At 45.1% G+C, this 144179-nt stretch overlaps 3 protein-coding genes across 3 annotated transcripts; all 3 read left to right on the forward strand.

The window, feature by feature from the left end:
• Nucleotides 1-1139: 1139 nt before the first annotated feature.
• LDHB (lactate dehydrogenase B) lies at nt 1140-15673 on the forward strand. The gene is made up of 8 exons (XM_066590502.1): nt 1140-1279; nt 3615-3748; nt 9318-9435; nt 10557-10730; nt 11694-11867; nt 11945-12062; nt 13975-14098; nt 15390-15673. Exons 2-8 carry the CDS (start codon nt 3620-3622, stop codon nt 15555-15557), a joined length of 1005 nt encoding a protein of 334 aa, XP_066446599.1. The 5' UTR covers nt 1140-1279; nt 3615-3619; the 3' UTR covers nt 15558-15673.
• Nucleotides 15674-20222: 4549 nt separating this feature from the next.
• On the forward strand, nt 20223-23594 carry LOC136610329 (myelin and lymphocyte protein-like). Its single transcript, XM_066589559.1, has 4 exons — nt 20223-20751; nt 21070-21192; nt 22610-22728; nt 23452-23594. Exons 1-3 carry the CDS (start codon nt 20596-20598, stop codon nt 22715-22717), a joined length of 387 nt encoding a protein of 128 aa, XP_066445656.1. The 5' UTR covers nt 20223-20595; the 3' UTR covers nt 22718-22728; nt 23452-23594.
• A 9039-nt stretch (nt 23595-32633) lies between these two features.
• Nucleotides 32634-68331, forward strand: PWP1 (PWP1 homolog, endonuclein). The gene is made up of 15 exons (XM_066590503.1): nt 32634-32747; nt 33674-33732; nt 38906-39081; nt 42103-42188; nt 45402-45498; nt 48355-48465; nt 51960-52090; nt 53264-53337; nt 56126-56222; nt 57352-57413; nt 62252-62363; nt 63771-63861; nt 65554-65675; nt 66568-66673; nt 67901-68331. Exons 1-15 carry the CDS (start codon nt 32682-32684, stop codon nt 68011-68013), a joined length of 1503 nt encoding a protein of 500 aa, XP_066446600.1. The 5' UTR covers nt 32634-32681; the 3' UTR covers nt 68014-68331.
• The last annotated feature ends 75848 nt before the right edge of the window (nt 68332-144179 follow it).

Consider the following 144179-nt stretch of genomic DNA (forward strand, 5'->3'; position numbering starts at 1 on the left):
TCGGTGTATCTCCATTGCCTTCAATGGAGAAACTTTGCATTGCGTGCACCTAGCATGTGCCATGATGCTGTTGCCAGCCCCATTGAAAACAATGGGAGACACGATGCAAGGGCACGCACAGATGGTACATGCAGCGATTTGTTTTCTGCATTGTGATGTGGGAAAAAATTGCTCCTGTGTTTGACCGCATTCAAAATAATGGTGTTCATATTCATGTGTCCCACTACACATAAATCTCATGCAACTACTCTCACCTGTGCAAAGCCAGCCTTGGGCATCCGCGTACGAACAGTGCAACAATACGCAGTTCCCTATGCCAGTAAAACACGGATATTCACTTTAATGCGGTGCATTAGTCATGTGAGCCAGAGTATGACCTCTGTTATCTTCACACAGGGGGTCAGGGGCGTAACTATAGAGGGTGCAGGGGATGCAGTTGCACCCGGGCCCAGGAGCCTTAGGGGGCCCATAAGGCCTCTTATCCATATAGGGAGCCCATTACTATGAATAAAGCATTATAGTTGGGGGTCCTGTTACAGGTTTTGCATTGGGGCCCAGAAGCTTCAAGCTATGTCTCTGTGCAGCATGGTTTAGGTATGGGTACGGGTACAGATAGAGGGGGGGGGGGGGGGGCAGCTCACATTTTGCATCAGGGCCCCTGAGCCTTTAGTTACGCCCCTGCAGGAGGTCCTATTGAAATGTGGGTCCAGTAACCAGACAACCCCTTTAATCCACATTGAACCTCGATTACTGCATGAATGCTGAACACTGTCCGAGTTGTCTTACTTTATGAACCTTTTCCATAGACTGTTCCTTACTACAGCCTGCTGATATGTGCAATAATAGAAACCGTGATATTAACGATCTAGGAAATTGATAAATTGGAGGCCCCAGCACTGAAACTTGGGGTACAAAACTGCATATGTGGAACGAGTCCGCCTTGTAGTATGGCTGTCCCTGTAACAATGCAAAGTGCACGTTATGTGACCATATTACTATACAGCTGCCCTTCATCTGCCTGCCATCCTCCATGACTACAGAACGCTCTGGTAACAATGAGCTCCTGTGTGGCCTTGGAAATTTTCGGCTGTGAGGCGTATGAAGAAAGGCTGGGCCTAGGATGCCCTTGCAGAGCTGTCCTTGGAGGGGATTGAGTGAGGTGATGGGGTGTGTCTGAGTCTAGTGATGTAGTCTGGGGCGCAGAAATAAGCCTGTCGCCACTCCTCTGCCTCACTCTGACAGCAGCAGCCTCCTGGAAGCAGACGCTCAGCCTTAGCATGTATGTATGCAGCTCTCTCCTAGGGTGGTGGAAGCTGCCTGCTGCTCCTGGCAGTGGAGGGGTTAAGCCTGTTTCCTTGCTCCCTCTGTTGTAGCAACATTATAGATGGCAGCCACACTAGAGGACCAGGCTGCCCTGGGTGACCCTGGCATCTTGGCAGGGATTCCTACTATCTCATTGGCACGTCTTGCCTGTTCTAGGTGCTTCGTTGGCTAGAAACTACTTTCCACTCTTTTTTTTTATTTAATTTTTTGCAATTAACTAATTTGTTGCTTTTTTCCATCTCCCCTTACCCTGCGGAGTTCTTGCTGGTGCTGCAAAATATTGTAGAACTCTTCTGTTATCTAGACACATCCTGTGCTTGTTACAATGTTGCAATCCTGCCTATTGTAGGACGTGAGCTGGACCCCTGCCAGATCTCCACGCCTTCCTTTAAAGGACCTGCAGGAAGCAATAGTATAGATACGATATATTGTATCTATACTGCGTATTGCCCCCTTAAACCCGGGATGTGCCCATCAGCAGTAATGGCTGCATGTACCTGCGCTAGGATGTAGCAGTTAACTATTTCATGTGTGGATGGTTACTGGAACCTACTAAGCAGGAAATGATGTGTCCTGAAGCAGAATTTCCCCAGGCTGTCTTGTACACGTAGGGACTGACACGATGCAGTTCTACAGAAATTTCCTACTAAGACGTTGGGCCTGACTCAGAAGGATATTGCAAATGAGTAATGTGGTTATGGGTCTTGGCTGTATATGATGCAAGCGGATATGGCGTGCTATATTCTAGGGGGGAACATAGCAGCACATGGAGTCCCTACAGGACTGTAGGGGTGTGCCAATGTATAGGGTTACAGCAGAGCCCCTTTAATAACGGTAGAGCGTAATACAACTGCGTAGAATGGCTTCCCCTCTATGAAGATGACTGCGCTGGTAGATCTCTGCTCCATCTGACGTAGGATGAACATGCTGCGGGCTCACTGATGCCATTGGATGTGAGGCTGCTGGCACGTACACCGCTGACCTGATTAGTAGTTGGGATGTATAGTGACTGCTATGAGCGTGACATTGCACAGCTACTGCGTGTTGGGTTAATGCAAAGCACATGAGATTGCATACGTGCAGCGGTCATTCCTTCCTGTCTTATTCCAGACCCATTTAGTACGGTTACATTCACTTCTCTATAAAGGGATTCAATATGTAATGCTCTACAACACACACGTCAAATCTGGTCCGCTACCTTATTTTAGGTGGTCTGCCGGCTGTGCAGCATTCCACTCGCCCAGCCTGTATGGATGCTGCCTAGCCAGAGGCCTCTATGGGGGGGACACTATTACCACTGGGGCCTCTATGGGGGAGGACACTACTACTTGAAGGCAGCCACAAGGCTGATGTGGCACCACTGGGCTACAGAAACAGGGTGACTACAAGAGAACCTCCCTGTCACTTATGTACTATGTCCACACTACTTGTGACGCTTGTCTGAATTTCTCACCCCCTACACCCTAATATTTACGCGACTACCGTGTTTTCCCAAAAAATAAGACAGTGTCTTATATTTTTTTTGTTCAAAAAGGTTTACCTTTTTTACATGTATAGCTGCCTGGACACTATTTAAATTGACTTTTTTAATTAACTGTTAGCAGGGCTTAATTTTGGAGTAGGGCTTATATTTCAAGCATCCTCAAAAAGCCTGAAAAATCATTTTGCATCCTCAAAAATTCTGGAAAATCATGCTATGTCTTATTTTCAGGGAAACAGGATAGTACTACAAACAGGGGAAATGTAGACTTACTGTAAGGGGTGGGACGTCAGTGTTCCACAATTTAGGATTACAATGTTGCAAGAGTAGTAAGACTATAAACCTGCCAATTACATGCATTAAGGTGTGTTGAATAGAATAGTCTAGTATGCTGTTACTGTCACTCTCTGCTAGCTGTCAATGAATGGAAACATTGGTTGTATTGATAGGATAACTGTCCCACTGACATAAGTGATGGGATATGGCATAAGACTTACTGCCAGGCTGTATATGGTGAATGGGGATGGCTTCTGTAATCACAAAGATCTGTTCCATGCGGTTCCTGATGTGAATGGGCCGTCGCACACCACCCTGCTGTCTTTGTACTTCTGGCTGCATCATACAGAAGGGCATTACCATGATTATGTGCTGCAGAGCATGTGTCAGCTGATGGAAGAGATCTGGTCTCCATTCACTGATTGCAAGCAGGGATCCTAAATGATCCAATTAAAGTATATATTGGATGGTTTCAGAATGCTTCATTAAAGTCTTAATTACAAAAAGCAATCAAGCTTTTTTTTTTTTTGTCTAGTAACCATGGCAACTGTACAAGAGAAACTGTTCAGCAGCACTACAAGTGAGAAGGCAGCTGCTCCAAAGAACAAGATAACAATCGTAGGTGTTGGACAAGTTGGCATGGCGTGTGCCGTCAGCATCCTAATGAAGGTATGTGCCAAATATAACCACTCGGCTGGCATGTGACTCCTGCACGGATGACCTTCAGCAGGCTTTTTCCTCACTTTGAAGCACAGAGGGACGCCGCTCTAATGCTTGCCAACAATAGTACCAACTGAGGTGACCTGTGCGGCAGGAAATAATCCATAGACGACCTGCATAGATCTACGTTTGGCCAACTGAGGCTGCAGGCAGTCATGGGTGCTTGGCAGCTGCCTGGGGTAGGGGGTGGCTGACTATCAAGCAGGCTATAGAACTGGCTCTGAGAAGTCTTCCTAAAAGGGGTTGTTGGATGCAGGCATACCGATGTCATGGGGGGTGCTAACAATGTAGATCATATATTGCATGTAATGCTATGGTCAGCTGCAGCTTCTCTGGGCTTCTGAAGCCAGACCCACAGTAATGAGACAACTCTAACAAGCGAAATTCTACATTTCACATGGTACCACAAACTTGTATTGTCCAAAAAACTGACATGTGACCTGACAATGGTGACGTGATTAGCCAATCTGGCTCTTTAAGCAGGCAGCATTCCTATACCATAAAGGCCTAGAGAACTTGTTCCATCCCCTAGAACAGAGGTCCCCCAACTCCAGTCCTCAGGGACCACCAACAGGTCATGTTTTCAGGATATCCTATGGTAAGAACACCTGTGGCAATGTCTGAGGCACCAACAATAATTACATCACCTGTGCAACACTGAGGAAATCCTGAAAACATGACCTGTTGGCGGTCCCTGAGGACTGGAGTTGGGGAACACTGCCCTAGAAGAACATGGCTAATGGTATGTGAGGTGCAGGAGAAGTGGTAGCAATTGATCTCCATGTGGAACATGCAAATATTGAGGTATGGGGTTAGCTTCATTTTTCTTATGCCCATGGGAGACCACCTACTATCCCAACAGGACCCTCCCAGATCTCTTTAATCACATGAGCAGGGTAGATTAGAGTGGCCACTCCATAGCCAAATTCCATATCGGCACCCATAAAAATGACCTGACACTGAATTTGGATAAACTGGCCACAGCAGCCTTTTTTATTAACATGCTAAGAGAAAATTACCATATACATAAAAACGAAGGAGATCCTTGGAGCCACAATCTGGTGCTCGACATGGTTCATAATACAATGTACCTTGCCCACAGCTGTACTGACCAGCTTGTGGGCACCACTAGCCACCCTTAGGTGACTAATGTATATAACCAAGGCCAGGAGGGATATTCTGCCTCTCCTTCCATTAGCCAAATCCAAGAGCACTAGACACCAATGAAATACAGGAGGGAGTATTAACCAGTGAGGGTGTACCCACGAAACATCTGTCCTCCTGTCTCCTGCAGCAGATGGGATCCCCTGTTTCTGGAACCTATTAAAGTAAGATCCTTGTCCTATAGTTATGTGAGAGCCCTTCAGCTATGGTATACTGGACTGGAGGCTTGTGAAATGGGACCTCCTGTTATCTGGTGTTCCCATCAACAGATGGAATTCAAGTGTGTACTAATCTGGGCAGTGCTGATGGAGTAGGGGAGCTGGGGAAGAATTGAGTGCTTTCAGAGGATCTCCAGCCAATCCAGAGTAGAATAGGACTGGATTCTGCCTTTGCCTTAACTGTACAATAAGGCCTCATGTCTGGGTTGGGTTCCACCACGGAAGGGTTCACAAAACAAATCTGCATGCTTTAGGCCTGTGTTCCCCAACTCCAGTCCTCAGGGACCGGCAACAGGTCGCTTTTTTTTTTTTTTTTCAGAATTGCACAGGTGATATAATTATTGTTGGTTCCTCACACATTGCCACAGGTGTTCTTACTAGAGGATATCCTAAAAACATGACCTGTTGGGGGTCCCTGAGGACTGGAGTTGGGGACCCCTGCTTTAGGCATCCCTATGGGCGGCTTGATTTGTGGATTGTCCACACAGATTCTGCAAATCAAACATGCCCATGGACATTGGGCCTAAGAAGAGAAATAAGAGTATGAGGTTACATTGGGTAAGACCAGGTGATGGAGTCTTCTACCCACTTCCAATTGGAGGTAAACTATCTTCTAAAAGTTGCACCCTTAGGCTGCATTCAGACGAACGTATATCGGCTGGGTTTTCACAGCGAGCCGATATATGTTGTCTCTGCGGGGGGGGGGGGGGGGGATGGAAGAGCCAGGAGCAGGAACTGAGCTCCCACCTCCTCTCTGCCTCCTCTCCGCCCCTCTGCACTATTTGCAATAGTAAAAACACAAGATAGACAGTAAAATATAGAAATGCCTCATAATCCAAGGAGTAAAAGAAATGAAAAAGGAGGGTGGAGCAAGACCCAGTGAGGGTAGTGGAATATTTATGGAGTACAAAGAGTTTTCAATGATTGAGTATTTTGAATGGTGGAGGTGCTGCCAACCAGATGACGCTCCACCAGTGTGGGCGTAAGTGTAGCGAAAAGGATGTGAAAAGAACTGGTATGGAGGCGCAACACTCTAAGCTACTGGAAGATGTAGATCAAAGTCCAATGTGTGATGGTGAAAGCACTTCTTTTTTATTATTTTTTTTATTTATTTATTTATTTATTTATTTTTTTCAGAAATTAAAAACCAGCAATGGAATACGCGTTTCGGGGAAGAACCCCTTCGTCAGTTCGGCTGGATAGGACTGTGTGATAAGTACAAATAGATAATGGAGGAGTGATTAACAAAGAAAGGGGAGGAGAGGGGGAAAAAAAAAACAAAATTCATATACATAATGAAGTCTCACAAATGTGTCAATAAGAACAATAAATATACGATGAAAACATCGATCTAAACAGTGATAAAATATATATGAGACAAAAAACATAAAAGAATATGAGCATCCGTACATGTAAATTAACATGAGATTTATACAAAACAAATATCTGTTACAATAGGATGAAGACAATCCTGAGTAAAATACCAATCTTAAAAGTACCAATATGAGAGCGGATGGACTCAAAATCGTGTGGTTGCTTTCAGCTGAATGGGATGACTACAGAATTAAAATGCATGTACAGCCTATTGGGAAATATGATATGATTGCTACACCCGAGGGGGTGCATAAATAAATGTGTATATGTATGTAAAAATGAGAAGAAAAAAAAAGAGAAGAAAAAAAAAAAAAAAAGGGGGGGGGGGGGGGGGGGGGGGGAGAAGGGACACCTTTATGTAACCAACAAAAATGAGAATAAAACTAATTTCTAATTAGTTTTATTCTCATTTTTGTTGGTTACATAAAGGTGTCCCTTCTCCCCCCCCCCCCCCCCCCCCCCTTTTTTTTTTTTTTTTCTTCTCTTTTTTTTTCTTCTCATTTTTACATACATATACACATTTATTTATGCACCCCCTCGGGTGTAGCAATCATATCATATTTCCCAATAGGCTGTACATGCATTTTAATTCTGTAGTCATCCCATTCAGCTGAAAGCAACCACACGATTTTGAGTCCATCCGCTCTCATATTGGTACTTTTAAGATTGGTATTTTACTCAGGATTGTCTTCATCCTATTGTAACAGATATTTGTTTTGTATAAATCTCATGTTAATTTACATGTACGGATGCTCATATTCTTATGTTTTTTGTCTCATATATATTTTATCACTGTTCAGATCGATGTTTTCATCGTATATTTATTGTTCTTATTGACACATTTGTGAGACTTCATTATGTATATGAATTTTGTTCTTTTTTTTTTTTTTTTTCCCCCTCTCCTCCCCTTTCTTTGTTAATCACTCCTCCATTATCTATTTGTACTTATCACACAGTCCTATCCAGCCGAACTGACGAAGGGGTTCTTCCCCGAAACGCGTATTCCATTGCTGGTTTTTAATTTCTGAAAAAAATAAATAAATAAATAAAAAAAATAATAAAAAAGAAGTGCTTTCACCATCACACATTGGACTTTGATCTACATCTTCCAGTAGCTTAGAGTGTTGCGCCTCCATACCAGTTCTTTTCACATCCTTTTCATAATCCAAGGAATCTTAGACACCCTTCACCTCAGTTTTTACATCTGGATGGGAGACTGTCTTTCACAAGTGCTGTCAGAGGCAAATGGAAAGTATTACTGGTAAGTAACTATCAGGGATGAGACTCCTTATGGTGCCTTTATGTATTTTTTTTTCTATTTGTAGAAGCTTCAATAAAACCAGATTAGCAGTCACAATGGCAACTTCAAACAACTCGGTCTAAACATGGCCACTGACAGAGTAACAAGAAATAAACCACTAGTCACTCCGTTTCAGCTTGCTATTGTCCTGTGTAAAGTCAGTCATATTTGAACTCCTTGCAAACCAATTTGCATGGAGCTCTTCTATTACATTTAATGAATTTTGAGCAATTATTGTTACGACTGAAAACAAGCGACAATCGTTACACGTAAACGCGGGCATCATGCACTTCAAACGAATTTTGAGCAATAAACCTATAAATGCAGGCATCGTGCACTTTTCGTTTCAGCGATTTTAATGTTAACTTAAAATCCATCCTTCAGCTTCTAGGAGATGAAGCAAACAATTATCTTTCAATAGATCACATGCTGTTCTCCCCACAGCATGATTATACTAGCCAGGAGGCGAACAATGCAATCTGCCGGCAGCTGTTTGCCAAGATGGGTGTGTTTAAACACAAGCTGAGCTCTGCAAACTCCTAAAGATCCTTTTACATGCAATTGAAGATGGATAAAGTGTTAATGGTGTAACTGCTAAATTTTTCAGTTGTTTGAAAGACTATCTTTGCGTGTAAAAGGACCTGGCAAACAACTTGTGAACAAACGACTGTCATCTGTAAACTTCATGCAGTTGGTAAACAATGGTTGATCTTGGGTCTGTATTGCAATAAGCAGCTTATAAGGAAGTGTCTGAGCAAAGGTCAATATTAATTAATGAACGGACTTCTCTTTGCAGAGGGGCACGTCGCTTCAAGCAGTTTGGTGCTATGGCTTTTAGGGTGTCAGCCTGGCAAAGCTTGCTCACTTCTTCTGTACCCAATCTGGTTACTTATGGTACTTCATCCCTGCTGTCTGACTAGGCTTTCAGCTTTAGGTCCCAATCCAGACATCCTTCAGGCTCTCCCATTGTTCAGACTGCCCCTAATTATAGGTGTGGAATTAATGCACAATGGCAAGGGTGCATGCTCCGTCTCCAGCGTTTGATTGTTCTGGTACACTTCATCACACCTGGCTTTCATGATCACCTTGGCAGCCTCTGGCAGGAAGTCTCTATAGTGTTTAGTGCCACCTGTGAATTTACTAATTTAGCCTATACCACACAGCACTTCCAACTAGAAAGCAATTGAGGCTAAAACTCTTCAGGGTGCCACACTTGGTAAGCCATAGCAATGCTGAGAATGGATCTACAGACTGAAAGTGTTTCAAATCTGTCCGGTGGCCTTCAAAAAAAAAGGTGCAGGGATCTTCATGTTAAGAAAAATCAAATGTAATCAAAGTTCACAAAATTTAGTCAGGATAACTATGCTGTACTTGGATAGAGGTAACTAGGTGGAACAACATCTATCCTTTATTATTCAGACTTTCTAGTGTCATTGAAGACTTTGGTTTTCTTTTTCTACAGGATGGTTGTGATGAGATGGCCTTGGTTGATATCTTGGAAGACAAACTGAAGGGTGAAATGATGGATCTGCAACATGGAAGCTTGTTCCTCAAAACGCCAACAATTGTTGCAGACAAAGGTGAGGAGTGGATGAACTTCCCACCAACTTGCTCTAGCACTTCCTCTTCAGCTGGTTCATTTGGGGTATGAGGATACTGTGTGGGTTGGTGGCACATCAGCCTTGGTAGAAGATGTTAACAGAAGTGATTTGCCATTCCTAACCACGGACACGCTAGAAACTCGTGGTTGCCCTCATCCACTCCTGGCTTGACTACTGCAACTCATCAGCCTCCTTCACACTAGACTCGCTCCTCTCCAAGCCATACTAAATGCAGCAGCTAGGCTAATTTTTCTATCCAGTCATTACTCAGACACCTCTGCATTATGCCAGTCGCTGCATTGGCTGCCCATCCACTGCAGAACTAAATTTAAACTACCTCACTCACAAAGCTCTGCATGGCGCTGCGCCACCATACATCACCTCCCTACTGTCAATACACCACCCAGCCCGCTCACTCCGATCGGCTAACACACTCAGACTAAACACCCCTGTAATACGAACCTCTCATGCTCGCCTACAGGACTTCACCAGAGCAGCACCCATCCTCTGGAATGCTCTACCCCAAGGCATCCGGACAATTCCCGATGCACGAAATTTCAGACGTGCCTTAAAAACGTACCTCTTCAGGGAAGCATACCAAATCTCCTGACCTAGTCCCTCGCCCCTCCCTATGGTGCCTCACCCTGTTTGCCTTCTAATACATGAAATTTCCTATTGCCTGTGTTCCCCAACCCCTGCACCTCCTGTACCACCCTCAACCTATTTGTGTCTAACCCAATGTATCTCACATTGTAATTGTTGTATTGTTTTGCATTTATCCATGCCTGAAAGCGCTGCGGAATAAGTTGGCGCTATACAAATATAGATTATTATTGTTTGCCCTTTATATTGGGTTAAGTAATGGAAGCAGCAGGAAATGTGTTGGAGCACTAAAATGTTGATCAAAGTGTGAGCAGAAATGTTGTAGGTCACACTGGCATTGGTGTGTAGAACTGGTATACGATGCCAGAAAGTGGCATCAAATCATAGATTGAGTGTGCAAGCGCTAAAGTGGCCTTTAAGCTCACTTGAGCCAATTCTATTGGGCAAGGAGCTTCGTGACTGTCTTTTACTTTTTGTCTTATCTTTCCGCTCTGCAGACTATTCTGTAACAGCTAATTCAAGGATTGTAGTGATCACCGGTGGTGTCCGACAGCAGGAGGGGGAGAGCCGTCTCAACCTGGTACAGAGAAATGTCAACGTCTTCAAGTTCATCGTTCCACAAGTTGTGAAATACAGCCCTGACTGCACAATCCTTGTAGTCTCCAATCCAGGTACTGGCTAGACCAGACCTTGAATGCTATACCTGTGTCTGTGAGGAATTGTCTGTGGCTTGAAGATGTCCTAGGGTCTAAAGCATAGCTCTCTTACTTCCCCCCCCCCCCCCCCCATTTTTTTTTTGTCATTCTAAAATTGGAAAACCCTTTTTTAATCTTGGCCTAAGAGCTAGTAAATCATTTCATTTCTTGTGTTTTTAATACTTAATACCTTTTTGTAAGACAGGGGAGATATCCAGGAGAATCACAGAGCTTCTCTGCTGCTGGTCTCCCCTCTCTGCACACGTATGCACTAAAGACAGCTGTAAATTCTGTACCTGACTCTGCTTCAAACAGCTATAGCTCTGGTTCTTTAAGACTGGGTTCACACGGGGCAGAAGCCTCTCAGAATGTCTTCTGCAGGGCTGCATTGAAGATCCTCAAACCTTCTGCAGCTGAAGTCCCACAAGTTTTGAAAGTGGCTTATTCTGCTGTGGCCATCTATCCCCATAGAGGGGAAAGGGCCCTCAGCAGAAACGGTGATACCATTGACATGCTGCAGCATTAAATTCCATATGACATGTCCGCGTCAGTGCAGCTTGGCCGCAACAGACTGTCTGTCTGCAGCATGTGGATGAGATTTTTGCAAATGTCATTCACTTTGCTGCTAAAGGCCCATTTAGACTGGACGAAGGCCAGGCAAACAATGCCCGCAACTCATCCCTGCACATACTTTGCAGCATAAATGATGGGCGATGAGCTGACCATTCAGTACTAAACGGTGGCTATGGTTCAGTCAATGGAGAGGGGCAGGAGAGCGAGGAGTGAAGTCTCCTGTAGCCACTCCGCCTCCCTGCTGGCTGCTCTCAGCTTAATTTAGAACAAGCTCTGATTATCCTAAACTGTAATGTTCTGCAGAACAGTTTGTCCTAAACTGCTAGCTAAGAAACTTCACCAAAATTGTTAAATATTTGCTTTTAGTGGACATCATGACTTATGTTACATGGAAGCTGAGTGGTCTGCCCCAAAACCGTGTCATAGGAAGTGGAACCAATCTGGATTCTGCAAGATTTCGCTACTTGATTGCTGAGAAGCTCAAAATCCATGCTAGCAGCTGCCATGGCTATATCCTGGGAGAACATGGCGACTCTAGTGGTAAGTGACTGACTGCACTTGGTATAGCGCAGAAATTTGCTGATGTACTCCAAATTATAACGCTGTTCTTTCTGTAGTTCCTGTCTGGAGTGGCGTTAATGTAGCCGGTGTTACTCTACAGTCCCTTAACCCTGATATTGGAACTGACAAGGACCCTGAGAATTGGAAGGACGTTCACAAACAGGTGGTTGACAGGTAATGGCTGCCATACTGAAATAGAGATGGCTATGCAAGAATCTCCCTTGTACTAGTCATGGACCCACTCAATGCAGAAGCCATTGATGTGGACGCACTGTCACTGACTGGTTTGGACTGCTCTAAGACCCCAGGTTTTCACTCTGTAACCTGTTTTCTGAAGAATCTATTCCTTGATGCAAGAACCCCCCCAGGAATTCTCAGGGCAGGCAAAGGCAGCAAAGTGTGGTACCAAAGGGACAGGCAAGGACCTAGTTGGAGGAACAGGCTGAAAACAGGGCAGATGGATTTAAATCTATGGTTAACAGATGTAAAATGAAAACAAATGGCATTCAGCCAAAGAGAAGTAAATATAACAAGCCAAGGACAGGCAGAGTTTGAGAAAGCTGGGTAACAGGATATGGATACACCTTCGTAAAACTACTGTAAGCATGTGCCAGTAAGGGGAAGTGCCTTAAACTGGGCAGTGGCTGAGGGGCAGTAAACTTGGGTACATGCACTGGTCCTTCTAGGATGTGGCTGAGCAGATGCCTTAACCCCTTAAGGACATGGGTCTTTTTTTCAGCATGGCCCTGGTTGTTAGGACACCCGCACAGCAACCTACAATCTCAACAGGGGGAGGATGCTGTACAGGACCCCCCCCAGAACATCGGTCAGGGATTTAAATGCTGCTGTCAGAGTTGGCAGCATTTAAAGGGTTAACAGCTCCAATCAGCCACGCAGCTTATCGTAGTTGTCTTGGGCAGGTGCCAGCTATAAGAAACAGCCTGCACCTGCATTGTATAGAGCAAGATCGCCCCATGATCTCCCTTCATACGTCAAACATGTAGAATGCAACTGAATGTCCTATAGTGTCAAGGAGGTAAAGGCAGAGGCTGCAGCCGGGGTAACAATGCTGTCTACTACAGAACACTGAGGGAATTCAACTTAAATTCCAGCATCTGTCTTCATAAAAACCACTTTATTGAAAACTCACTTTAAACAAAACGCACAATGTGAAGGACTTGTGCATTTCAAGCCTTTAGGGGTTTTTAGTCATAGCATAAATACTTATACATTGACACTACTTTCATAGTATTTCCCATACAATGATCTAGCCTACACTAGTTAACTTTATACACACAAAATCCTCATGCTTGGTATATAAAGACTCAGTTCAAATGGGCTATTTCTTGGCTACCTTGGTGAATGAGGACCTAGGGGTAAAATCGCTGGTGCTTCCCATCACTTTGTGGATCACCACAAGGGAGTTTGGATTAACTTCAGGTTATTGCAGTTGAGAAACTTGGAAGTCCAATTAGGGAATTTAGATCCCATATTAAAACCTAAAGATTTTTAATCTTAGATACTTCTCCACTAAGGCTTCAACTCTAGACAAGATCTAACCTACTTGTATTGAGTCGTGATGTATGAAGCATGAGAATTTGGCATGTATAGACTTGACTATGTGGGCTGGATTGCTTTGACTGTATAGGAATAACTATTTAAGAAATACTGTCGGGCTCCTTCACACAGGCATCTCGTTTTGTCGCTTGTTCAGATGGCCTGGGCTGCAGTGCATGCACGCCACAGCCTGAAATACCATTGGGCGGGGGAGAGTTGTGATCTGCTGAACTCCCTCCACCTCTCCACCCCTTGCCAGCTTGTTGGCAAAGGGATGGGGCAGAAGCTAGTGTGCTAATTTCCCACTCCTTCCCTTTGCTTGGAACATGGTTATGGTACTTGGAGAATTAGTCCAGTTCATCAACCCAGCTTGCTCATCACAGGCTCAGTCTTTCAGAAACACAGTAGAAATGTAAGGAATATAAAACTAGAAGCCTATGTCTTGTAACTTTAAAAGTAGGCTGTATTGAGTTCTTGAGACTTTGCATTGTCAAACTATACAAGTGATATATCTTATCTCTCATTGTAGTGCCTATGAAGTGATCAGGTGTAAGGGATACACCAACTGGGCCATTGGCATGAGTGTGGCTGACCTGTCAGAATCCATAACCAAGAACCTGTCTAGAGTACATCCTGTCTCCACCATGGTGAAGGTAAGTTGACCAAAGTCTTATAGCTTTTAGAATGTATACTAAAAGGGCAGTTCCCATCTTGATGATCTCATAAGTCCCTTCTATCAATGACGATTTCTACAGTTATGAGACTCCTGTCAGCTATATGAGACTCCTGTCAGCTAGGGTTTGCGTTGGATACAGCCATTGCTGCAGGCCTTGCACACTTATGATGTACAAGCAGCTGCTTTAATAACTGCATAATCTGCCTTCCAATAGGTGGCACTGTGGAGGTATTATTCCATTTCCCCTATTTGCATATTACCCAGAGAAGCATGACTGGCCTTTTGAGCCTCCTTACTCGCCACCTAGGAGCTCTCCCTAAGGAGAAAAGATAGCGATTCTGACCCCTGTCCCAGGCCTCACTAGCAAAGCCAGACTCCTACTGCAGACTGAAGGGCAAATACCCTGAAACAGCTGTCTGTACATGGAGTCTGGCTTTGCTTTTAATTCCCAGTCACTGTTACAAGGCTTGTATAAAGTCTGACTTTTGGCTTGAAGGAATGCTACCTTCTAATAGGTAGTACTGTGGAGGAATTATTCAATCTCCCTTATTTGCATGTCCAACTATATAGCATATTGGATATGTGAGCCAGCCAGGAGAATAACTAGTCGTATGGTTCCAGGACAAATTCTGTACTCCTCCCTCAAACTTGTTTGGATGTACAGTGGTGTCTGTAAAGATGTTTCCCATCCAAAAATTAAACTCCAAGAAATGATACTTCTGCAGGTACGTAGATGGCGTAATGCAGTGATGTCCTCACACTGAGGGTGGCCTAACCTTTGTTAGAGGTTCCATCACAGGTTCTGCATGCAGTAATATTTCTTCCAGCAAAAAGCCAGGCAGCTGAGCAGAAGGCAAACAGACCCCATTATAGCCAATGGGGTCTGTTCAGAACTGAAGTTCCATCATAAGACAAAGCCATTTAACCAGAGAATTCTGCTTTCCTGCGCCTCTTCCCCACCTCCTAAACAGAGCAGGAAGCCAGAACCCCCAGCATATGTGTACAGCACAGCATCCTGACAGCTCCGAGTCCCAACCAACATCAGTAGGCTTCTCCAACATAACATAGTTGAGACCAAAAAGTGATTTGGGTCTACCTGTTGTGTGCACTTTAAAGTGCAAAGTGACTAATTCTGTCTTCATTTGAGATGCCTAAGGGGATAATAAGAAAAATCTTGCACTGATTATCAGTTAGATGGTTAAAACCAAATCCTAAGTGCTCCAAGTACCAATCTGACTCTTAAACTTTTTTCTTTTTCCCCCGTCTAGGGCTTCTATGGCATCAATGATGAAGTCTTCCTCAGTCTCCCATGTGTCTTGAATGGCCAAGGACTGGTCGAGGTGGTGAATCAGAAACTAACAGATGCTGAAGTTGCACAGTTGAAGAAAAGTGCAGACACCCTGTGGAGCATTCAGAAAGATCTCAAAGACCTCTAAATATCTTGGCCCATCACTTGTCCTGCACGTTATGCCTTCATTCCCCAATTAACTTGTTGTATACTGGTTTCTAGAGTAACAATAGTTTTCAGAATAAAATCTACTACTGAACTGAAGATGCTCGCTGTTTCAGCTCTTTCTATGATCCTGTAAGGTCTGTCTAGTAGACCCACAAAGGAGTTCAGAGTCGGAATAGACCCCTCTTCCTGAGGTCTTACCTGGAGTCAAAACACATGGCTGCCATAATACTCCATTAACACTAGACAATGATATAAACATTCCAGTAACCACACAGTAGTAAGTCTACTTATATACAGTATTGTAGGTCTAAATGCATCCAATTTGTCCCCTCAAAGACAAATTGCTACTCAATATACACAATGCTGCCCCCAGAAGGGTCTGAAGGTGGGTGGCTTCACACTTGTGTAATTCTGTGTGCCATCCACGAGTTGTGACACAGCAAGTGCTCAATGCCACTGTACTTGCTGAGTGCCACTGATTGCCATGCCATACCTTGGCATGTATGAGGATAAAACATGCTGCAGTCTTTACTTTGTGTGGCATGGGAGCCTACTGTAGATTAAGGGTCATTTATAATACTGGTGTCCTGTGTGGTAGAGGGACCTCTTGTCCCTTAAGGCTCAGTAGCTGCTGCTATGTCCCTGCAGGCTTCCCAAACCCACAGTCTATTCTGCACACATGTACTTGCTGCCACCTTACTACCAGCTCTAATTCTTAATCAAAAAAGTTGTCCTGAACTGCTTTACCACAGTGTACAGATGCCAGGTAAGGGTGGCTGCCTTAAAGGGGACCTCCAGGGAAATGTACTATTGACTACCTATCCTTAGGATGGGTCATAATAGTTGATCAGCTGGGGTTTGCCACTCAGGCCCCCGACCAATCAGCTGATTGTGCGCCTGCTGACGGTGCCATTTTTACATAGTGGTCAGAAGCCTCTGCTCCAACCTCTGTAGTGGCCCGCGTTTGTAACCAATGGTTCTAATTCAATGCAAGCTGTGTCTGCAGTTACAACGCTGGCCACTACAGGATAGGTCATCAATAGTAGATTTCCCCAGAAAACTCCTTTAAATCCTTAGAGTTTGAAAGGGGCAAATTATTAGAATATGAGATGGATGGTCAGATCAACGAAATGCCAGTCACCCCTAGTAGTGGTATGAGGCACAATGACAGCTCAGCGATATGTTCAGGACGTCCTGCAGCCACGTGTTCCTCATGGCGGCTTCTAAGAGGCAGCAGGATAATGCTCAGCCGCACACACAAGGAGGTCACAGGAAGCCCCCACAACATTGTGACACTTACATGGCTGCCTGGTCACTGGATTTATCGTCAACAGAACATGTTTGCTGCTCATCTGCCTCCCTGCACCAGACTCTACCCTCTCCAATCCATCCTGAATGCGGCAGCCAGACTCACCTTCCTGTCCAGCCGCTACTTGGATGCCTCTGCCCTGTGCCGGTCACTGCACTGGCTGCCCATCGAATACAGAATTCAATTCCAACTCTCTGCCCACGTCCCCCAACTCTCTGCCCACCACTAATGAAATCCGATAAGTGCCCCTTTAATTTGAACCTCTCATTCCTGCCTCCAAGACTTCTCGAGCGCAGATTAGCCTCTTACTCCCCACTTCTACACGAGCCAACCAAAATAACCAATAACTGTGAACCAGCCAACTCGAATAACCAATCAAATTGGGACTGGTGTGCATTTGGGTAGTAATATAGATATATGCCTCCAGAGCAGCACCGGTCCTCTGAAACTCGCTACCCATAACTATCCGGGCAATCCCTGCCACAGTAAACTTCAGGCATGCTCTAAAAAACGCACCTCTTGAGGGAGGCATACCACATTCCCTAAACCAAACCCCTCTGTACTTCACCTGATAACATCCCTACTAGCCGCATCAACCGCCCCCCTGCAATCATACCGATTCAGCCATCACACGGCTCAGTCTGACCATTGTCTGTGTATAGCATCCCTCACTCTCCACCTCGCCGTACCGGGCACATCTCCAGCCCTTTACCTTCTGTATCACCCCATTATCTGTGGTATGGAAGCTTATTGGAGCAGGACCCTCACCCCTACTGTTTCCATCAGCTGATTACTATATGTAACTGGTTTTGTATCTGTTCCCCCTGCTTTGTGAGCGCAGTGGAATATGTTGGTGCTATGTAAAGATTACTACTATGCATGAGACAATCTGGGACACCAACTTCAAACATCTAATTTGCAGGATCTAGAGACTCATTTACAGCAAACGAAGGACCAATATGTCACAGAGTACCAGATGGAACCTGTATACCTCTATGCCCGCCTGTATCACATCTTGTATCCAAGCTGGAGGCGGTACAACAGAGTACTAGAGCCTCCATGCCCGCCTGTATCATATCCTGTATCCAAGCTAGAGGTGGTACAACAGAGTACTAGAGCCTCCATGCCCGCCTGTATCACATCTTGTATCGAAGCTAGAGGCGGTACAACAGGGTATTAGAGCCTCTCTTCAAGTGGTCAGTTTTCCACAAATGATGCTTTTGCTCTGAAATTGTAATCCCTTATCAACTTTACAATCAGTTTCATTTGATTCTGACAACCCCTAGGGGGGGGGGGGGTGTTTTTTTTTTACACGGAGTATAGATGGGTTACTACAGTGTATAGTATCTACACCCTTTTGTGACACAACACATTTATGACATCACACTCTATATTCCACAGCCCACCAGGAGGCTTTTGTGACATAACACATTTATGAAATCATCACACTCTATATTCCACAGCCCTCTGGGAGGCTTTTGTGACATCACATTTATGACATCATCACACTCTATATATTCCACAGCCGCACCACAATACAGTTTAGTGCGATTTACCTTTTACTAGAGAGAAGTGTTATTGTTGTTCGGATTCTTTTGAAGCCATCCATAATTATTATAATGGTGAGTAACAGGAGGAAATGTATCCTACAGAACCTCTTAATGATTTTTAATCTACAGCTTTCCTTGGAATTAGTTATATTGCCGGTCAGACATTTCCCTAATATATCTGATTACTGTACACTGGAGAAACGGGTTTCTAGTCTACACACATCTCTTCTATACATGCAGTAGTTCTATACTTTCTCTATGTATAGGAGACAATGTACCTCCCACTGTAAATTATAAGAATATAACAAGTCACCAAGTTTTGTTACCATTTAGAAATCAGATCCCCCAGTTGGATGCGTTTCTGCAGGTCGCTGGTCTCGGAGGTGACTTCCAGTATTCTTTATAACATAGATCATAATGTACCCTCCGCTGCCGGCAGCCGCTTATTCCTCTCTCCTCATTGAAAACACATAGATGCTCAGACTAGCATGCACTTATATGGTGGAACCAGGAATAATGGCTGTTGGCTCTAGAGAGTATGGCGTCTTCAGATGGGGCGCTGTTATATAGTCATAGAAGCCCAAACTACTCCCAACTGTGAAGACATAAAGCTGCTGGGCGTAAGAGGGAGCGCCGACCTATAACAAAACCATGTGACTAGAACCTTCATGTGGAATTGTAGAATACGGTGGAGACAATGAGAACAATTGTTTCCATGACTACAAGGCACAGTTCTCATTCATGCTCCATCTCCTACATCACTAATGACATCATCATAGTTATGACATCATCAGATGTTCTATTTCATCCACATCATACAAGTGTTTTAGCCTACACAAGGTTACTTTACTAGACTGATCGGATAGTAGAAGTGTTTCTGTATGTGGATTATGGTAGATAGTAAAGTATCAATTGTAATATAACAATCACTGAATGGATTTAAAGCGAAGCTGTTACTTTGTTGATACTGTGTAATATGAGGGCAGAATGAGGTAGTGACAATAATAAATGTCTTATCTGCAAACCATCATAGGGAGGAGGAGCCGACTAGGGTACAAAATGTATTAAGATCTATTGTATCGAGAGCGGTTCTGATATTACAGGGGAATCTGAAGTAAACGCAATTGTTCTTTTGCGTAAAGCCTTGCATCAGGCTTACTCTGCGTAGATTGGCTACAGCGAATGAGGCTAAAATCCGCAGCAGAATCCACATTTCTGCCATGGTTTTCCAATATGAATTACGCCGAGTGAATATAGAGTAAAGGCTAAGCTTAGCGGACTGGTCACTATATCATGCTGCGCTCACACAGGCCAGCCAGAACAGGGGGACCGGTCCTCATTAATGTGTAATAATAGTATTATGACGTCGCTGACCAATAAATGTATGTTCTTGTTTTACAGGATATTGAAAAGGGTGATGTGGAAAATCATATACCATTCTCGCTGCCCAAGGGGCGCGAAGTATTTTCCACATTTCCAGACTTCTTATTTCTCCCCGAGATTGTAAGTATCATGTGCTACGTACTTCCTTCTGCCATATTGTATATATGTATTTATCACTTCAATGTTTATAACTGGGGATCACTAGTTCATAGTTAAACCAAATCAGTTAAATGAAACCCAAGTAACAAGTTGGAGTTTACATTGTATTCATCAGTGGAGCCGCTGTTACACGGGGCAGGTTTGCTGTGGATTTGGGTTGCGGTTTAACTAGTCTTTTATTCAATTAAATCCCTGCTCTTTCTGTTCTTAGTAGTCTGTGTTCTTACTCAGTGACTGACAGCCATCTCGGTAGTCATACGGAAGAAGGGATGGCGGTCCACCACTGATAGGACCGCCCACCACTGATAGGACCGCCCACTGGACTCCTAAGGATAGAAAGAGCAGGGCTTTAAATGCATAAAATACAAGTTAGACTTACTCCTTCTTGCTATCCATCTGCTCTATAACATGCCGCCCATAGAGGGCGCGTCATGTCCAAGGGGACAGGTTCCCTTTAAGGACTGAAAAGATATAATAAGCGAAAGAATAAAAATGACTGAAATATGTTTGCTTTAGTAATCGTTCCAGATAAATCTCTGTTCTTCAATCCTCCCAGTATATTGCATGAGGCGTCATGTCATCTGTATCTCTTTGTGTTCTAGCTCTTTGGAATCATCATGGGGAATATTTTATGTGCCACACCGTTCATGTTAACCCTTTACATACACGGGTTTGTACTGGCTGTTTGCTGCTTCTGCTTCCTGGGGACATTGGCCATCATGGTGGTGTACACGGTAGGAGCCCACAAGAATTCCAACGTGTGGACGCATCTGGTAAGTCTCTACAATGTAATATTTATCATTCCACAGATATAACAGCGCTAACGTGGATCCTCAGCAATAGGCGACCGTTGTCAGTGACCACGGAACGGGACTTAGACTGTTTCTCTGTGTTTTATGTTCCATTAGTGTTTGTTATTAGTAATGTGTATCCTAATAGACGGCTAGTGACTCGTATCGGTCACTTTTATCGCCCTTCCAGCTGTGACCTTACTATAAACATCTAGGAAGATAAAATCTAAAGCTTCTGATTTCAGAACCTTTATGTTTCATTCCGGATACAAACTCCTGAACTTCTCTCTCTTCTACTAGGACGTGTACTACCACTTCATAGCAGCAGCCCTTTATATCAGCGCAGGGAGTATCAACGCAATCGGCACCCAGATATTAAAGTACCAGAACTCCCAATACAACGAACTCAACCAAACAGCCACTGTAAGTGCATAAATAACAAAAGCATCTAAGAGAAGTCTTTACTGTGTTTCCCTGAAGATAAGACCCTGTCTTATAATAATTTTTGCCCTAAAATAGGCACTAGGTCTTATTTTCAGGGGCGGTCTTATACTTACCTAGCAGGCTTGGTCCAGGACTCTCCTGCTGCTCTCAGAGCTCCAACATACTTCCCGCAGTGCTTGGCCGCTGATGCAACATCACTTTCTGGTTATGAGATTCATAACTCCAGGAGACGATGGCTGTGATTGGTTCTTTGACTGCTGCTCAGCCAATCAATGCAGCGCTGGATGAACCAATCTAATGGCTGTCATTGATTTATCACATTGTAGAGGCGGGATTTATGAATTGGCTGAGCGTGGCCAATCACAGCCATCGCTCCATTGATTGGAACATCCAATGTTCCATTGATTGGCTCTCTGACTGCTGCTCAGCCAATCACATCCATCGCTTCCTTGAGGTAGGATTTATGAATCCCGTAACCAGGATGTGATGTTGTAAGAGAGCTGCTGGTTGTACAGTGGGAACCGTGCCGAACATCTAGAGAGCAGCGGGAGGAACCTGGACTGTGTTATCTAGGTAATGTTCAGATTTGTTTAATGTAGTGTAACTAGGGCTTATTTTTGGGGTAGGGTTTATATTTCAATACTCCCCGAAAATTAGGCTAGGGCTTATTTTTGGGGTAGGTCTTATTCTCCAGGAAACAGGGTAGAAGCCGCACAATACTAAAGCCAAGCCCTATATATATATATATATATATATATATAATTTCTTCTGGGTCATCACTTCACTTATGTATAGATTTAATAATTATTAAGAGAATTTTTGTCCCAATCAATATTTTTTTGGCCTCTATAATAAGGCTGCCTGTCCACGGGTGTTGCGATATCCCACGGCGGAGATCCGTCGCGGGAGCCGCTGCCCAGGAGCAGGAGCCAGCCAACAGATCTCCGCTGTGACAGGCTCACCGCGGAGAATCGCAGCAATTCGCAATATGCTGTGATTTGCCACCCGCGAGCGGACAATCGCTATGATTCTCCCCTCGTGGACAGGGGGGTTGCGCTTTCCATAGCAACACTATAGAAAGCGTGCACTGCGTTTCCTGCGGCCTGATTATCGCCGCGGGGAACGCAATGCAAAAACGCCCGTTGACAGGCAGCCTAAGAATTGAACGGTCAGCTATGCTATACAAATACACTACGTTCCTGAGTCTGCTCCATCCAGATGCCTCTTTCTAACAGTCTTGCCGCCCCAATATATGTCTCTGACACAAGATGTTCAGCGCTGATCCCAATCCTTCCAGTGAATTAGGACATAATAGACATAGACGTCTCCCTCATTGTTTGTAATGTTATCCTGTAGCTCCTTCCATCTTCTGGAATAACCTTGTGGTTTTCTATAGGTCCTTGCATTCTATATTGCCATCTTATATGCTGTGCATGCAGTATTTTCATTGAAGAGGAAAGTACAAGAATGGCCATCGGTTGTCCGCTTCCAGAGAGAACAGTAACATCATAAAAGGTAAATATTACATTTCCTGCATTTTAGATACATTTATAGTGTTATTCTTATTCCTGCATCTTCACTCAGACGTAGGCGCCTGCACATGGCCGTATTTGTATTGTAATCCGGGGCCAGTGTCCGCCCTTGGATTCCGCAGCAAATACCTGCTATAGCATGCTATGGCCAAACGCTATTTTATGTCCACGAGTGGAAATCGATTGCGGTTTTTGGCTTGCAGTAGACAAACTGCAGTGTGCTGCTATTCTGTGCGGCCTTCGCACAGATGGATTCAATTGAAGTCAATGGAAAGCGTCTGTCCCGCTGCCCTTCCGCAGTGAGCACTGCAGAAGGGTCGTGGGATTCGCATTAGTGACGGCGCGGGTATTCTGTACTGTGCATGTGCGACGGTCGGCACATCCGCAGCACAGAGGCCACCTGCGCATGAAGATGTCGGACGGGTACAGAGGGGTCACCGCCCAGGCACACGGTTGGATTCCGCTGCGGGATGCCGCAACAGAAGTCCGACCCATTTGTGTGCAGGCGGCCTTATAGATTGGGGACGGAGTTTTGTTTCAATGACAAAACCTCTTTAAGGGTGGACACAACTATAAATATATTAGTTCTAGCGATGGAAATATGCATTGATACTGTAATCAAGCAGAACATGTACAATGTGGATGATTTGGTAATACGGTATTTATGGATTTCATCACTTATGATTTTATTTTATCTCAATGACAGAAGGAAGATTAGGACATTTTACCATCTATCAACAACGGACCCCGGCCTCTTCACGCAAGGACACATTTACCACCACGAGCAGTGGGCCTCCACTTGCTCAAGACTTTAGCCAGAATGAGTAGCAGGACTCTGCTTGCTCAAGACTTTAGCCAAAATGAGTAGCAGGACTCCGCTTGCTCAAGACTTTAGCCAAAATGAGTAGCAGGACTCCGCTTGCTCAGGACTTTAGCCAAAATGAGTAGCAGGACTCCGCTTGCTCAGGACTTTAGCCAAAATGAGTAGCAGGACTCCGCTTGCTCAAGACTTTAGCCAAAATGAGTAGCAGGACTCCGCTTGCTCAAGACTTTAGCCAGAATGAGTAGCAGGACTCCGCTTGCTCAAGACTTTAGCCAAAATGAGTAGCAGGACTCCGCTTGCTCAAGACTTTAGCCACAATGAGTAATGGGACTCTGTTTGCTCGTGGCTTTCGCTGAAATGATCATCGGATATCCGCATGCTCAAGACTTTAGCCACAATGATATGCCTTCAAACTTTGGTGCTGGAAGAAGCTCCTACGATTTCCTTGGACCACCAAGATCACAAATAAAGCAGTCCTGGACGGCATCAAACCAAAGTTTTCATTGGAAGGCAAAATTATGAAACAGAGACTCCCATGACTCGGCCACATAATGTGAGATCATTCATTAGAAACCTAATGCTTGTGGCCAAGATCCGGCCGACAGAGAAGGCGCTGGCCTGATACCATCAAAGTGTTCCATAGTCGGCCCCAACTAAATGGATAAAGAAGAACAGATTGTGAGCCCAACAGAGCCGTAACCTGAAGCTCCTGGGCCCTGATGCAAAACCTGTAACAGGGCCCCCAACTATAATGCTTTATTCATAGTACTGGCCTCCCTATTTGGATAACAGAGGCCTTATGGATCCCCTAAGGCTCCTGGACCCGGGTGCAACCGCATCCCCTATAGGTACCCCAGTGCTGTCGAATATGTATGCGATATGTATTTGAGCAGAATAAATAAATAACAGATCAGGATTCTGAAGTTTTGTTTCTTCGAACTCTTTATTATGCCGTTCCTCTGTTATTCCTCCTGAAAATGTATGAATGAATAACTTAACAACTGGGCGTCACCATTCCTCTTGTCAATGGGGTTAGTCCCTATGAAGATTCCTCCTAAGAGTGATTTTATACTGGGTCGGAGGTACCTTATACATGTGGGCCTTACATTACATTGCACCCTGGACTCCTTATTGCTGCCCTCTCCAAACAAAGCATCCACTTTTCTTCTCTAATATTGTTGCCATTTAAATGAACAATTCTGGATAAACTTCTATATACTGTATATTAACCCTTTCCAATCCACTGTCTGGCGTGTGAAGCCATTACGATTTAAGGCTGTACAGCTCCGATGTTGGAAGACATCCGTCGGGGTTCTCTTACTGTATATTGCCAGCCTCTCTGCTGTCGGAGCCTATCCAACGTGTCACCTCATGCAGTACTGGCTTTAGCCAGCATATATAGCGCCATTGTGTAACGGCAGAAAAAAGAGTAAGCCCAATAGGAAAACCAATATACAAATTGGATTGGAAAGCGTTAATAAGGGGACATTCACCTTATGCTTTAGATTATGTCCCAGGCATCCGTACTAGGTTCCATCTGAGTCCCCAAAACCGGGATTCAGAACAATCACCCAGATAGAACCATGACTTCTATTGTGAGGGTATATGTATATATTGCCATATGTTCTTTATGCTTTTATACCTGTATGCAAGTTCTAGTCAATGCTAAAATGAGAAAAACTTAATACGTCGCCTTACATCAGATATTCCAAAGGCCTTGCAAGGCGAAGACAAAATGTATCTTAAACACCGCAAGGAAGAACCAGATACAAAGGCTGTGTGCTTGGCTGTTTTCCCAGAGGCGCCGTATCTAGATAACGACTGTTCAACTACGTATATAACTTTTACTGTCTCAGGCAGAAATCCGGACTTTACATATATGGTTATGCGGTGAATTTGAGCCAATGAGCCCATCACCCATTACTAGTGACATGACCAAAGGGTATAAGATCCCATGATTTCTGTAATAAAGTGCGCAGTCATGTCCCCGTGTGAGGAACTATACCAGACCTCCGTGTGTGGGGTCTCTTCTTTACCGCTGGCAGCGGGGCATTGGGGTGGGCCTGATTGGTGCTGTACGCAAAAATTACCCTGACACTATTGGTAATGTGGAGATGAATACGTTCTCTATTTCAGCAGAAAGAATACTGCAGTTTTTAGTGTTACGGATTTTCTGCATGATCGCTGCAGCGAATCAGTCCCATGGGATTTACTCTGAGGCCAGGACTCACTGCATGGAGTTGGGGTCCAGCCTTCTCTCCCCTCTCCAGCAAAAAGCCCTATTGTAATTTTAACCAAAACCCAGTGCAGTGAAGGCATTCTGTCTGCTAAACTTACTTTCTGGCTTTTTCTGTAAGAGGAAGCCATAAATCTTGGGGAAATACAAACCCATCCACCAGAGACTTATCATGAAGCTCCTGGGCCCCAATGCAAAACCTGTAACAGGGCCCCCAACTATAATGCTTTATTCATAGTACTGGGCTCCCTATATGGAGAAGAGAGGTCTTATGGGCCCCCTAAGGCTCCTGGGCCCGGGTGCAACCACATCCCCTATAGGTACACCCCTGCCATCCACAACCTCCACACAAGGCTTCTCTCTCTTTATCCATGCATATCTTCTGATCAAGTGGACCTGTGTGCTTTCAAATGCCAAGGCTGATTTCCAGTCCTAGTCCAGCTGTTAGCACATAGCTCAGATATGCCCTAAGGGGCTAACCACACTGTTTTATGTTGCCCCAGTTTTATGCACGGAATTTGGAAGTGTGCCCAGCCTGATTGCGGATCTCCTGACCCGTACTTGAAGCATCATACATGCAAAGGATGCGTGGGACTCAAGTCAGGAGATCCGCAGTCAGGCCGGTACGCAGTTCCAAATTATGTGCGAGGCAATATAAAAAATGGATTATACCTACCTGATAATCAGGTTTCCAGTAGTCTCCACGACAGCACCAATTGAGATTGCCTCCTCCTGATAGGACAGGAACAAACTGAGAGGTTAAAAGCTCCCCCCCTTCCCCACTTTCCTCAGTGGATTCTAACGAATTGCCGGGGTAGGAGCTCAACTTAAAAGTTTTTTTTTTTTTAACAAAATTATATTATATATATATATATATATATATGTTTCTTTATATTATATAGTTTCTTTTCTATCAATTTAGGGAGGGAAGGTACGGGTGCTGTCGTGGAGACTACTGGAAACCTGATTATCAGGTAGGTATAATCCATTTTTTCCCCCAGTCGTCTCCACGACAGCACCAATTGAGACGTACCAACTAAAGTTTCCCTAGGGTGGGATTGCTGCCGAGAGGACTTTGCGGCCGAAGGCCCTGTCCTCGTCCTGCTGCACTTTTACCCTATAGTGTTTAACAAACATGTGGGGTTTCTTCCAGGCTGCGGCTTTGCATATCTGCTCGACCGAAGCTGAGCTATGTTCGGCCCATGAGGATGCTACTGCCCTTGTAGAATGGGCTTTAAGAGCTAAAGGGATTTCCTTCCCGAGGGCCTTATAGGACTCTGATGGCCAGGTGGATCCACCTGGCTATGGAGCTTTTTGCTGCTTTGCTCCCTTTATTTGGGCCACTGAACTGGACGAACAGGTTGTCGTCCCGCCTCCAGTGGCTTGTCGCCTCTATGTAGCCTAGGACTGCTCTCCTAACGTCCAGGCAGTTGAGGGTTTTTTCTTCCTCGTTTTTAGGTTTACTAAAATTTGAGGGGATTATTATGTCCTGGGACCTATGAAAATGTGATCCTACTTTTGGCATAAACGCCGGGTCCGTTTTAAGTACTAATTCGGTGGCCGAGATTTTCAGGAACGGGTGGCGAATGGACAAGGCCTACAGCTCGCTAGCCCGTCTTGCGGAGGTGATGGCTACTAAGAAAATGGTCTTAATAGTAAGCATTTTTATGGGTAGTGCTTCGATCGGCTCGAATGGTACCGTTGTCATGGCCCCTAGGGCCCAGTTAAGGTTCCAGTCTGGAAAAAGATTTATGGGCCCAGGCCGTAATCTAGTTGCTGCTGCTAGGAACCTGTTGACCCATCTGTTGTCTGAGAACTTTGTGTCACATATGGCGCTAAGGGCTGTGACCTGGAACTTCAGGGTGCTTGGAGAGAGGCCCGTCTCTAGGCCCCTCTGCAAGAACTCTAAGATTAGAGGGATGTCCGGGATAGAATCCCCGCGATCCCTTCCCTGTCTCCATGAGGAGACCCTTCTCCAACTTTCTGGTAGATAAGGTGGGTAGTCTTTTTTCTGCTGGACATTAATGTTTCTACTCCTCTCTCTGAGAATCCCTTCTCTTTTGGTGAGGATTCCTCAAGAGCCATGCTGTTAAGTGGAGCCTGTCTAGGCTCAGATGGCTCAGTGGGCCCTGCGATAGAAGACCTGTCCAGGTAGGGAAGATGACTGGGTCCTGGATGCTCAGTTGCTACAAGACCGAACCAGCTTCTTTTGGCCCAGAAGGGGGTCACCAGGATTAGTGTGCATACCTGGGTTCTGAAATATTGTAAGACTCTGGGGATTAACGGTATAGGGGGGAAGGCGTATACCAGCCCTTCTCCCCAGTCTTGGCCTAGGGCGTCTACTGCTGTCGGACGATCTCCTGGCCGGAGGGAGAAGAAATTGCTTACTTTGGCATTTTTCCCTGGTTGCAAACAGGTCCAATTGTGGGGTCCCCCACTGATTGATCAGGATTCTGAATGCTTTCAGGGAGAGAGACCATTCTCCTGGGTCTATTTGCCTCCTGCTGAGAAAGGCCGCTTTTGGTTTAGCGTCCCCTTCAAATGGGTTGCCGTGATCGAGAGGATCCGGCCCTCTGCCCAGTGGAAATTTTTCTGTGCAATGTTTTGCAGAGCGGGAGATCTTGTGCCCCCTTAGTGTCGTATATGGGCGACCGCGGTGATATTGTCTGACAATATCTTTATATGCTGGTCCCGTAGCGAGTTCCCTAACTGCTGTAGGATCTGCCGTACGGCCTGTAGTTCCCTGTGATTTGAGGACTGTTCTTTTGTTCTTTGAGGTCATGGACCCTGAAAGAACTGGTTCCCCACGTGCGCTCCCCATCCCCAAGCGCTTGCATCCGTTGTGATGCGAGTGGCTGGGTTTTGTAGCCAATGAACCCCTCTCCGCAGGTTCTCTGGGGATGCCCACCAACGCAGGCATGTTTTCGCCGCGTTTGGAATGTACATTCTTGTCCCTAGAGAGGACCGCTTTTTGTCCCACGTGGATAGGACTGAGGCTTGCAGGGCTCTGGTGTGAGCCTGGGCCCATGCCACTCCTGGAATGCCTGAAATCAAGCTTCCCAGGAGAGACCTGGCTTCCCGAATTGTGCATAATTGTCTCCGTAAAAAGGTTTTGACTAGCAGTCGGATTTTTTGTATTCTCTCCTTGGTTAGGCAGGAGCATTGCGATTCTGAGTCGAGCGTTATACCCAGAAACGTTTTCTGTTTGTCGGGATCTAGGCTGGATTTTTCCCAGTTTATGATCCGTCCCAAGGATTGGAGAAGTTCTAGCACTATCCTCAGGTGTTTTCGTTAGGAGTTCTCTGGACTCTGCTATTATTTGGACCGACTTCTTCCTCAGGTAGGCGGCTACCTCCGCCATAATTTTGGTGAAGATTCTGGGTGCTGAGGAGATCCCGAAGGGCAGGCATCTGAATTGATGGTGCTCTATTCCTTTGCCCATATCCACTGCGAGCCTTAGGTATTTCCGGGACCCCTCGTGGATCGGTACGTGGAAATAAGCATCCTTTAAATCGATGGATGCCCTGTAGGCTCCTTTGGGAATCAACTTTATCGTTGAGGAGATGGACTCCATCTTGAATTTTCTGTATCTGATGCAGGTGTTCAGAGGTTTCAGGTTCACTATCATCCGCTGTTTCCCACAGGGTTTCCTTGCTAGGAAGAGCCTGGAATAATGGCCTTGGGTCTCCTCGTTTTGCGGTATGGGGGATATTGCATTTAGTTGTTGCAGGTCCCCAACGGTCTGCCTTAGTAGGTGTAACTGTTTGGAGCCTCCCGTGATAATGAATTTTCTTCTGGGGAGGGACACCAGTTCTATCCGGTATTCCTGCTGTAAGATCTTTGGGATCCATGGGCCTTCGGAAATCGTGGCCCCTTGATCCACAAAGCCCTCCAGCCTTGCCCCTACGGGGATGGCGTCAGGGTCTCTGATTTGGCTCCCCCTGGTGGGGGTAAAAGAGGATATTCCTTCCTCTGCCCCCCTTGGGGTAACTCCAGCGGCCTGTCTTGCCCCTGCCTCGGTAGGTCTCTGGCTGTTGCCTTGGGGCCCGGAAGAAGGTCTTCCCTCTCTGTGGCTTTTCTTCCGGGGTTTTTGGGGCGCATAGCTTATTTTTGACCACGATTTCAGCCATAACACTCTTCTGGCTGAGTTAGACCGGGCTGTAGCTGTCGCCGAGAGTTTGACAGTTTCGGCCGCGGCGTCCGCTAGGAAATTTGTTGCCATACGCAGGATCGGAAGGGAATTTAGGATCTGTTCCCTCGGCGTCTTATTGGTTAGGTGTAGCTGTAGCTGTTCTAGCCGTACCCCCAGCGTTCGCGCCACACAAGTGGCTGCGATCCCTGGCCTAAGTCTGTTTGCCGCTGCCTCCCATGATTTCTTTAGAAGGCCCTCAGCTTTGCGATCCATGGGATCTTTTAACTGTGCGGCGTCCTCCACTCTTTTTGGATTATTTTGGTGATATTCTTGTGGACAGGGAAGGTATGCTTGCGCCTCTCCCCTAGTCCCCCAAATATCTCATCCTGCAGGGTGCGTGGTTCTCTGGGCTCTTCCATTTTTAGTGTAGCCCTGACTGACTTAATCCATTCCATTAAGTCATCCTGATGGAATAAGTATTTTTTGTAGTCCTCCTAATCTGAGGACCCCTCGGCCGCCTGTTCCTCTTGCTCCGACCGATGGAACTCTCTGAGTCGGAAGGCTCGTCAGGAACATACGCCCTTTTCTGGCGTTTCGCTGGCGGCGCCAGCTGTGACGTTAGGGCTGATCTACCTCTTCTTTCACCAGCTTCCTAACGTCCTCCTGATTCCTCTTTAACTAGCCTAGCTACACATGCCTTGCATAGAGGCCTCTGGTACGTAGCTGGCAGTTTTATCCCGCAATCCGCGCATTTTCTGAGTTTTGTTCTGGGGGTGATGTCTTTTTATATCCCCCTGACAAATAAAGCATTTTTTGTGGGTACATATGCAATTTTCCATACACAATACACTGGATAATTGCATTGTATTTTTTGCCGCACTGGCTACTTACGGCCGCTGAGGCTGAGGTTTCAGCTGTCTCTGGGGCTGGAGCACTCATTACTATACCGGTGCTGCAGACACCCTGCGACCTGTAGTGCTGGTTTGTTCTGGCTTCTCTCAGGTTCCTATTTTTTTTAAAATTTTCGCGCTCCTGCGCTAAGCCCCGCCCCCTCCGCTCCTGATGCAGATGCGATTACGTCATCGCGCTGGACACGTGATGCGGCGCCCCGCCCCCCGCCGGAGGGCTTCCTGGAGCGCTGCGCTGTAACTTCTGCAGGGAGGACGAGGGGGACTGAGGCTCCCGCTTTGTACCCCCCATGGGCCGCCGCGGGAGGAACCTGGCCCGGGGGTTACCACCCCATGTGGCGTCCCGGGAGTCGTCTGGCTTGGAAGGGAGGACAGGGTGAGCCACTGCCTTCCGATCCGCCTGTAAGTAATCCCGGCTGGCTTCTCCACCAGCTCCTCTCAGAGATCCTGCCTCCTGGCAGGACAGGAAGACACTGAGGAAAGTGGGGAAGGGGGGGGAGCTTTTAACCTCTCAGTTTGTTCCTGTCCTATCAGGAGGAGGCAATCTCAATTGGTGCTGTCGTGGAGACGACTGGGGGAAAGGCCGATTTAGACACAACGATTATCGCTCAAAAGATGTCACTCAGGCGACTATTGAGCGATCATCGTTGTGTCATTTACAGCTCAAGATGAGAGATCGCCTTGTGCTGCCAGCGGAGGATGCAGACAAGACAGGCCAGGTGTCCCCGCTTGTGTTCTGCATCCAGCTGTTCTCCGCTCCGAGCGCCTAGCTGTTATACAGCCAAGCGCTGGGAGCGGAGGCTGCAGAAGAAAGGCAGTGTGTCCCCGCTTGTGTTCTGCATCCAGCTGTTCTCCGCTCCGAGCGCCTGACTGTTATACAGCCAAGCGCTGGGAGCGGAGGCTGCAGAAGAAAGGCAGAGTGTCCCCGCTTGTGTTCTGCATCCAGCTGTTCCCCCGCTCCAGTGCCCGGCTGTTATACAGGGGACAAAGATCGCGAATGCACACACTGCCAATGTCTATCCGGCCGCGGCGCTGCAGGGTGATTACCGGCCAGGAAGCTGTGGCACCCTGGCTGATAATCACTGTAATGGGGACCCGCTGTCCCACTGGGGTCCCGCCTAAATCGGGACGTCTGGTTACCTTGGAAAACATCACACAGCACGGTATGCCAGTGCCATGTTATGCCCTTCAAGGTCCCGCTGTAAACAATGGGCAAGGCGTTTGTGTGACGAGTTTTGTTTTTAATTCCACGGTCTGTCTCATAGCTGCGCCGCATTTACACCGCTGTACGTACGCAAAGTATGAATATGCCACCAATAGAGAACAGCAGGGCTGTAGGAGCGTAACACACGGTGAAATAGGGCACATCCATATGAACGCTCCAACGACCCTGAAGACACACAATGAGGGCGAGGTGATGTGCATGCACATATATATATGAGCAGTTAAGTGGGCGGAGCTTATGACAACATTCTCATGATTGCTCGCGAGAAAGCCGAGCCAGGCATGCTGGGAAGCTCTACTGTACAGTTTCCCACACTAAAGATGGCGTCTGTTTACTTCCTACAAGGGCAAAACGCCCAGCTGCGTCACGTGACCGGAAATAAGACGCACGTGTGTTGAACTGAAGCTGGTAGTCGTACTAGAAGTAGCTCTGGGCGCTGTACTGATGGTGGTCTGCTCTGTTTTGGGCGAACTGGATTGTTATCTGCCTAGACTTGTAGCCTGGAGACGAGGCGCGACCTGATTCCTCTCCGTCACGTGACCGATCACATGGCCATGACGTCACGGAAGGTCCTTTCCCCTTCCCTTGCAGTCCTCCTCTGCAGTGAGCGCTATGAGCTGCCAGATCACGTGTGTCTCGTGGGTCCAGCGAGGGATCTCTAAAGAAGTCCCTGAGAAGGTGGGAGGACGATGTTGGGTGCAATTAGGGAGGCAGTTGATTGCTAGTAATTGGCAGTGGGGCACGTGCCAGGGTAATGGTGCAGCTGGCATTAAGATGCTGAGGATTGCTGCTGGGTGCCACCAGTGTAATTAACCCCTTAAGGACTCCGCCTATTTTGGGCCATGTGGATGCAACCATTCATCTCCACTTTTGAAAAGTCAGAACTTTTTTGATCACTTTTATTGCATTTGGAAGGACAGAAGTCCTGCAATGCCTTATCGCTTGTAACAGCTATCATAGGCAATGATGAGCCAGGACGCAAGTATCTGGTTGCTATGGTAACCCGTCGGCCCTCCGAGATTACATCATGGGGGTCCGATGTCTTCACAAAGGGACCTCCCTCTCTCTGTGAACCCTTTACATGCCCAGATCTACATAGGGGTGTAATAGCGGGGTCCGTTGACCTTATGTACCCCTGCTGTTGCCACTTATCGATAACAGCCCCCCCCCCCCTGCTGGACAGCGCAAGCTCACTTTCAGTCCTGCGCCATCAACGTGATGTAAGGTGAGTTAAAGGGAACCTGGCCCCACAATCTGAATTGCCCAGTGAAGTATGAAGTCGGAAAGTTTGACAAAACTTTGTAAAAACTTTTGACATCATAGTGACGTGTCAGATCCCTGAGGGTCCAGGTGTCGAGACCCCCACCAATCGCTAAAACGGACAGGCAGAAGCGTTTAGCTTGGCGCTGTGCCCGTTCGTCTGTTTCTGCCACGCCTCGGAGCGGTGCTTTGATGATCGCTGTCATAGATCAGCTTTATTATTGCAGTTTTGTGCCGGATTATCAGACTTTCTGGATTATCAGATTACAAGTGTGTCATGTTTTTATGACTGTGTAAAAAAAGTCATTTTCATACATCCTGTCACTTTTTTTCCCTTTTTTCAGGTTCAGCTGAGCCAGGGAGAGTTAAACAAACTTATAACTGAAGCCAAAGAGCAGCTGGAGTAAGTAATCTGAAGAAGAGATGTTCTTTAGGCCGTATTCACATGGGCGGCTCCGGATTCCGCAATTCCGATCCGCCCGTGTGCATTCACCCTTCCAGCTGTATTCTCATCTCCTGACGGGAGGGATACGTCCTCACTCTGTGATCGGCGGGGGTCTGACTTCTGCGACTCTCTGTCCCTGAGAATATACAGGGCACAGGGCTTGTAGTAGCGACGTATCATCTTGTACGTTTTCACCCCAGATTGGGGCAGTTGACCACCTGACTGAGCAGGGCTCTGCAGTACAGCCCTGTTCACCTGTTGGGGGCACTGATGTGCAGGAAGTAACATTGTTGGGGATGCAGCACTGTGGCCTCTTTCGTGCTCAGGATTGAAGGGGGTCCCAGATTACGGAACCCCACTGATCATAAAGTCATGTCGGTTAAATAAAGTCCTTATGTTGTCCATTTTAAAACTGACCCTCAGATCTGGGGACAAAACCGTCCGTCCTGGGACCGGGGGGGGGGTTATTACCCGTACTTCTTCTTCTCTGCTAACTGTCCAATCTGCTTGATTTTGGGTTCCAATTTCAGCCATCCAAGATGGCTGGTGCAATCTTTGGAAGACCTGGACGTCATAGAGTATTGGTACAGTTAACTACCAATGCGCTATACTGCTCATGTGATAAGCACTGGCCAATCCGAGAACAGTGCCCAATATCTACATAGAAATTGTAAAGAAAAAAAGCGGGGCCAGAGCTGGCGGCTTGGATGGGTAGCGGAGAAAAATAAGTGTAGGTAATAGCACCCCAACCCGTAAGTCCAAGGACAGAACTTTGTCCTGAAATCAGAGGGTTGCTTTAACCCTTTCCAATCCACTGTCTGACGTCTAAAGACATTATGTTTTAGGGCTATACAGCTCTGATGTTGGAAGACGTCCGTCGGGGTTCTCATACTGTATATTGCCAGCCTCTCTGCTGTCGGAGGCTATCCAACGTGTCACCTCATGCAGTACTGGCTTTAGCCAGCAGATGGCGCCATTGTATAATGGCAGAAAAAGAGTAAGCCCCTTAGGAAAACCAGGATACAAATTGGATTGGAAAGGGTTAATATATCCCTGGTTCTGGAAAAGCTGAGTGACAGCAAATATGGCTGCCACTGCATATTCCCAGGTCATGCAGGGATAAATTCCGCTGCCATTCAGAGGTGAACAGAACAGGGTTTGCACACGGCCAGCTGTGCCGAGTCGCACTGTGTACTCACACAACTTCGTGGGGGGACACTCCGGTGAGTAGGAGACACCACTCCCCATCTCCTCACCTTTGAGCCCCTCAACACCGTTTTTGGGTCTCGATGGTGATGACGGGTTCCCTTTTCATAGTATCATAGTATGTAAGGCTGAAAAAAGACCCATGTCCGTCCAGTTCAGCCTATTACAGAGAGAGGCAAAAAAACTCATTTAGGTAGAAGCCAACGCTTCCCGTTTAAGGGGAAAAAAAACCCTTCCTGACTCCAATCTGGCAATCGAAATAATCACCGAACCTTCTGGAGTAATCGGGGACCTTATGACCTATAATATTGTATCACTCAAAAAAAGACGCCCAGGCTCCTCTTGTACTTGTTTATTCAGTTCACCATCACCACGTCCTCAGGCAGGGAGTTCCATAGTCTCACTGCTCTTACAGTAAAGAACCCCCTTCTATGTTGGTGTGTAAACCTTCTTTCCTCTAGATGTAGAGGATGCCACCTTGTTACAGTCCTGGATACAAACAGATGATGGCAGAGATCTCTGTATTGTCCCCCTGATATATTTATACAGTCATTAGGTCGACCTTCAGACGTCTTTTCTTCTGAACGAAATAATCCTAATTTTGATCATCTCTGGGTATTGTAGTCCGCCCATTCCGTTTATTATTGTATGTATTGGAGACAAGTATTCCCTCTGCCCGTGTGCAGAACCTTTCATTTATCACTGTTAAACCTCATTTGTCACTTTGCTGCCCTCAACTTATCCTGATCCTCTTGCAATCACTTTCTGTCCTCTTGTGTTAATATCTTTACATAGTTTTGTATCATTTGCAAATATTGATATTTTACTGCACAATCCTTCTATCAGGCCATTAATATATTAAAAACAATATTGCCCAATACTGCCCCCTGTGGTAGTCCACTAGTAACGGTGACCCAGTCAGAGTATGCACCATTAATAACCCCCCTCTGCTTCCTATCACTGAGGCCGTTACTTACCCCCTTACACACATTCTCGCCCAGACCAAGCATTCTCATTTTATACACCAACCTTTTATGTGGCACAGTATCAAACGGTTTGGAGTAGTCCAGATAAACAAGATCCAGTGACTCCCCGCTCCAGTCTAGAACTTACCTCCTTGTAGAAGCTGATTGGATTGGTTTGACAGGAGGGACCCCTCATGAACCCATGCTGATACGGAGTTATACAGCTATTTTCCTTGCGGTTCTCCAGGATGGCATCTCTTAGACACCCTTCAAACATTTTGCCCATGATAGAAGTTACTTACCAGGTTCGTTTTTTGACTCCTTTTCAAATAAAAGGCACCACATTGCTTATGCACCAATCCAGTGGAACAGACCCAGTCACTATATAGAGTCTTTAAATATGAGAAACAATGTGTCTTTAATTCCCTTTGAACCCGACGGTGTCTGCCATCAGGACCAGCGATTTGTCTATTTTAATCTTTTTAGGACTGCTCTGCACATCCTCCTGGGTTAAACCAGTGATCTTTAGTGGAGATTTTACTTTATCACTCTGCATCTCATCTGATATTTCATTTTCCTCTGTGAATACCCTGGAGAAACAATTTAATAGATTTGCTTTCTCCTCATCACCCTCTACAATTTTTCCTACATTATTCATTAAAGGGCCAACACTTTCTGTATTAATCTTTTTACTATATATATAGTTGAGGAACAGTTTAGGGTTAGTTTCACCCTCCTTGGCAATAAGTCTCCATCTGTAAACGCTCTACATTTCTTATTAAGCTATATTGGTTTTCTCTTATCACAGTTATAGACTAAAATGTATATACTTTAATGGAAATTTAACTTAAAAACATGAATGGGCTCACACACATGCGTATCGCATGGACGAACAAAACAACCACACAAAAACACAAAGGTCGCCTCTTCCTTATCTCAGGAAACTTATGGAGGCTAGAAAAATCAGTATTGATAAAGGACTCCTAATGTTATGTCCTCTATTTTTTATTTGTATCACATAGGAGGTAGGAGGAAGGCTCTATCTGCTGTAGGGCGCCTGTAAGTATAATGCCACCCGCAGAGTATTTTAGGTAGGGAACCTCTTCCTAACAAAAATTCGCCCCTCTGTGATTACAGTATAGCGCTTAGCGCATGACGAGATGGTTCAAATAGGAGAAACTCCAAGAGAACTAGACCCTTATGCGCAAGAATTACGGCGCAGACCAGGGTTATTCAATTGCAGTATGCTCGGCTCAACGCGTTTCCCCACACGAATGTGGTTCATCAGGAGCACAAATATTTTGAAGAAAGAATGATAAATCAGGATGATAACTGATTCTGCTTTTTGTTGTTTTTTCGTGATGAATAGATATTTTAAAATATTAGAAGAGGGTGGCTTGGGAAAGCGCAATTTATGTGCTCGATCATATATAGACTGGATCACAGCATCTGATTTATTCAGGACAATTTCGAGCACTAAATCGCCATGGCGTGTCTCTATAGCCAAGTTCTTGGGAAATCCACACAATGGATAGCTATAGTGACAAATAACAGTACAGCTAGGGCTGAATGCGATTCACCACAAAAAGCCCACAAGTAGATCTTGCCCAGAACTAGGTATTGATTGCCGCAGGCAAAAGAAGTTGTTGCAGAGATAAATGCAACAGCCCCAAAAAGGCTAATAAGCCCTAGAGATTTTTTGACCCTTATTTGGTGTATTAGCTGCAGATGGTGCAGCCAATTTCAAGAGTCAGCAGCTCATGAACAGCAAATAGTTCTATCATAAAACCCAGTGAGGGTATTAGAGGAGCTATCTAATAGAGCCTGCAAGTAGATGTCAGATATCTAATTCGCCAAAGTATCCCTAAAAGCACCCAATAATAGAAAAACAAATAAATAAAAGGATAAAGCCTGTGGCTCTGATGGTGAGAACATACTGCAATTGAATAACCCTGGTCTGCGCCGTAATTCTTGCGCATAAGGGTCTAGTTCTCTTGGAGTTTCTCCTATTTGAACCATCTCGTCATGCGCTAAGCGCTATATTGTAATCACAGAGGGGCGAATTTTTGTTAGGAAGAGGTTCCCTACCTAAAATACTCTGCGGGGGGCATTATACTTACAGGCGCCCTACAGCAGATAGAACCTTCCTCCTACCTCCTATGTGATACAAATAAAAAATAGAGGACATAACATTAGGAGTCCTTTATCAATATTGATTTTTCTAGCCTCCATAAGTTTCCTGAGATAAGGAAGAGGCGACCTTTGTGTTTTTGTGTGGTTGTTTTGTTCGTCCATGCGATACGCATGTGTGTGAGCCCATTCATGTTTTTAAGTTAAATTTCCATTAAAGTATATACATTTTAGTCTATAACTGTGATAAGGGCCAAATAATTTAGTCTATAGACTTTTTCCGTCTCTGTGACAAATATTGGTTTTCTCCCATTACTAAGTCTTTTATTCCTATAAGAAATAAAATAATGAGTCAAAAAGCTTTAATTTGGGGGGAAATTCTTAAAAGTGGTGTCTCATGATGTAAAGTTATCCCCTTTCCACAGGCTAGCAGATAGCTATCTGATAAGTGGTGGTCGGACCCCTGAGACCAAACACTGTACACAAGAACATGGATCCTGAAGGCCCCCGATTGAATGTAGCCTTGGTCACGCATGCGCCCTGCAGCAATATTCATTTGGGACTGCTAGAGATGGGCGAGTTCAAGTGCTCAGAAATCTCTGGCAGTCTCATTGAAATGCATGGAGTGGCAGTGCGCGTGCATAACCATCGCTTTGTTTTTTGGAGGACCTGTTGGACCCTCGCTGAACAGATGCCTCTCTCCTATTATGTAGCTAGAGGAGGATGATATTTTATGGAATAATTCCCATAATGGCATCAGGTGAGAGGTTGTCTTCAAATACTCTTTATTGGTCATCGCTGAGTTAATCTCTATCTTCTGGTCTTTCCAGGGAAGAACTTGAGGATAATGAAGACGAGGCTGTGGAGAAGGAAGACGATGGTTCAGACAACGCCGAGGGAGACCCCGCTCAATCCGCTGAGGATCAGGAGGAAAACCTTTCTAAGCTGAAGGACGATGAACTTGCAGAATACGACTTGGACAATTATGACGAAGAAGGAAAAACGGGTACAAGAGCTTAAAATCTACAGTTGCTCTGAAAGGTGTTTTGGCCGGTGTGCGCCGTGCTGCAACTTTATTAAAGGAAACCAGTCTTATAAGTACCATGAAGTAAGCTATGGTGCTTATAGGACAGGGAATGTGGAGTCCGGGGTGCAGTTCTTACACCTCCCCATTCTCTCGCTGTCGCCCCTGGACATCGGCACTTGGGCTGTAGGCATGGCTCTGTTCTTCAGTCAATGCACGTTCATTCAACAGTAGGTGTGTGTGTGCATGGGCTGAAGGAAAGTCACGCTCGAAGACCGAGTGCCGACGTCCAGGGGTGACAGCAAGGGAGCAGAGAGCTGGGTAAGTGTGAGAAGTACTCCATAACTTTATTGTTTATTCTGCTTATCGTACTTGACAGGATTCCTTTAACTCCTTAGTGTCGTGACCTATTTTGGACATAAGGACGCAACAATTTTTGGGGCCCTTGGGATGCCCTTACGCGGCAGACATTCTTGCTGTGTCCCTCAGCTTTCAGACCTGGCCATAGGATGTACCTATATGTCTTTTCACGGCAACCCCCTCTCACTCAGGACATACATATACACCCTGGGGTAGGAAGGAGTTAAATATTTTTTCCCACTTCAGACTTTTATTCCCTATCCACAGGGCAGAGGATTAAAGCTGATTACTGGGGGTTCCTCCACAGGGGCCCCTAGTGATCTGCACACTCCATGTGAATGCTCGACTGTTGCTCCGTTCACTCTTATAGGACAAACTGCCCAGCAAATTAATTTTAATCACCCACCATCCCATAGAAATGAATGAAACAGTGGTCACACATGTGCACTACGGCTTCATTCACATGGGGCATTTGGACGTGCCAGTTTTGGGGACTTATACAAATAAGGAAGGTGGAAAAATACCTGTGCAGCGCCATCTGTTGGATGGCAGCATTCCTTCAAATCAAAATGACTTTCTAACAAGTCTTAACAGTGATTGGGAATAGGTAACCAAGCCAGAATCCATACACAGACAGCTGTTTCGGGGTGTTTGTTCCTTATCAGTGTGCAGTAGGTTTCTGGCTTAGTTTAATGAGAGGCCTGCAATGGTGATCGAGAGAGGTGCCGTGTCTCCTTGAGGAGAGCAACCACGAAGTGTGTGGGGACACCTAGGGGGTGAGTGGGTTGGGGAATTCAAGATTGCAACATGTACCTGTGAAATTTTGGGTCAGGAGGTGTGTCGTCTCTCCCCAAGGAGACACCTAGCAGGTGAGTGAGGAGATTTAAGGCCCCTGGTGTGCCAAATGACACTATTTTGATGTACAGTTGCCCTGTAGAAACCTATAGGAACTGTATTCTAGTATATGCTTGTATATATCTAGACATACATGGCTTAAAGAGCCCGAGACCGCCTTCAAACAAGCAGATTTCTTATATCAGGATGATGTCCCTTTTTGCTGTGTGATATGGAGCCTCTATTAAAGGGGTTGTCCCATCAGAGGTGCTGTGATCAGCTGATCGATGCAGATCTGGCTTTCTGAATGCCTAAAAGCCTTGTCTTCATGAGACAACCCCTTTAATCCATGAGCATTTCCTACTTTCCAGGACCGTAACAGACTCCTCACTGCTCTTGCCAGGGAGGATTTGCCCTGAGCAATCAAGCATCTTCCAGCTCTCATTATCCTGGAGACCCCTTGAGGGATCAGCGGCTCATCCTAGTTGGTTGCGTCACGCCGCTGCTCCTTGATTCCATGACTGTCATTTTGATTAATGCCATACGGCCACAAAGAAAGGGGAAGCTAAGGAGTCTTTGTTTCTCCGGCTCACAGCCATCACTCCTTGCAGATGATGCACAATTAAGTAACTTGTTAAGTCCTCCGTCAGATTAACTATGTCACAGCCAGAAAACAAATTGGAAGGCGGAAGGTTACAGTGATGGGGATTACACGTGAATCAATTTCCTTTGGTCACATCGGCTCAGGAGAGGAGACGGGTTTTTCGGAATTAATTGGAAATAATTGATTTTTCTATGATACATCATCAGGAGCAGAAATGCAAGAGGTCTTCATCTCCTGGCCAGCAGAGGATGTGCATAGGCCTGGAAGCTGAGGGACGGCAAGAATGTCTGGCATGTAAGGGTCAGCACCCGGCATCTCAAGGGCCACAAATGGAAACTTGGCTGAAGGCCTTGGCAGAACAGGGCTACCTATTCTGCATGCTCTTTCCATGGAACGTTGCCCTCTAGACCCCCTTCCAGCTGGAGAACCTGTAAGTTCTCGAGTCTGGATGATTAGGGTAATGGTGGTCCTCTTGGTTGTCGCTCAACTTTCCCAAGAAGAGCTAATTTCCTGGCTGGGTCTCTAGAGTAGGACCTTTGACTGAGTACACGTTCACACAGCAGTGTTTTCTATCTGTATTACATCAACGGGGTTTCTGCTGTCCGTATTACATTAGTGTGCCCAGTTTTGCAACCGCACCAAGGTCATTAGGGCTTGGTATTTGTTTCGCCATTCCGTGCCGTAACGTGACCCTTCGGCCAATACTCTACCTTCTTGCTTGCAGTTCCTCCTTGGAGGAAGGTTCTGGGACTCTGTGTTCTTGCTACTCAGTAGTTCAAGGGATGGTGCAGTGGGAGCTGGGGCCCTCTCTCTGCCTGGGCCACATAGCAGTGGCATGCTCTTATACGTACACCCTTGCCAGTGTGCCCTAATGCAGGCAGTCTGGAGTCATATGTCCTAATGGGGAGTAAAGACGGGTGATCTTGGTGAGACCATCCACTTCTAGGCGGTGTCCCACAAAAAACATCTATCACTGGATAAATATATGGTTGCGCTGGAACCTGCAAGGGGTTCCTAGAATGGCGCACCCCAAGTCCCACGTGGTGAGTGGAGTAGCAGCGTGGGCATCCGTCCCTCTATTTACTTCTGTGGATTCACACTGAAACTCGGCTATGGAAAACTGATCCTTACACGGCGGTGCGCATCTCACTGATACAATGTATACATATATATGGTAATAGATGTATTTTTCTCTATTTCCTCAGATGTGGCGAACCTCGGTGACAGCCTCGCCGGGCTCGCAGTATACTCCACCAATGAGTCTGATGCTTACGTCACGTTAAAAGACACAGTATGTATATTTTCTTCGGAGGTGCGGGATAAGCTGATGCTTGAATATTGTGTAACCGCACATACATTATTCTCTAGTATGCTTCTATTAATGGAACTGGGTTTTTGTGTATGGATGCATAAGGGAGATGGAATAATACCAATACAGCGCCACCTATTGGAAGGCAGCATTCCTTCAAGCCAAAGTCAGACTCTTTATACAAGCCTTGTAACAATGACTGGGAATTAAAAGCAAAGACAGACTCCATGTACAGACGGCTGTTTCAGGGTATTTGCCCTTTATCAATGTACAGTAGGAGTCTGGCTTTGCTGGTGAGAGAACTGGGATGCGGGTCAGAAATGCTATCTTTTCTCTTTAGGGAGAGCACCTAGACGGTGAGCGAGGAGGCTCAAGGCCATGCACGCTCCTCTGGGTTATATGCAAATAAGAGAGATGGAATAATACCTCCACAGTGCCACCTATTGGAAGGCAGCATTCCTTCAAGCCAAAGTTAGACTCTTTATACAAACCTTGTAACAATAAGTGGGAATTAAAAGTAAAGCCAGGCTCCTACTGTACACTGATGAAGGACAAATACCCTGAAACAGCTGTCTGTACATGGAGTCTGGCTGTGCTTTTAATTCCCAGTCATTGTTACAAGGCTTGTATAAAGAGTCTAACTTTGGCTTGAAGGAATGCTGCCTTCCAATAGGTGGCACTGTGGGTAATATGCAAATAAGGGAGATGGAAATACCTCTAGAGGAGCATAAATGGCATTATAAGTCTCCTCACTCACTGTCTAGGAGCTCTCCCTAAGGAGAAAAGAGCGTTTCTGACCCCCTGTGTATGGATGGACGCGGTAAGCTCCCCTGTGTTAGGGATGGTTTTAAACTAGCACCAATCATGAGGATCGGCACTTATTTTCCCAACTTTTTTACATTGCCCTGATTAACGATGAGCGATTGTTCATGCAATCGTTCGTTCCCCATAGAGATTCGCCACTATCGGCAGCACGTAACAACCTCACATGGGTAGATGTGCTGCTGGCGTCAGGGATTTATTTTATTTTTTTCAGCTGTGCAAAAATTGTGCTCAGCCCGTCCGTTGGCAGATCTAGTGCAGCTTTACACGGCCTGATGACTCGTTGGTATTGGATTTTTGGCCCATGTAATATTGCTATTAGAACATGATGGCACCTGCAAATCCAGGCATTATCTGCTGATATGCCACTGGTAATTTTCCTATGATTTCTCCATAGTCTTAGGCCTCATGTCCACGGGGAAAATCAGATCCGCTGCAGATTCTACATGTAGAATCTGCAGCGGGTCCCTCCTGCCCCGCGGACATGAGCGCTGAAAATAGCAATTTAAAAGAATTTACCCATCCGTAGCAGGCGGGGAAAGCCTTCTCTTCCTCACGGCCGGATCTTCTTTTTCGGCCGGCGGATGAATTCATCACGTCGCCGACGTGCCGCGCGCATGCGCCGGGCACATCCGCCGAGCCGAAGCAAGAAAGATCCGGCCGTGAGGAAGAGAAGACCTTCCCCGCCCGCGCCGGATGAGTAAATTCTTTTAAATTCCTATTTTAGGTCTCCCGCGGATCCGGACGGCTTCCATAGGCTTCAGTAGAAGCCCGCGGGAGCCGTCCCCGCTGGAGACCCGCACGAAAATGGAGCATGGTCCAGATTTTTTCATGCTCCATTTTTTTAAAAATCCCTTTTATTGACCATCCGCGGGTATTTATCTACCCCGCGGGTGGTCAATGCATCCCTATGGGGTGCGGATCCGCGGGCAGAAGAAGAGTTAAAATCTGCTGCGGATTTTAATTCTTATTTTGCCCGTGGACATGAGCCCTTAAGGCCTCATATCCATGGGGAAAATGGAATTTAAAAATCTGCATGTGATCCGTGCCCATAGGGAATCATTGGACACCCGCAGGTAGTTAAATACCTGCGGATGTCATTATTCCTGTCAGGCACGGATCTGCTTGCGGGAAAAAAAATGGACATGCTTTATTTTCGTACGGGTCTCCCGCGGGGACGGCTCCCGCAGGCTTCTATTGAGGCCTATGGAAGCCGTCCGGATCCACGGGAGACCCGTACCTGAATTAAACTCGCCTGCTCCGGACGATGCGGATCTTCCTTCCTTCGCGGCCGGATCTGCTTTCTTCGACCTGGCGGATGTGCTCGGCACACCGCCGGTGTGCCGAGCACATCTGCCGTGTCGAAGAAAGAAGATCCGGCCGCGAAGGAAGGAAGATCCGCATCGTCCGGAGCAGGTGAGTTTATTCTGATTTTTAGGCCTCATGTCCGCGGGGTAGGAGGGACCCGCTACAGATTCTACATGAATCCGGGCCTAAATCCTTTTCTCTGATTTTCGTTGGCAGACTAAGCACCCACCCTCTTTTTTTGTTTTTTTCAGGGGAAGCGGCTATTTCTCTGTTCTGAGATTCCCCCTTCACTACTTGGTGTAGTTCTATTATGTTACATATTCAGTTGGCCTTTTGGCTTTTTCCTCTCCTACTTCTGTACAAACTGATGTGGCGATGTGGCTACAGGAAGGGTATGGCTGGTAGGAAGAGTCAGCACTTCCTTTGCTTAGTGTCCGCTATACCCAAGGACTTCGCTGTGCTCCCAATGAATAGGATTTTGCAGGGAGCAACAAAAAAATCCAGTTTTTGCTGCTCTATGGGGTTGGCACAATACCGGGCGCTGCGTTATAGGAATTATACTGTAATGTATGGTGGGTATTTGAACAAGGGGTGACGATTAGAGATGAGCAAGCATACTCAATAAGGCAAACTACTCGATCGAGTAGTGCTTTATTCGAGTACATGCCCGCTCTTCTCTAAAGATTCGGGTGCCGGTGGGGAGTGGCGGGGGAGAGCGGGGAGGAACGAAGGGGAGATCTCTCACGCCCCCCGCTCCCCCTGCTTACCGCCGCAACTCACCTGTCACCCGCGCCGGCAGCCGAATCTTTAGAGACGAGCGGGCAGGTACTCGAATAAGGCACGAGTAGTTTGCCTTATCGAGTATGCTCGCTCATCTCTAGTGACGATTCTTATGGAGCGTATGTATTATTACTCCTCCTGTATGTGGCAGAGCAGTCGTGTAATGGCATAAGACAGCCGGTTACAAGCTGCGGGGTCCAGCAGATTATAGCGATGCGCAAATAAGAAAAAAACCTAAATGCAGTTTTCATGCAGATTCCGTTCTGACGTCTTCTCTCCATTTAGGAGCAGTATGAAACAGAGGACTTTGTGATTAAACCCACCGACAACCTGCTGGTGTGTGGGAGGGCCGAGAAGGACCACTGTAACCTGGAGATTCACGGTGAGCGTCTGACCTGTTCGTAGCCTCGGGATCTCTTCACACCGCTGGATTTCATGCAGCGCAAGAAATCTACAACAAAATCTGCCATAAGTTCCAGGACTTTTGAGAATTTGTCCGGATTTTTTGGTCACTTCCTCCATGCAAAAAACTGAACGCCGGATTGGTCCGTGTATACGGGCATTCATTCACTTATGGCCTGCTTACTGTCCCTGAAGATGGGCGGCCCGGAACGATCCTCCGCTCCACTGCTCCTGCTTTCAGTTAGCGATGCTCCTTCTATGTAAAAACACAAGAAGGATTACCGCCAGGCCGACTAGTCGGGCGTCTGACAGGTCGTCCCATGTGAAAAGGCTCTAAGTGTCTGAAGCGTATAGGCAGAGTCCGTGTTGGCACGGTCTATCAGTAAAAAAGTTCTTTTAATTGTAACGGGCATTGGGTGCTGGAGTTCACCTGCTTCACTGATTACCTGCAACGCCCGGGGATTCTTCTATATGTAGGTGGAGGATCCACAGTTTTGGTTTGGATCCTCAGCAGATTTCAGTGTTCTTCCAGCATCTGTGTCAGTTCAAAATACAAGCAATTCTTTTATTGATATAGTAGTCAAAAAATGAGCATGCGTAGACCGTGCCAACACTAACTGTGCCTATACCTTTCAGGCGTTCACTCCTTAGGCCTCCCTTACACGCTCGCGAGAGGAGGACATGATTGCGCTCTGAATGGAGCCCAATCACGTACTCGGGCGAGTGGATCCACGCTCCTTAGGCCTCCTTCACACGGGCGACAAAGTCGCAATGCTACAGATCGCATGTATGTGAAGCCCATGCTTTCCTATGGGCTCCTTCACACATGAGATGTTTTGTAGCATGCTACAAAACGACACACAAACCTCGCAGGTCCAGCGATATACTCGCGAGGTTTTGCAGCCCATGTTTCCCTATAGAGCCTTCCTCTCTGTTGCATCGCATCACACAAAAACGTGGTTTGCATGCGATGCAACTTTGACAGTAGCAAATGCTACTGTCAAAGCTATAATCTAAGCCCTAAAAACCCAAAAACACACATACATCACCTTAGACGAGCTGTCAGCCCAGCCGCAGCTTCTCCCCAGGCCCCGGCACTGATCTTCTCTTTTGGCCGGGGATTCAAAAATCCATGCCTCCTGGAAGTGCTGGCTGTGATTGGCTGACACTTAGCCAATCCTAGCAAGCGCTCAATGAATGGCAGTGATTGAACCAATCACAGCCATTCTTCGAGCACTGGCTGTGATTGGCTGACACTAACCGCTTCCAGGGACTTTTTCAATCCCCGGCCAGAAGATGAAGATCAATGCCGGACCTGGGGAGAAGCTGCGGTGGCGCCTCGGACAGCGAGGAAGAGGTGATGTATACTTTTTTTTTTTTTTTTTTTTCTCCTTTAGTTACACCTTATTTATAGGGTGGGGCATATTTCAAGCCCCCCCCCCTTCCGAAAATCCTTGCATGTGATGCTACAAAGTCGCGTGATTTTGTAGCGCTACAAAGTCGCGGTATTGCTGCGAGAAAATCGCTGTGATTTTCTTGCAGCGATGTGGTGTCGCCCATGTGAAGGAGGCTTTACTGAACTTTGCCCCGCTGCCGGCCATGTTCACATCGGCGCAGGACACACCCACCCATGTTTGAACAGTCTAATGAGTAGACTGGGCAGCCTACTTAGTCGCCGGTGTTAGTAGAAATTGTGTAATTACGAGGGCAATTTCTGGCGTACCCCCATAGACTCCTGTTGAGCCTCGGGTGCGACATGCGCACAAAAATAGAGTAGGTTGCGTATTTTCGTTGAGACAGGCCGCATAAAATCGACCAATGTGAGTGAACCTCTTGAAACCTATGGGTTTTAATGGTTGCGGTTCCCACGGACAAATTTTTTTTTTTTACATTTTATTTTTTTTCCTTTGGCGCACAAAAACACTTATGTGAAGGAGCCTTTAATTGCAGATTTTGGTGGGGGTGGAATTCACGCAGCACATCAGCTACATGTGAACGCTCCTTTATGCAAACTTTTTTTGTGGTTTTTGGATACATCGGGACTAGAGATGAGCGAGCGTACTCGGTTCGGGTGTTTTTGCACTCGGACACCGCTTATTCCGAGTAACTGACTACTCGGACGAAAAGATTCGGGGGGGCGCCGGGGGTGAGTGGGGGGGGGGGCAGTGCTCTCCCCCCACTCACCCCCGGCGCCCCCCCGAATCTTTTCATCCGAGTAGTCAGTTACTCGGAATAAGCGGTGTCCGAGTGCAAAAACCCCCGAACCGAGTACGCTCGCTCATCTCTAATTGGGACTCCTTTATCGAAAAGGTCTATAAGGATGATACTTTTGAACTGCTGTGGTATAAGGGAAGCGGGGCTCGGATCGGTCGCTGTGGGCAATAGACTGTTTTTAGAAATGAAGCCCATCCAGTAATTCGAAAGCCAAAGTTGCCCCCGGTGTGCCTGTGAATCGGAGATCGTACCGATCGACGCGCACTTCACTTGGTTTTCCATGGTTGTCAGAAGGATATGGCGGCCTTATGGGTGTCCTCCGCGGGAGGCTAACAGTGGCTTGTTAAAGGGACGGCGATCATTTGAATGGCTGCTTGAAATGGTCAATTTCGCAATCACAGAAGAAATTATTGTGGGCATTTACACGGGCCGAAACATCTTGTCCAACGACTGGTTAGCAAGTGTGATGTTTGTAGGCGACCGTGCATTTAAAAGTTCGCCTGGCATGTTGTATTTTGGGTTAATTTCCCCTTTTTACCAGTTCTGTCGCTGATGATGGATTAGCGCTTTTATTATGCATTTAATGAACCTAACTTGTTGTCTGTCGTTGTGATCCCCGCAGTGTATAACCACGAGGAGGAGTCCTTCTATGTACATCACGATATTCTCTTACCCGCATACCCTCTGTGTGCCGAGTGGCTGAACTTTGACCCAAGTCCTGAAGAGTCTACAGGTGAAGTATGGTAAAGCCGTTAACCCGTGCTCTCTGAAGGAGCTCTAGGATTTGGATAAGCACTACAGCCTCTTTGTTGCATGCCATGTGCAGCGCCATGCATTGTGTAGTGGTTGTGCCTGGTATTGCAGCTCATCACATGATTGGGGCTGAACTGCAAAAAGGTCATGGGACCAATAAATGTGACATCGCAGGCAGAAGAAGCCGTGGCTCTCACCAGAGCGCTGTGGCCTCTTCAAACCGCACCAGTCGGATGTTCAAGTCCTGGAAAACCAGTTTAACTCTTGAAAGACCTATGACTGATATACTTCTAGATCGCAAGGGCTTGTATGAAGCAGGAGCCAAGCTTGCATCCTACTGGAGGACCGTGCTCTCCTATCTGTGCCATTAACCCTTTCCAATCCACTGTCTGATGTCTGAAGACATTCTGATTGAAGGCTGTACAGCTCCGATGTTGGAAAACGTCCGCCAGGGTATTCTTACTGTAGATTACTGGCCGCTCTGTTGTCTGGGGCCTCTCCAGCATGTCGCATACCGCAGTACTAGCTCTAGCCAACAGATGGCGCTATTGTGTAAGGGCAGAAAGAGAAAGCCCCCTAGAAAACCCTGAATTCAAAACTGGATTGCAAAGGGTAAAGAGGAATGGAATCACTGCTGTGCGTGTGTGACCAGCAGCTCCATTCCCCACTACATACACAAAATGTGGCCACTTATCTTGAAATGTGAAATTGGGGGGGAGGGTCTCGGCGATCAGAAAACCACTTTAAGAACTGCAATATATTGTTCAGGGGATCAGATGATCAGAAGTTTCCTAGAAGGGCTTTAAATAAATGTATATGCGCAATACAAATAATTTAATATTAGAAAAAGAATACAATTTAATGTTCAAAAATGCTCCTTTTTCAGTTTTCATGTAGAAAATGTTTTTTTTTATATTTTATAATGTTTATATTTGGAATCCCTGTAATTCTACCGACCCCTAGAATAAAGTTAACACCATATTTACTCTTCCTTGAAAACATAAAAGCAAGAGACCTGCCCCCCCCCCCCAAAAAAAAAAGGGAAATTGCAAATTAAAAAAAAAAACTTTTTTTTTGTCACTGCCACTTTTTAATAACCTTTTCATAAGCGTATATACAGCTATGCTGATGGAAATCAGTTCTAGCTCTTGGAACTCATGGGGATAGAAAACCGAAAAGCGTCTGGCCATTAATGTGTTAATAGACTGAGATCCTGAGTGCGGACCTCCTTTATAGTCATTTGGGTCAAGTATGAAGTGGAACATTTAAAGAGGCTTCTGAAACCTCCTGCGATCGGCTGCTCTTCGCCAGGAAAGCCATACTGACAGTATCACATGGCGGCTGCTTAAATGTCGGGCCCTCTCCGCCGCGCTCGCAGCCCGGGTCCTCTGTAGCCAGAGCCAGATTAGACAGTCAGGATTCTGAGAAAGTGGGTAGTACACTAATGCCGGCCATATGGGCAGTCACCCAGCTTTCCTGTGATCAGATAGAACGGAGACGCCATTACTGGGTAAAAGTCATCAATCAGCACGCTAAGTAACGACCGTACCGTATTGTACTAACGGTATAATGAGCCCCGCGGGGCGGGACGCAATAGACGGTCAGCGTTCATTATTAGCTGTAAAGCCTTTATTCCCCCCTGTGGGTTTGTGAAGCTCTTATTGCGTCGGCGCTGGCCCGCGGTCGGCGCTGTTTTATGGCTCGCTCTCACAGCACGGTTATAACGTCTTCGGGGCTTGTTCACGCGGGGGGCATCACGCCGCTGCTACTTAACGACAGCAAATCATTCTAGCTGTAATGGACGTTTATAGGGAGTTTAATGAAAGTCTCCCAGATGTGATTTGTGGCGTTCGTTCAGTGGAATGTAATATATCATTGGGGGGGGGGGGGGGGGGCACACGGGACCTCTGGAAACCAAAAGTGTGTAATCCTATATATACAGCGCAAAATCTGTCTACAAATCCACACTATCGCTCTTATTTGAGTGAAACTTTGCGTCAGCGTTCGTCAGCACCCGGCGACGAATACTGGCGGAATTAAAAATCGAAAACTCGCCAACTTCCCCTGTAATTTGTTGTTGCAGATAGCAGCCAATCACAGCTCAGCTTTCATTTCTTATACTCCTGAGGTAAAATGAAAGCTGCGCTGTGATTGGTTGCTACTCCTTATACTGCTGAGGTAAAACGAAAGCTGTGCTGTGATTGGTTGCTACTCCTTATACTGCTGAGGTAAAATGAAAGCTGCGCTGTAATTCGTTGCTACTCCTTATACTGCTGAGGTAAAACGAAAGCTGCGCTGTGATTGGTTGCTAATCCTTATACTGCCGAGGTAAAACGAAAGCTGTGCTGTGATTGGTTGCTAATCCTTATACTGCCGAGGTAAAACGAAAGCTGTGCTGTGATTGGTTGCTACTCCTTATACTGCTGAGGTAAAATGAAAGCTGCGCTGTGATTGGTTGCTACTTCTACTGCTGAGGTAACATGAAAGCTGCTCTGTGATTGATTGCTATGGGCAACACAGATTGTCTTTCGGATATCTTTCATAACAGTGCGGCGCTCGGCTCGTTTTTGTGTCCTGCTTTGTATATTCCAGGACTGATATTCATAAAATCTTATATACAAAAGCCAAGATCTGTTCTGGTCCGATTTGTGTCAAATTTTGTACGAGCGAGGTGAGAATAAAACCGTGTTTTTCGACCTTCCCTATGGAAAGTCTCTCGAGTTCTTTAAGGCCCTAAAATGCGCAGTTTTTGCGAAAAATTGGTTTTGCTTAAGATGTTAAAATTCAATCACGAGAATCGGTTATTATGTAGAAAAAGACCTGTGAAAGCCCAATTTTCATTAACCAATCCCTGCGCTTTATGGCCCCGTGTATATCGCACGGGTAGATCGCCTAGTTATATATATCGTTATAGTTAGAGATGAGTGAACGTACTCGTTTAGGGCGATTTCGCACTCGAGCGCCGCTTTTTTCGAGTAACGGACTACTCGGGCGAAAAGATTCGGGGGGGGGGGGGCCGGGGGTGAGCGGGGGGTTGCAGAGAGGATAGAGGTTCGGGGGGAGAGAGAGCTCCCCCCTGTTGCCCACTGCTACCCCCCCTCACTCCACCACGCCGCCCCCTAAATCTTTTCGCCCGAGTAGTCAGTTGCTCGAAAAAAGCGGTGCTTGATTGCGAAATCGCCCTAAACGAGTACGTTCGCTCATCTCTAATTATAGTAGATCTTACACTGTAAATATGTCGTGTGTATAATATATAAATTGTGAATTTCCATTAATCTGCAGTTTCATAAACCAAAAAGTCCGGTTTATAAAAATGTCTATATTATTGTTAGTACGTATATAAATAATAGCAATCTAGACAAATCTGATTTAATTTAATCAAGTTGCAGATGAATGTAATTTCCGTATTTTGCTCGTTAGAGTAGCGCTAGAAGGTCCCCGTTAAACAGTCCCATTCTCACTGTTCTTCTCCAGGCAACTACGTAGCTGTGGGTAACATGACCCCCGTCATCGACGTCTGGGACCTGGATCTGGTCGACTGCCTGGAACCCGTTTTTTCCCTTGGAAGCAAACAAATGAAAAAGAAGAAAAAGAAAGGAAAGAAGGTAATTTGTGTGCGGGGGTCCCGGCCCCGATTATAACCCAGTGAGGACCAGTTTCCCAGTTTCATCTCGTGGTTAATGGAACTGGGAGGCAGAATGGCTAGTAAATACCGATGTGGTTACCGCAGGTGATGGGGAACAGCTTGAAGGCAAATGTTGGGATAGTTTGTGTGTTGGGGGTGTTGGGGGGAGCCTTATAGAACGGTGTGTTTGGGAGGGACGCACAGCAGTGCAGATATGGATATTCACATATATACTGGTATTGGCTTTATATTCTATACACATACATGGCCATTTTTATTAGAGACCCCCATCTAGTAGCGCGTGGGAACACTTTGACCTACCGAACTGCAACAATTCTTCACAGCATAGATGAATCTGACCAGGTGATGTTTTTACTGGTCACTAATACAACTTTTGCGCTCTTTTACCCACTGGAGTCTAATGGCGCTGGTACTAGTAATGCGCTGGTACTAGTTGTCTGCTGTGATAGCCCATCATTGCTAAAGAATGACAAGGTGTCTGTTTGCACACGTTACATCTTGGCAGCTATGAGATTTGTGACATGTTGCCAAGGGATTAACCCCTTAGTGACCAAGCCTGTTTGCGCCTTAGTGACGGAGCCAAATTTTGAAAATCTGACATGTGTCACTTAACGTAGCATAACTCCGTAAAGGCTTTACATATCCAAGTGGACTTTTGGGGACTATTTCCATCTCCCCTCATGGATCGGATCCGTGAGGGGAGATGAAACTTTACTACCTAAAACTTTTTACAAACTTTTCCATGATCGCCGCTATCTGTAGATAGCCAGGTGCCAGGAGATTTTAAATCTCCCGGGCGATCCGGGCTTCTGCGCATGCGCCGCCATTTTTCCTTGGCAGTGGCAGATCGCCGCGGGACATCTCGGAGGACGGGGGTGAGTATTTTCACCTCCCCTCATGGATCGGATCCATGAGGGGAGGTGAAACTTTTTTACTTTTTTGAACTTTTTCGTGATTGCTGTTTACCACCGGTAAACGGCGATCACGGAAGGGGGGACGTTGTTGTACCTACCATTTAGGGGCACCCACTGACTAATGGAGCAGTGGTTTAAGCAGTGTGTGTGATTGCTACTCCAAGTCTTTGGAGCGGACTGATCCTAAACCTAAAGATTTACTTTGTTTTTCCTCCCAGGGTGCCTCGTCACAGGGGACTCAGGAAGGCCATTCGGATGCCGTCCTGGATCTTTCGTGGAATAAACAAATACGGTAAGTAGGCTTTTATGTTTGTGCTTTAGTCTTGCAGCTGCACGATTAAGGCCCAATGTCCACGGGCGAATTTGCTTTGCGGAATCTGTGCCGAAGATCCGCGAATCAAGCTGCCCATAGGATACATGGGCCATCCGCAAATGGATTAAAGCATGCGGATTCGTTTTGCAGACCTTTTTTGGTCGCAGCATGCTCCATTTTTGTGTGGTTCCTGTACGGCCGGCTTCCATTGAAGTCAATGGAATCTGTCTGAACCATGGCACACCTCAGCTGACACTGCGGACCCCACGGGAAAGCGGAAGATTTAAAACAAAACTGTACTGCGTATGTCCGGCGGCGAGCCCTGAAGACCATGCACAGTACAGCGAACCCAGAAGTGGAGAGGTCCATACGGATGCTGCCAGAATAGTACAGGTACACAGGGCTCACCAGGCACGGGCAGGGCTGGAGTCTGTGCAGAAATAGAGGTAATGTACGGGAAGTATCCCGTAGGCCTTACATACAATCTAATAGTAGTAATCTGCTTTTAGGATAGCAGTGCTCCCTCATACTACCGGACCCCTGTATGTTCTGACCACCCCTGTATCCGTCTTCAGAATGAAGAATGGGTATAATGGCAGAGAAGCAGGAGAGCCTCTGAGCGGACAGCTGTGCCCATCATAAACCATGAAGCCTTCGATATCCTGACCTCCTTCACTCCCACTACAGATGTCCTTCTCCCCGGCCCGTCGTTGGACATATGCATTACATTACACGATGGTGGTGGAATTGTGTGTTGTAATGCAGTCCAGCTCACCTTCCTGGAAATGTTTACTGTAAATAGTTGTTTTCTCGCCTTGCATTGTTCCGTTTGATCTCACATATATGAATTGGCATTGTTTACTGAAATACACGCTTTGTCAAAAACAATCGGCCCCTAGAAGAAGTTGTCATCTTGCTGCAAAACCCGGCATACAGTTCCATCTCAGACAGATCTGTAAATGATGAGAGTTGTGGTGATTAGATGAACGGTCACCTGAGGCCCTAAAACTGGTTCCCCCCTTGGCCTATAAGAGGCTCTCGGAGGCTCCTTGTGTGTAGTGACCTCTTCTTCCGCTTGTGTAGAGCTTGTTGACCATTACACGCCTCTACAACGCGGAGAAGTAGTTTCCGACCATTACTAGCATCTAAGAGGGGGCGCATTATTGGGATGTGAGAAGCTTGGTACTAGAGCCTCTAAGCCTGCCAGTATCACATCTTGTATCCAAGCTAGAGGTGGTACAACTGGATACTAGAGCCTCTATGCCCGTCCGTATCACATCTTGTATCCAAGCTAGAGGCGGTACAACAGGGTACTAGAGCCTCCATGTCCCCTGGTATCACATCTTGTATCCAAGCTACAGGTGGTCCAACAAGGTACTAAAGCCTCTGACCCTCGGTATCACATCTTGTATCCAAGCTAGAGGCGGTACAACAGGGTACTAGAGCCTCCATGCCGCCCGTATCACATCTTGTATCCAAGCTGGAGGTGGTACAACAGGGTACTAGAGCCTCCATGCCTGCCTGTATCACATCTTGTATCCAAGCTAGAGGCGGTACAACAGGGTACTAGAGCCTCCATGCCTGGCCGTATCACGTCTTGTAGCCTAGCTAGAGGCGGTACAACAGGGTACTAGAGCCTCTATGCCCGTCCGTATCACCTCTTGTAGCCTAGCTAGAGGTGGTCGGTACAACAGGGTACTAGAGCCTCCATGCCTGTATCACATAATGCATCCAAGCTAGAGGCGGTACAACAGGGTACTAGAGACTCCATGCCCGCCAGTATCACATCTTGTATCTAAGCTAGAGGTGGTACAACAGGGTACTAGAGCCTCCATGCTCGCCCGTATCACATCTTGTATCGAAGCTAGAGGGGATACAACAGGGCACTAGAGCCTCTATGCCTGCCTATATCACATCTTGTATCCAAGCTAGAGGCGGTACAACAGGGTACTAGAGCCTCCATTCAGTTTTCCACAATAAATTCTCCTTTTGTTCTGATATTGTAATCTCTTAGTTATATAAACGTTAGAATCCAATGTAACTTTCTCTGTGGGATTGTGACAACTCCTTCTAGAGGATTGTGAACGCAGCCCTGTAGATCTTAAAAAAGGTTATTCGGAGACCCTTACCCAATCCATTTTGGGTCCAGTAGTGTCCGGCACCACCTCCTCTGGACTGGGTCACATTATATAAACCTTTCTTTATCCGTGATGTCATCAGAGGGGCTGGCTGGCGGCTTTTTAGTAACTAAGCCGGCCTCTTTCTCTGTCATGGCCAATATGGAGACGGCCTCACCAAGTTACTGAAATAAGCCAGTCAGCCATCCCCCTCTGATGGCCTCATTGAGAATGAGCGGTCCATATCACATGACCCAGTGGAGGTGCCAACACCACTGGACCCTAACCCAATTGGGGTCGATATTACTCTCTGGTTAACCCCTTCCCGACGTGTGCCGTGAATGTATCGGTGTTATTGTATAAAGTGGGCTTGGGAGTTGTCTGCTCTTTATATGGCAGATGTCTGAAACCCACAACCAGCAACCAGCATCGGAGAGAACTCCGTGGCCGCTGGTCCTACAACTCTGCCCGTCCATCCCCTGTCTGTTAGAGAGCACTATGGGGAAGAATATGTGGTTTTATTTTAAAGGGGTCGTCAAAGATGTCAGACAGCAGCTTTCCTAATTCTATTAAAACTATAAAAATATATTAAAACTGCTTTAATATAAAAGAAACTTGCATTTGCTTACATTTCTTCTTTTCTCCGACAGCAACGTCCTGGCCAGTGCCTCAGCCGATAATACAGTATTACTGTGGGACATGACCGTAGGTAAACCAGCTGCCAGCCTTTCCATGCACACAGACAAGGTAACGCACCCTGCGCTCTAATGTGTCTTATCATTCTATTGGATGCTGAAAATTTGCAAAGAACAGCCATATGAGATTACAGTTCATCATTCACAATTGGTGATGGTCACAGCTCACCTCCTTCCCCCTCCCTGCACAATGACCTCTGCACAGGTCATATACCATGCCCCCATGTGCTTCAGCACTCACACACAGTTAGTATCTGCAAACAAATGCATCATGTTTTTTATTTGTACTAACCGCATACAAATGCAAGGTTCTTAGCAAGGTGTCTATAGAGCATTGAATGGCTGTGATTGGTTCATCAAGTGCTGCAGTGATTGGCTGAGCCTGCAGCGCTTGAGAACCAATCACAACCAGGGCTTCCTGGAGGTGGGGATTTTGAACCTCCAAACCAGGAAGCGCTTACTGAAAACTGCAAGCAAGTCTACTGCCAAGGAGACGCGCGGCGGAGCTCAAAGTGCCTGTTAGGTAATATGTTGGGTTTTTGCGATGCTTACCTTCGGGGTAGGGCTTATATTTCAAATACTCCTGAAAATCACAACAAAAGAGCACTAAAAAGACTTTGTAGCGACACAAAATCGCGATATTAAAACAAGAAAATGCAGCGGTATCGCACAAATGCGAAATTGCTGCAATTTTTCTCACGGTGATATCTGTCGCCCATGTGAAAGAGGCCTTAAAAATGACCTTTTGGCTCTTTTTTGTCTTTTTCTATTTTAGCGAATATTTTCAGTGCTTATAAAAATAATGCTGGAGAATATTATGTTTAAAAAAAAAAGTGAAAAAATAAAATGCTGTCCCTCTGTTGTTCCTCCTGGAAATGTGAATGAATGAACCACTTTCCATTTGTTAATGAAATGTGTCCCCTACACTTACTGACATTGCCCAGTCATTGCTCACTGTGTAGGGAGAGAAGTAGTGCCCAGCTGTCAAGTAATTCAAACATTTCCTGGAGGAATTAAAGAGGAACGGCACTAAGCCGAAAAAGCCTTCAGAATTGTTATGGGGAACGTTAAGTACTTACTAACAGGCTCCTCTTTAAGCAACTGTATCTCCAAACTTCACCTGCTTTCTTTCTGTGCTGCGTTATTGCTCCATCTTTAGACCATCCGCCTTGTTCCTGCAGGTCCAGACATTGCAGTTCCATCCATTTGAGCCACAGACGCTTATATCCGGATCGTTTGATAAGTGAGTACATCCTCCTTCCAGTATCGTACATCGGCTGACAGCAGCCGTTTAACCCCTTTAGTGGCATGCCCGGAAAATCTCCGGGGCTTGCTGCACTGACCATGCAGTTAAACCCTGCAAGATTTCCGTGGACAGCTCTAGTGCTGAAATGGTGGCCAGGACAGTTATTGTGCCACTGTACACGTTCAACACTTCAAATTACCTCAGGAAAATCTCCGGGGCTTGCTGCGCTGACATGGTAATAATAAACCTGCCACTGAAGGGGTTAAAGGAGCACTGAGCAACTAGATTTTAAATGGCATTTGGACAAGTGATGTCGGCTTATTGGACATCAACAATCATTAACCCACTAAGGACGGGGGGGGGGGGGGGGGGGGGGAGAGAGAGATCGAGATCTCCCCTCCGTTCCTCCCCGCTCTCCCCCACCGCTCCCCACCCGCCGAATCTTTGCTCCCGAGCGGCCAGGTACTCGCTAAGAGCAATGCTCGCTCATCTCTAGTCATAGCATTGTATTATACCGCGATCTGTCTGGCATTCTATCAAGCCACACCACAGAAATAGCTTGATAAGCCATCTGCCCTGGGGGCTTTTGCTCGTCCTAGTGATCAGGCAAATGAATGTTCATGCCCTGATTAACCCATTGCAATCCAATTTTGGATTTAGGGTTTCCTAGGGGGTTTTCTCTTTCTGCCATTATACAACAGTACCATCTGCTGGCTAGAGCCAGTACTGCAGTATGTGACATGCTGGAGAGGCCCCCGACAACAGAGCGGCCAGTAATGTACAGTAAGAATACCCTGCTGGACGTCTTCCGACATCGGAGCTGTAGAGCCTTCAATCAGAATGTCTTTAGACGTCAGACAGTGGATTGGAAAGGGTTAAAGGCCCTTAAAGACAATGTCACTGGCTGAAGCCAACAGAGCTGAGTGCATGGCCCTACAGCCACAGCCTCACTGACTCCATGGTCATTTTGACCTTTTAAGAGCAAGAATGAGCAGTTGGGACCTCCCACTTGACACACAATCAGAAGCTTGACCTAAGAAGAGCCCGTCCGGATGAAGGGAATGAAGTAGATGGGAGGGGGAGGTAGTCCTCATGGCCGCAGCTGCTGAGCTATGCAGCCGGCCCTGTTGGCTTTATGCAGTGACAGGTCCTCTTTAGGTAATGAAACTTTGTAAAACATGATGTCGTCCTCTGTTTCCCATTAGCGTGCTGCCAGTCTCGGGACGCCTCATATTATAACCGCGCTCTGCCTAGTAGTTCCGTTCAAGAAAATATTATAATTGGCTTAAGAAGCTATTCTGTAACGTCACGGTAATTGCTTCGTTCCAGGCACATTCTGATTACAGGAGTCCAACTTCTGGGAAGTTTCCGACCCCCTTATCTGTCAGCAGGGGCTGATTTTAGAGCTAGAGGTCTATTAGCAGACGGCACTGTGCCCGTTAATGAGAACCTGCTCCGTATTTATGACTTATGGGCTTTATTGTACTAAACGGATTGTAATTTACTAGGAGACATCTGATGGGCTGTCCCCCAGCTTTCCTGGACCCCTGAGTGGTAAAGCAGCCTAGTTATTGAATATTGTATCCATCATTCTCAGATCAAGATAGAACTAGGAAGATTTGACACTCGCATCCACAGTGACGGATATACACTGACTGGCCGCTTTGTTAGAGACCCCAATCTAGTTGGGAGTTGGACCTCCATTTGTCCTTCAGAACCGCAGCCTATCCTCCTTGAGGAGCCATGGCGTGCCAAGGAAGCTTCCCCACGCCATTATTTCGCCTCTACTTCTGACATTTCAGAGGAAGAGTTCATTGACTCATGTGGCTTGCGCCAAATTCTGGTTTCACACAGGCAAAGACGGGCTGTGAATTGCTGCCCGATATCGCCCTCGCCATCCATGTGAAAACAGCCTTGCATCACTGCAGGGCTGGAGGGTATCCTGCCGCGGCTATCACAGAGGATCACACCGGCCCCGTTGAAAACAATGGGCGATATCGTAGAAAGAACGTGCTGAGATGTGTTTCCCGCATCTCGCAACCTGCAAATCTCATGCTTTTTTTTTTTTTGAGTGTGTTCAGAAATGTTAGTTGAATCTCCAGAGTTGTATTTGCCTGCTGTTCATCAGACTGCACTGCCTGTTCATCAGAGTGATTCCTGACATCCTCCCCTGACCCCTTTAGCTGTTTACATCCCCAGGATCTCTTATCGCTGGATGGTTTTCCTCGATCGCATCATTCTCGGTATACTCTCCACACTGTTGAGTGAGGAGACGCCACAAGGTTGGCAGTGATATCCCGACCCCGTCTAGTCTAGCGCCGATGACCCGGCCTCGTTGGAAGTGGGGCAGATCGGAAGCCCCATCCTGAAACAACCATTATAAAATGGCCATTCAGTGTCTCATCAGCCGGGCAAATAGAAGAGTTGTGTAGTTTAGGAAATACATATTAAGGCTAAGTACACACTTGCTGTGCGCTCGAGTGGCTCAGGTGCGACTCACCGATACACTGACTTCCGCACGTTGATGTGCATTTGCCTATCCTCATTCCTGTCCGTGATATGCGCAAGAATAGGACATATGATGCGTGAAGATTATTTGAAGAGGTGAGTGTATTCAGTACCCTCAGAACTCTCTGCATTAGATGGACAGCCCATTGATTTAATTGGGGAGTATGCAATACATTATTTATCCTGTGGCGGCGCTGTAAGGGAACTAAACCCTTACTAGATTACAACCGATCGCCGGAGGTCCATGCAGGGTGACACTCAGCTTATTGTTGGGGGACTCTTTTCATAGAAAGGGGCTGTCAGAAGTCGACCACTCTAACAGCTCGATGATGTCTCGGGTCTCAGTAATTTAGTCCAAGTTCATGTCTCCAGCTTCATGTTTGTCAATGATAACCAAAGGCAAAACCGCCGCCAGTCCAGTAAAATGCTACAAAAATACCGTCGGCCATCTGTCGGGCCGAATGAACCTTGAAGCCGGTTCTATCATCCGCCTCTTTGTCACAGAGTGCATGGATTAATGTGGCCGGCGGTGCACCGGGGACGCCATCTAACTCGGCAGCAGATGGCCGTGTGGTGGTGGTTTTAGAGCATTTATCTTCTGCGGCTGAACCCCCGGTGGGTTGTGAATTTTAGTTTTTGATGAGCGCTGTAATAAATCACGTTGTGTTGCGGTCCCCCGGCGCCTGGATTTGGGAGGCATCTTGTCTGAAGTGCGTTTACACTTCTAGTCCATTATCTTTTGATGTCTGCTGCTCAGACGAACTTGAAGAAGAAGCTTAAATCTTTAAGGATTTTCAATTCTGGGATGAGTCGTCTTTCGCCAGAGCCCTTTTGTTTTTATCCCCTGATGTTCTAAAGTGGTCTGGGTATGAGAAGCGTCTGCTTGTGTGAGTTCTGCTTCCTCTCTCCATGTTGCTGGGGAGTTTTTTTTAAAGTTGCAAAAAGTGCCATATATATGTTCTCCATTTTTACTTAGAGATCATTCCAATCATTCTAACGACTTGTCTATCTCACTTAAGGTGGATTCAGACGACCATATATCGGCCCGGTTTTCACGCCCAGCCGATATACATCGTCTCTCTCTGCAGGGGGGGGGTGGAAGAGCCAGGAGCAGGAACTAAGCTCCCGCCCCTTCTCTGCCTCCTCTCCGCCCCTCTGCACTATTTGCAATGAGGAGAGGCGGGACGGGGCTAATTCCCGTGATTTAGCCCCGCCCCCGCCCCGCCTCCTTTCATTGCAAATAGTGGAGAGGGGGCGGGAGCTCAGTTCCTGCTCCTGGCTCTTCTATTACCCCCCCCCCCCTCTCCCCTGCAGATGAGGACACCGTATATCGGCTCGGCGTGACAACCGAGCCGATATACGCTCATCTGAATCCAGCCTAAGGCTCATTCACACAGGCATATGCAGTTTGGGGCCATAAAAAATTGTCACATTTTACAGTTTTGGGCCCACCCCTCTTCTCTTACATCTGTGTGTCGTCCGTTTTTCACACAAGCAAAAATAAGCAAAAGACCCAATTCAGTTCAGGTTTTTTTTTTTTCTGTTTCTTTTCATAGTCTCCTGGCCACATGCGTTAGGAAAAAAAAACTCTCTGTGCACACATGTAACATCTCTAATACTGACTTTTTTTTTTATTTTTTAAGGCAGTTTTTGCTTCATTACTGGTCTGAGAAAACCGCGTCTTTGTTCCCGCGATTTTTGAGCGTCGGCTAAAAAAATCAGGAAAGTCAATAGGACTTTCTAATGTTAAAATCGTGTTGCGATGCAATAAAAAGGAAGCCACATAGGGAAACATGGGAGATGAAATGAAATAAAAATCGCGCATCGCATTAAGATAAAGCAGCCATGTTTTGTTTTTTTTTGTTTTTTTTCCCGCTCAACATCGCATCAGTGAAAACATCACAGATAGGAAGAAAATCATTGTAAATAATTGGTTTCATAATCTTCTTTTTTTACGGACTCTCGCCCGTGTGAAACCGCCTTATCTCCTCCAGCAAATAGCCGACTTGTGTCCGTCATGTAATACTATATTTCGTGACTGTCTTATGTCTGCCAGAGTAGGAGCGACTTATACGGGAAGCTTGGGGCACAGGGACAAGAGTTTGTCTTCAGGAGACGGCCACTTTAAACGCCCAAATTCTGGAGGACCCAGCCTTGTAGTGCTGCTTTTCTCCTCTGGTGGTGCTGTAGGGAAATTGCTTGGTGCATAAAGCAGCTGATCAGAGCGGTTCCAGCAGCCGGGTTCAGGCTGTTTAGATCATTGGGAGGGTTTCTTGCACTATTAAAAAAAATTTTTATACTAACTTTTTCATGGCCTTCACTTTTAGGTCTGTAATATTATATGACTGCAGGAATCCCAAGGAAAACCACAGAACATGGAGATTTAGCGGACAAGTTGAGAGGGTCACATGGAACCATTTTTCACCCAGAAACTTTTTAGTAAGTATTTTGAAGGGGTTGTAATAATGTAGTCATAGTATTTCACGTGGGCCTCATCTCACGGTAGCAAGGTTATTGCTGTTTGACATTGAAAAGGTTTGCAGCGCCACCCTTGTCTGTGGTCTACATATGACATTGCAGCTCAGCCACATTCAGGGGGGGATGAGCTGCAACTCCTGACAGATCCCTTGGACAAGGGTGGCGCTATTTCTGGTGCTTAAAAACTGGACTTTTTTTTTTTTTTTTTCCAAATAGTGTGAGCTCTTTACAAAATCTCAACTACATTGTGGAATAACCTAGGATCCCACTACCTTGTACTAGTGTATAACTTGCTGTGCAGGCAGCCTTGATTCCCGCTAGGCTACAACCACTCTTGATTGTGCAATGTCTGCAGAAAATTCATGGATTTGCACAAACGTTTGCTTGATGTTAAAGTTGCCTACAACTTTTTTCCTCTATAGGTAAACATTAAGTAATTACAAAAATTCCAATCAGGGTGTTTTTCTTTATCCCAACCAGCCGCTATGGAGCCTCAAATGAGGGAACAGCAAGCCTAATCCTCTGCTTTTCCGTGCCCCCCCCCCCCCCCAGCTTAGCATGCGCACCCACTTTGATGCCAGGAATTGGGCGCAAGGCTCCCCAACAATCAGAATCCTCTGCAGTAGAGATGAGAGAATACTAGCACTGCACCCCTGTCGGCTGTGGCCCCCAAGGTCATGGCCGAGCATTTGATTATATAACTTTCATAGGAAAATTGATAAATTAAAGGCAGAAAAGTGTCTAAAAAGATTTAACGGATAAACGGAAGGAAAGTGTGTACCAATATCGCTTAATAATGGGAAAACACTGGATAAAACTGCCATGGAAAAGGACTTTGATTTCAGTTGACAGTAAGCAACCAGTGTCAGGCAGCTGCTGCCAAGGCAAATGGGATCATGTGGTGCATCAATACAGATATAAGGGCACATAATGAGAAAATTGTGGGCCATTTACAAATAGCTTCACACCAGAATAGAAAAGGCACAAATCTTGGTTCAAGTCCTACCTGTGCAAAAAATTAACCCTTTTTTTCAGTTTTCTGCCACTCCTGTGTGTTAAAGTGGGTGTGGCTAGTTGAGAGGGGACGTGGCTTCCCTGCACCTACATGTATTGTAGATGGCTTAAGGCAAGGCAAGCTGCCAATACGCCCTTTTGACAATCCTAGGCAAGAATTGATTTCTGAAGAGCCCCATCATGATGTGGCTGGACGGTCAATAATGCCAGGTTCAGTGTCGTCTTCTCGCTTCCGTGTCGTCTTCTCGCTTCCGTGTCGTCTTCCTCTGTAGAGAGATTAGAAGTCTCTTTGCTCTAATGTAAAGATCAATAATTAGTTTACTAATTGATCACCTACCCTTCTATCTGCTGTAGGCCAGCACGGAGGATGGCTTCGTGTACTGTCTAGATGCCCGCTCGGACAAGCCTCTCTTCACGTTGAAGGCTCACGATGGGGAAGTGTCTGGTATGTATCTCCCATTGTGGTTTGGAAGAGTCTAGAAGAAACGGACATTTCTCCTCTTTTTGTCAAAAAAACCCCCAAAACACGAACTTTGTATAATTACATCTGGAATGACCTGTGTAATAAGCTGAACACTCAGTTTGTTTTTTTTTAATTTGCTGCGTAACATAAATAGACAAAATTCTTATTTTGTTCACTCTGCCTTTCGAAAAAAGGGCAATGCGTGTGATCAAAAAAAGCCACATGTACCCCAATGGGGTATGGAAAAAAAGTGCAGCGCGTCAAATGAAAAAACAAGTCCTCACAGAGCTCCGGCAGGGGGGAAAATAATTGTTAGAAGACTTTGAATGCAGCAAAAAATAACTTAAAAAAAAAGGGGGAGGGGAGACCTGGAAAAAATTATAACTTTTTGAATTTGTCCTAATCGGACCAGCCTGCAGAAAGAAAGATTAGACTGTCGTTTAGGGTGTATGATGACCACTAGAGATGAGTGAGCGTACTCGCTAAGGCGAACTACTCAAGCGAGTAGTGCCTTATGCGAATACCTGCCCGCTCGTCTCTAAAGATTCGGGGGCCGGCGGGGGAGGGGGAACGGGGGTGGGGGTGGGGAATCTCTCTCTATCACTCTCCCCCCACGCTCCCCCCTGCTCACTACCACAACTCACCGGTCTCCCCCGCGGCCCCCCGAATCTTTTGAGACGAGCGGGCAGGTACTCGCATAAGGCACTACTCGCTCATCTCTAATTACCACTATTAGGAAAAAAGAATAAATGGCACAATTGATGTTTCTCTCCCTGCCCTACAAAAAACATAAATAAAAGTTATACAATACATTTATAGGCTTCCAAAAACAATACCAATAGAAACTGCAGCTCGCTATGCAAAGAAAACAAGCCCTCCTATGGTCAGGTTGACGAAAAAATTAAAAAGCAAAGGCTTTTAACCCTTTTCAATCCAATTTGTATCCTTGTTTTCCTAGGGGGCTTACTCTTTTTCTGCTGTTATACAACGGCGCTATCTGCTGGCTAAAGCCAGTACTGCATGAGGTGACACATTGGATAGGCTCCGGCAACAGAAAGGCTGGCAATATACAGTAAGAGAACCCTGGCGGACGTCTTCCAACATCGGAGCTGTACAGCCTTAAATCAGAATGTCTTCAGAGGTCAGACAGTGGATTGGAAAGGGTTAAATGTGGACCTGAAAAGCCCCCAAAAGTCGTTGCGTCCTGATGGCCAAAATACGCCATGTCAATTCGGGGGTTAACTGTCCGTCTTGTCTCTGACTTAACCGCCCATAAAGCTGTAATAGATGTTGTTACAAGTATGGTACTGATGGTTTATTTGCTGTCCTCACAATGTTGCAGTGTATAAAGATCGCACTGACCTCACATTTTCGGTTACAATTACGGTGATTTCTGGCAAGACATAAAGGTCACCCTCCAGATGTAATCTGTCGGCTTCGGCCATTCCTATTATTCTATGTTCACATAACTTCAGTTGTCATTGAATTCGTAATCTCCAACATGGGTGGAAGGGGGGGGGGGGATGCCATACAACCCTTCTAATGCAGAATTTAGGGATCGGGATATTCGGCAGCATATGGGAGTGATGTTCGGGGGTTCACTTAATTTTGGTGCTGTAATATCAGTGCAATGCTCTTTTTTTTTTTTCATATAGTTTGCTTTTCTGCCCCCAGGTCTGGAGCTGAGCAGTCAGGTGAAAGGCTGCTTGGTCACATCCTCAGCTGATAAACATGTGAAGGTCTGGGACGTCTTAATGGACAAACCAAATCTCGTCCATTCCCGGGATATGAAAATGGTAAGACACCCTCCCTGCCAGCCCCCACTTATTAATCCTCTCTGAATCGCCCGACTGTGTCTTATATTTACTAAGCCGGAAAAACAGGTTGATATTAAAGAGGTATTCCCATCTCAGACTTTCATAGGATATACCTTGAAGGTCTGACAGGTGCGGGGTCCGAGACGTGAGATCCGTATCCACCTCCTGTTCTCCCCACTGTCTGCGGCCCAGCTGTATGTGTTGGTTCGGATGCTGGGAACAGCGAGTGCGCTTTGTTACACTGTTTCATTAAAGGGCATTCCCATCTCAGCTTTTCATGGCCAAGATGGGACAACCCAACGGCTTTTGTTCCATCGGTAAGAGCCAAGTGCTAATTTTGTAGCTCTGATTGAATTGAGTTGAAGCTACGGAAACTACCATGTTCACTACTTAAATGAGGACCACAGCAACGGTGCTCTGCCCCTTCTATGGCCGGTCGCCATGACAGTGATTTGCCATAAACTCCCAGGGATTTCAATGGGAGCTATAGAAACAGCTATACAGATAGTTTCCTTAAAGGTGTTGTGCCAAGTTATAAAGTTATTCTCCATCCAAAGGGTGGGTGATAACTATGATCTATGGTGGTCCGACCCTCACTAATCAGTAACTCTTCCCCTTTCCTGTGGATATGGGATAACTTGTAATCTTGGTGCAACCCCTTTAAGGAAGTATGAGTCCTGCATATATTACTATGATGCTTGTTGCATCCTTTTCTGCTCCTCTTCTTAAAAGGAAGATGGCTGATGGTGAAAGAGGGGAACAAAGTAACTTTTTTTTTTTTTTTTTTTCTTTAATTACAACCAATTCTCCTTGTAATTTCTCCAATCGCTCCTCTACTATTGGTAGTAATCTTCTTTATGTTCTTCATTAGGGCATATTGTTCTGCACAGCTTGTTGTCCAGACTTGCCCTTTGTTTATGCCTTTGGAGGCCAGAAGGACGGTCTGAGAGTGTGGGACATCAGCACTATTACAGCCGGTGAGTCTGGGGCCCATTTCTATCGGTCATGGTGATTATCACATTGGACCTGAATCTGGGCTAGTTCTTAATTGTTAACACATTACATTTGCATGTAGATCTAATCCACATAAGAGGCTGATAACTTTATGTATTGTCCAGAGCTGCATTCACAATTCTGCTGCTTGCATTCCTTTCTGGTGCGTCTGCACAGAGCTTCCTGTCCAGCAAATTTTTTTAAGGGGTTTTCTGGTACTTTATCCTCAAGATAGTCATCAATACTTGATCATCTGGGGTCTGCTACTTGGGACCCCCCACTCATCAGATGCTCTCAGCCCTACTGTCATTGCAGGCAGAGTCGGAAGCTGACAACTCCATCTGTATTGCAGGGGCCTGGGCTAACTATTCCAAGCACTGCTCCTATTGACTACAATACCCAGACGAGCCGCTGCAATAGTGAAGGAACTGTCAGCTTCTGGTTCCTTCCGTAGTGACGTGTGGCTGGAAACCGTTAATCGCTAAGGGTCCCGAGTGATGTAACCCCACAACCCCCTTCCCCATCAACTATTAATGGCCTCCTCTGAGGATAGATCATCAATGGTAAAGTTCTGGAAACCCCCTTTAAAGTGAATCTGTCAGCATGTTTGAGCCCCATAATGTCCCATGCTCACCGCTGTGTCCTTGAGGAATCGGCATGTGCACACGGGTGACCCTTCACAAGGCTGTGTGCACACTCTCTCCCCTAGAGATCAAGGAAGGCGCACACACATATCGCCTTGTGTAAAAAGTCACACCGCCTGTGAGCGCTGGAACATGGACCTAGTGAGTGTGGGGCACAGCCCCCAGTCCTCTATTCATTCACCTTCGAGCCCCATAACATAGCAGGTTCCCTATAATGTAGAAGAGAACTCTACAGCTGGGTAATATATTGACTGTTTCTTGTAACAACCAGCAGAATTGTGAATGCAGCTCCTGAGTATAATCACTATTACATGGTTCAATCACTCTTCTGGCGCTTCAACCACAGTCGACATCACGTTTTACTGGAGAAAAAGAGGGAAAGAAGAGAAAAAAGGGGGCTGTATGGATGGGAGGGGAGCAAGGAAGGTGGACATTGACCCCACATATATGTACGTGTAATGAGGAATGTTGGGGAAACCTGGTCTTAATTAGAGCATGTATCCATATGACAGGTTTGTTCTTTGTCTTTTTGAACAATTGATCACCGATTCCTCCCCCCCACTCCAGTTAAAGAAGCTTTTGACGGCAGAGAGCGACTAATGGTGACCAACCTATCCGGCTCCACATCGGCTAGCGCAGCAGGGAGCAGTGATGCCGCTGCAGAGTCAATGGAGTCGTAGGCGCCCCACAGTGACCTTGCAGAGATCATAAACCAGGATTCTTCTCCATCAAGGCAACATCTACTCCATAGAACGTCGAAGCAATATCCAAAATGGGACTAGTAAGACCGCCGCCGTATGAGGAGTCCTGGTCTGTTGACTGCTGAATGCAGCTGTTTAGGTCATGGCGATCCCAGGGCTGCACTGAAAGACGAACAACTCCCGAAATTAACCGTGTGTACAATAAAATCGTGCGCGTGCGCAGCGCATACTGAAGCCGGGGGCAGACATTGCATTGGACAAACTGTTTGTATGAAGAATTAAAATTTTTAAAATTGATATTTTTATTTTTTTTTGTGATGTCTTTTTAATATGCAGCATGATGGCGCAGACGCTGCATGGCAAGAGGTCTTCCACAGTTGGACAATAAGGCTTGCTTCATGACCATCGTAAATATACGGCAAATCCTCACTAACTCAAAGCTGCTGTAGATTTTGACGTTTCTGGATGATCAGAGATTCGCCTCTTATTAAAGTTCTTGCATCTCACTCAAGCGGGTGTTGCTCTAAGATCAGCATGTTAAACTGGGGGGGGGGGGGGGGGGGGGGGAGGGGGGCTGCCGTTCGGGATCCTAGTCAATAACCTGATTGTGAATGGGATTGAGTTCTAATACCAGGCACATTCACTATGAAATGTACGGCACTGTCCCTGGATAACCGTAAAGTGGCCTTGATGCTTACCCAAGCAGCCTAGCCACTTTAGACATCTTATCTGCGGAGATCCCAAGTCGAGGTCCCCGCTGATCCAATATTCATGACCTATCCTGAGGATAAGTCCTCAACTTGTATCCCAGAAAATCCCTTGGGGTTTTTTTTTTTTTCTTAAGTTGCTTTCGGTCTCCATATTCTGAAATTTGTACTTTTTTTTTTTTTTTTTTCTTTGTATTTTTATTTAGTCCGCACAGGGGATTTAAACTAGCGATCATTGGGTCGCTTGCACATTCTACTGTAATACTTCAGTATTGCAGTATAAAGTGATTTTTTTTTTTATGTTGCCTTTCAAGCCTTGCCACGGCATCTATACTTGGCAATGCTAGCCAATCGTCCGTTACCTGTAGATGTCAGAAATGGCTGATAGTCGCTGATCATGGAACAGGCTCTGCTCCTCAGCCCACCCCATACATACACCCTTGGTGACCGAAGGACATTTATTTGTATTCAGTAGTGCTGAAGTGATTAAATGGGGACTTGTCACTAAACAGAGCCAGTGCTGTGTGTATAGACCCTTAGGCCTCATGTCCACGGGGATCATCAGGCCCATGTTGATTTCTGCTGCGGATGTACTATAATTGTCTTTTTTTTTTTTTTTATGCGGCGGATTAATTGAGATATGAGCACCCGCATGCGTGATCCGCACTAAAATGGAGCATGTCGTGTTATTTTTCACATGCGTGAAATCCGCAAAACACTTGAAATACCATCCGTGGCTATTTAATTAACTGCGGATGGTCAATGCTTTCCTATGGGCCGCGGATTTGCGTGGTTTTTTTTTTTTCACGCGTGGATTTGCTAAATCTAATTTCCCTGTGGACATGAGGTCTTAGGCTTTTGCCTACTGGGGCTAATAAGGTTGATACAGTTGAAATATCCCTTTACCTGCAACACTAACAAGTGATTAGCATTTCCCAGCCATACGCCATCACTTACTAATCATAGGAGGTCTGACTGCTAGGATCCATGGAGTAGGATCCTTTTAGAATGATCGCTTTTCCACTATGCAGGTAGTTATGGGGTCTCTTCAGAGGTTACACCCCCACCAATCAGGGATTTTATGGCATATGGGGAATACACCTTAAAAAGCTCGAGAGCGCTCATTTCAGATAGCGCTAGAGATAAGGTGGATAAAAACTTACATCGGTGGGAGGAGAGGTGATCAGTGCCTCCTACCCCCAGAAGCCACTCTGACCATAAAGAAAAGGATCTTCATCCAAAGGATGTCCGGGTTTTAATGTGCCAACTCTAAACATCAGGCACAAAGTCTCCTTCCTCGGGGTAGTAACTAACCAATCCTTGCATTAGGAGCAGGTGGCACATGACACTGGGATCAGTAGCGCAGTACATTGTGATGGCCACGTCATGATCTGCTCTCGGACACCAGGCTGACCTCTTTTCTGCGCAGCAAAAGGTAGTATTTGGTGGTCATAGGTAACCCTGGTGACTAGAATAACTGACTGCAGGCAGATAATTGGTGCCTGAAGTTGTGGTGCCGGAATTTCTGAGAACAATTGTGGAAATTTGCCGAAGACTGACAAAATTGTTCTTGCTGGCCAACAACTCGCATGGGCCAAGGAAAGACATGAGTTGACTTTAGACGCACGGCAGAAGGTCGCCTGGAGTAAAGAGTCCCGTTGCCTGCTGAATCCTATAGATATCCTGGTCCAGATTTGGCATGAAGCTGTATCCCATGGAAGTACCAGACCGGTGGTGGTGGAGTGTTTGGTCTCCAGAATTAATGCATACAATTCCTGCACTTCCTTTAAAAATGAAGCTGTTCTTTCTTGATCCAAAAAACCTGTTTCCATAGTGTGTATTCCATAGCTCTTACGGGTTTCCAGCGTTACCGCTCTTAGTCATGGCATCCTAACTATTAATATCTAAAGCGTTGAAGCCATCTCAACCAATCATGACATTACTCTTCATCTACCATAAACTATTTATCATTCCCTATTACTAACATATTAAAAAAAAAATATATATATAGAGAGAGAGAGAGAGAGAGAGAGAGAGAATGAATGAGAGAATTGGACTTCTAGTGTAATTCAGATTGATGTAATGATCCCAATTTAAAAATCCAGTAGGCTTTGCGGTGCGTAAGCTGCTTTCTCTGATCTCCTCCCTTCTTTTAATGCCGTAGTATCTAAACGAGGTCAGGTTTGTGTGCATTCAAAAACTGTTTTGCTGCTGCAGATATATTCCTATCTCCCAAACTCCTTATATCCACATACCGTACATACTCAATTATTAGCCGACCCGAGTATAAGCCGAGACAATAAGTTCCACCACAAAAAACTGGGAACACTTATTGACTCGAGTATAAGCCGAGCTGTACTAGAGTATATACTAGGTTAAAAAAAAAACCCATCCATACTCACCTCCCAGCCGGTGTCTGTGTCTGTGCCACAAGCTGCTTGAATTCTCCCCGCTGTCATCCCCGCCGTCCTCTCTGCTTGGCTCTGTCAGTGCTGTGTAAGTAAGTACTGTGATTGGATTGAGCGCCAGCCAATCACAGCTGGCGCTCGATCCAATCACAGCGCTTACTTACACAGCACTGACGGCAGGGGATTTGAAAGCCGAGCAGGGAAATGACAGCAGGGAGAATTCTAAAGCAGCTTGATTGGCTGTGAATGATTGAGCACCGGCTGTGATTGGCTGACGCTCGATCCAATCACAGCTCTTTCTTACACAGCGCAGACGGCGGGGGATGACAGAGCCAAGCAAAGAGGACGGCGGGGGATGACAGCCTGCTGCACCACTGCCGGAGACACAGAAGCGGGCTGGGAGGTGAGTATGGAGGGGTTTTTTAAGCCTTCCCTGACTCGAGTATAATCCGAGGGGGGGGCTTTTTCAGCACAAAAAAAAAATGTGCTGAAAAACTAGGCTTATACTTGAGTATATACAGTATGTTCTGAAATTGTGCGGGTTTTTTTAGCCTTCTGGTTTTACATGCAGCACATTCAGCCACGTGTTCACCATCAGTTAATGTATTTTTGAATATCACAGGGACATGCACTAGCATCATTTTTACATTTCTCCGTGGTGTGTGTTATTAAACATGTCCTGCATCTGCTTTGTCCACACCTATAATTACGTGACCCCCTTAAGGTCCAAGCGTGGTAACTATACGGCGCTTGGTCCTGGGCTTTAGTACCGACAGATAGTAAAAAATACGGCGTGGGATTAAAGCCCTATGCTTCTGCAATCAAGCAGAAGCAAGTCTGGTTGTCAGCTGTTGGTCACAGCTAAGAACTTGAAGGAGATGGGGGAAGCGGGTTTTAACCCCTTCTGCCTTCTCCTTTACCAGGTACATAGCACTGAGCGCTATGTACTAAGAATTGAAAGTGTTTCTTCCGTGAGCTGATGGTCACGTGACCGCCAATAGCCCCCTGTTATAGCAAAGCTGCAGGGTCCTAGCAGACCCTGATCAGCTCTGCCAGTGAGTATTGTCACTACAGGGGATGTTTTTCCCTGTAACTGCAGCTCCTATGGATGCCACAGCTACAGTGGGAAAGTGTCAAATAAAAAAAAACATGTGAATGTCCCCCAGAGGTCTTATAAGCAAATAAGCCAACCAAAACCATCGCCATATGAGCCCTGTAATCCAAAACCATACATATTTTATATCAAAATGTCCGAAACAAAATGGGGAACCCTTTCATATACTTTATTTCAATGTAAATCTACTAATTAAAAAAAAATAAAATATATATATATATATATATCTAAGGCCGCCTGCAGACGAGCGGGTCGGATCCGGCAGCGAGAATTCTCGCCGCGTGATCCGACCCGAGCGCCTGCAGGGACGAGCGCGTACTCACCCGCGCCTGGCGGCCCCGGCTCTTTCATGTGCCGGCTGCGGCGCAGCCGGCGCATGCGCAGACCGGAGCCGGCGGCCGGGTGAGTGCGTGCCCCGCAGAAAATTAGGACATGCCGCGGTTTGTTTGCCGCGCGAGATTTCGTGCGGCCAAACCGCGGCCGTCTGCATAGGAGTGCGTATTTTAATGCACTCCTATGCAAACTTTCAGCGGCGGAAATCCCGCGGGAAATCCCGCGGCGGGATTTCCGCTCGTGTGCAGGTGGCCTATATATAAAATATATTATGGTCAAAAGTCATTTTTTTTTTAATCTTTTAAAAACTAAACAAAAGGGGAAAAAAAGTCAGTGAAAAGATATAAAAAATAGCTCTATATGTCACGGAAAAAGAAATGCAGCAAAAATAATTTTGGTAGCTGAAGGGAAAAAAATAGCTCAGTTAAACCACCACATGGGTAAAATCTGTAAAGTGTCTGGTCCTTAACATGCAACCATGGCTCAACTCATAGCTTTACTAGTAGACTAAATCATCACTTCTTGGTGACAGGATTCATAAATCCCGCCTCCAGGAAGTGATTGGTTCTCGAGCACCGCGCTCAACCAATCAATCCAGTGCTCAATGAACCAATCACAGCCATCACATTGGTTCATCCAACGCTGCATTAATTAGCTGAGCCGTGGTGTTCGAAGAGCCAAATCAACAGCCACCGCGTTATGGAGGCGGGATTTACGAATCAGCTGAGCCGCGGCTAGCCAATTCATAAATCCTGCCTCCACAACGCAATGTCTGTTGATTGGCTGAGCGCGGCGCTCCAGAACCAATCACAGCTATTGCTTCCTGGAGGCGGGATTTATGAATCTTGTCACCAGGAAGTGATGATGTAGGAGCGGCTAGGAGTGAAGAACAGAGCGCGCCTCTGTAAAGCGGCGTGATGTGGATTGAGCTTGCTAGGTAAGTAAAATAAGACCTAGTGTCTCTTTTGGGGCAAAAAATTAATATAATACAGGGTCTTATTTTGGGGGAAACACGGTAGCATGAAGAATGGTATTACCTGGTATTTTCTTGAGAGAAGGTGCAGTCCTCACTTTCCCCCGTGTCACATCCCCAATCAGAGTGACGTCTAGGAGATCATGTTTTTGTCAAAATTACCAATAAATTTCAAATTAATATCCTCATTAAGAGATGCAACCATTCTGATATGATTGCAGTATCTCTGTTCCAGGCCATCAATATGTTGTCTATGAAACTACCAACCGGTATGACGTTGGCCTAATAGTTTTTTTGTAAGTTTCATCATCCTCATCATCAAGAATTTCCAGTGCAAGTTCCTTATCCAATTATTTTTCTTCTATTGTCCTTTAGTTCCAGCAGCGCTGTCTGCTGTTGAACCCCTTATTAACACGGCCTATTTCGGCCCAAGGCTCGTAACAATTTTTGGGGAGATTTTCATCCACTTTTCAAAAGTGATAACTTTATTTTTCTGTCGACATGACTATATGAGGGCTTGTTTTTTGCGTGGCGACTAGAGATGAGCGAGCATACTCGCTAAGGGCAATTACTCGATCGAGCATTGCCCTTATCGAGTACCGGCCCGCTCGGAAGAAAAGGTTCGGCTGCCGGCGGCGGGCTGGGAGCAGCGGGGGAGAGCGGGGAGGAACAGAGGGGAGATCTCTCTCTCCCTCCCTCCCCCCTGCTCACTGCCGCAACTCACCTCTCATCCGCGCCGGCGGCCGAACCTTTTCTTCCGAGTGGGGAGGTACTCGTTAAGGACAATGCTCGCTCGAGTAATTGCCCTTAGTGAGTATGCTCGCTCATCTCTAGTGGCGACCTGTAGTTTTTATTGGTTTACTTTTTGTGTACATATAATGTATTGTAAAGCTTTTTTTTTTTTTTTTTAAGGCAGAGAAAACATTAATTTTGCCATATTTTTTTCCGATCTCATTGCATTCAAAGTGCCATAACTTTCTTTTTTTTTTTAAATGGCCGGAGCTTTATGAGGGCTTATTTTTTGTGTGACGAGTTGTAGTTTTTATTGGTACCATTTTGGTGTACATAGGGCTTTTTTAACACTTTTATTGTGTTTTTTTGGGAGGCAAAGCAAACAAAAGCATTCTGCCAGTTTTTAAATTCAGTTTTTTTGCCATGCAGAATAAATGGTGTTTAATTGTATGGCTCATCATTACGGATACGATGATACCAAATATGTCATTTTTTTAATATTTTCAATTTTCTGTTATCCCTATTTGCGTAAGTGTGTAAAAAGGGTGGGGTTTTTTTGTTTTTGTTTTTTTTTTTATTTTTTAATTTTTTTTATATAAATAAAAATAGTAATGTCCCTGTGGGGGACTTTAACCATAACAGCTATGATTGCTATGATAATTCATGGCAGAATATCTGTACTGAAATGCCTTATTGCTTACCATAGCAGTCATAGGCCATGAGAAGATGGGACACCAATATCTGGCGTTCAGTTGCAATGGCAACCCATCGGCCCCATGATTTATATAGATCATGGTACGTAGGGGGTTAACAGCGGGGATTGCTGTTCTTATTGTTCCCTACGGCTACAGGCAGACGATCGGTAACAGCTGGCTTCCGATACAGGGTGGCGTGGGCTCTGCTTCTGGGCCCGTAACGTCTTCAGGAAGTAAGTTTATGTCCCGTGGCATTAAGGGATTTATGTGTCCAGATCTAGTTGCATCATATAACCTGATCCAGTCTCTCTCCATCACAGATTGAAACTAATCGATTGCTTCCACCCTTGTATTTTCTGGATAATATGATGGATTCCGCATTTTGACATTTTTATTTTTATGCAGGCCACCATGATTCTAGTTTTAATTGTAATGAGCTCAACAATGACACCCGCTTGTTCTGGATATTCAGATTCAAAAATTCATTATTCTTTCGCGTGATTTTTTTTTTCAACTTCATTTCTCTCGGTTGCATCCTGATCAAAAAAAGGGTAAAAGCCGAGCAAATCTATTAACAGCCATGAGAGTTTAAAAAAAAGGTCAAAATTCTCTGTTGGTACAAACTAGAGATGAGCGAGCACCCAGATGCTCGGGTCCGCCTTATTCGAGTCGAGCTTTTCATAAAATTCGAGAGCTCTACTCGTGTAACGAACCCCATTGGCTACAATGGGAGACTCAAGCATTTTTGGATGTGGGACGCCGGGTCCCGAGCTTTTTTTTTTTTTCTTCTAGGTTTCCCCCTCTTTCTCCCTCCTCCTCTCCCTCCCCCCCCCCCCTCTCTCCCTCCCCCTCTCCCAGGAATAATAAGATGTCGGCAACCGATTTTATAGGGCAAGACCTATCTTTTGATGCGATACACTGTAAGCTCCCATAGACTCCTATGAGAGCTGAAAAAAAGGAAGGTGAAGGGAGTTTAACTGCGTCCAGCGATGGGAAAAGAAGACAGCTGGCTCTATTTAACTATTACAAGCCGTTTTGAGGATTTATGCCGACCGAGGGATTTCCATGCTGCAGCGTATATATTTTCGCTAATACATCGCAGCCCCCTGTATGAATGGATAAGAGAACTCAGATGAAGCTTGGCACTCGATTGCGGCTATTCTTCATTCCTCCGATTACCGCCGGCGATGTACTCAGCGTGAAAACACAGCGCTCGTGTGAAGGAGTCTGACCTGACGACAAGTTTTCATTGCTTCCCCCCCCCCCACTTTTTAACCCTTTCCAATCCACTGCCTGACCTCTGAAGACATTATGATTTAAGGCTGTACAGCTCCGATGTTGGAAGACGTCCGTCGGGGTTCTCTTACTGTATATTGCCGGCCTCTCTGCTGTCGGAGCCTATCCAACGTGACACCTCATGCAGTACTGGCTTTTGCCAGCAGATAGCGCCGTTGTGTAACGGCAGAAAAAGAGTAAGCCCCTTAGGAAAACCAGGATACAAATTGGACTGGAAAGGGTTAAAATTGATTCCCATTTATTTGAAGACTCTGCCTCTTACCAATGGAGGAATAAACCGCAGTCTGTATTAGATTTTGATTTCTTTATTTCAGAATCTTCCAGTTTCTTCAAGCTTGTATGTAATTTGCTCTCCATATCCTTCTCCTTCTGTATTATTATACATGGGCAATTTCTCTCTCACAGCCTTGATCTCAGATTCAATGTTTTTCAATTTCTCTACTTCATATTTGTTCCTATTCGCCTCTGCAGAATATCTCACCATGTAAAGGCAGGCTATCGCACGTTGGCTTGCAATCAGCGGTGGATGCAACATACGCTGACCTCTCCGTATTGTTGCTCTGGGAATTTAACTCGCTCACATTGTGGTTTATGATGACTCAAAATATCCATAGAACAATCCATCTCACTCCGGCTGATCAATATGGTAATGGTCAAATAAGGAAGCGCGACAAGTCCACAATATATGAAAGTCAATAGATCAGATAGAAAGAAATCAGCTCCCCCATTCTTCTTAATTCAATTCAGCCGGTTCAATTCCCCGCTGTGCAAGGAATCCCGGTGGACTTCTGGAAATTGTGTTACTCCAGAATGAATGCATAAGATTCCAGCACTTCCTTAAAAAGGTAACTTCTATTTCTTCATCCATTTCTTAAGGCCTTAGTCATGGCATCCTAAGAATGAAAGAAGAAGGCATTAAAAGCAATCTCAACCAATCGTTTGACAATACCATATTAGAAACCACCAGAAACTATTTCTCATTCTCTATTATTGACAGAAATATATAGCAAATTAGGTTTTCTAGCTTAATCCAAATGGAAATGGTGATCGCAATATAAAAATCCAGAAGGCTTCATGGTGCAGAAGCCGCTTTTGCTTATTTCCTCCCTTCATAGGGTTAATGCTTTAGAATTTCATTGTTGCGATGCCATGTGGTAACGTGGGCGCTATGGTATACACACCATAGAAGAATGGGTGAGCTGACTTTTTTCTATTTGATACATTGACTTTCATATATTGTGGAGTGTTGCTCTGCCGAACGTTTTCCTGGTATCGTCTAGGTCCGTTGGTCATCCTACCACAGTCCTTGACTGCTGAACACTAAGGACCTGTTAGCTTCTGGAAGTGTTCCCCCAACGCAGTGCCATCTTTCAACAGGACATCGCTCTACGTCATTGAGCTTGGATCACTAGGGAGTGGTTGGAGTACCGCAATCATGAATTCTCCTCATTGCCTTGGCCCCCAAACTCAAAGGACTGTACATGTTGTACAGGATTGAACATGTTTGGGATATTCTGGAAAGGGCTGTAAGATCTTCTCCCACTAATCCACAAAATGTGCAGCAACCAATGGGGCTGCTGCAGCGGGCATGGGGCGGGTTGAGTATGCAGGATGTTTGCCACCTTATGGAAACTGTTTCTTGATGTCTGAAAGCAGTGATTGATCCAAAAAGGTGCAGTAACTCTTTATCGAGTAGGTGTTCCGAAGGTAGTGATCGTTCAGTGTAAATAACAAAAGCAATCCTTAGTCTAGGTTTACACGAGCGTTTTATCGCGGCGATTTTGCCGCTATAAAACGCCGGCCAAAAATCCAGACCATCTGAAGCATTGGAATCCAATGCATTTGTTCAGATGGGCAATTTTCCGGTGTGGGAAAAATCGGCCGCCCGGATAAGATAGCACATTCCGGCTGGCTGCCTATGAGAACCATTAGAAAAGGGAAGAGGGAGGGAGTTTAGCAGCGTCTCGTGTTGCTAAAGTCCCTCCCCCTTCCCTTGCCGCCAGCTCCCATAGGCAGGGGAGGCAGTTTAGCACAACTATCTCTGCTAAGCTCCTGTCCTGTCCCCGTCCTGCCCCCTCTCCTTGCTGGCAACTGGCAAGGGTCAGAGAGAGGGAGGGAGTGTAGCACACCAGCTCTGCTAATTGCCCCATCTTGCCTCCTCCCTTTTCTAGCAAGGGGCGGAGAGGAAGTTTAGCAGAGCTGAACTCTCTCCCCGCGGCCGATGGTATCCTGGGCTGCGGTGTATATACGCCACACCCGGCCGCCTAAATGGGCGAGAAAACGGGAGATGCAGCCATGACTTTGTCGTAGCTGCCTCTCATTCATGTGATTTTTGACCACGTTTCGGGTGGCTGAAAATCGCAGTGCCCGTGTGGAAGAGCCCTAACAGACGGTATGCATGCATACACATATAAGCGTTTCATCCTACACCCGTCGACCAGAAGTGCCAGTGTTGTCTCGAATTGGAGGAGTATTCCTCTGCTTTTTTTAGCTGCAGTTAGACTATATAGTTAATTATAGATCATTACTAGGAAACTACCGTTTGCCATTCAGGCCTCTAGGGAAGCTGAGTGACGAGTTTAATTCTAACCCATGTTTAAAACCCCCCTTAACAGCTGACACTTGCTGGTAAGTAGAATCATCCTGATTAATCCTTTTATTGGCCTAGGCGGGAAAAAAAGCTTAATTAAAATTGCTCTGCCCGGTCCTGCTGCCAGTTAGACTGCGGTTAGAGATTATGAAGTGACATCACACTTTCAGCATTCACAGGGAGAACCTGTATTCTGCAGACATGATACTTCTTAAAGTTTACATCATCATTAAGGATTATAGCAAGTTGTATGGGGGATTCAGGACTAAGGACTAATAGGCGTCTCCCATCATACCTGTAAATTCCTTGATTATAGACTAAACTTTACTATTTTTTTGTGGCTTTTCGTACAATGAAGGACCATGTGGCTAAATCGGTGGTCTGCAACTCCCCGCTTGCCTTTACAGCCTGTCATAATGAGAGTTTGATCTAATAAGCTCCTTCCATGACCAAATAGGTCATAAAGAGTCACTGAACAAAGACCATCACTTTGAAAAGAAATTATCACTAGAGAGGACGCAAGGAGGATCTGGATAAGTTGGGGGCAGAAAAGTGACAAAGAAGGTGTAACACTGATAAATGTGCGGTTCTGCACATGGCTAGAGGAAATACATGTTACCATTACACACTAAAGGGGAAACCACTGGGAAACACTGACATGGAAAGGGACTTGGGGGTTTTAGTTAACTGTAAGCTTAAGGGCTCCTGTCCACGGATGATCTTGCATTGCGTTACTCACGGTGATAATCCAGCGTTGCTCTGGAAAGCGCAGCCCCCTGTCCATGAGTGGAGTCAGTACGGACTGGGGCAAATGAGCAGAGTCATCTCATTAGTTAATGTCCACTCTATTGCATCTCTGGAGCTCATTAGGTGTTTATAAGTCGAATTGGCCTATCATTGAATGTGTATGTGTAGCATCCGAGGAGTGGGCCCACAGCCGAGGAGATAGCGGGGTAGAGTTAGGCTTTGTCACAGGGCTCTACCATCTCCTCCCCAGGGAGGTAACCCAAAAATGTGGTTTATCTTAAACAGTCCTGTGACAGGCGACGCCACTGTTCCTTCCTCTGCGGTGAATCCAGATGATGAAAGAAGCGCTCCACACTCATAGGGAAAAGTTTTAGGAGCAAAGCGAGGAACAGTCGGCAGTGCTCGCTTACCTGAAAAATATTTATAGTCCAACAAAAAGGTTTAAACTCACTCCAGTAGGAAAATGGTGCAAAATCACAAAGTGGTGCGACAGGGAGGAAATCACAGGATATCAGAAGAATCTACAGGCCACGTTATCTGCAGGACAAACTCTGGTACAAACTCTGGTACAAACTCCTTCACTTATGTCAGCACTCACATTTTGCAGGCAGGTGCTGCACGCTGCATGGTGGTTGAAGGATAGGTAGTCAAGGATACCACTGGCATCTCCTGGGTAAAGCAGGCCCAGGGAAGGCTGGGGATACCTTTCGGCCTCTTCCATTCCAGCCCACATTGTACTGAAGGTGTCTGTGTGGCTCCCTTGCAGATCCTCAAACACTCCTCACTCTTGAAAGACCAGAACAGATCTCAGATGACCCTTGCACAACACCTTGCAATCACATATATGAAGCACGATCATGTGACAAACAACAAGATACATTTTCCAGACATCTCACATACCAGACAGTTAACCCATTCAGTGCTGCAGCTATGCAATACACATCTTATTCATACAACATAAAAGACACTGACAACACATAGGCACGAGACAAAGGCATTCATACAGTATGGAGGGGTCCAGTAAACTCTGGGCCACTACATATGGAGACCTCATAACGATCCTTTGTCGAATTTAAACTGCTAGTCAATGCAAGCATCTTTCCCATAACGACGTATGGTTGCGAAAGTTGGAAGCTCAGGAAAACAGAAGGAAAATTGATGCGTTTGAACTCTGGTGCTGGGGGAGAATACTACGGATACTTTGGACCGCCATGACAATGAACAAGGTAGTGTTAGATCACGTCAAACCGAAAATATCACTAGAGGACAAAATCATCAAACAGCGGCTCTCTTGTTTTGGCCACATGATGCTCGCGAACTCACTGGAAACAGTACTGATGCTCGGCAAAGTCAGTGGGAAGAGAAGATTAGGAACCTCTTAGAAGGGGTCATTATCGTCCAGATAATCGCTAGAAACGGAGATTTTGGACAACAGTTGTCCCATGTACACACAGCCACTGACAGGACGCTCAGGGAGATATCCCTCAGTAGTCGCTGGTCCCTTCATTTCAGCTCACTGAATCAAAGCAACTAGTGAGCAACTTCTCAGTCAGTGTAAACAGGAGGCATTCAATCTTTAAACGACTGCCTGTTCACTATGAATGGAGGTGAACAGCTGGCTGGAAGAGTTTCCAGTGCGCCCCACCTCCATTCACTAAACGACTATCACTCCTTTATGAAGGTGTCTTAACCCCTCAATGCTACAGTTACATCCTGCAGCTTCAGGGTATGTATGGGGGGGATTCGTGGGTCAATCCCGCTCCATAGAATGTGGGTGCCAGCTGTTTCTCATAGTCGACACCCGCCCGCAACAGCTCTGATAAGCCAACCTTTAAATGTCAATTCTGACAGCGGCATTTAAATACCCCGACCTATGTTCGTGGATCCCGTATGGCTCCCCTTGATGAGATCGCGGGTTGCCCCATAGCTGCCATAGCGGAGTACTTATCATGGCTTGATAGAATGCCTGTCAGATCACGATATGATGTAATGCTATGGCTTTACTTCATACTGCAGGAGCATTGCAAGCATCAAACCACTGCAAGTTCTTGTTCCCTCTGGGATCTAAAAAAAAAAGTAAAAATAGGTTTTAAAAGGTTTTACAAATTTTTATAGAAAACTAGCTGACCCGTTGCGCGTTGCTGCGAAGACAGACAGACATACATTCATTCGTTTTTATATATCTAGATAACAACCAATCACAGTGCAGCTTTCATGTTACCTCAGTGGTATAATATATAACAACCAATCACAGCACAGCTTTCATGTTACCTCAGCAGTAAGAGAAATAACAACCAATCACAGCGCAACTTTTATTCTGCCTCAGCAATATAAAAAATAGCAACCAATCACAGCGCAGCTTTCATGTTACCTCAGCAGTATAAGAAGTAGCAACCAATCACAGCACAGCTTTCATGTTACCTCAGCATTCTCAATATCCAGCAATTGTCTTGCGAAATGTTTGGCGGATGCATCATTTACTGGTTGAACACTCATCCCGTTGCTCGTAATGCCTTTTGCTTTCGTGCTTGAGATGGAAATCAAACGATCTTTGTCTGGGGGGCATAACTGTCGACGATGCTCACACACGCGCCACCTATCGTAGGATAGTTGTACTATGCCAGTAATCTTCCCAGGAGTGTACTCAGCAACTTCCCAAAGTTTCATGGCGATTGGATGAATCGTGTAGTAATGCATAAAGGACAGACAGACAGACATACATTCATTTATATATGTCAGGAAGTGAGAGAATTAGATTCTGTACGTAAAATTTGGACGCTAATTGTTTTGCGCATAGAATTGAATAATCGAGTTGGGACCCATTAGCGTTTCCTATTTATGACATATTCAATGCTCGTGCCAAATTTCAAGTTTCTATGTGAGAAATTTAGATTCCGTACGTAAAATTTGGACGCTAATTCTTTGGCGCATAGAATTGAATAATCGGGTTGGGACCCATTAGCGTTTTCTATTTATGACATAATCAATGCTTGTGCCAAATTTCAAGTTTCTATGACATTGGGAAGTGAGAAAATTAGATTCCGTACGTAAAATGTGGACGCTAATTCTTTGGCGCTTAGAATTGAATAATCGAGTTGGGACCCATTACCTTTTCCTATTTATGACATAATCAATGCTCGTGCCAAATTTCATGTTTCTACAACATCGGGAAGTGAGAGAATTAGTGGCAGTGATGGAAATCGAACGATCTACGTGGGGGGGTCGTAACTGTCGATGACGCTCGCACGCGCGCCGTTTATCGTAGGATATTTGTACTATGCCTATAATCTTCCCAGGAGTGTACTCAACAACTTCCCAAAGTTTCATGGCGATCGGATGAATGGTGTAGTAGCGCATAAAGGACAAACAGACAGACACGCACGCAGACAAACACACACGCATACATTCAATTTTATATATATAGATAAAAGGTAATAAAAGTTTTTCTTAAAAAAACCTTTTGCTATATTTATAAAACAAAGAATACCTATTTGGTATCGCTGCATCCATAAAAGTCCAATCTATTAAATTAATGTGTTATTTAACCCATACGGTGAATGTCGTAAGAAAAAAAATAATAATTGCGCTTTTTTGGTCACTCTGTCTCCAAGAAAAAAATGTAAAAAGAAGCAAAAAAAAAAATTGCATATATTCCAAAACGGTACCAATAGAAACGACAGGACATCTCACAAAAAATGAGCCCCCGCATAACAATGTCGCCAAAAAAAAAAAAGTCAAGGTTGTCAGAAGAGGGTGGCAGAAAGTAATTAAAAAAATTAATTCTGAAAAAAAAAATAATCGTACAGCAAAAAAAAAAAAAACTATATAAATTTCGTAGTATAGTAATGGTACTGAACTATAAAATAAAGTTATCATGTCATTTTCGTTGCAGTTTGTGTGCCATAGAAACAAGATGCACCCAAAGATCACGGAATTTGGTTTCTTTTCCATTACTAAAAGTTTTTCAGTATGTTATATGGTACATTAAATAGCACCATTGAAAAATACAACTCGTCCCGCAAAAATCAAGCGAGGCGTTATGATTAGAGATGAGCGAGCACCAAAATGCTCGGGTGCTCGTTACTCGAGACGAATTTTTCGCGATGCTCGAGGGTTCGTTTCGAGTAACGAACCCCATTGAAGTCAATGGGCGACTCGAGCATTTTTGTATTTCGCCGATGCTCGCTAAGGTTTTCATTTGTGAAGATTGGGGCAATTCAAGAAAGTGATGGGAACGACACAGAAACGGATAGGGCAGGCGAGGGGCTACATGTTGGGCTGCATATGAAGTTCACAGGTCCCGCTATTAAGCCACAATAGCGGCAAGAGTGGGCCCCCCCCCCCAACAACTTTAACATCTGAAAAGCCCTCATTAGCAATGCATACCTTAGCTAAGCACCACACTACCTCCAACAAAGCACAATCGCTGCCTGCATGACACTCCGCTGCCACTTCTCCTGGGTTACATGCTGCCAAATCCCCCCCCCCCCCCACGACCCAGTGTCCACAGCGCACACCAAACTGTCCCTGCCCAGCCTTCAGCTGCCCTCATGCCACGCCACCCTCATGTCTATTTATAAGTGTGTCTGCCACAGGAAAAGCAGGCACACACTGCAGAGGGTTGGCACGGCTAGGCAGCGACCCTCTTTAAATGCTGTACAGAAGCAATGAGAAATCCAATCCTGTGCCACCTCCATCTGGAGCTGCACATGTGGGCATAGCAATGGGGAACCTATGTGCCACACACTATTCATTCTGTCAAGGTGTCTGCATGCCCCAGTCAGACCACGGTTTTTTATATATAGTCACAGGCAGGTACAACACCGCAATGGGAATTCCGTGTGCACCCACAGCATGGGTGGCTCCCTGGAACCCACCGGCGGTACATAAATATATCCCATTGCATTGCCCAACACAGCTGAGGTAGTAATGTCATGTTTAATGCAGGTGGGCTTCGGCCCACACTGCATGCCCCAGTCAGACTGGGGTTCTTTAGAAGTGGAAACAGATGCATTTACAACTCCCTGTGGACCCACAGCATGGGTGGGTGCCAGGAAGCCACCGGCGGTACATAAATATATCCCATTGCATTGCCCATCACAGCTGAGGTAATGTCATGTTTAATGCTGGTGGGCTTCAGCCCACACTGCATGCCTCAGTCAGACTGGGGTTCTTTAGAAGTGGAAATAGATGCATTTACAGCTCCCTGTGGACCCACAGCATGGGTGGCTCCCTGGAACCCACCGGCGGTACATAAATATATCCCATTACATTGCCCAACACAGCTGAGGTAGTAATGTCATGTTTAATGCAGGTGGGCTTCGGCCCACACTGCATGCCCCAGTCAGACTGGGGTTCTTTAGAAGTGGAAACAGATGCATTTACAACTCCCTGTCGACCCACAGCATGGGTGGGTGCCAGGAAGCCACCGGCGGTACATAAAAATATCCCATTGCATTGCCCAACACAGCGGATGTAACGTCAGCTGTAATGCAGGTGGGCTAAAAATTCATTTGATTACACTGTAGGCGAGGGCCCCCAAAAATTAGTGTATCAACAGTACTAATGTACATCCGAAAAATTGGCCATGGCCAACCAAGAGGGCAGGTGAAACCCATTAATCGCTTTGGTTAATGTGGCTTAATTGGTAACTAGGCCAGGAGGCAGCCCAGTTAAAATAAAAATTGGTGGAGGTGAAAGTTTCAACGCTTTAATGAGCATTGAAACGTATAAAAATTGTTTATAAAAATTATATGAGTGAGCCTTGTGGCCCTAAGAAAAATTGCCCATTCGGCGTGATTATGTGAGGTTTCAGGAGGAGGAGCAGGAGGAGGAGGAGGAGGAGGAATATTATACACAGATTGATGAAGCGAAAAGGTCCCCGTTTTTGATGGGGATACAGAACGATGCTTCCATCCGCGGCTGCAGCCTACGTATTGTTTAGGTATCGCTGCTGTTCGCTGGTGGAGAAGAGAAGTCTGGGTAAATCCAGGCTTTGTTCATCTTGATGAGTGTTAGCCTGTCGGCACTGTCGGTTGACAGGCGGGTACGCTTATCTGTGATGATTCCCCCAGCCGCACTAAACACCCTCTCTGACAAGACGCTAGCCGCAGGACAAGCAAGCACTTCCAGGGCATACAGCGCGAGTTCAGGCCACGTGTCCAGCTTCGACACCCAGTAGTTGTAGGGGGCAGAGGCGTCACGGAGGACGGTCGTGCGATCGGCTACGTACTCCCTCACCATCCTTTTACAGTGCTCCCGCCGACTCAGCCGTGACTGGGGAGCGGTGACACAGTCTTGCTGGGGAGCCATAAAGCCGTCAAGGGCCTTAAAGAGTGTTGGCCTGCCTGAGCTGTACATGCTGCCTGATCTCCGCGCCTCCCCTGCTACCTGGCCCTCGGAACTGCGCCTTCGGCCACTAGCGCTTTCGTATGGGAATTTTACCATCAGTTTGTCCGCCAGGGTCCTGTGGTATAGCATCACTCTCGAACCCCTTTCCTCTTCGGGTATGAGAGTGGAAAGGTTCTCCTTATACCGTGGGTCGAGCAGTGTGTACACCCAGTAATCCGTAGTGGCCAGAATGCGTGTAACGCGAGGGTCACGAGAAAGGCATCCTAACATGAAGTCAGCCATGTGTGCCAGGGTACCTGTACGCAACACATGGCTGTCCTCACTAGGAAGATCACTTTCAGGATCCTCCTCCTCCTCCTCCTCAGGCCATACACGCTGAAAGGATGACAGGCCAGCAGCATGTGTACCCTCACCAGTGGGCCAAGCTGTGTCTTCCCCCTCCTCCTCATCTTCCTCCTCCTCCTCCTCCTCACCGCGCTGAGATATAGACAGGAGGGTGCTCTGACTATCCAGCGACATACTGTCTTCTCCCGGCTCTGTTTCCGAGTGCAAAGCGTCTGCCTTTATGGTTTGCAGGGAACTTCTCAAGAGGCATAAAAGAGGAATGGTGACGCTAATGATTGCAGCATCGCCGCTCACCACCTGGGTAGACTCCTCAAAGTTTCGAAGGACCTGGCAGATGTCTGCTAACCAGGCCCACTCTTCTGAAAATAATTGAGGAGGCTGACTCTCACTGCGCCGCCCATGTTGGAGTTGGTATTCCACTATAGCTCTACGCTGCTCATAGAGCCTGGCCAACATGTGGAGCGTAGAGTTCCATCGTGTGGGCACGTCGCACAGCAGTCGGTGCACTGGCAGATTAAACCGATGTTGCAGGGTGCGCAGGGTGGCAGCGTCCGTGTGGGACTTGCGGAAATGTGCGCAGAGCCGGTGCACCTTTCCGAGCAGGTCTGACAAGCGTGGGTAGCTTTTCAGAAAGCGCTGAACCACCAAATTAAAGACGTGGGCCAGGCATGGCACGTGCGTGAGGCTGCCGAGCTGCAGAGCCGCCACCAGGTTATGGCCGTTGTCACACACGACCATGCCCGGTTGGAGGCTCAGCGGCGCAAGCCAGCGGTCGGTCTGCTCTGTCAGACCCTGCAGCAGTTCGTGGGCCATGTGCCTCCTATCTCCTAAGCTGAGTAGTTTCAGCACGGCCTGCTGACGCTTGCCCACCGCTGTGCTGCCACGACGTGCGACACCGACTGCTGGCGTCGTGCTGCTGCTGACACATCTTGATTGCGAGACAGAGGTTGCGTTGGAGGAGGAGGAGGAGGAGGAGGGTGCTTTAGTGGAGGAAGCATATACCGCCGCAGATACCACCACCGAGCTGGGGCCCGCAATTCTGGGGGTGGGAAGGACGTGAGCGGTCCCAGGCTCTGACTCTGTCCCAGCCTCCACTAAATTCACCCAATGTGCCGTCAGGGAGATATAGTGGCCCTGCCCGCCTGTGCTTGTCCACGTGTCCGTTGTTAAGTGGACCTTGGCAGTAACCGCGTTGGTGAGGGCACGTACAATGTTGCGGGAGACGTGGTCGTGCAGGGCTGGGACGGCACATCGGGAAAAATAGTGGCGACTGGGAACTGAGTATTGCGGGGCCGCCGCCGCCATCATACTTTTGAAGGACTCTGTTTCCACAACCCTATACGGCAGCATCTCCAGGCTGATAAAATTTGGCTACGTGCACGTTTAACGCTTGAGCGTGCGGGTGCGTGGCGGCGTACTTGCGCTTGCGCTCAAACACTTGCGCTAGCGACGGCTGGACGTTGCGCTGAGAGACATTGGTGGATGGGGCCGAGGACAGCGGAGGTGAGGGTGTGGGTGCAGGCCAGGAGACGGTAGTGCCTGTGTCCTCAGAGCGGGGTTGGATCTCAGTGGCAGGTTGGGGCACAGGGGGAGAGGCAGTGGTGCAAACCGGAGGCGGTGAACGGCCTTCGTCCCACCTTGTGGGGTGCTTGGCCGTCATATGTCTGCGCATGCTGGTGGTGGTGAGGCTGGTGGTGGTGGCTCCCCGGCTGATCTTGGCGCGACAAAGGTTGCACGCCACTGTTCGTCGGTCGTCTGCACTCTCAGTGAAAAACTGCCAGACCTTTGAGCACCTCGGCCTCTGCAGGGTGGCATGGCGTGAGGGGGCGCTTTGGGAAACAGTTGGTAGATTATTCGGTCTGGCCCTGCCTCTACCCCTGGACACCGCACTGCCTCTTGCAACCTGCCCTGCTGCTGCCCTTGCCTCCCCCTCTGAAGACCTGTCCTCAGTAGGCGTAGCAAACCAGGTGGGGTCAGTCACCTTATCGTCCTGCTGCTCTTCCTCAGAATCCTCTGTGCGCTCCTCCCTCGGACTTAATGCCCTTACTACTACCTCACTGATAGACAACTGTGTCTCATCGTCATCGGCCTCCTCACCCACTGAAAGGTCTTGAGACAGTTGCCGGACGTCCCCAGCCTCATCCCCCGGACCCCGGGAACTTTCCAATGGTTGGGCATCAATGACGATAAACTCCTCTGGTGGGAGAGGAACCACCGCTGCCCACTCTGAGCAGGGGCCCGAGAACTGTTTCTGGGAGTCTGCCCGCTCCTCAGAATGTCTCATTTTCATGGAGTGAGGAGGCAGGGAGGAAGGAGGAGCAGCAGCCAGAGGATTCTGAGTTGCAGCAGTGGACGGCGCAGAACTTTGGGTGGACGATAGGTTGCTGGAAGCACTTTCTGCCATCCACGACAGGACCTGCTCACACTGCTCATTTTCTAATAAAGGTCTACCGCGTGGACCCATTAAATGTGCTATGAATGTGGGGACGCCAGAACGTGCCTCTCTCCTAATCCCGCAGCAGTCGGCTGCGATACACCTGGATCAGGAGCTCGGCCTGTGCCCACACCCGGACTAGGGCCTCCGCGTCCTCGGCCGCGGCCTTGTCCTCTAGGCCTACCCCTACCCCTCAGCATGCTGTATTACCAGGAATGCAGAAACACAACACTGTAATTAAATGTGCCGCTTATTGGCCTGTGGTTGGAGGCTGAGTTCGCTTACGGAACGCCAGGAAATAATTTGGCGCAAGCCTGCTGTAACACTTAGCTGGCTGCGTATTTATTTGGAGAAATACTACACCCAGCAGACATGGACCCACAACACTGAGCACAGTGACAGGCAGGCCAAATAGATTTTTTAAAAATCTTTTTTTCAAAAGGACCACTGCGTATATTCAATCTAATATGTCTTCTGGCCCTGCCTACACAATTCTGTCCCTGGAGTATTACTGCAGGGTGCAATGCTCTGCACGGCCGATATACCAAAAAAAAAAAAAAGTGCAACACTGCTAACAGCAGCCTCCACACTACTGCACACGGTTAGATGTGGCCCTAAGAAGGACCGTTGGGGTTCTTGAAGCCTACACTAACTCCTAACACTCTCCCTACAGCAGCTCCAGCACAATAGCACTTTCCCTCAGCACACACAACGCATCTGAGGCGAGCCGCGGGAGGGGCCGATTTTTATACTCCGGTGACACCTGATCTCCCCAGCCACTCACTGCAGGGGGGTGGTATAGGGCTTGAACGTCACAGGGGGAAGTTGTAATGCCTTCCCTGTCTTTCAATTGGCCAGAAAAGCGCGCTAACGTCTCAGAGAGGAAAGTGAAAGTAACTCGAACATCACGTGGTACTCGTTACGAGTAACGAGCATCTCGAACACGCTAATACTCGAACGAGTATCAAGCTCGGACGAGTACGTTCGCCCATCTCTAGTTATGATCTTTTAAAAGCTGGAAGGAAGAAACCAAAATGGAAAAAAAAAAGGTCCACGGGGCTAAGTTTTGGGAATTAGCTCCGCCCCTGTCCCGCCCCCCCTCATTGCAAATAGTGCAGGGGGGTGAAGAGGAGGCAGGGAGGGGGCGGGAGTTCAGTTCCTGCTCCCGGCTCTTCCAGCCTCCCCCCCCTGAAGAGAGGGACGCCGTATATCAGCCGGCGTGAATACGCGGCCAATATACAGTCGTCTGAATAAGCCCTTAAAGGGGTTGTCCCGCGAAAGCAAGTGGGGGTATACACTTCTGTATGGCCATATTAATGCACTTTGTAATGTACATTGTGCATTAATTATGAGCCACACAGAAGTTATTCACTTACCTGTTCCGTTGCTAGCGTCCCCGTCTCCATGGTGCCGTCTAATTTTCAGCGTCTAATCGCCCGATTAGACGCGCTTGCGCAGTCCGGTCTTCTCCCTTCTGAATGGGGCCGCTCGTGCCGGAGAGCTGGTCCTCGTAGCTCCGCCCCGTCACGTGTGCCGATTCCAGCCAATCAGGAGGCTGGAATCGGCAATGGACCGCACAGAGCCCACGGTGCACCATGGGAGAAGACCCGCGGTGCATCGTGGGTGAAGATCCCGGTGGCCATCTTGGTAAGGTAAGTAAGAAGTCGCCGCAGCGCTGGGATTCGGGTAAGTACTAAACCTTTTTTTTTTTTTTTTTTAACCCATCCCTTGGGTTTGTCTCGCGCCGAACGGGGGGCCTATTGAATAAAAAAAAAAACAGTTTCGGCGCGGGACAACCCCTTTAAGGAGTTAAAAGGCCCCTTAGATCAGGGCATAAAGTAGCACCATGAATGTATCATTATTCGTCGCCATCACACTCTGCGGGAAGGGAATAAACTGTAGGATGCATACTATAGAATTAGACCCCCCATTGTATGCTGGGTAAGGACAGACCACTGGCGTAACTACAGAGAATGCAGCGGTTGCACCTGGGCCCAGGACCCTTAGGGGGCCCATAAGGCCTCTCCTCTCCATATAGGGAGCCTAGTACTATAAATAAACCATTATAGTTCAGGGCCCCTTTACGGGTTTTGCATTGGGGCCCAGAAGCTTCAAGTTACCCCTCTGGCACAGACTATTCCACATGCAGGTAACAATCTTTATAATAAAATGAGAATCCATCACTTTAAAGCCGGGCCCTATTCTGACACTCAGTATATACTTTAGCAGTATACACTGTAACGACGATGCGGCACGCGATCAAACCGAACAGCGGATGAATTATTAATGCAACTATAGCTTTAGCTAAATACTAATTCAGTCCCGGCTCTTCCATTTCCAGCAATGTACTTTGAAAATGCACTCTGTAATTATTATAATTAATGGAAGTCCTATTAATTCTGCAGGGAACGTTTGTGCATAAATATTACATCGGCCTCCTAATACACGGCTTGTTTTATGCTTTTTCAGCTTGGTGTGTGGAGGTCTTTGTTACACTGTTAACCCTCCAATTCTGAGAGGGATAATTATTTATTTAAAGTGGCTGATGGTGATCATGCTAATGAGGTACAAGGGGTCGGGATGCATTGAGATGCTGACATGCAAGTAAACTCTTTTATGGGGCCCAGGGGTTTGGCGATGTTTTGTTTGGGACTTTTCACAGTTTGGAAAGAAGTACTAATGGAAAATTGTTCTGTAGTAGATGTGTATATTATATCTATTATGTGTGTTCGCCTCTGATTGGTCAGTTTATTAGAACCCGGCCCTTTCCTGATTGGAGCTGCCCTGTAGGGAAATTAGACCTGTGATCATAGAGTGCAGCATTAAATTAAGTGACAAATTTAACGTGGATCAGTTTCAACGTGAATCTACATTAAAATGGGAAAATTGATCAATCTCAGCAACTTCCAACGAGGCATGGTTACCGGTGCTAGACTAGCAGGGGCCAGGATTTCGTACACTGCCTACCATGTGCGGTTTTCTCATACCACTGGGTAGAGTATACCAAAAATGACTGGATCAAGAGAAAACATTCAATGAAGAGGATCCTCTGGATGCAAATAACTCGTCAAGGAAAGGGGTCAGAGGAGGATGTCAAGAATCGTTCTTAGCATGCGTTGGCTATAATAGTAGATGAGCAGTTCCAATACTATTGCTAACAGAGCCAAAGACAAAACTGCAGGGGGAAAAAGAGCACAAATATTGGTTCAATGAGCAGTGGAAAAGCATTACCTGCTCAGATGAATCCAGATTTCTGTTGCCCCGTGGTGATGGGAGGTCAGAGTGTGGCACAAGCAGCATGAATTGATGAACCCTTCCTGTCAGCTGTTCAGAACATGTCAGCACTTCCTTTTAAATTGTGGCAACTACATGAAGCTTCCTGTCCGCATGGGCCAATATTCTTGCAGAGCGATTTCAAGACATAGTGGAATCTATGCCGCGACAAACTCCTGTGGTTCTGAAGGCCAGAAGAGGCCTAATCTGCTATTATATGGGTGTCTAATAAAATGGCCATTCAGTTTACCTGTACACTAACTCACCTTTGGAGCTTGCTACCTATATGATTGTCATTCTTAGCTGAAACAGTGACTGATGAGAGCTGAAAAAGTAGGAAAACCTTTATGTTGTTTCTTTTTGTCTTGGAATCAGTTTTTTGGAAGAAAAAAAATGGTTGCCTACTAGAGATGAGCGAGCATACTCGCTAAGGACAATTACTCGAGCGAGCATTGTCCTTAGCGAGTAGCTGCCCGCTTGGAAGAAAAGATTCGGGTGCCGGCGCGGGTGGGGAGCAGCGTAGGAGAGCAGGGGAGAACGGAGGGGAGATCTCTCTCTCCCTCTCTCCCCCACTCCCCTCTGCTCACTCCCGCAACTCACCGCTCACCCGCGTCGGCACCCGAATCTTTTCTTCCAAGCGGGCAGGTACTCGCTAAGGACAATAATAGCTGGAGTAATTATCCTTAGCGAGTATGCTCGCTCATCTCTATTGCCTAACGGTCACCACTAGGGGCAAAGTAGAAGCGCACTGCTTGATTGAGTTCAATGTATACATTGTATGCAACAAGCTCCCCCTAGTGGTGTCTGCAGGCAACCATTTTTTCATTATTTTATGCTATGTTAATTTCGAATATATTAGAATTCTTTTGCTTTTCAGTATCTGGAGCAAAGAGATTATAGGTCAGAAATCCCCTGTAAACCTCCAAATCTGCATGCAGTGTACAGTATTTTTCATGTAAATTTTATTTTAAGCTTCGCGACTCTTCAGGAGCTGCTGGGGTAATTTATGACACAGCAGCAAACGTGATAATTGGTGGTTTTTCCTGCAGACTTGACTACATCCATTCATTTAAGCCTCAGATCTAATGAATTAAATGAAAACTGCAAAGCAAAGTTGTAAAATGAGCGCTGCAGATGGTGCGATCACATTTGGAGACGGCAACTAGACACAAAACTGCAATCAGAGAAAAGCAGCGGCAGACAATTTTCCTAATTGGAAACTACATTTCACTCTCTGATTCACTTTTATTTGGAAACATTGACCTGTTGCTTCTCTACAATGGACAACTGACTGCAAACTTAGTTAAAGGAAAACCCTGCTTTGCAACCAAATTTACAAGCCTCCACCGTAAGAAAGTCCATAAAGTGTTTACTGCTTTTGTAATTACTCCTCTTACAGAATGCCGTGCCAGCCGCAAACGGAGAGTCACATTTTGGAAAATAAAGGTTATTCTTCGTATAATGAAAAGTTCTGCAATTTTCCAATCTACTTTCTGTATTGATTTCTCCTGTTCTGCTCCCTTTGTTTACCTGGTCATGTGATGGGCACACAGATACACCCCTCATTACAAGACACCACTCTGATAACTGAACTATAACACTGCTGGCCTTGGGTTACATGGCATCCTTTGCCGAATTTTATTTCTTGTCCTCCCCACCCCCCATCTGTCTTTAAAAAAAAAAAATCTATATATTTCACTGATAAGTTGACTACCTGTATTCTGTTTGTGCAGAAAGTAACAATATAGTAGTATATCCACACCAGAAGAGTACAGTGAATGAGTACTGTGGCAGAACCATGATCATAACATAAATACAGTACCTGAACAAATCTCAGTATATAAATACAGCAACAGAACCAAGCTCATAGAATAAATACAGTACCAGAACAAACCTCAGTACCTAAATACAACAACAGAACCGAGCTCATAACCAATGCAACACTAGAAACCAATGTAAGTATATAAATGCAGCACCAGAAGCAAGCTCATAACAAATGCAGCACCAGAAGCAAGCTCATAACAAATGCAACACTAGAAACCAACGTAAGTACATAAATGCAGCACCAGAAGCAAGCTCAATACATAAATGCAGTACCAAAACCAACCTTAGTACATACATGCAGCACCAGAACCAAGCTCATAACAAATACAGCACCAGAACCAAGCTCAGTACATAAATGCAGCACAAAAATTAAGCACACTATATAAATGCAACACCAAAACGAAGCTCAGTACATACAGCACCAACACCAACCTGAGTGCATAAATGCAGCACCAGAACCAAGTTCATAACAAATACAGCACCAGACACCAACCTAAGTACATAAATGCAACACCGATACCAAGCTCAGTACATAAATGCAGCACCAGAACTAAGCTCATAGCATTACTACAGCACCAGAACCAAGCTTGTTACATAAATGCAGCACCACAACAAACCTCAGTACATAGATACAATACTAGAACCAAAGTCAAAACATAAATATAGCATAAAAGCCAAGCCAATAACAGAAATACAGTAACAGAAATAAGGGATTGTGTTGTGGGGGTTCTGATGGGATAACAGGGATGCCTTGGAATAGCGGAAAGGAAGAGACAGAGCCAGGAGGAGGATGATTCATACAGCTCCACAAGGTGCAGCTGCATGGAGAAAGATCATCTGACAGGTTGAACCTAACGACCGGATTGTTCCCAACCTATATCCGTCTAGAGCCATCCACCATAAGCTTGTGGCCAACGTCCTATGCTACTGCATGGGTCGCACATAGCAAAGGTCGGCCATAACTGTATACATCATGTGACTAGGACAGAGTTTTAACCCTGTAACTAAAGAAAGTTCCCATTGAATGACTGCAAGACGAGATCTTGAAGACCGAGAAAAAACTGATACAGAAGGTATGTTGGCAAATAATAATAATAATAATCTTTATTTATATAGCGCCAACATATTCCATTTATAAAACAAGGGGATACAGAAAAAAAACCACGGTTACATAGTAATTAGAGATGAGCGAGCATACTCGTCCGAGCTTGATGCTCGTTCGAGTATTAGGGTGCTCTAGATGCTCGTTACTCGAGACGAGCACCACACGGTACTCGTCTCGATTAAACGAGCACTGACCATTGAATTCAATGGAGCCGGCAATATAATACTGAATGACAGCTGAGAGCTGCCCCTGATTGGTCCCTGCGCTGAGCCAATCAGAGGCAGCACTCACTCACTCATTCATGAATTCATGAATGGGTGAGTGAGAGCTGCCTCTGATTGGTGAGGCTGTGACCAATGAGAGGCAGCTCATTCAGCAGGCGGGGATTTTAAATCCCCGGCTGCTGAATACTACAGAAAGCAGTTCAGGAGAACTGCCGGCCGGAAGCGACTGAACTCCGGCTGCAGCGGAAAGGTGAGTTTACTTTTTTTTTTTTTTTTTACACATTTTAGGATGATTTTCAGGTAAGGGCTTATATTTTTAAGCCCTTCCCGAAAATTCATCCCGCGCACGCCGGCAGCCTATTGCTTTCAATGGAGCCGGCTGAATTCAATGGGCTAACATCGTTCTTCTCTGCCACAGCTGTTACAGCTGTGGCAGAGGAGAACGATCTTTATGCTAACAGTGGGGGGGGGGGGGGGGGGGGTCTCACTCTTGCCACTATTGTGGCTTAATAGTGAGACCTCGGCGCCCGAAATGCAGCCCTGCATGTTGCTCCTCGCCTGCCCTATCCATTTCTGTGTTTTTTACATGACTTTGGTGATTTGCTAAGATTTTCACAAATGAAAACCTTAGCGGAGCACCAGTGATATAAAAAATGCTCGAGTCGCCCATTGACTTCAATGGGGTTCGTTACTCGAAACAAACTCTCGAGCATCACTGAAAGTTCGACTCGAGTAACGAGCACTTGAGCATTTTGGTGCTCGCTCATCTCTAATAGTAATCAATTGATGGAAAAAGTAGGGGTGAGGGTCCTGCTCCAAACAATAGGGGTGAGGGTCCTGCTCCAGCCAGCTTACATACTACAAATAGTGGGGTGATACAGAAGGTAAAGGGGCTGGAGATGTGCATTTTTAGAGCACGCCTGAAGTTTTGCTTGTCAGGGATTGCCCTGATATTTTGGGGTAGCGCACTCCAGAGGACTGGTGCTGCTCTGGAGAAGTATTGAAGGCGGGAAAGAGACGTTCAAATTAAAGGGGCACGTAATGTAATGATATTGTGCAAAAAATGTATATCCAGTTGTCAATGTAGTCACACATTTCCAGGAGGAACAGCAGGAGCAAGGCACAATGTAGAGCTCTAGGAACAGATGCTCCAGAATTACTATTGGTAAAGAGGATTTGTCAGCTGTCGTCACATATCTGGTTTTGTAAATACATGTTTGCCATGAAATAACTATTCAGCATGTGAGCCCGTGTCTCTATTCTGCACAATTTACAGAAATATTAAAGCAATGGTGTGAAAATTGAAAAAACCTAACGTCATTGTCTAACAGACACGGCGCCACCCTTGTCCGTGGCTGTTTCTGGTATTTTAGCACAACCCTGTTCATGTCAATGGGGATGAGTTGCAATAGTAGAGGCAGTCCATGGAGAACAGAAGTTCTGTGACTGGGGAGAAAATCAGCCCTTATCTCACACAGTCCTCTTAAATAAACCAAAACTGAATATGATTTCACAGTGTTAATTTCTGTGGATGACAGTCCCACAAAGAAGCTATAAGGATCAGTGCTGCCGCTTTGTTCTAGCTAATTAGCTATTTATTTAGCTTTTTTCATCTTTTACAAAATACTTGTTGACTCAAATGAAAGAAAATGGCAACTTGCTTCATGCCATTTGACATTTCCCTTTGCTGGAGTGGAGGCCATTTCCACACTGTTATCTCTAAGTGCCTGCTGCCGTACTCCCCGGTCTTACTCTGTCATGGCGCCTCTAATCTCCGAAACTGTATAAACTATGTTGTTTTCTGCTTCCCTAATTCCTTCCATGAATCATTATGGTATGATACAGCAATATGGTATAATGCTACAACAAGTAAGAATACAGTGGTAACCAGTAACATAGTATGTTAGAACAAAAGAGACAAGGTCCATCTTGCTCAGCTTGTTTCCACCCCCTTCCCCCCACACACACTTGTTAACCCAGAGGAAGGCAAAAAACAAACAATGAGACAAAAACAATTAGCCCCTTTGGGGGGAAAATTCCTTCCAGACTCCATAATGGCAGTCAGAATGATCCCTGGATCAATGTTCTGAAAGTTTCCTCCTGACTACTAGACCCAGATTAACAACCCCACTGGTTATTTAATGTCTATATCCTGTAATATCATAGCGCTCTAGAAAGACATTAAGTCCCCTTTTAAACTCCTCTATGGATTTTGCCATCACCACATCCTCAGGCAGAGAGTTCCACAGTCTCACTGCTCTTACAGTCAAGAACCCCCTTCTATGTTGGTGATGAAACCTGCTTTCTTCTAGACGTAGCGGATGCCCTCTTGTTACTGTCGTGGTCCTGGGTGTAAACAGATCCTGGGAGAGATCCTTGTATTGTCCCCTCATGTATTTATACATAGTTATTTGATCACCCTTTAGCCGTCTTTTTTCCAGGGTAAATAATCCCAATTTTGATGCCTCTCTGGGTATTCCAGTCCCGTCATTCCATGTATTAATTTAGTTGCCCTTCTTTGAACCCCCTCCAGTACGGTAACATCTTTCCTGAGCACCGGTGGCCAGAACTGTGCGCAGTATTCCATGTGGGGCCTGACAAGTGCCTTATATAGTGGGAGGATAATGTTCTCGTCCTTCGCCCCTATACCTCTTTTAATACACCCCAAGACTTTATTAGCTTTTGCAGCAGCTGACTGGCATTGATTGCTCCAGTTTAGTCTACAGTCCACTAGTACCCCCAGGTCTTTTTCCATATCACTTTTCCCTAGCTGTACCCCATTTAGTGTATATTGGTGACATCCATTTCTCCTGCCCATGTGCATAACCTTACATTTATCAACATTGAACTTCATTTGCCATTTTTCTGCCCAAGCCCCAGCTTATCTAGGTCCTTTTGCAGCTGTAAATTGTCCTCCTTTGTATTGATTATCCTATAATGTCATATCATCTGCAAATACTAATATTTTACTGTGCAGTCCCTCTATCAGGTCATTGATAAATATACTGTACAGAATGGGGCCTAATACTGAACCCTGTGGCAACGGTGGCCCAATCAGAGTACGAACCATTTATTACCACCCTCTGCTTTCTATCTCTGAGCCAATTCTTTACCCAATTACACACGTTTTCGCCCAGACTGAGCTGTCCCATTTTATATATCAACCTATTATGCAGCTCGGTGTCAAATGCTTTAGAGAAGTCCAGATATACGAGATCAATAGACTCTCCCAGGTCCAGCTTAGAGCTTACTTCATCGTAGAAGCTGATCAGATTGGTCTGACATGATGGACCCTTCATGAACCTGTGCTGATGAGTAGTTATGCCATTGTTTTCTTTGAGGTATTCCACGATGGCGTCTCTCAGAAACCCCTCAAATATTTTTCCAATTATTGATGGGTGAATGTCATGTCTTAATAGGCACTTCTAATGCATGGGAGTAACTGGCAGCGCATCTGCTCTGGGTGCCAGGGGCTAAGAAGGCAATCTTTGCCGCAGGTGATGGAAAACCTAGCTATGATTCATCTGTGTTATCTACGTCTTTTTCGATCAGATTGAAGACACAGTCAGGATCAACCTTGAAGGTATCCTTTAACCCCTTCCCAGCCAATGATGTACATATACGTCATGTAAAGGAAGCATTTGGTATGAAATGCTGCACATTTATGGTGTGTAAATTGCACAGGCTCAGGAGCTGAACCCACGCCATCCGAAGCGGGAAGTAGCTGTGATTGACAGCCAGAGTCCTGCTGCAATGGTGGAGATCGGAGATATCTTAGCCATTAATCCCTTACATCAATTACGACATTGATTTCAGCATACAAGCAGTTAATAGAGAGTGTTCTCCTTCTTTTATGTCATTGACCCTCAACAATCCAATGACAGAGGGTCGATGGGTTGACATGGCAACCGGTCACCTGACAGTGACTTCTGGGTCTGCCATGGCTTGTGTGGGTGATGACAGAAAAGTTCATTATTTTCTAAGTATATACTCCGTTATATAGGCTTTGGATGAATGAGTATCAGAAATTGTATTCTTCTATAATTAGGTTTATAGTTCAGTCTAAGTCTGCTTATGTCAGCAAGCATCCCCCATACATAATGAGAGAGCGATGTATTGTTTATGTAAACAGGAAAAAAACATATTCTTGTCAGGCGCATCAAACCAGCAAAGTCTTCAAAAGACAAGAACACACAAAGAATTAAATTAGAAGAATAGAGATAGCAGACTGGACCAGAGAGAACAGAAACTGATCATTCTTCGCACTTCAAAAGATAACGGATTTGAACCAAATGAATGATACAAATCTTTCTAACTTTGTCATGTGGCAAGACTCTACTGAGCATGTCTGCCTATTCCCCTTCCTTCTTGATTTCCTCATAAACACTCCCCATGATAATGACCTATCAGCACACGACATGTTGTAATGTATATGACTGTCACACCTTCTCTTGTTTGAACTACTATATAAAGCTTTTCCTGCCTTTATTAAAGCTAGATGCCCTTTGGTTTTACACACTATATTGCTTGTTATTCATTGGCTTCCCCGAACTCGTACCAACCATACCCAATATGGCACCAACAGTATATCTAAGAGCGCATTTTCGTCAACAGTTGTAATGGCAAAGACAAGAAATAATGCAGTGCAGTACAAAAAAAAAAAGTACTACAGTGTATTAATTAAATGAAAAGGTTCTCGGTGTTTGAATGCAGAAATTTCGAAAGCAAAAGGCTTTTAGTGTGCAAAAGCAGAAAAACCTCAAAAAAAAAAAATATGTAATTTTGGTATTCATGTAATCAGACTGACCCGTCGAAAAAAGGTTATAGTGTCATTTATGCCACATACTGGAAACTATAAATAACAATGGCAGACTTGATGGATTCTTTCACTCTGTATGCCCACCTGCCTAAAACGGTGCCAATAAAAACTACAGCTTGCCGTGCCAAAAACAAACCACGAAGATGGAAAAATAAAAAAGTTATGGCTCTTGAAAAGTGGAAATGAAAATTTCCCAACCATTTTATGTCCTTAATTACCAAACTAGGCCGTATCCTTGATGGGGGTAAAGAGTATCTATTGCTTGTACTGCTTTATATTTCAAACATCCGATCCATATTTTATACCGATTACTGTAAGACCATTATCGAAGAGGAGTTTAATGATTCTGGACTGTTCCTTTTTATTAAAGGGATTGTCCAAAGTGTATAAATCTGCCTTTCAGAGAGGCACTTCAATGATAAGCTGATCACTGGTGAATATAAGCAACTGAACATCCTGTGATCAACTGTAATGTGTGTGGGAACCTGCAATCAATTCCCCTACACAGTGCTCAAGGAAATCAGTGAACTGTTTGCCTAATGGATCCTCCAGAACGAGATGCTCTTTGTAGCTGTGCTGAATTTTGGCTAATAGATGAGAATCCTGAATAGAGGACCGCTTCTATTATCTCAAAATGCACTAATAGGGCTTATGGTTGATACACAATACACGGACCACTCCTGTCCTATTGTACCTTCACTGGCTGCCAGCACATATTGGACAACAAGCAACCCAGGATTTGCCATGCTTGGTGCAGCATTGGCTCATCCTAGTTGCTTGCAAAAGTCCAGTCAAGCCTTTCATCCAGCCACTGCGCCAACCCCCCTCCCCATCCTCTTCCCGACATAGGAAGCTGCCTGAGGCAGGAGATTCATCTTGCCTCATGGTAGGGGTGCCCATAGGCATATCAAAATGCAACTTCAATATCAGAGAAACCTTAAGTTTGCTCACTTTAGTGGCACCTTGGTGTCATTAAATATGCACATTTGAAGGAGAAATCCATCCAGAATTATATTCTGATATGTGATAGACACCTCTGGGAAGATCCAATTTGTGAAGCCTGTGATATGAGGGCCCCACTAATTTCCAGAATGAAAGCTCAATAGAGTGCTCTAACCCCTTTGCACTGTTTAGAGATTGCTATAGCTGGCACAACCTATTGGGTGTAGATGCCTGACGGGTTGTCCCAGCGATAATCATTCCAGTGGTTTTGCACAGGAACAAGCATCGCTCAGTGAATGGAGATGGAGTGGGTCGGGATCGTTCCGGCTCGCCCGACTCCATTCACAATAAACAGGCAGTCATTCATAAGTGATACTGCCTGTTTACACGGGCCGATCTGTCATTCAGTTTTCTACATGCAGAAATTGAACGAGAGACAAGAAGTGAACGAATTCTCATTCAACTTTCTGTCAGGCATGCATTTACACTGGACAATAATCCAGCGGGAATATGAACGATTTCTTGATTCGTGTGAAGTGGCCCTCAGAAACGTGGCGCCAGATCGTTCTAAACATGATGGAGGAGAATTTGCAGGGAAACATAGAATCCCATCTTTATGTCTCACCTGCAGCTACTAACAGTTGGTCTAACTATTTATCTTCCGTCAGTGCTATTTAACTCCCGTGCACCTGTGCCGGATGGGTAGATCGCCCCATGCCAGATGTCTTAGATGTCCCAAACAATGGGCGGATTTCTAACAGTTAGTTTAGGGTTACCCTGAGGGCTACGCATTTTGGGATGGGGTTATTAACTTACTATTGAATGTGTTGGAAATGCCACTCCATAAAACACCAGAGTTCTCCTTATGGAAGATGGTTGGCTGCATTACCAAAGGATCTTCTTCTATAGTGCTTGATTTTTAGCACGTATAGCAATTGCCCTGAAATGGATGGCGCCTGGGGCACCCTCTATATTACAGTGGAAATATATGCTAAACACTACAATGTACAAGCAAGTGGTAAATAAAAATAGGAATTGCCTTAAAAAGTATGAAAAAGTGTGAAGTCCCTGGTGTAATTCTCACCACACATCATAGTCTTCACTCAGTCATAGATCATTATTAATTACCTACAGTGGAATAGTCTGTTGAGGGCACTCATATATTATATATACTAATAATATGTTGTTTTGAACCTTGAGCACCGGCTTTATGATATTGTACAATTATATTATTACTAGCTGATATACCTGGCTTCGCCTGACTTAATTTGGTACATGTGTTGACCAATTGTTCGCACGGAAAATTTAATGAAGTTACGGTTACTTCAGAGCAGCCGAGGAATCAAATATGTACACCCATAGAGGAGCGTTAGATTCTCCTCAGACTGCATGCAACGATGTCCGTCTGCAGAATGTGCCACCCCTCCCATTCTCCTCACTTTTTACCCTTAAAGGTAACGCCCCTTTTATTCATATTTACCCCTAGACTGGAGGTTGCAGCCCCTTCTTAGCCTTAAAGGCATGCTGAATCCCTGCAGTCTATGGCCGCTTCCTTATGTACTTTACAGCCTTTCAGTATATGCACACAGAGGTCAGTTAGGTTCTCCTCAGTGTATACACAAAGAGAGGAGGTAGATTCTCCTCACTACATACACACAGAGATCAGTTATATTCTCCTCAGTATATACACATAGAGGTGAGGTAGATTCTTCTCAATATACACACAGAGGTCAATTATATTCTCCTCAGTATATACATATAGAGGTCGGGTAGATTCTCCTCAGTATATACACACACGCAAAGGTGAGGTAGATTCTCCTCAGTATATGCACACAGAGATCAGTTAGATTCTCCTCAGTATATACACATAGAGGGGAGGTAGATTCTCATCACTACATGCACACAGAGATCAGTTAGATTCTCCTCAGTATATACACATAGAGGTGAGGTAGATTCTCCTCACTATATACACACAGAGGTCAGTTATATTCTCCTCAGTTTACACACATAGAGGTGAGTTATATCCTCCTCAGTTTATACACATAGAGGTGAGTTATATTCTCCTCAGTTTATACACATAGAGGTTGGTTGTATTCTCCTCAGTATATACACACAGAGATCAGTTAGATTCTCCTCAGTATATACACATAGAGGTTGGTTGTATTCTCATCAGTATATACGCACACAGAGGTCAGTTAGATTCTCCACAGTATATACATATAGAGGTGAAATAGATTCTCCTGAGTATATGCACACAGAGGTCAGTTAAATTCTCCTCAGTATATACACATAGAGGTAAGCTGGATTCTCCTTAGTATATACATATAAAGGTGAGGTAGATTCCCCTCAATATATACACATAGAGGTAAGGTGGATTCTCCTTTGTATATACATATAAAGGTGAGGTAGATTTCCTCAATATATACACATAGAGGTCAGTTATATTCTCCTCAGAATATATACACAGAGGTGAGTTATATTCTCCTCAGTATATGTATACAAAAGTGAGTTATATTCGCCTTAGTGTACATACATAGAGGTCAGTTAGATTCTCTGCATTAAGGTGAGGTAGATTCTCCACAGTATATGCACATAGAGGTGAGGTAGATTCCCCTCAGTATATGCACACATAGAGGTCAGTTAGATTCTTCTCAGTATATACAAATAGTGGGGAGATAGATTCTCCTCAGTATATATGCATAGAGGTGAGGTAGATTCCCCTCAGTATATACACATAGAGGTGAGGCAGATTCTCCTCAGTATATACATATAGAGGTGAGGTAGATTTTTCTCAGTATATACATATAGAGGTGAGGTAGATTCTCCTCAGTATATACACATAGAGGTGAGGTAGATTCCCCTCAGTATATACACATAGAGGTGAGGTAGATGCTCCTCAGTATACAAATCATTTCCCTAGGCTCTATGGTTTCTGAGAAAATTTTATGTATTACGGTTTTTTGCACACTTTTGCACGCTTAGTATTGAATATTGAAGTTGCCACCCCTTTACTTTTCATATTTAGGACGGAAAGAATGTTCGTGGCGAATTTCACGTTTGTGCGGTACAGATGTGTGTTATAAGCTGCATTACATAGGGGTTCACTTACTTTGGCGCTTAGAATTGAATAATCAAGTTGTGACCCCTGTACTTTTCTTATCTATAACCTAAAGAATGGTTGTGGTAAATTTCAAGTTTGCATGACTTTATAAGGGAAGTTAGAAAACAAGTGTCGAGTCAGTGTGTGAGTGAGTAAGTGAGTGAGTGTGTCAGACAGTTAGTGAGTCAGTCAGTCACTGAGGGCTTCCGCCTTTATATATAGAGAGATTTTCCTGTCACTGATTTGTATTTCGATATTATAAGTCTGCACTGTTTATTTTTCTTCTGCCTTGTTAACAATCCAATAAAATGAGTTTAACAAAAAAAGGGGTTCCAAACCCCGCAGTCATACCAGCCCCCCACCCCTGTAGTATGCCCCCCCCCCGAATTCTTAGCTCCCATGTACTATTCACACACTCCATCACAGCTTCAATATACTGTCTTCTCTCCCCTTATCACAGCTCCCATGTACTTTCCTCCCACCAGTCATCATAGTCCGCTCCCCAGAGTCCTCAACGCTCCCCAGAGTTTTTCCAGCCTGCTATTAGCTCCACCCATGAGGAGCAGTGCTAATCTGGATTTCACAATTCTGACAAAAATTAGAATCGTACTTCAGCAAAGTGAGGATTAATCAAAATAAATTGATTAATTACCCAGCCCTATTTATTGCCTTCCCATTCATAGTATTGTCTAGCATAAAACTCAAATGGGGTGGAGCTAATGTAAATTTCCAACAAAATAGACATTTCTGTGATATTTTGTGGATTTTCTTTAGTGGCCACACCCAATCCACCCAATCTACCCAGAGAAAACACAAGTAAAGGTGCATTTAGACACAAAGCTGATGGCTCAAAAGACGGCTTTGAGCAAATTTTTAGTGATAATTGTTGTGTAAATGGGCCTTAAGTTTGTTTTCGACACATCAGTGCCCTATGTTTGCCGTATATGTTGCAAAATCTCCAACAAATACAAATTCACACAACAAAAGAGTATCCTATTGGCATCCATTCAGCTGATACAGTATATGGCAGCATACGTTTTTCTCAATACAGAATAGTGTAGTAGACAATGCTACTCTATAGAGTTGGCCTTGATCAAATTCAAAGATTAGACCTCGTAGCTGCAAGGCAACAGTGCTGTTACAGACTACAACGATCAGCCATAACATTATTACAGCTGACTGTAATATTGTCTTAAGTCCCCTTTCATGTCACCAAAACAGCTCTGATCCACTGGGGCATTGTTAGGTTGTACAGCTGGTACCTGTTCTAAGGATTTCCAGGAGCACACCTTCACAGGTGTGGTATAATTAAACTGGCTTCGTGTGGAGTTTCTCCAACCAGCCAGTCACCACAGGTCTGGTACATATAAAGATCATCCCTCTGGCTGGTGTCCTCATTGCCCCCGATGTTTGTATTCAAGCATGTAGTTCTGTAGGTGTGGACAGTGATGTGGGGTGTGTCTGTACAGGGTGCTGGACATGTGGTGTGATCAGTCCTGTTCTGTTTTGGGACAAAAGGTTTCAATAATGACTTATTACAATAATGACACCAAAGGGACAAAAGGTTTCAATAATGACTTATGAAAAACCCTGTGTACCCTCCATGTAGCTTGCAAATCAAGTTCATAAGCAAGCGGGTTTACTACCCACGTGATGACAAAGGGACCCACGTAACGCGGCACCAGTTTCAAAGATGGAACATTCAATTTGAGATTTCTAGAAGACAAATATACCTTCTGTCCAATCCTGTAAGGTTCAGATACTGACAGACTCCTCCCACTATGCAACTGCATACGAGCCCCCGTTGCTTCCAGGTTCTTCTGTACTTTTTTCCATATCCCCTGCAGCGCATCTGTGGTGACATCAGCTGCAGGACAGGCAGACGGAGGTGAAATAGCTGTAAGGAAGCAAGGATGCTGACCATATACGCAAAGGAATGGAGATACCCCAGTGGAAGAACAAGTACGGTTATTTAGCGCAAACTCTGCCAACGGCAGGAACTCTGCCCACTAATGAGCCTTTTCGCTAGCAAACAACCATAAATATTGCACTAAATCCTGGTTCTTCTGCTCAGTCTGACCATTAGTTTGCGAGTGGAATGCTGACGAGAAGGAAAGTGACGTTCCCTGGTTTCTACAGAAGGCTCGCCAAAATTGCGCAAAAAACTGAACCCAGCGATCAGATACAATGTTCTCGGGAACCCCATGTAGACGAATGATTTCTTTTACAAAAATCTTGGAAAATTCTATCGCAGAAGGTAGCTTCTTTAACGCCACGAAATGTGCCATCCTTGAGAAACGGTCTACAACAACTAGGATAGTGGTGAACTTCTGAGACTCAGGTAGATCGGTGATAAAATCTACCGATAAATGCGACCACGGAGAAGATACCGGTAACGGTCTCAGAGGCCCCTCCGGATGACGCCATCGACTTTTACTGCGCATCCCTTAACAAAGTCACAGATCTCCCGAGACATGCCTGGCCACCAGTAGTGTCTAGTACAAAGATCCAGAGCCCCCTGAACCCCCGGATGGCCTGCAAGAAGAGATGAGTAAAACTCTTCAATGATTCTGAGACGCAAGGTCTCTGGCACAAACCATCTGCCCTCCGGCACCCCCGAGGGAGTGTCCTGCTGACAATTTTGTAGATGAGGAACGAGATCAGATTCTACAGCTGCCACCACCCCAGGTGCCAAGATATTCTCAGGAGCCACTGTCTCACTTTCCGGCGAACCGAAACTCCGTGAGAGGGCGTCTGCCTTCATGTTCTTCTCCCTAGGAATATATGTAATGATTAGGTTAAACCTGGCGAAAAACAACGCCCACCTAGCCTGACGAGCTGTGAGTCTCTTAGCATTGGTGAGATATACCAAGTTTTTATGATCAGTATACATGGTAATGGGATGCCTTCCCCCCTCAGGATGGTGACACCACTTTTCTCGAGACCACTTAATCGCCAAGAACTCACGATTACCCACGTCGTAGTTACGTTCTGCCGAACTGAACTTCCCTGAGAAGAACTCACATGGACTATACCCAGGTCTCCTGCTGACTTCCTGAGACAATACAGCCCCCGCCCCCACCTCAAATACATTGACCTCAATGAAGAATGGTCGCCGCGCGTCAGGCTGTACTAGCATCGGGCCAGCAGTAAACGCTGTTTTGAGATGACTAAAAGCCTCTAGGGTCTCAGGCGACCATCTTACCAAGTCGGCACCCTTCTTGGTAAGATCGGTCTGGGGTTGAGCAATAACAGAATAATTCTTAATGAATCTACAGTAGAAATTTGCAAAACCTAAAAACTGCTGGAGAGCTTTCAGGTTATCTGGTCTGACCCATTGGGAGATTGCTGCCACTTTATCAGACTCCATTTGAATCTCCATGGGTGAAATCACATAACCAAGGAAAGACACTTGTTTAGTACCAAAAACGCATTTCTCCAACTTGACAAAAAGTTGGTACTCACGCAAACGGGTCAGGACCAACCTCAGGTGCCGCACATGTGAATCCCAGTCTGGGGACTACACCACAATGTTGTCTAGATATATGACCAAAAATACCCCCAGGAAGTCCGCGTTCATAAATCCCTGGAACACAGCGGGGGCATTACAAAGTCCGAAGGGCATGACTAGACATTCAAAATGTCAGAACGAGGTGTTGAACGTGGTCTTCTACTCATCTCCCTTTCGGATGCGAAATAAATTGTAAGCCCCCCTTAAGTCCAATTTGGAAAACTAGTGGGCCCCTACCACCTGATTTAATAAATCAGGAATCAGGGGCAAGGAACACTATTTCTTCACTGTAATTTTATTCAAAGCCCGATAATCCAAATCAATACCACAGTCCCACTCCCTATGGGGAGGCAAAGTCTCAGACAGTTTCTTGGAAAATACGTCATGAAAATCAGACAAATACTCAGAAATAAGTATGGTATCTCCTAAACACATGGATATAGTAGCTAAGTGACTATGACAGGACAACCCCCAATGCATCAATTCCCGAGTGGACCAATCAAATTAGGGATTGTGCGGTGCCAACCAGGGCATGCTAAGCACTACATCAACAGATATCCTTTGCATTACCAAGAATGACAGATTCTCAGAATGGAGAACAACCACAGTGAACTGTAACATGGGAGTCCTACATTGTACACCCCCTGCAGACAGAGGGGTAGAAGCAATACTAGTGAAGCGAATGGGAATCTTTAACGCAGAGAATTCAGTCATCAGAGGTCTGACAAAACTTAAACTAATCAAATTGGCGGCAGCACCCGAATCAATAAAAGCTTGACCGGTCCAAGTGAAATTCCAGAAGCCAATCTGACAAGGCACCAACAACTTAGGGAGTACCTGTGATCCTAGGCGATCCTCCCAAAGATCCCCTAGGATCTGAAGTTTTCCGCTGGTTCAGACTGATGTTGTAGACGCTTCTCAGGACAGGTTGCTACACGATGTCCGGCTTTCCCACAATAGAGACAGAGGGGATAAGTCATCTGGAACCATCGCCGTTGCTCGGGACTTAGCTGATCCACTTCCATAGGCTGGGCACCAGAAGTTGGCATGGGAGAAGGGGGAGCTGGTCTGCCAGATTCCCTAGCCTTACGGGCCTGACGTTCCTCTTTTCTGGATCTCAGCCTCCTGTCAGCTTGACCGCCAATTCCATCGCATCATTGAGTGTCACGGGAGCGGGATGAGAAATGAGTAGATCCTTAACAGCGTCAGAAAGACCCAGCAAGAACACATCTTTAAGGGCGCTATCATTCCAAGAGGTTTCACCTGCATACAGTCTAAATTATAGCAATAGTCCTCTACCCACTGCTGCCCCTGATGTAGAGACATGAGATGAGATACCGCCAACCCCGCATGGTCCTGCTCTTCAAAAATACCTCCAAGTTCCTGAAAAAACAAATCAATGGACTGCAGGCAAGCCAAACTCTCGGGCAAGGAGTAGGCCCATGTTTGGGGTGGACCTTGAAGTAAGGACATAATCAATCCAGCTTTCTGGGCTTCTGAGCCGGAGGAGCGGGGCCGCATCCGAAAATACAATCTACATGCCTGCTGAAAAACTTGCTCCTCTCCCCAGAAAATACCTCAGGAAGAGGACACTTGGGCTCGGGAATAGAAGGGGCGGTAGAAACATCCACTAACTCCCGCTGCTCCTGGGACACCATATGACTGGACTGGTCTTTGATCATGATCACTAAATCCTGCAACTGACTTGCGGAGGGAACTCATGGCCTCCATTGGAGAGCAATTTTAAGGGCCAGTTATTATGTTATGGTATACTACCCTTGATACGCCAGCCCGGGTGCCCTAGATCTCACCCATAACCCGGGTCCCTGCCTGCTTGCCTCCACTCCTGGCTAACCCCAGGCGGGCAACTGGGCGGCGGTCCCTACTCTCACTAGGGACCGAAAAGGGACGCTGGCGTACCTGGATAGAAAGGGTAGAATATCGACAGAAAAGGCAGATGTAAATAACCAACACAAACAATACTAAGCAGAACTGAAGCAGATGGAAAAACCTGGTGGATAATAGCAAAGTTTAGCAGACAAGATGACTGAGGCAGGAGACCAACATAGGCAGACTAGCTAGCACACTGAGAGAAACCAATGACCGACCTTTAAACAATAGCCTCTGCCCAGGGGCAGAGAGAAGGAGACAGCCAACTCCCAACAGAACATAATAAAAGGGAGCTCGTGCACGGCAGCTGCACTCACAGGTGCACGCGCGCACGGTGCTGCGCGCCACCAGCGCCACGCCGCCCACTCCGGCAAGGCACCCGCGTCCCCGGCAGCCGGACAACAAGCCAGGGGGATGCGCCAATCTGGTTATGTGTGCATGTTTTAGTCATCAGTTCTGTCCTTATGTTATATCTGCCTGTCAGTCCATTTCCAGTTCACTGTCACTTGGTGTTCCATGTGTGCATTCGTGTAGGATCACAGGTTACACAGCCAGTGCGTCTTGTGTAGACGTGACAGGCATGGGCTCCACAAGACCTCTGTAAGTGGCCTATGGTATCTGCACCAGCAGCAAATTTGTTAAGTCCAGTGAGTTACTTGGTGTGACCTTCAAGGATCAGACTTGTTTATCCAGCACACTCCATAGATGTTCAATCAGTTTAAGATCTGGGGAATTTGGAGGGTAAGTCAACACTTTGGAAATGTTGTCATGTTCCTCATCCTCATCCACTGCTATGAAGGGAGTACTTGATTTCTGGCATTCATGTGGATGATGCTATGACATGCACCTACATAGACATTGTTTAGGTGTTCTAGCAGAACATTGCCCAGAGCATCACATGGCCTCCTGTGGCTTCTCTCCTTTCCATAGAGCATCCCGGTGCCATCTCTTCCCCAGGCAATTGACGGACACGCATGCGGCTGTTCACATGATATAAAAGCTCCATGGTCCATAGCTCCATAGTCCTGTTCTCTAGCTCAATGACCATTGTAGATACTTTTGATTGTGGACAGGGGTCAGCATGGGCAAGCATACTAACTGGTCAGCAGTTTCACAGCCCTATACACAGTGCACTATGATGCCCTGTGTGAATTACATCTTTCTATCTTCTCCAGCAGGAACTTTTTCAGCAGTTTGTGGTCTAGTAACTCTCCTGTGAGGTAAGGAGGGTGAGGTAACTGCTCGCTATTGTGCGCAAATTGCGAGGATGTTCTGTTTAATCTAAAGATATGTCACTTTAAGTGGGCAGTCTATAGTGAGCGCGCATGATGAGGATGAGTGAAACAGCGCTGAAGACTGTATAAGCTGAAAAAAACTTGGAGCGAGAACAGATTGTTCCCCCACGAGGTATTATTTAACACATTTTTGTCCTACAAACTGCCAGACTATCGCAAACTGTATCCACAATTACCTACCATCTCTTATGCTATACCGATACTGTGCAAAGTGATATGACGCTCCGGCTGCAACATTAACCCTTTGCAATCCAATTTTAGATTCAAGGTTTCCTAGGGGGCTTTATCTTTCTGCCATTATACAATGGCGCCATCTGCTGGCTAGAACCAGTACTGTGGTATGGACATGACGGAGAGGCCACCGACAACAGAGCGGCCAGTAATATACAGTAAGAATACCCTGCCGGACGTCTTCCGATATTGGAGCTGTACAGCCTTCAATCAGAATGTCTGAAGACGTCAGACAGAGGATTGGAAAGGGTTAACCTATAGTAAGAGACTGCCTTATTGATGTTGCCATTCTCCAATTATGACAGTAAAATTCCAGAGATGTGGTCTTCCATTGATATATTCCGCAAATTACAAAAACATTGCCTAGGCTGCACCCCTGGGCTGCGGAACTATAGAGCTATTATGTACTACCCTATGGACTCAGGCCTCAGACGCTTCCTATCCACTGAACCAGCCAATGCGTTCCCTGCAGGGGATGTGCTAGGCCTGTCCATGCCAAGCCTAGCAGAAGAAGCCCTACGTCTGGAGCCTCTGAGGACAGACCTCTTGGACCTGCTCTGAATTTTACAATTGGACCAACCAAAGTAGCTTCACTTTCCACACCCATCAATGAGCCTTGGGCAGCCATGACCCTGTCACCGGTTTACCAGTTGGACCCCTGTTGGTAGGTACTAATCACTACATACCAGGAAGACCCCACAAGGCTCGACATTTTGGAGATGTCAGTTGTCTAGACATCACAATTTTGACCCTGTCAATTTCTCATATCCTTCCAACATATCAACCTCAATAACTGTTTTCTTGCTGCCTATGGTAGGCGCTGTTTATACTAGATAAGAAATGGTATTTAGTTCACCAGTAGTGATGAGCGAGCATACTCGCTAAGTGCTATTGCTCGAGCGAGCATTGCCCTTAGCGAGTACCTGCCCGCTCGAGAGAAAAGATTTGGGTGCCGGCGGTGGGCAGGGAGCGGCGGGGTAGAGCGGGGAGGAACAGAGGGGAGATCTCTCTCCCCCTCTCTCCCCCCCGCTCCCCCCTGCTGACTGCCGCAACTCACCGCTCCCCAGCGCCGGCACCCGAACCTTTCCTCTCGAGCAGGCAGGTACTCACTAAGGGCAGTGCTCGCTCGAGCAATAGCCCTTAGCGAGTATGCTCGCTCATCTCTATTCACCAGTCATTGGTTTTAATGTCATGCCTGATCAGTGTCTAAGGTGATACTATTTGAGTACCATTATGGCTGTACTATTCTCAAATACTTCAGAACAGGGCTCTATATGTACCCACGGATTTGGACTTGGCCCTCTATAATATGAACAGTCCCTTATCTGAATGTACTGCAGATAATCTGTGCCTTTGCTGCTATGCCTGGTATGTGAGCACTAGATGGCGCTCTTGTAATTCTTCTCGGGATAAGAGCTGTACGCTGTAGCTTTTGCTTTATTTTCAGGCAACTATTCTGATTAATTATGTGTTTATGTGCTGCGACTATCCACGGTGAAGTATTATTTTTATTTGTAAAAGGTGCTCATGTGGGACATTACCTGAGCGGCGCATTAGAGATTTGCATTTAAATACAGTATTTATCAACCATACAATCTGACGGAATTGGTTTAACAAATCCTACCGTTGTGGGGGTTTCATTTTCAAAGATTCTGTAATTACATCCCTCAATGGACACAAACAAACCAGCATCAGAAATATTTCCACTTATGTTATGTACAACTTGACACTAGATTAATGATTCTGATTAACGGAGATGTGACGACAAGACATTTTATTTAATGCTGTGTTAGCACGCTCATTTACTGATTATTTCTCCTTAAAATAGAAAAAAATAATGCTAATTTATAATTCCCGTTGTTCTCTAGTGCGAAGTGTTTTAATATTCTAGTCCATGATTCCGGAATTGCCTCTATTACAGATAACAGATATAAAGCGACAACCACTAATGGCAGCCATAACAGTATCTATATACTCATGGTCACCAAGCTCCCCCAACACCCTGAATTCCATATATAAAGATTTCCATCATGTCCTCCTCTCTCTTCTCTCCTCCTGTAACATATATAAAGATTTCCATCATGCCCCCTCTCCCTTCTCTCATGTAACATATATAAAGGCTTCCATCATGCCCTCCTCTCTCTTCTCCCCCCTGTAACATATATAAAGGATTCTATCATGGACCCCCTCTCCCTTATCTCCCCCTGTAAACTATATAAAGGTTTCCATCATGCCCTCCTCTCTCTTCTCTCCTCCAGTAACATATATAAAGGTTTCCATCATGTCTCCCCTCTCCCTTCTCTTCCCCTGTAACATATATAAAGGTTTTCATCATTCCCTCCTCTCCCTTCTCTCCTCCAGTAACATATAGAAAGGTTTCCATCATGTTCCCCTCCTCTCCCTTCTGTCCTCCTGTAACATATAGAAAGGTTTCCATCATGTCTCCCTCTCCCTTCTCTCCTCCTGTAACATATATAAAGGTTTCCATCATGTCCCCCTCTCCCTTCTCTCCTCCTGTAACATATATAAAGGTTTCCATCATGTCCTCCTCTTCCTTCTGTCCTCCTGTAACATATAGAAAGGTTTCCATCATGTCTCCCCTCTCCCTTCTCTTCCCCTGTAACATATATAAAGGTTTCCATCATGTTCTCCTCTCTCTTCTCCCCCAAGTAACATATATAAAGGTTTCCATCATGTCTCTCATCTCCCTTCTCTCCTCCTGTAGCATATATAAAGGTTCCATCATGCTCCCTCTCTCTCTTCTTCCTCCTGCAACATCTATAAAAGTTTCCATCATGTCCCCCTCTCGCTTCTTTCCTCCTGTAACATATATAAAGGATTCTATCTTGGACCCCCTCTCCCTTCTCTCCCCCTGTAACCTATATAAGGGTTTCCATCATGTCCCTCCTCTCCCTTCTCACCCTGTAACATATATAAAGGTTCCATCAAGTCCTGCTCATCCTTCTTCCCTCCAGTAACATATATAAAGGTTCCATCATGTCTATCCTCTCTCTTCTACCCCTGTAACATATATAAAGGTTCCATCATGGCCTCCTCTCCCCTCTGCTGTAACATATACAGTTAGGGCCAGAAATATTTGGACAGTGACACAAGTTTTGTTATTTTAGCTGTTTACAAAAACATGTTCAGAAATACAATTTTATATATAATATGGGCTGAAAGTGCACACTCCCAGCTGCAATATGAGAGTTTCCACATCCAAATCGGAGAAAGGGTTTAGGAATCATACCTCTGTAATGCATAGCCTCCTCTTTTTCAAGGGACCAAAAGTAATTGGACAATGGAATCTAAGGGCTGCAATTAACTCAGAAGGCGTCTCCCTCGTTAACCTGTAATCAATTAAGTAGTTAAAAGGTCTGGGGTTGATTCCAGGTGTGTGGGTTTGCATTTGGAAGCTGTTGCTGTGACCAGACAACATGCGGTCAAAGGAACTCTCAATTGAGGTGAAGCAGAACATCCTGAGGCTGAAAAAAAAGAAAAAATCCATCAGAGAGATAGCAGACATGCTTGGAGTAGCAAAATCAACAGTCGGGTACATTCTGAGAAAAAAGGAATTCACTGGTGAGCTTGGGAACTCAAAAAGGCCTGGGCGTCCACGGAAGACAACGGTGGTGGATGATCGCCGCATACTTTCTTTGGTGAAGAAGAACCCGTTCACAACATCAACTGAAGTCCAGAACACTCTCAGGGAAGTAGGTGTATCTGTCTCTAAGTCAACAGTAAAGAGAAGACTCCATGAAAGTAAATACAAAGGGTTCACATCTAGATGCAAACCATTCATCAATTCCAAAAATAGACAGGCCAGAGTTAAATTTGCCAAAAAACACCTCAAGAAGCCAGCCCAGTTCTGGAAAAGTATTCTATGGACAGATGAGACAAAGATCAACCTGTACCAGAATGATGGGAAGAAAAAAGTTTGGAGAAGAAAGGGAACGGCACATGATCCAAGGCACACCACATCCTCTGTAAAACATGGTGGAGGCAACGTGATGGCATGGGCATGCATGGCTTTCAATGGCACTGGGTCACTTGTGTTTATTGATGACATAACAGCAGACAAGAGTAGCCGGATGAATTCTGAAGTGTACCGGGATATACTTTCAGCCCAGATTCAGCCAAATGCTGCAAAGTTGATCGGACGGCGCTTCACAGTACAGATGGACAATGACCCCAAGCATACAGCCAAAGCTACCCAGGAGTTCATGAGTGCAAAAAAGTGGAACATTCTGCAATGGCCAAGTCAATCACCAGATCTTAACCCAATTGAGCATGCATTTCACTTGCTCAAATCCAGACTTCAGACGGAAAGACCCACAAACAAGCAAGACCTGAAGGCTGCGGCTGTAAAGGCCAGGCAAAGCATTAAGAAGGAGGAAACCCAGCGTTTGGTGATGCCCATGGGTTCCAGACTTAAGGCAGTGATTGCCTCCAAAGGATTCGCAACAAAATATTGGAAAAAAAATATTTTGTTTGGGTTATGTTTATTTGTCCAATTACTTTTGAGCTCCTAAAATGTGGAGTGTTTGTAAAGAAATGTGTACAATTCCTACATTTTCTATCAGATATTTTTGTTCAACCCTTTAAATTAAACGTTACAATCTGCACTTGAATTCTGTTGTAGAGGCTTCATTTCAAATCCAATACGGTGGCATGCAGAGCCCAACTCGCGAAAATTGTGTTACTGTCCAAATGTTTCTGGCCCTAACTGTATAAAGGTTCCCATCATGTCTTCCTCTTCCCTCTGCTGTAACATATATAAAGATTCCATCATGTCTATCCTCTCTCTTCTACCCCTGTAACATCTATAAAGGTTTCATCATGCCCCCTCTCCCTTCTCTCCTCCTGTAGCATATATAAAGGTTTCCATCATGTCCCCCTCTCCCTTCTTCCCTTCTGTAACATATGTAAAGGTTTCCATCATGTCCCCCATCTTCCTTCTCTCCTCCATGTAATGCACAGCCCATGCTCATCCAGAACTGAATTCACAATTCTGAAGTCTGCTGAGCTCAAATCTCCTAGCATTCCTCCCTTGTTCATTGTCAGTATACAACTGCTACTAGTGATTTGCATTCTTGGAAGAGTGGACTGGAAATTAGATATACATTGTAATAGTAATATAGTACAAGACAGTAATATAATGTAGACATTTCTACCCCTGCGAGCACTGAATATTGAGCTATGGGAACCTAGCTATTTAAGATAATTTCTAATAACAACCAACAGAATTGTGAAGTCTTCTCTGAAGCATAATACAGGCTGTATAGCTCAGGATCAGTATAAGATAAGTAATGTAATGTATGTACATAGTGGCTCCACCAGTAGAATAATGAGTGCAGCTCTGAAGTACAATACAAGACATGTAACTCAGGACCTTTACAAGATAAGCACTGTAATGTATGTACACAGTGATTCCACCAGCAGAGTATTGAGTGCAGCTCTGGAGAGTAATATGGGTTTCAACTCAGGGTCAGTACAGGATAAGTAATGGATGTACACTGTGACTCCACCAGCAGAATAGTGAGTGCAGCTCTGGAGTATAATACAGGATGTAACTCAGGATCAGTACAGGATAAGTAATGTATGTACACAGTGATTCCACCAGCAGAATAGTGAGTGCAGCTCTGGAGTATAATACTGGATGTAACTCAGGAGCAGTACAGGATAAGTAATGTATGTACACAGTGACTCCACCAGCAGAATAGTGAGTACAGCTCTGCAGTATAATACAGGATGTAACTCAGGATCAGTACAGGATAAGTAATGTAATGTATGTATACAGTGATTCCATCAGCAGTATAGTGAGTACAGCTCTGGAGTATAATTCAGGATGTAACTCAGGAGCAGTACAGGATAAGTAATGTATGTACACAGTGACCCCACCAGCAGAATAGTGAGTGCAGCTCTGCAGTATAATATAGGATGTAACTCGGGATCAGTACAGGATAAGTAATGTATGTACACAGTGACTCCACCAGCAGAATAGTGAGTGCAGCTCTGGAGTATAATTCAGGATGTAACTCAGGAGCAGTACAGGATAAGTAATGTATGTACACAGTGATTCCACCAGCAGAATAGTGAGTGCAGCTCTGGAGTATAATTCAGGATCAGTACAGAATAAGTAATGCATATGCACAGTGACTCCACCAACAGAATAGTGAGTGCAGGTCCGGAGTATAATACAGGATGTACTAAGGATCAGTACAGGATAAGTAATGTATGTATACAGTGACTTCACCAGCAGAATAGTGAGTGCAGCTCTGGAGTATAATTCAGGATCAGCACAGGATAAGTAATGTATGTGCACAGTGACTCCATCAACAGAATAGTGAGTGCAGCTCCGGAGTATAATGCAGGATGTAACTCAGGATAAGTAATGTATGTACACAATGACTCCACCAGCAGAATAGTGAGTGTGGCTCTGGAGTATAATACAAGATGTAACTCAGGATCAGTGCAGGATAAGTAATGTATGTACACAACGACTCCACCAGCAGAATAGTGAGTGCAGCTCTGGAGTATAATACAAGATGTAACTCAGGATCAGTACAGGACAAATAATGTATGTACACAGTGACTCCACCAGCAGAACAGTGAGTGCAGCTGTTGAGTATAATATAGGATGTAAATCAGGATCAGTACAGGATAAGTAATGTATGTACACAGTGACTCCACCAGCAGAATAGTGAGTGCAGCTCTGGAGTATAATACAAGATGTAACTCAGGAGCAGTACAGGATAAGTAATGTATGTACACAGCGACTCCACCAGCAGAATAGTGAGTGCAGCTCTGGAGTATAATACTGGATGTAAATCAGGATCAGTACAGGATAAGTAATGTATGTACACAGCGACTCCACCAGCAGAATAGTGAGTGCAGCTCTGGAGTATAATACAAGATGTAACTCAGGAGCAGTACAGGATAAGTAATGTATGTACACAGTGACCCCACCAGCAGCATAGTGAGTACAGCTCTGGAGTATAATACAGGATGTAACTCAGGATAAGTAATGTATCTACACAGTGACTCCACCAGCAGAATAGTGAGTGCAGCTCTGGAGTATACTACAGCGATAGTAGCTTCTGTGCAGGAGGACGGGAGCGTGGACACACAGGGAAGAGCGTCAGTCATCGTTTGCCCGATAGTTGTCCAGTGTAAATGGACCTTTAAGTAGATGTGTGACTGCTTGTCTACACAGAACACAATGCAGCGGCAGACCAATGATAAAAGTCTGCATGAAAGATCTGATCAATGATTTATCGTTGATCGGTTTTCACTGCATGTGTTCAGACAGCACAATTATGGTGCAAGCAATCTGCATGACAATTACCTCGGGATCATTTCAATGTCTACAAATTCTTCCAGGGTCTGTGCTGCAAAGTAACATTGAAAGTTGAAGCTATACATAGATCTTGCAGAGAGCGAGTGCCATGTAACACCTAAGACTATATTACCCGTCAGTTATAGAAATGAATCTAAAAATAACCTTTCCAGGTAAATGTAAAAGTTCTCACACCTTGTCAAAACTTCGGATGATGATGTCTCTAATTGCCATAAGATCCACTGACTGTAGAATATCATCCCACCGTTACGTTACTAGCAATTACAGGCAGTAGGTAGGCTTCTTCCATGTACCTTAAACAGCCTTTACAAGTACTATAAATGGCAGATAGTAGGCGGGGAGCCCTGCTACACATCGGGAGCCAGAAGCTTAAGCCGCTGAGAGCAAACCTTTAACCCCTTAATGACATGGCCTATTTTGGGCTTAAAGACGCAACGATTTTTGGCGGATTTTCTTCTCCATTTATCAAAAGTCATAATTTTTTTATTTTTCCGTCGATGCGGCCGTATAAGGGCTTGTTTTTTGCGTGGCCAACTGTAGTTTTTATCGGTGCCACTTTTGGGTACATAGACTACATTGTAAACCTTTTTTTTTCTTTTTATGATAGCAGGGAGAGAAAACACATCAATTCTGCCATAGATTTTTTATTTTTTTGTACAGCGTTAATCATGCAGCATAAATAAGACAATCCATTTTTTTCTGTGGGTCGGTACGATTACAATGATACCAAAATTCTTACATTTTTTTTAGGTTTTTCCACTTTTCTGCAATAAAAAACCTTTTTTGGAAATCTTTTTTTTTCTAAATCGCTGCATTCAAAGTCCTGTTACTTTTTTATTTCTTGATGTACGGAGCTCTATGAAGGCTTATTTTTTGCGAGGCGAGCTGTAGTTTTTATTGGTACCATTTTGGGGTACATACGGCTTTTTTGATCTCTTTTATTGCGTTTTTAGTGAGGCAAAATGCCAAAAATTAGCATTTTGCCTCAGTTTTTTAGCGTTTTTTTTAACGCTTTTTCCCATTCAGAGTCAAAAGCATGTGCAGCTTATTGTACGCATCGTTACGGACGCGACAATACCAAATATATGGGGTTTTAATTTTTTTTTACCTTTTTTATGCTAATCTGAGAAAAAGCATAAAAAAGTTTTTTTTTTTACTTTTTTTAATTCATTTTTTTAATCTTTTTTTTTTTTTACAACATTTGTGTCCCTCTGGGGGACTTTGACCACAGTACTGCCCATCGCTGTGATAAGGCATGGCAGGGCTACTGCCCTGCCTTGCCTTATCGCTTATACAGCGATAATAGGCATTGGCAATAACATAACCAATGTCAGCGCGGTATGATGTTGATATTGGCATTGCCCATCGTGGCCAGGATTTGGATAAAATACCCCACCCCCAACTCGAATCAATTCTGTACCTGAAATATCTATTAATAAGTGTTTGGAGTTTATTAGCAATTCTTCTAGCGTCTCTTTGATGTTTCCCTTGGCCACTGACGCCGCACTCAGCGCTGAAATTTCCCTTTCTGTGACATTAGAAACAAGTAATGGCGCCATAATGTAAAAGTCATGGAGTTATACAATGTAAATGCAAACAACTGTCGGTTTATTCAGAAACAGAACATAATAATGTGAGTATGATGCTATATAGCGCTCAAATACTGCAACAGTAAGGGGAAAGGGATTTGGTATTTGTATAGCACCAACTTATTCTGCAGCACTTTCAGGTAATTTATTTACTGGCCTTAGAAGGATGGAAGGCTGAGTCAACCTTGAGCTGGCTACCTGAACCAACAGGGATTGAACCCACAACCTTCAGGTCGTGAGTGTGAGCTTGAGCTTAGGACTGCATTCTGCTGCCTTAACACTCTGCACCACACAAGGCCCTTTTATGCCTAAGGCCTCATATGAGCATTTTTATGTGGCTATTTAACTACAATAAGGCATCAGCCAAAAATCGTGACCATGTGAAGCTTTGGATTCCAATGCATTCATTCACGTGAGCGATTTTCAGTCGTGTGAAAAAAACGCGCCGTCAAAACGAGAAATTTTCCTCGCTGCTTGAAAAGATATGCCTTGATTTATTTGGTGCTGTAAAAAATGCTGGAAGCTCTCATAGACTCTTATGGGAGCTGAAAAAAAGGCAGGGGGAGGGAGCCGACCTGCGCCCGGCGATCAGAAAAGACGACAGCTGCCGCTATTGAAGCTATTAGAAGTCATTCTGAGGTTTTCTGCCAACCGAAGAATTTTCATGCTGCTTCATGTTTTTCCTGCTATATGCCTGTGTGAATGGACTAGAAAAAGCTAATGAAGCTCGGGACTCTTCATTGATGTGATTTTTGCTGCGAAGCGGCCAGTGTGAGAGCGCATGCGCTAGTGTGAATGAGGCCTAATGCTGTTAAAGCATTCTCAGATAGTAATGCCATACAGCATACATAATACCTCCAAAAGGCCTCATGTCCACGGGGAAAATCAGGCCCGCCGCGGATTCTTCATGTAGAATCCCGCAGCGGGTCCCTCCTGCCCCGCGGACATGAGGCTAAAAATCTGAATAAACTCACCTGCTCCGGACGATGCAGATCTTCTTTCCTTCGCGGCCGGATCTTCTTTCTTCGGCCTGGCGGATGTGCTCGGCATGCCGGCGGTGTGCCGCGCGCATGCGCCGGGCACATCCGCCGGGCCGAAGAAAGAAGATCCGACCGCGAAGAAGGGAAGAACCGCATCGTCCGGAGCAGGTGAGTTTAATTCTGGTACGGGTCTTTCGCGGATCCGGATGGCTTCCATAGGCTTCAATAGACCCGCACGAAAATGGAGCATGTCCATTTTTTTTCCCGCACGCGGATCTGCGCCTGACGGGGAAAATGACATCCGCAGGTATTTAACTACCTACGGGCGTCCAATGCATCCCTATGGGGTGCGGATCCGCGTGCAGGAAAAACACTGTGGATTTTAAGCCCGTGGACATGAGGCCAAGTAATCCAATTAACAGCCACAAATAGTGCTCAAATACCTCCATATAGTGCCAGAGTAATAATATTACTTCTCCATAATGGCCAAATTATAGCACTAAGCGGGGGCCAAATGTAACTGCCATACAAGTGCCAATTAAGGATAATTAAATAGTGCAACCATAAATCACTGTTTGCAAACATGCGTAGACATGCACCACATACCTGTGCAAAGACATATAATTGTTCCATAAACTTTTGTGCTCAGATATATGCACATATACATGAAAAATATATCCCTTATATGTGCATACACATGCATGCTCACTAACCCCCCCACCCCTCCTAATATCTACATATTGTAGTGGTGCAGTATCAGAATGGCCTTTAGAGGGTGCTAAATAGGCAGTCTGATACCTGAAAAGAAAAAAAGAAGGTTAAAGGGGTTGTCCCGCGCCTAAAGTGATTTTTTTTCCCCAGTCCCCCAGTACCTGTAAAAGAATACTGCTGCCAGGTGTTATTAAAAAAAAAATTCCCTTACCTGAATCCCCGTTCAGCAACTTTAAAAAAATCTTCTTTCCAAGATGGCTGCCGCTGATCTTCTCCCACGATGCACCACGGGTCTTCTCCCATGGTGCATTGTGGATGTTCTTCTGCTGTCTAAGCTCCATTGCCGATTCCAGCCACCTCATTGGCTGATCGGCACCATGTGACAGGGCGGAGCTACGTGATGATGCTGAGAAGGGGGAGGAGCCAGGACGCAGCTCGTGAGCAGGGACCTTCCAGAAGGAGATTCCTCTCTGCGCAAGCGCGACTGTTCCGGCGACCAGAGAAGCAGTTTGCTCGTCACCATTGAGACGGGGACACCAGCACCGGGAGGGGGTAAGTGTATAACTTCTGTATGGCCAATATTTAATGCACGATGTATATTACAAAGTGCATTAATATGGCCATACAGAAGTGCATAACTGCACTTGCTTCTGCGGGACAACCCCTTTAACACCCGATGGGTGTAGCAGGAATTGGTTGCATATAAGCCAGTTCCTGCCAGAAGCAAAGGGGGAAGTTACAGCTTGGCAGTGCAGGACAGGCTGCGAGCTGAGGTCCAGTGAGGACCAGCAAAGGCCCTGAGGTTGACAGGGACGACAACCCTAACCCCATTGCTTATTTGGACTGTGTATGAGTTGTTTGATGTGCTGTAAATAAAGGCTGGCCAGGTTTAAAGAGAATCCACATCTCTGGAGCATTTCTGCACGGTGTATCAAAACCACCAGTATCAAAGGTGGGCGATCCAGTAGCAAGCGGACCCCAACTTGTCACAATATATTCTGCATTATAGTAATGCCCCTATATCAGAGTGTCGGCCGCAGATGTCTACTATATTTTTTGGGGGCTTTTTTTCAGCTAAAACCTGGGTGCGTCTCATAGTCCGAAAAATACGGTACTTTTTCGCGCAGGGTCACTTGTTCTCAGACCTTTTTTCTTCCAGAAATAAAATGATTAATAATTTAATTTAGCTTGAAGATCTTAAAGAATTAAGAGTAACAAATCTCGAAGAAATGCGGAAGGAGAGTCAAATCATTTTTCCTGGCACTTTAATGCTTAATTATAATGTTCTTTGATTGCTGCTCGAATCACATAAAGGTTTACATGCAGCGCCTCAGCAGAAACTAAACCTTTACATAAAAATTCTCCAGAGTCTCCTCCACATTTCGCCTTAGGCTTTTGCCAAATTAATGTCAAATTAACACCAAGTCATTGCTTCTTCACAAGCCGCAGCGAGAGGACGACCTTGTGCCTGTTTTATCGGCCTGTCTTGTTGAAAACTGACAGATCCTAATTCTATTTATTCATACGAAGGCGTCCAACTTCAGTTTCATGTCTAGTAATAGCGACAGATTTCTGTATCTCTTCTGACCCCTTTAAGAACCAGGTAACCTAATATTCCCTTCCCCAGACTTCCCATCGGAGATTGGATCTATACTGGTCCCAGGTTGAGTGTTTCTCACTATCTGGCAGTAAATTGAATATGTAGTGTTATTTCACCATGGGATCTTTCCTACAACCGTTCCCATTGATTCGGGATTGAAAGAAATCATAACTAAATCATGAGATCTTGTATATTTAACGAAACATCCAGACGGTTGAAAGTTCATCCATGTGAAAGCAGAATACGGATTTACACAAGGTTAAAAAGTTGGATCTAGCATGTGATGGAGCGTGCCACAATTTTTGGGGCGAATTGTCAATGTTTAATACCCAGCAACCAGGTATTTCCCCTTTCCAACTCTAGACCACCAGTGAATACTAAACCCTTGCACCTTATACCATAAAGAAATATTGTATTCATATAGACCACCAGAGAACAAAATAATAATCTTCTACCTTAGGACACCAAGAAGCGAAGTATTTACTTCCAATCAAATTAAAAAACAGCCCTTCTACCCTAGCCACCAAGGAATGAAATGAAGAAAAAAACTTCTACCCAAGCCACCAAGGAAGAGGCAATAATCCAGACCACCAGGGAATGAAATAGTAACCTCTCTTCCGCCCCAGGTCATCGATGATGGGGATATTACCCTAGACTGCCAGGGAATTAAAATGTTAACCCCTTCTACCTCAGTCCACAAGGGAATCAAATATAATCCTTATTTTACCCTAGACCACATAGTAAGAAAGCAGTAACTTAGACCAACAGGGAATCAAATAGTAAAACCCTACGCTACTCTAGACCACCAAGGAATCAAATATTAACCCCTCTATTATCCTAGAATACAAAGAAAGAAAGCATTGATCTATGGAATCAGATATTGCAACCCAATACACCAAAGAAGGAGACATTCGCTTAGACTGAAAGGAGATCAAATTGTCTACTCTACTCCAGAGCACGAATGTAGTATTGAAGGGCTTTTCCAGGACTTTAATCTTCAAATACTAGCATTAGGATAGGCCATCAGTATCATATTGGCTGGAGCCCACTGTTCAACTGATGGAAGGGATCATGGCAATTACGAAGAAGGGTGCAGAGATTGACCAGCAGTGAGGGGTTTGCAGAGACAGATCTCTGGATGGAGACTCAACCGGATCCACGGCATATGGATTCCGCCCACCAAATAAATTATCACTAGTGGTGTCGTAATGCAAATGAGCTGTGACCACAAACTGACCAGCAACTTCGGGATGCATGTGTAAGTAGAACTTTTACTTAAACAACCGTCTAACTTTGTCAAGTTGGGGGATAATGAAGCACAGGATCAGCGATGCAATGTTGACGCTGGTCTTTCGTGAGTCCTTGCTGCGTGGCTGTACAGGCAGAACTCAGTGGGTGAGTATCACAACAATCTCTTCTATCTTGTCCGACTTTCAGTACCAGGTATAGCCCGAGATCACAACTGGGCAATAGTTTCCCTTCACATCTCACCAATCTTTTTCCTTCTCCTTGAGGCACACGTAGCACGCCTCTTTTGCACACTTACTTTAGACCTGTGTTACGCCACAATACTGGTGCCTCCAAGAAACAGACACCGAACACAAGGGGTTTTGTAGCCTTGACCAAACAGAAAACAAAATTGCCAGAGTAGATCTTCCCCGTTACAATTGGGGGAATGCTGTTGCTTATGCATTATTTACCAGGAGCACCAGTCCCCGCATGAATGGAGAGGAGGCCATGCATACGCACCGCTGCTCCATTCATTTCAATGAGAGCATCAGAAATTGCTGAGTACAAACCTTCGGCAATAACTTGCCATCCCATTGAAATCAATAGAGTGGTAGTAATATCAGTTCCATTCTTCCAGGGACCTTTGCCATCCCTGTTCTCATGATTGGTGGGGGAATCAGCAATTGGACTCCTACTGAAACCCTAACCGGTGGATTGGGGATAACTTTATCTCTTGGCATAACCCCTTTAAGCTGCAGTAGCAGGTACAAATGATCCAAAATGTATGGAGCTGTGCCCTGTAAAAAATGACGAGGCACTGAGTATTGCAGCCCTTTCAATCAGCTGATTGATTGGGGTGCTGGGAACTGAAGCCCCACCAATCTAATGTTCATGTTTGAAGAGGTACCCCAGGTAGGGGTACCTCTAGCAGCTTGTTAGACTTATTGCGGGGGAGGCAACAGAGCTCAGCTGCTCCTCTTTCCTTCTCATGACCTTCATTGGAAAGCACTTCATGAACGTCCAATCACAGGCCCTTCCAGGAATATGGCAGTAGGTCAGTAAATCATCATGGATGGACCACCTACTTGCTGTAGTAATGTCACCATTTACACAACTTTAGCAAATGTTTTTGAGGTAGGCAATTTGGAATGTGTTTCTGAATTTGCATAAATGGATGGTGCAGGACTCTTGAAAATCAACCATGTAACCCTTACTCAATTATACTGCTTGGTCTATGGGTATTCGGTGACACCGCCTGAGTCAGCAATGCGGGTCTTTAAAATTTTTGGAAATCCACATGGGTATAGCTCATTCACTTCTTCCCAGACCAATATTTACTACATCGCAACACTAACTTCTGCTACTCCATGGAACTTTATTAACTTCATAGCTACCTAGTAACAACAGGTACCGCCTCCTTAGCTCCTGCTCTGTACTATCATACCCTGATGCAGTGCCTGATGGCACAAAAATTTAACCCCTTAATGACACGGCCTATTTTGGCGTTGAGGACCAAGCGATTTTTGGTATTTTTCCATCTCCGTTTTTCAAAACTTTTTTATTTTTCCGTCTAGGCGGCGGTATAAGGGCTTGTTTTTTGTGTGGCGAGCTTTAGTTTTTATCGGTGCCACTTTTGGGTACATAGACTATCGTAAAACTTTTATTATTTTTTTTATGATAACAGGGAGAGAAAACACATCAATTCTGCCATAGATTTTTTTTTTTACAGCGTTAATCATGCAGCATAAATGACACACAAAATTTTTTCTGTGGTTCGGTACGGTTACAACGATACCATATATTTTTTTTAGGTTTTTCCACTTTTTTGCAATAACACCGCACCTTTTTTTTAAAATCTTTTTTTTTCCCTATAGCTGCATTCAAAGTCCTGTAACTTTTTTATTTTTCTATGTACGGAGCTCTATGAGGGCTTATTTTTTGCGAGACGAGCTGTAGTTTTTATTGGTACCATTTTGGGGAATGTATGGCTTTTTTCATCACTTTTATTGCTAAATGCTAAAATGCTAAATGCTATAATGCTAAAAATGAGCATTTTGCCTCTGTTTTTTAGCGTTTTTTTTAACGCTTTTTGCCGTACAAAATAAAAAGCATGTTCAAATTTTTATACACGTCGTTACGGACGCATCAATACCACATATGTGGGGTTTTAATTTTTTTTTAACCTTTTTTTTATGCTAATATTAGAAAAAGCATAAAAAAGGGGTTTTTTTTACATTTTTTTTTACATTTTTCTTTTTTTTACATTTTTTATATTTTTTTTTACACTATTTGTGTCCCTCTGAGGGACTTACAACACTGTACCTATGATCGCTGTGATAAGGCATAGCAGAGCTACTGCTCTGCCATGCCTTATCGCTTATACAGCGATCATAGGCATTGGCACTACAGGACACCAGTGTCTGGCATCTTGTTGCCATGGTGACAGGCCGGGCTCTCGCGATAACATCGCGAGAGCCGGCCAGAGACACAGACGGAGCGCGCTCCCTCTGTGAACTCTTTCCCTTCTGTGATCTACTTAGATCGCGGCAGGGAAGGGGTTAACAACGGTGGGGCGCGTCTCCGATGCCCCCCGCTGTTGCAGCGGGACGCCGGCTACTAGTGACTGACAGCCGGCTCCCGCTGCAGGATAGCGCGAGGTCAGTCATGATCTCGCGCTATCCCGATGACGTACCGGTACGTCATTTTGCGCGAAGTACTCGCCTCCCATGACGTACCGGTACGTCATGGAGCGGGAAGGGGTTAAAGAAAACAATTAAACACAAAAATAATTAAACATTTCTTATCCACAAATAAAGCCTATATAGTAAGTAGACATGCAGATAATAGGGACTCGTCACAAAGTCTAAGAGTAATTATGTTCTGGAACAAGAATGATCATCAGACAAGAGGGCCTGCAATACCCCCTTACACATGGCCGATCCAAATGGATGGACCATTGATATTAAAATTCAGAAAAACAAACTCTAATTACTCTTATCTGAAAACTACAGGAATTGATTTCTACAATTGATTTTCAATGACTTAAACGTAGTTACATCGAACGAGATATTCATTTGCCTCAGAACTCCTATTTATCACCGGAGACTAGAACTAAAGAGTATGTTTTGTATGAAGAGTCTTTAAAAGGACAGAAAAGTTCACAGCACTATTCTAACGAGACCTCTAAACACCCCCTGTATATAACGGCCTGTCAGGGCAGACACATATGAGTGGCATACTAAATGTGGACACTTGTAGAAAATGTTCTTCCAATACAATGTCATGTCAAACCACATTTTTCTGAAATCCCCGAGGCCAGTGATATAAGATGCGGAGCTAGATTACTTCTTGAGTCAAGTATTCCCTAAATTAAAAAGGTGATAAATTTAATCAACTTCAAGGACGTGTAAAGGCTGCACTGTCTGTGAAGAGAGGTAATAACATATTAAATAGCGTACTTATTCAATAAATGATGTCTCCATATTTTACATCGCCGTCTCTGATTATCTTAATGGCCTTGGACAATTACAATGATCTTACGTACAAGGGAAATGTTTTGGCAACTTACAATTTAGTCAAGTATTATACCAACTGTAGAACTATTTATGGGGAAAGATACCACATCATGAAGGTGTTATGGGGCTATTAAAGAGAAGGGACACAGCTTGTGGTAGCCCCTCGCAGATGCGGGATGAGAAGTCGGAGTAAGTGCTTGACGAAGATGCATGTAAATTCTTCAATTAAAAACTAAACCCTAGAAATAGAAGTTGGAATGCAGCCAAGATAGGAACTGCAAGAGATAGGAGACCCTATTATCAGGGGCGTAACTAAAGGCTCAGGGGCCCTGATGCAAAAGGTCAGCTGGGCCACCCTCCTCTATCTGTATCTGTACCCGTACCCATACCTAAACCATGCTGCACAGAGGCATAACTTGAAGCTTCTGGGCCCCAATGCAAAAATTGGAACAGGGCCCCCAACTATAATGCTTTATTCATAGTACTGGGCTCCCTATATGGAGAAGAGAGGCCTTATGGGCCCCCTAAAGCTCCTGGGCCCAGGTGCAACCGTATCCCCTGCACCCTCTATAGTTACACTCCTGCTTATTATAGATACATATGTAAAGATTGTAGGGCCTAGGGCTGTAAGAACATTCAGGATAGGCTTAAAACGATGTGGAGACTAAGGGCGCCCACCCACTGGCGTTTGCGATTTTCATGCGTGAAAAACGCCGCGTTTTTCGCGGCGTTTTTTGCCGCGTTTTCGCGGCTTTTCCATTGACTTTCATGGGTGCATTAGGAGAAAAATAAGGACACATATGCAACTGACAGTTCCTATGTTAAAAAACGCAATGCAACGCAACGCAAAACGCCAGTGGACAGGAACACATGTTATCTCTATGCCTGTGCAGGAAAAACGCAAAACGCAAAACGCAAACGCAGGTAAAAAAACGCAAGTGGGTGGGCGCCCTAAGACAGGTCTTATAAGTCTATGCTGACCAAATTAGCCAATACTGGGAATAGAGAACAATTTCTTGACCCATCCACATAGGGACAGTCTTCATACTCAAATAGCAGGAGAGGTAGAGTACTTATGTTATAAATTGATGGGATCAGTGGTTCTCATTGCAACCTCCATAAATCCTGTAAAATGATGTTGTGTCAGTGGCCTCGCTCTTTCTCTCTCTACCGCTGCAGACCTGATGTAACATAATATCATAGTATGTTAGGCTGAAAAAAGACATATGTCCATCTGGATCAGCTTATTACCCTCCAATGTTGATTCAGAGGAAGGCAGAAACCCAATGAGGTACAAGCCATTTTTTCTCATTTAAAGAAAAAAAAATTCCTTCCCGACTCCAAGTCTGGCAATCGGAATAATCCCCGGATCAACAACCCTTCTGGAGTAATCAGTGACTATAACATATAATATTATATCGCCCAAGAAAGGCCTCCAGGCCCCTCTTAAAGGAGATGTCTCGAGGAAGCAGTGATTTTTTTTTTTGCCCAGTCCCCCTAATTAAACATACATTACTAATTACCCCTGTAAATTACTTTCCTAGCTGGTTTCTACTTACCGTTCCAGCGTTTCAGCAACTTATAAAAGTTTCCCCAAGATGGCCGCCGGCTCTTTCCCCGTCGCTCGCTGCAGCCTGACGTGCGCGCTCCCGAGACGCTGCCAGCTGTGTCTCCATGGCAACCGGACGCCAAGCAGCCGCCGACCAGACGCCCCGCAGCCGCCGACCAGTCACCCACCGCCAGGCAGAAGGTAACCGGCGCAGCGGCAGCCCCCCCCCCGGCGCAGCGACAGCCCCCCCCGGCCCACCGCTAGTTCCCCCATCACAGCGACAGCCCCCCCCGGCGCAGCGACAGCCCCCCCCGGCCCACCGCTAGTTCCCCCATCACAGCGGCAGCCCCCCCCGGCGCAGCGACAGCCCCCCCCGGCCTAGCGCTAGTTCCCCCATCACAGCGGCAGCCCCCCCGGCGCAGCAACAGCCCCCCCCGGCCTAGCGCTAGTTCCCCCGGCGCAGCGGCAGCCCCCCCGGCGCAGCGACAGCCCCCCCCCCCGGCCCATCACTTACCAGGACAGCTGGACGTCGGGACAGCTGGGTGGCTTCTCCGGACAGCTCGGCAGCTCTGCACCTTCCTCTAACAGAGGAAGGTACAGAATGGCCGCTCCAGCGCGCTCCCGAGCAGTGACAGCTCGTCTGCGCATGCGCAGAAGAGCTGTAGCGGGGAGCACACTGAAGCGGCTCGTGCTGAGAGGAGAAGACCGGACTGCGCAAGCGCGTCTAAAAAAGCAAGCTGCCGGCGAATTTAGACGGAACCATGGAGACGAGGACGCCAGCAACGGAGCAGGTAAGTGAATAACTTCTGTATGGCTCATATTTAATGCACAATGTACATTACAAAGTGCATTAATATGGCCATACGGAAGTGTATAACCCCACTTTGTTTCGCGAGACCACCCCTTTAAACTCTTTTATTGAATTCACCATCACCACATCCTCAGGCAGAGAGTTCCATAGTTTCACTGCTCTTACAGTAAAGAACCCCCTTCTATGTTGGTGTGGAAACCTTCTTTCTTCTAGACGTAAAGGATGCCCCTTTGTTACAGTCCTGGGTATAAACAGATGATGGGAGAGATCTCTGTATTGTCCCCTGATATATTTATACATAGTTATTAGGTCGCCCCTTTTTTCTAAACTAAATAATCCCAAGCTTTGGTGTAGTCCACCCATTCCGTTTACTACTTTAGCTGCCCGCCTTTGAACCCGCTCAAGCTCTGTTATGTCCTTCTTGAATACCGGCGTCCAAAACTATACATAGTATTCCATGTGTGGTCTGACCAGTGACTTGTAAAGAGGAAAATGGTCTCATCATGCACCCCTAGGCCTCTTTTGATGCACCCCATGATCCTATCTACCTTGGCAGCAGCTGCCTGACACTGGTTGCTCCAATTATGTTTACAGTTACCTAAAATCTGCAAGTCCTTTTCCATGTCAGCTTTGCCCACTGGTTTCCCAAATAGTGAGATGTATTTCCTCTGCCCATGTGCATAATCTTGCATTTATCAGTGTTAAACCTCATTTGCCACTTTTCTACCCCCAACTTAACCAGATCCTCTTGCAACCACATTCTATCCTCTGTTAATCTCTTTACGTAGTTTTATATCCTCTGTAAATATTGATATTTTACTATGCAATCCCTCTACCTGGTCATTAAAAAGAATAGGGCCCAATACCTCCCCCTCTGGTACCCCACTCAGAATATGACCATTTATAACCCCCCTCTGCTTTCTATCACTGACCAGTTACTTACCCCAGGGGCGTAACTATAGGGGATGCAGGGGATGTGGTTGCACCCGGGCCCAGGTGCCTTAGGGGGCCTATAAGGCCTCTCTTCTCCATATAGGGAGCCCAGTACTATGAATAAAGCATTATACTTGGGGACCCGGTTCAGATTTTGTATCGGGGCCCAGAACCTTCAAGTTTCGCCTCTGACTTACCCCATTTACACACATTCTCGCCCAGAATATATACCAACCTTTTATGCGGCGCAGTATCAAACACTTTGGAAAAGTCCAGATCTACAAGATCCAGTGACGCCCCGCTCCAGTCTAGAACTTACCTCTTCGTAGAAGCTGATCAGGTTGGTTTCACAGGAACGGTCTCTCATGAACCCATGCTGATCCAGAGTTATACAGCTATTTTCCTTGAGGTCCTCCGAGATAGCATCTCTTAGAAACCCTTCAAACAGCCAAGGGAGTCAGAAATAAATCTAATGCAGCCATCTATCTTTAAGATGTGTTATGTGCTCTATTTTGACTAAATGCTGGTCAACACTGAAGTCTGATTTGTATTATCTAGCACTCCCTCTAATAGACCATTAATGACGGCGAGACGAAACTGCAGTCTTGGTGATATGCTTGTTAGGAGTCATTATGTACCTAGGCTTAGGAATGCATTCACTTCTAACCCCCCCTGCAAGTGATGTTTCCCATGAGGTGATTACACTGCTTGCAAAAATATATTATGATCCAACTCATTCGAATCCGCTAATAGTCCTAGGAAATGTGAGATTTTGCCATATAGCTCATGTAGTACTATGAATGTCATTTATTATGCCACATGTCCGTGCTCAGAAATGTATGTGGGACTCACATCTCGGGGGCTGAGAATCTGTACACGAGAGCATGTGCGGGATAATCTGGCAGCACGACCATCTGATGATCCCTCGTTACTAAAAACCATTCCCAAACATTTTAGAATGTTTTTGATTGTAATCCAAAAAATGTTTTGGTCCATGGAATTGAGGCAGTACATTGAGGCATTAGGGGGAAGATGTCCGAAGGGGACCTGCTGAGAAGGAATCCATGTGGATTGGGACTAGAGTCATTCCATGTCAAAAGTCCCCACCGTCATATCCCAGATTTTGTTCCGAATCTGTGTATTACATGCCCATGGTATAAAAAAGAAACCATTAGCTGTAGGAACCTAAAACTTTGGAAAATGTCTTTTGATACAATGGGCGTGTAATACACAAATTTTGAACAAAATCTGAAATATGAAGGTGCGGAGCATTAGACCACTTGACATGGAATGACTCACTATGGTCTTTGTGGGATTGAATGAAGTGCTCAGTTTTGTCCCTTTTTTTAGGTTTTTGTTTCTCTCTCCAAGCTTATTAAATGTTTTCATTTTCAGTTTACGGCCTCTGCGCCTTCCATGACTTGTGCCCCTCTCTCTGTGAGTGTCTACGCACTTGGGAAGCGGACCAGAAGACGACTCTAGTTTATACATCTACTGTTAGAAGCACTTTTATGTATATGGATCGGTTCTAATTAGAGATGAGCGAGCATGCTCGGTCGGGCATTAGCATATTCAGAACTACTTGTTACTCGAGCGAGCACCAGGCAGTGCTCTGATGCTCGATCAAATTTCAGGAGAGAGAGAGAGAGAGAAAGAGAGAGAGAGAAAGAGAGAGAGAGGGGTGCTCAACACCCTGCGGGCCCATTGAAAAATGCTCGAGTCTCCTATTGACCTCAACTCGAACAGAGCTCTCGAGCATTACAAAAAGCTTGGCTTAAATAACGAGCACCCGAGCATTCTGGTGCTCGCTCATCTCTAGTTCTAATTGTTTACAACAATTTTTGTTTTGTTATTGTCATGTTTACGGGGCTTTACACTGCCTTTTATTTTCTTTTATTACACTTGTGCACTTTGGTGCCTCCTAATAGACTGTTTGTCCTCTTATTGTACACGTCACTTATTGCACAAAATCATTCTTTGATGCATCGTCCTGAATTTAATTTCTCTTTCTTCACCCTTTTTTTGGTTTAGGGCTTACTCACTTGCACATTTTTAACACTTTTAGTGTGGGATATACCATGACCTTATATATAACGTAATCTTCCTTTTACTTTATTGCGATAATGCACTAGTATGGCCCTTTTTAGACCCTTTTTTCATACTTTTCTGCGCTTGCTCCGATTGCTGAGTGCTGTGCAGGGGCGTAACTAAAGGCTCAGGGGCCCTGATGCAAAACGTGAGCTGCCCCCCCCCTCCCCTCTACCTGTATCTGTACCCGTACCCATACCTAAACCATGCTGCACAGAGGCATAACTTGAAGCTTCTGGGCCCCAATGCAAAACCTGTAAAAGGGGCCCTGAACTATAATGCTTTATTCATAGTACTGGGGTCCCTATATGGAGAAGAGAGGCCTTATGGGTCCCCTAAGGCTCCTGGACCCGGGTGCAACCGCATCCCCTGCACCCTCTATAGTTACCCCCTTGGTGCTGGGTATCGGACTTCGTTTTGCCTGCAAATTCCAGTGCCTGCACTGTTCTATCTCCAGCACCATTTTCCTGTCATACAATTATTTGGAGGGGTATATCAGGAGGTACGGGAGCATTTATTTATTACCCCTTGAGAAAGGAAACAAAATGCACGTTGTGGTGCCTCTTGGTTCCATTGGTGGGTACTATTTTTTTTATATGGCTTTGATACTGTTTGATTTTTAAACACTAATAATATTTGCATGTGATTAACCAATCAGAGTCTCTGGTACTTCTACTGGGTCATTTATATTAATACTGAGCCCCGCTACACACTTTAATCCCTGATCCATTGGCTCCATGATTTTAATATAGTCTCCTTGTGTTGTTTGTGTCATGGGTTATATGTAGGGCTTTAATAAAGTGATTGTTTGATTCAATGATGTCATTGAATGGTTGTGATTGGTTAACCCAGCGCCGGCTTTCATTGGCTGACACCGCACTGAGTTAGCCAATCAGAGCATTAGCTTTCTGGAGGCGGGGCATTCAAGAAAGCAATGCTCTGTCGGCATTGGAGGAGGAAGTGGCAACCTGCAGCAGTGCCCCAGATCATCACAGAATGCTGCGCAGAGGTGAGTATTGATTTTTTTCTTCTTTGTAGCAACTCTTCCCTGAAAGACTTACTCCGACTCTGCCTGACACTGGTGATTATGGTATTCGGCCTATTCTGAGCCCCTGTTTATAATTGGAACCCACAATTCAATTTAATATCCAATAAGTTCTAACAATTAATAATGTGAAGATGTAGTGCGAGCAGCAATCAAGAAAAATGATTAATGCTTTATTTTCAAAGTTTGAATAAATTAATTTGTCGATCTGTTTGTATTCATGATGAAAGACGAACCTGGTGAGAAGGAATGGAAAATCATTAATGTTGAGTCAAAGATGGAATTTCAAAGCCTCACACTGTCCCACATCAATAGGTTACAGTTCCTGAATGGCTTTGTCATTAATTTGCAAGCTAAATTCTTTTGCATGGTAGCATCAAAACATTCAGCGCGCCGTAACAATCCTCAGTTGATAAAATACACTTTCTGAGCCATTGTGAAATTCTAATCCAGAAACATGGCCAGAAGATACAGAAAATGGAACTACAGATCCAAATTTTGGGAAGACAGCATAAAAAATCCACACTTTGCTTTTTATGAAGTTTTATATAATACACATTTTTTTTCGCTTTTTGAGATTTTTTGGATGGTGGAGGGAAAATTATATGTCCACAGATTAAAAGAAGAGCAAAAAATAGCAAAACGTTGTTCATACTTTACCATATAGCAATAGTGAATGAGAAAACAGTCTAAGGCCTCGGTCACACGGGCAATTTTTCGCGCGATTTGCACATGCGACTGGCGATTTTATAGAACCAATGGTATCGGACACATGGGCGCTTTTTATGCGCTTGTCCGATAAATTATAGAACAGAAATCGCAGATCGCGCCTATCTACGATCTGCGATTCCTTGTGTTCTGTATATGTGCTCAATGGGGCCGGCGGCAGCAGCGCCGACCCCATTGAGAACATATACTACACAAATCATTCTCCTCTGCCACAGCTGTAACAGCTGTGGCAGAGAAGAATGATGTTTGTCCATTGAATTCAATACAGCCGGCTCCATTGAAAGCAATGGGCTGCCGGCGAGCGCGGGATGAATTTTCGGGAAGGGCTTAAAAATATAAGCCCTTCCCTGAAAATCATCCAAAAATGTGTAAACAAAAAATATATATATACTCACCTTGTCCCCGCAGACGGAGTTCAGCCGCGGCCGGCAGTTCTCCTGAACTGCTCTGAGTAGTATTCAGCTGCCGGGCATTTAAAATCCCGGCCTGCTGAATGGGCTGCCTCTGATTGGTCACAGCCCTCACCAATCAGAGGCAGCTCTCACTCACCCATTCATGAATTCATGAATGGGTGAGTGAGTGCTGCCTCTGATTGGCTCAGCGCAGGGACCAATCAGGGGCAGCTCTCAGCTGTCATTTAATAGCTGAGAGCTGCCCCTGATTGGTTCACCTATTGGAAGGCAAGTCAATGTTAGAAGCGCCACCTATTGGAAGGCAAGTCAATGTTAGACTCTTTATGCAAGCCTTGTAACAATAGCTGGGAATTGAAAACCAAGCCAGAATCCATACACAGACAGCTGTTTCAGGGTATTTGCCCCTCATCCATCTTCCTTATTTGCACCTAATGTAAAAATATTCTTGCAAAGTTACAGGCCCAGACAATGAAGGTCATGAAATACAAGACTTGGGGGAAAAAATGTCTAGTCCCTATTTTAATTTTATTGTAAAAAGCCCCACCTCTCTCTCCTTGGAATTGCCTGAACAAGGCTGTTAATGGAAGAGCTTGTGACAAGACCCCTGTATTAGTGGTCTCCAATGAATAACACAGCACTGTGCTTGTCCCCTGTGCTGTGCGCAATATTATTCAATGGAGGTTACTGATGGATGAGTCTAGTCAATACAACATTGTGTAGGGAGTGCGGAGGAAAGAAGGAAAGTGGGCCGGGCTTCTCACAGGGATCTGTAATGTTTTTAAGACATGAGGTTATTAGATAGTTAGTGACTCATTACATGGCTTTTAGCCCATCTTTAGACAAAAATACATATAAGGTGGCCTACCCCTTTAAGTCTAAATATGCCCCTTTGATAATGAGCAAGACCGGCCTTAAGCAAGTGTTTGGTAATGAGTGGATAGACTGCAAAAAATGCTTCCCAGTAATTACAGAGAAGCCCCAACATCCGGACAATGTACAGTGTGAGATTTTAATGCATTTTATAAATGTAGCAAGTTTCAAATTCTTCTGTCTAATTTGAAAACTTTCCATCAAGATTCTATTTTTTAGCTTTTATTACATTTCATAAACAATAAATGTTTTATTCTGTTATCTGGCCAAAAAATTTTTCCTTTCATTGGTTTGTTTTCTTCAGAACACCAAAGGGCAGAAACAATTACTGATATACTCCAAAAATGCATAACCGCTTTTAACCCCTTAATGACACGGCCTATTTTGGCGTTGAGGACCAAACGATTTTTAATATTTTTTTCATCTCCACTTTTCAAAAGCCATAACTTTTTTATTTTTCCGTCGGCGCAGCCGTATGAGGGCTTGTTTTTTGCGTGGCGAACTGTAGTTTTTATTGGTACCATTTTTGGGTACATAGGCTACGTTGTAAAACTTTTATTATTTTTTTTATGATCGTAGGGAGAGAAAAAACATCAATTCTGCCATAGATTTTTTTTTGGGTTTTTTTAAGCGTTAATTATGCAGCATAAATGACACACTACATTTTTTTCAGTGGGCCGGTACGGTTACAACAATACCAAAATTCTTATATTTTTTTTTAGGTTTTTCCATTTTTCCACAGTAAAAGCCCTTTTTTTGGAAATTATTATTTTTTTCTAAAGTCACTGCATTCAAAGTCCTATAACTTTTTTTATTTTTCCATGGACGGAGCTCTATGAGGGCTTATTTTTTGCGAGACGACCTGTAGTTTTTTTTGAGCTGCACATTCAATTTATTGTACGCGTCGTTACGGTAGCGTCGATACCAAATATGTGGGATTAATAATTTTTTAAAATTTTTTTATGCTAATATGACAAAAAGCATAAAAAAAGAGTTTTTTAACATTTTATTTACATTTTTATTTTTTGTACTTTATTTTGTTCTTATTTTTACACCATTTGTGTCCCTCTGAGGGACTTACACAGCAGTACTGCAGATCGCTACGATAAGGCACGGCAGGACTTCTCTACTGCCTTGCCTTATCGCTTACTATAGCAATCACAGGCTATGGCAATACAGGACGCCGGTATCTGGCGTCCTGTTGCCATAGCAACCAGCCGGGCTCTCGCGATAACATCGCGAGAGCCGGCTGGAGTCACAGAGGGAGCGCGCTCTCTCTGTGAACCCTTTCCCTGCAGCGATCTACTAAGATCGCGGCAGGGAAGGGGTTAGCAGTGGGGGAGGGCGCATCTCCAATGCCCCCCGCTGTTGCAGCGGGATGCCGGCTACTAGTGACAGCTGGCTCCTGCTGTGGGATAGCGCGAGATCTGCTATGATCTTGCGCTATCCCTATGACGTAAGGGTACGTCATTTTGGGGAAGTACCCCACTCCCATGACGTACCCTTACGTCATGGGGCGGCTACAGGAAGCAAGAGCAGAGAACCTAAGAGATCAACAACTGGAAGACCATGGCCAAGACCAAGAGAGTGGGATGTGGGGCATGAACATGCTGCAGAGGGGATCAGTAAAAACGGGCAGAAACCTGATAAGGGTGGCAGGACATCTAGCAACACCTTTTGCACTATATGGATCTGTATGTGAGCAATAGTATGCTAGTATGCCATTCACTGCACACCACCTGTGTGACAGCATGTTACTATGAGGGGGTTTGGCTTTATGTGAATATAGCATGACATTATCAGGACTATACAATCTTAATGACAGCAGTTGCAAGAGTTGCAACTTGGACCAAGTGTCGCTTCAATTGGATCTTTGTCCTCAAGCTGAATACTCAGGTGGTGGAGAGAGCTCTTTTGTTCTCTGCCCTGCCACCTGCGACTTTCGTTCTGCTCAGGCAGTGCAAAGGCGTCACTGCATTGCGTCAGAGGACCTGCTCGTTGTGGGAATGAAGTAGGTGGGCTTCAGTCTTTTGAAAATTTTATTTGGCACAAAGGGGGCATTACTACAGTATGGTTGCACAGTAGAACCATAGTGGAAATAATACAATATGGGGGCTCAGTGGAACTAATACAATATAGAACTTATACAATACTAGTACAAAACTAATACAATACTCATTCTATACTAATACAATACTCGGACTATACTAATACAATACTCATTCTATACTAATACAATACTCGTACTATACTAATACAATACTCATATAATACTAACACAATACTCATATAATACTAATACAATACTCATTCTATACTAATACAATACTCATACTATACTAATACAATACTCATATAATACTAATACAATACTCATACTATACTAATACAATACTCATATAATACTAATACAATACTCATACTATACTAATACAATACTCATATAATACTAATACAATACTCATATAATACTAATACAATACTCATACTATACTAATACAATACTCATATAATACTAATACAATACTCATACTATACTAATACAATACTCATATAATACTAATACAATACTCATATAATACTAATACAATACTCATACAATACTAATACAATACTCATACTATACTAATACAATACTCATACAATACTAATACAATACTCATATAATACTAATACAATACTCATACTATACTAACAAAATACTCATTTTAATACTAATACAATACTCATACTATACTAATACAATACTCATACTATACTAATACAATACTCATTCTATACTAATACAATACTCGTACTATACTAATACAATACTCATATAATACTAACACAATACTCATATAATACTAATACAATACTCATTCTATACTAATGCAATACTCATACTATACTAATACAATACTCATACTATACTAATACAATACTCATATAATACTAATACAATACTCATACTATACTAATACAATACTCATATAATACTAATACAATACTCATACTATACTAATACAATACTCATATAATACTAACACAATACTCATATAATACTAATACAATACTCATTCTATACTAATACAATACTCATACTATACTAATACAATACTCATACTATACTAATACAATACTCATATAATACTAATACAATACTCATACTATACTAATACAATACTCATATAATACTAATACAATACTCATACTATACTAATACAATACTCATATAATACTAATACAATACTCATATAATACTAATACACTACTCATACAATACTAATACAATACTCATACTATACTAATACAATACTCATACAATACTAATACAATACTCATATAATACTAATACAATACTCATACTATACTAACAAAATACTCATTTTAATACTAATACAATACTCATACTATACTAATACAATACTCATACTATACTAATACAATACTCATTCTATACTAATACAATACTCGTACTATACTAATACAATACTCATATAATACTAACACAATACTCATATAATACTAATACAATACTCATTCTATACTAATACAATACTCATACTATACTAATACAATACTCATATAATACTAATACAATACTCATACTATACTAATACAATACTCATAATACTAATACAATACTCATTCTATACTCATACAATACTCATATAATACTAATACAATACTCATATAATACTAATACAATACTCATACTATACTAATACAATACTCATATAATACTAATACAATACTCATACTATACTAATACAATATTAATAGAATATTAATACAAAACTAATACAATACTCAGTGGAATTAATGCACTACTAATACAACCACAGTGAAACTTATACAAAATGGAGGCTCAGTGGGTATGCTATTATAGAATGGGGAAACTTACACTATGGTGCACAGTGGGAACACTGTTACCATATAGGAGCACAGTATTACTGTGTAGGGGAACTGTGAGGGCTCCAATACTATATGAGAGAACAAATACAGTAGGGTGCATAGTGGGGACACCATTACTGTATGTAGAAACAGTAATGGCACTGATACTATATGGGGACACTGTTACTGATTGGGGACACAAAGGGGAGCACTATTACTTTGTGGGACCAAGGTAGGACTGTGCTTAAAAATTGAGGAGCCAAACATGTCTGTGCGTTAAATACTGAGAAGAGACATGGCTAAAAGAAGTTGTTGTGGTGGTCTGGGCCAGATGACAAAGCAAAGTGAAAGTAAACTAATCCCATCAGACTATTTGAGGTAACTCTACAATAATTATAAGGTCTGCAGACATATATATATATACACACACACATTATTTGTAAATTTGTAATTATATTTAGGGGGGGGATATATATCTTTGTAGACTGCAGCAAAGCATTGATCCAAGCAACAAGCTGTTAATTATTAAATTAGATGTCTTTCAATGACATTCAATGTGTGTGATATGTAAGCTTCCTCGATGCTTGAGCACAAAGTAACTGAGTTTGGAAACCCAAAAGCATACCAAGTAGCGATATTTCGCTAACAGCTGAAAGAAGTTATTATGGTGGTCTGGGCCAGCGGCGAAGAAAAGTGAAAGTAAACTAATCCCACCAAGCTATTATAGGTAACTCTAATATAATTACTTTTAAGGTATGCATGCACATATATACACACACATTATTTGTATTTACATTGGGGGGGCCATATATCTCTTTAGACCCCAGCAAAGAACGCATCCAAGCAACAAACCGAAGGGGTAGTGCACATCCAGAGTTTGGCCTGGGATGGTAGAATCTAACTATTTCCCTGCTGGACCAAGTATGGGATTCAGGGCACTGCCTTATTATAACACCGACTAGACCCTGTGTATGCAGCAAACAGATGTATCACTCTGGTATGTTTTTTTTCAATATTTTACTAGTTTTCATCCCCATTTCCTATGGTTCACACTGGCAGATAACCGCTTTAATAAGTCATTGCAGAAGCATTTTCAGCCGTCAACCTACCATTCCCAACTGGTTCTAGAAAACATTTCCTATTGTCATTATCGGTAGTCTGTGCCGTAACATCGCATTATGCAGTATATTGAGAAAGAAGAATTTGAAGCCATCGATGTTTTGCAAAGTGCGATGTTTGCATGGGACAAACTGTTCAGGCTACAGATGACTGAAATTTACCATTACTTTTTATATTTGACTCGTGTTACAAACAACAAGGATGATAAATTGCCTAGCGACACAAATGGCGGCATTAAATCATCTCTGGGAGATGCTCAGAGACGGAGATTCACTTTGGTACTTTGAGCTCCATCTTCTCCGGCTGATGTTAATGGGATTTACGGTCACTCAGAGTCTGCTAAGTGTGATTGGCGACTTGTTTATCTAGCACCCTTGCAGCGGCTTTCTCTGTAACGAGTCAGTCTGTTTCTTAAAGGGGCCATCATCATTTTTGAAATCCAGAAGAGACATTACTTTGTAACACATTTGTCCCCTTCAGGATCTCATGAAAGAGTTATAGAAATGATAGGACAAGGAACTTTTTGACATGAGAATTTTCCTAGTCAACTTTTTGCTTTAAGAGCTCGGCCCTGGTCTACATAAAAGCCATTCATGTGTTTAACTACATGGAGACTCTTCTCTATAAAGATCCTGTATTTAATTCAAGTCACATTGTTGTATAATTTCTTCACCTTAAAACTTTATAGGTCTCCTGGCTGAACAATGCCCCCGGCGCCATTCGTGACCTCGGAGACTTTATGAACTAGATGATATTTAAGCCTTTTTATGGACTACAGAGATAGCGATCTACGGCACATCCAATTACTGTCATAGTTTTGTAACAGGGAAAACGAAGTTCCTCTACTAGTGTAAATTTTAAGTTTCTTGAGGAGATTTACCTGCAATTCGTGTGATCAGATCTTAAAAGGATTGTCCAGGAACTTTTTTTTTTCAAAAGCTGCTGTACCAACATAAAAGAAGCCTTACTCAACTCTCTCACTCGTGTTCCGTCATTGCCCGGTACCCCACTTGTTTTCACTTCCGGGTGCAGGGAGTCAGCGATAATGTCACTGACAGCAGAGCCATGTGACCACTGCAACCACTCTCAAACTCACTTTAGCCACTGATTAGCGGCAGCAGTCACATGTCCTGCTTTTGGGATGCCATCGCTCTGAAGCCAGAAGTAAAGACCAGTGAGGAACCAGGCATTGACGCCAAAGGAAATGGAGAGGCGAGGGAGTTGAGTATGGCTGATTTTATCACCAGTGAGACCTTCACCGATTCCACTAATAGGGGTCCCGTGTCCCCCTCTACTCCTCACTGCGGGCTCACTGCACCCTACACAGTGATGAGGAGATTGAATGGAGCACTGGTCACGCATGCTTGGTGCCTCCCTATTCATTTTCAATAGGACTGCCGAAAATAACCGAGTGATTGTACTCGACTGTTTCTGTAATTCCCATTGAAATGAATATAGCAGTTCCATGCATGTGCAGCCGCCGCTCCGTTCAATCTGTAGTCACTGTGGGTGGATGCAGAGAGCAGAGCCCACAATGGAGAGAGGATGGGGACACCAGACCCCCACCAATCAAGCATTTATCATCTATCCTATAGACAGGTAATTAAAGTCTATTTTGGTATAACCCCATTAATGATAGGCTGTGTGTTAGCTTTTTAGGAAGCAAGGCTGAGGGGTTGTAACCTAGGGATACTGTACTTAGCTTGAGATTCTTGCAGGAAATGTAGCTTTAGGGGGTGCAGAGATAGCAGAAGACCCAAAGATCAAGCTTTCTCAAGGGTTACTCAAGTTTGATAATAAGACACTTGTCAGAGTCTGAGGTGGTGGTTGGGCATATGTTGTATACTCTCATTTGGGAATCAGTTGGTACCTTGATTTCCTGTTCCCTCTTGGGATTTTATTTCAATCTTCACATTGTAATTGATGTGGATTACTCAGGAGGAGGTACTTTCTTTAACATTGTATGACATTTTCAATATACTTACTGTCGGAATCAGTGGATGTGGACCTGTTCTGCCACACCATGGCTTGACTTTCGCCAAATCTAGGGGCAACACCTGAGGAATCTTGGTCTTCACCCTTTTACCCCATCAGTCGGGATCTGGGCTTAGCTGCAGGGTCTCCAGGTGGTTGCACCGGAAGTAGTCCCAGTCATGTAGCTGCTCATGCAAGAAGTGTGTGAACAGAAATGTAATCAGCCAAGGCCAGAATCGAGGCAGGCAGCATATTCTTCAATGCGAGAGTCAGGGTACACACTGTAGATTGAGCACAGTTCAAACAGGCCAGGAGTCGGGGCAAGCAGCAGACAGGAGAATGATCAATAAAGCAAGTCGAGGTCAGGAGTGGAGGAAGCAGAGTATAACCAAAATCAGTGACCAGAAAATCAGCACAAACGAATAGTACCTTCAGCTGGATAATGAGATAGCTTGGGCATCTTCCTTAGGGAAAAAAGTTCATGATATAACCAGATGTCCTTCATGACTAAAAGAGGACTGATTTCAGTACGCGCAATGGCTCTGCAAGACTGCAAGTGTGCACCCTTCGGGCAGCAGCGAGTGATTGATAGAAGGCCAGGTAGGGGCGTAACTATAGAGGATGCAGGGGATGCGGTTGCACCCGGGCCAAGGAGCCTTACGGGGCCCATAAGACCTCTCTTCTCCATATAGGGAGCCCAGTACTATGAATAAAGCATTATAGTTGGCGGCCCTGTTACAGGTTTTGCATTGGGGCCCAGAAGCTTCAAGTTCTGTCTCTGTGCAGCATGGTTTAGGTATGGGTACGGGTACAG

This window comes from Eleutherodactylus coqui, chromosome 2 (genome assembly GCF_035609145.1).
Source record: "Eleutherodactylus coqui strain aEleCoq1 chromosome 2, aEleCoq1.hap1, whole genome shotgun sequence".
Lineage (NCBI taxonomy): Eukaryota > Metazoa > Chordata > Amphibia > Anura > Eleutherodactylidae > Eleutherodactylus > Eleutherodactylus coqui.

What these genes read in the sequence shown, in the direction of transcription:
- PWP1 (XM_066590503.1), top strand. Translation starts at nt 32,682, where the DNA reads ATGAGCTGCCAGATCACGTGTGTCTCGTGGGTCCAGCGAGGGATCTCT. An exon ending in CTGTAACCTGGAGATTCACG is followed by an intron (nt 45,499 to 48,354) that starts GTGAGCGTCTGA and finishes TGATCCCCGCAG; the next exon opens with TGTATAACCACGAGGAGGAG. An exon ending in TTTCACCCAGAAACTTTTTA is followed by an intron (nt 62,364 to 63,770) that starts GTAAGTATTTTG and finishes TATCTGCTGTAG; the next exon opens with GCCAGCACGGAGGATGGCTT.
- LDHB (XM_066590502.1), top strand. Translation starts at nt 3,620, where the DNA reads ATGGCAACTGTACAAGAGAAACTGTTCAGCAGCACTACAAGTGAGAAG. An exon ending in CCTTGTAGTCTCCAATCCAG is followed by an intron (nt 10,731 to 11,693) that starts GTACTGGCTAGA and finishes ATTTGCTTTTAG; the next exon opens with TGGACATCATGACTTATGTT. An exon ending in CACAAACAGGTGGTTGACAG is followed by an intron (nt 12,063 to 13,974) that starts GTAATGGCTGCC and finishes CTCTCATTGTAG; the next exon opens with TGCCTATGAAGTGATCAGGT.
- LOC136610329 (XM_066589559.1), top strand. Translation starts at nt 20,596, where the DNA reads ATGGGGAATATTTTATGTGCCACACCGTTCATGTTAACCCTTTACATA. An exon ending in CCAACGTGTGGACGCATCTG is followed by an intron (nt 20,752 to 21,069) that starts GTAAGTCTCTAC and finishes CTCTTCTACTAG; the next exon opens with GACGTGTACTACCACTTCAT. An exon ending in AACTCAACCAAACAGCCACT is followed by an intron (nt 21,193 to 22,609) that starts GTAAGTGCATAA and finishes GGTTTTCTATAG; the next exon opens with GTCCTTGCATTCTATATTGC.